The 144,179-nt window shown below is 43.0% G+C and overlaps 1 protein-coding gene across 4 annotated transcripts; it reads right to left on the reverse strand.

Annotated features, from left to right (window-relative positions):
- Positions 1–29,230: 29,230 nt before the first annotated feature.
- SLC35F2 (solute carrier family 35 member F2) lies at positions 29,231–112,017 on the reverse strand. Of its 4 annotated transcripts, XM_055355464.2 has the most exons (10): positions 111,409–111,915; positions 68,036–68,211; positions 63,889–64,016; positions 58,993–59,152; positions 57,620–57,776; positions 56,981–57,033; positions 54,952–55,106; positions 30,004–30,132; positions 29,716–29,749; positions 29,231–29,612 (listed from the first exon to the last, which is right to left on the reverse strand). In XM_055355464.2, exons 1-9 carry the CDS (start codon positions 111,516–111,518, stop codon positions 29,735–29,737), a joined length of 1,083 nt encoding a protein of 360 aa, XP_055211439.2. In that variant the 5' UTR covers positions 111,519–111,915; the 3' UTR covers positions 29,231–29,612; positions 29,716–29,734. The 4 variants fall into 4 exon arrangements, with proteins under 4 accessions (XP_055211439.2, XP_063549567.1, XP_063549568.1 ...); XM_063693497.1 differs by lacking the exon at positions 29,231–29,612 and having other exon boundaries at positions 29,716–30,132; XM_063693498.1 differs by lacking the exons at positions 29,231–29,612; positions 111,409–111,915 and adding an exon at positions 105,062–105,179 and having other exon boundaries at positions 29,716–30,132.
- Between the last annotated feature and the right edge of the window lie 32,162 nt (positions 112,018–144,179).

Raw genomic sequence — 144,179 nt, forward strand, 5'->3', positions numbered from 1 at the left:
ACTCTGGTACTGTTTTCCTCCCCCTACCCCAAGTGAAAAGCCTTTACATAAGACCTGGTGGTCATTAATTATTGTGTAAAACTTTAGGTTTAGAAGTTTGGTGGCCATATATTGAACCCAGTAGTAGACCTTGTAATCTGTCACAGGTCTGATGATGTGGTAGATTATTTTGCATTCAGGATGGTCCGAGCAAAATCCTTGTCTTGTGAGAAGCTGAAGGAGCCAGTTAACAGGTTAAATGGGAGACTTGTGGCAGACTCAAGGATTTTTGTTTGTTTGTTTCTTTAGAGATAGGGGTCTCACTATGTTGCCCAGTATGGCCTCAAACTCTGGGGCTCAAGCAATCCTCCCACCTCAGCCTCCACAGTAGCTGGGGCTACAGGTGCGTGCTAATACATCTGGCTAGAACCAAGGATTTTATACACAGTCAGGCAGTCTTTCTAGTGCACACAGCCCCTTCCTAAGGAACCTACCTGGACTCTCATTTAACCAAAGGAGAACTGAAGAAGCTTCAGCAAAAGGACTGATAATGAGAATTTAATATATTTAGTTGTAAAAAGAAGAATAAAATAGAAGGGCTGGGAAATAGGTGGAAGAATAGTATGTGAACAAAATAGAAATGATGCAGCAAAAATTATGGGAGGAGAAGAGGTAAAGGAGAAAATAGAAAAAGATTCTGAAAAAGGATCCCATCTTAAACTGAAAGTATATGTTTACTTTTTAAATGGTGAACCAGAGATACTAGAAAAGCTTTTAAACAAAGATACCCATTAAAACTAATAAAACAAACTTTCCTAAATAACAAAAGAAACGTTTTTAATTTTTAAAATGGTACAGAAACATAGTAAATACACACAATAATTAGAGTATTAAATAAATAGCAACATTGAAGGGTGATTCCATGATATATTGTTAAGTGAAAAAAATAAAATGCTAAAGAGTACAGAAGCATGCTGCTTTTTGTGTAAGAAAAGCAGGAAGACAAGAAATATACATATATCTATTTCATTTTTTGCAAAAAGAAACACAGTAAGGGTAATCAGAAAACAATGAGATTACCCAGATATAAGGAGGGAAATTAGGAGGATGAAGGCAAGAGAGAGTGATGCTTCTCTGAGGGTAGTTTTTACTTTTGGAAGTGTGTGAATATATTCCACACATTCAAATAATAAAATGGAATTAACAAGAAGAAACGGCCATGCACAGTGGCTCATGCCTGTAATCCCAGCACTTTGGGAGGCTGAGGTGGGAGGATCACTTGAAGCCAGGAGTTCGACACCAGCCTGGCCAACGTGGCGATACTCCGTCTCTGTTAAAAAATACAAAAATTAGCCTGGGGTGGTGGTGTGCACCTGTAGCCCCAGCTACTCAGGAGGCTAGGCAGGAGAACTGCTTGAACCTGGGAGGCAGAGGCTACAGTGTGAGCCAAAATCGTGCCATTGCACTCCAGCCTGGGCAACAGAGCAAGACTCTGTCCAAAAAAAAAAATTTAAAAGGAGGAGTAAGGACTTAAAACTGAGAACAGACAGAAAACCTGAGTGTATTTCACATTAATAACATAACCTCAGTAAAGGGCAGGGAGGCTGACGAGGAACTTTTGGACACAACACTTTGACCATAACCCTCATAGTAAAGGTGGGGAGTGAAGGGATAACAGACAAATCCTGAGCTCTTTTCTGTTTGTGTGTTTTTTATTTGCTACTGCCTCTCCAGAGTTTTGTATACCTTTGTTTAAACTTTTATTTTAGGTTTGGGATACATGTGCAGGTTTGTTATATAGGTAAATTGCACGTCACGGGGTTTGTCGTACAGATAATTTCATCACCCAGGTAATAAGCATAACACCCAATGGGTAGTTTTTCCATCCTCACCCTCCTCCCACCCTCCACTCTTAAGTAGGCCCCAGTTTCTATTATTCCTTTTTGTGTGTGTCCATGTGTACAAAACGTTTTGCTCCCACTTATGAGAACATGTGGCATTTGGTTTTGTTTCTGCACTAGCTCGCTTAGGATAATGGCCTCTAGCTTCACCTATGTTGCTGCAAAGAACATGATCTCACTGCTTTTATGGCTTCATAGTGAAATGGGAAAAGTTCCCTTGTCCCCCTCGCAGGGTGTGCGATGGGGATGTGACTCGCTTCTTCAGTGTCCCGCTGCTCAAACCTCTATGGGGGGCATGCAGACGGGCAGGCTGTGGGGCTCCGACCCCAAGGCAGTGTCTAGGGGTGAAGCCCCAGTGGGCGTGTGTTACAGGGTGCTCTTTCAGTTTAGCAGTCCATAGGCGGCTTGTGTACTCAGCTCAATTAGACCCCTGCCTTATCGCAAGGACAGAGGGCTTTCTGTATCCCTGGGTTCTTGCCTTGGTGTACTGGAAGAATCGGGTCACACGTGGGCTTGGAGACTGAGTACAAGGTTTTGTTGAGTGGAAGTAGCTCTCAGCAGTTGGGGGAGCCAGAAGGGAGATGGTTTTCCCCTGGAATCTGGCCATTCAGCAGCGCAGGCTCTCCCTCCTCCGACCCTGTCCAAACTCCATGTTCTGCCGGTCGATGGCCTGCTGACCTGCCGGCGTCTGTCGGTGTGCTCTTCCACTGGCGTGTTCCCCTTGAGTCCTCTGGACGTCCAGCCGCTTGTGTCTCTGCCCGCTAGGGTCTCGGGTTTTTATGGGCACAGGATGGGGGCATGGCAGGCCAGGGTGGTCTTGGGAAATGCAGACTTTGGGCAGGAAAACAGAAATGCCTCTTCTCACCTAAGTCTGTGGGCACAGGCCTGGGGGTGAAGCGCTAGCCAGGGACCACGACCTCCTGTACCCAGCACTTCTCTGCCCCCCTTCCCTATCAATAGTATTCCATAGTTTATATGTACCCCATTTTCTTTATATAGTCTACCGTTGATGGGCATTTAGGTGATTCCATGTCTTTGCCATTGTGAACAGTGTTGCAATGAACATACGCGTGCATGTGTCTTTATGATAAGACAATTTAGATCTCTTTAGGTAAATACCCAGTAATGGCATTGCGGCTTGAATGGTAGTTCTGTTTTAAGTTATTTGCTGAGTTCTTTTTTAATGGGTTTGTTTTTCATAGTGGTATGGATGTACCAATTCTGAATCTATTTTATATTTATTGAAGAATTAAGTGTGTAAATATGATTATGTTTGAAGAAGCCAGCATTCTCACTGTGGAAGAAAGGAGGCAGAATTATGGAATGGAGAAAAGAAAGGAAGATCTCTGTGGTGTTGTTGAATTGGCACAGGAGGTCTCAGTATGAACTCATGATTTCTAAAACAAACAAACACGTCAATAGCGATGAGTGTCCCTAATGCCCAGATCTTAGTTGGTTTATAATAGAAATGGCATCATCTAACTAGAGGGAAAGATGATGTTGCAAAGCGTGGCACTTTTTTTTCTTCTTCTTTTTTTGAGACGGAGTCTCACTCTGTCATCCAGGCTGGAGTGCAGTGGCACAATCTCGACTCACTGCAACCTCCGCCTCCCGGGTTCAAACAATTCTCCTGCCTCAGCCTTCCAAGTAGCTGAGATTACAGATAACTGCCACCACGCCCGGCTAATTTTTGTATTTTTAGTAGAGAAAAGCTTTTACCATGTTGGCCAAGCTGGTCTCAAACTCCTGACCTCAAATGATCCGCCCTCCTCAGACTCCCAAAATGCTGGGATTACAGGCATGAGCCACCATGCCCGGTGGAACGTGGCTCCTGACATGAAAAAAAAATTAACATGAGTCCATACTTCACACCATACATGAAGGTGAATTCTAGATGGATTAAGTAACTATATGTAAAGGGTAAATCTGTAAAGCAAACAAGCAAAACATTTAAATAAATAAAAAAAATCAAAAATATAAACTCAGTGAAGGATTTTTTAAACAACACCCAGAAGGCAAATACATAAGGAGATAAGTTGATGAGATTTGACTACATCAAAATCAAGAATGTCTGTTCAACAAATCATGCCATACCAGCAAGTGGTCTAGTGACAAATTAGAATGTGTTTGTGACATATAAAACCAATAAGGAATTAATTTTAGGGTGTACAAGAGTCACTTGAAAACATACAAGAAAAAGCAAGGACATTCCATTTTTTCAAAGGTAAATAATATGAATAGGTGGTTCACAAAACAGAAAAACTAAATGATAAACAGGTATATGTCCCTCAAGCCAAGATCTTTCTCTTCCTCCAGTACACATCAAATTTCTTTTTTCTTTTCTTTACACTTAATCTTTTTATTTTTAAATTTTTATACCGAAATTTTTAAGTTCAGTGGTACATGTGCAGGATGTGCAGGTTTGTTACATAGGTAAATGTGTGTCATGGGTGTTTGTTGTACAGATTATTTAATCAGCCAGATATTAAGCCTAGTGCCCATTAGTTATTTTTCCTGATCCTCTCCCTCCTCCCCCCGCACCCCCCGCCCGCCCTCTGGTAAGCACCAAGTTTCCCTCTATGTGTCCATGTGTTCTCATCATTTAGCTCTTGCTTATAAGTGAGAACATGTGGTGTTTGATTTTCTGTTCCTGTGTTAGCTTGCTAAGGATGATGGCCTCCAGTTCCATCCATGTCCCTGCAAAGGACATGATCTCATTCCTCCTTATGGCTGCGTAGTATGCCGTGGAACACCCACCAAATTTCTTATCCTGGCCATTGAGTTTTTACCAGCCGTTGCTTCAGTCTTGAATGCTTCCTAGGGCTGCTTCCTCCTTGCTATTCAGGTCTCAGTTGAAAGGGTGCTTTCCATCCATCCCCACCTAAAGCAGCCATCCCACTTCCTGCCCCAACATTCCCTATGACATCACCCTCTTTTATTTTCATTAAATATTATTCAGTAGCATATTCTTCTATATGTGTCAATGTACTTGTCTCTCACCAGAAAGTTAGACTCACAAAATAAGAAATGTATCTGTCTTGTTCAACCTTGCATGCCCAGTGCTTGACACATAGTTGGAGTTCAACAAATATTTGTGAAATTAATGAACACATTAATGTATAAAAAGGGTCATGCAATCCCTGTTGCTGGAATGAGGAGCTTTCCAGACAAGGATGTTCAGTCATCATCAAATGACTAATTAATGGAATCTTGCTAAGTGGTGCCAAACATCAGATGGAGAACTGGACAGGATGACCATTTAATATACTCCTTCTAAAAATAATATCTAATGAGTCAAAAGAACACAGTTCCCTTGGATACCTTTGTTTTGACTACAGTGCCTGGGGCTCAGTGTTTGAGTGAAATAGATTAAGCCACTTGAAACTCAACCCTCTTTAGGACTGTGCACATCACCCAGAGGGGCTCTGATATGAATTCCATCAACAGGAGATGGTGGCTTATACTGAATATTCCAGCAGGCAAAAATATTCTAACCATGAATGTGACTCAAGGTCATTGACAGTTGCTTCCCATTTTAAAGCCTGTGAAGTGACAGTCACCACACAATAATGGAAAACTGCATTTTGCTAACCAAATCCCATGTGAGAAAATCCAGGGAGTGTCTTATGATCAGGTCCCAGGAGGGAACAAAATGTCATAGGTACCACATCTGCCATTTCACTTAAGGCATAGAGGCTTTGATTTAACAGAGTGCTGAATTTATTTCAACAGAGTGCTTACATGCTTAGAAAATCTATCATTCACCTTCTTAGCATGCCATGAGATTTCTAATGACTCACTTATGTAGCTTTCGCTTGCCCAGTGTAAGATGAGCCTAGTCCCTGTGGATTTGTAGGGATTTCTGTTTATGAGGTTTTGTTGTGTGTTGTTCTACCTTAGGTGAAGGATTAAATTAAGCATGATCCTAATTCTTAACACATTATCATCATCAGTCCATGCAAAACATCCCTCCTGCTTTATCTCTTTAATTTTTGCCTTTATCCTTTACTCCTACCTCACTAACTCTGATGCATATAATATAATGTCCTGAAATAAGCATATTTCATGAACTCATGAAAATTGTGATGAGTTTGTATATACTTCTAATATAATTTCAATATGCGTCTTACTTTTGTCACTTCATTACCATGTTTAAGACATATGAATTCCTGCATGAATATCTACTTCAAAGCTTCTAACGATTTCAGTCTTTATCCACTATGTTTTTTGTTTTTTAAGATGCAGTCTCACTCTGTTGCCCAGGCTGGAGTGCAATGGCACGATCTCGGCTCACTGCAAACTCCACGTCCTGGGTTCAAGTGATCCTCCTGCCTCAGCCTCATGAGTAGCTGGGATTACAGGCACCCGCCATTACAGGCACCCGCCATTATGCCCATCTAATTTTTGTATTTTTGTAGAGACGGGGTTTCACCATGTCGGCCAGGCTGGTCTTGAACTCCTAACCTCAGGTGATATGCCCATCTTAGCCTCCCAAAGTGATGGGATTACAGGCATGAGCCACCACACCCAGCCTGCCATGTTTTAATGATCCTTTCTCTTACGGACTTGTTACTGCTATTGTCAACAAAATCTTATTTTCTATATTATTTTCAAGTTTGCTATTACTAGCCTAGAGAGAAACAATGTTGATTTTATAAGTTGATCCTGTCTCCAGCAATTTTGCCAAATATTTTTATTTGTTATATATTTAGGCCAGGCATGGTGGCTCATGTCTGAAATCCCAACACATTGGGAGACCAAGGTAGGAGGATTGTTTGAATCTAGGAGTATGAGACTGGCCTGGGCAACAAAGCGAGATCTCATCTCTATAAAAATTTTAGAAATTTAAAAATAAAAAGTAATATATTTAGATGTTGAACAGATGTGGTTTTATCTTTTTCATTTCAGTCCTAGTATCTCTTAGACCCTTTTCTTGTTGAACACTGGCTAGGACCTTCTTCACTATGTTAAAAAGTAGTAGTGGGCTTGGCACAATGGCTCATGCCTGGAATACCAGCACTCTGGGAGGCCGAGGTGGGCAAATAGTTTGAGCTCAGGAATTTGAGACCAGCTTGGCCAACATGGCAAAACCCCATCTCTATAAAAAATACAAAAATTAGCCAAGTGTGATGGTGTGCCCCTGTAGTTCCAGCTGCTGGGGAGGCTGAGGTGGGAGGATGGCTTGAGCCCTGGAGGTGGATGGAGGTTGCACTGAGCCAATATCGCACCACTGCCCTTCAGCCTGGATGACAGAGCCAGACCCCGTCTCAAAAACAAAAAAAAACAAGGATATCCATTGCAGTAAGACTGAAAAGAATTCAAATATCAGTCAGGCACAGTGGCTTACTGGCTCACGCCTATAATCCTGGCACTTTGGGAGGCGAGGCAGGCAGATCACGAGGTTAGGAGTTCGAGACCAGCCTGGCCAACATGGTGAAACCCCGCCTTTACTAAAAATAAAAAAAATTAGCTGGTCATGGTGGCACGCACCTGTAGTCCCAGCTACTCAGGAGGCTGAGGCAGGAGAATTGCTTGAAACCGGGAGGCAGAGGTTGCAGTGAGCTGAGGTCGCACCACTGCACTCCAGCCTGGTCAACAGAGGAGACACCATCTCAAAAAAAAAAAAAAATGCAAATATCATTGCTGAGGGATATTTGGGTAAACTATAATACATCCACACAATGAAGTAATGTACAACTATAAAAGAAAATGAGGAAGAAGAAAACAAAAACACACACATACAAAATATAAAATGAGGAAGATCTTTTATTTTACTATGGAATAATCTCTGGGCATTTTTGTTTAATGAAAAAGCAAGGTGCAGAACTGTGCATATATGGTACTTTATATCTAAGAGAGAAAAGAAATACAAATGAGGACGAGTGCAGTGGCTCATGCTTGTAATCCCAGCACTTTGGGAGACCAAGGGGGGTGGATCATTTGAGGTCAGGAGTTCAAGACCAGCCTGGTCAACATGGTGAAACCCCGTTTCTACTAAAAATACCAAAACAAAATTAGCCTGGCGTGGTGGTGCACACCTGTAATCCTAGCTACTTGGGAGGCTGAAGTGGGAGGATTGCTTGAACCTGGGAGACTGAGGTTGCAGTGAGCTGAGATTGTGCCACTGCACTCCAGCCTGGGCAACAGAGTGAGACTCCATCTGGAAAAAAAACAAAAACAAAAACAAAAAACAAACACAAGAGAGGAGAGACAGAATTTGTTCCTCCAAACTCCAGTACTTGTTGCAAGTTCAAGCTAGGGCCTTAATTCTTTAGGCACCTAAGGCAGTTTCTTGACCTGATATTCTAGCTCAGTAATTATTGTCTATACTCACTCTTCTCAGTACCATATCGGTTGAATCCATATTTCAAGTATTATACTTTTTATACCTGAGATATCTACTTGGATCGTCTTAGTTGTTTTTTTGTCCTTGCTTCATATTAACCAATATAATCTCCTGTTTCTTTGAGGATATTTATTAAGCTTATTTTTAAATCATGGTTCATGTCGTACACCAATTCTGGTTCCTCCAGCGTAGGTCATTTGGGTGGTGGTTTTTCCGTCAAACAGATTGGACTCCTCCACTATTTCAATATTTTGTTGCCTCTGAGTTCATTTTCCCCTGGTAATGTGTACCCAGAATGAGGAGCTAAGGCCCAGACTCTTGCTTGTGCCATTTCTGGGGAGTTGGGGAGGATGAGTGTCATTTCATATTTTACAACTTCACCAGGTAATTCTGACCCTCATACCAGATTATTGCAGAAGCTACATAAACCTTTACCCTCAAAGACACCCACTGAAAGATCCTTTCTCCCCCCATTTCAACTCTCCAATCCTAGAAGTGTGGGGAGATGGGAGAGAGCAGGGAACACACAAAGACTCAATTATCTGACTGCCCCATTGTTAACTGTTCCTCACTCCAGCCAACCACGCTGCTTTTGTCCCATTGACTTGAGGCTTTGGACTGGAACTACTACATTTCTTTTCTACTTACAATAGAGATATCAATGATCTACCCAGGACAATATACAAAAAAAAAACACATATCTCAAAGTCCCCTTGCCCCTCCATCCCACTGGAGCCTGGCCTTCTGCCCAAACTGAGTTTTCCTTTTCATACCAGGTCATAATCACTTTGCATCTCCTCAAAGGTTTCTCACGAATTTTGCGTTAGTACTTCAAATGCCAGAGCTTTTCTCTCATTTCCGTGGCATCTCTACAGTTCAGTTAGAAGAGACAGCCAGCAGCTCTGCTCATTCACCATCATATCTGGAATCGGAATCGGAAGTAGCCGCTGTTCCTTAGCAGCACTGATTGAAGTCTCATTTGACCTACGATTTTTAGGAAATTTTATAAATTTTAGCCCTTTTTTTTTTTTGTTTCTGAGACGGAGTCTCGCTCTGTTGTCCAGGCTGGAGTGCAGTGGCACGATCTCAACTCACTGAAACCTCCACCTCCTGGGTTCAAGCAATTCTTGTGCTTCAACCTCCCAAGTAGCTGGGACTACAGGCATGTGCCGCCATGCCTGGCTAATTTTTCTATATTCAGTAGAGATGGGGTTTCACCATGTTGGCCAGGCTGGTCTCAAACAAACTCCTGACCTCAAGTGATCACCTGCCTCAGCCTTCCAGAGTGCTGGGATTACAAGCATGAGCTACCATGCCCAGCCTATTTTATACATTTTAACTCTGCTTCTTCCACTCATTAGCAATTGATGTTGGACAAGTTAATTAAATTCCCACAATCTCTATTTTTTTAGATCCCATCTCGTGTAGTAATTGTGAAAATTAAATGAGACAACATGCAAAATCATCTATGAAATTTGTTGTACAAAGTAAGTATAATCTAGAGACAGCATAGTATGTAGTCAAGTATCAATTAGCTTCTGCTGCTTAACAAACTATCCCAAAGCTTAGTAGCTTAAAACAGCACAATTTATTTATGTTTTTGTGGGTTGGCAATTTGGGCTGCACTCAGCTGAAGAGTTCTGGGAATTGTCTACTGCCATCTAGAGCTGAGGAGGTAACAGGGCCAGTGTCTCTCATTAGCCAGGAGGGTAGCCCAGGCTTTGTTCACATGGCAGCAGGCGAGTTCCCAAGGGTGAGATAAGAAGCATGTATGGAATGGTTTGGATCTGTGTCCCTACCCATATCACATGTTGAATTGTAATTCCTTGTGTTGGAGGTGAGGCCTGATAGGAGATGGTTGGACCATGGGGGAATATTTCTCACAAATGGTTTAGTACCATGCTCTTGGGACTGTCCTCCCCATAGTGACTAAGTTCCTGTGAGATGTGGTCATTTAAAAATGTGTAGCACCTTCTGACTATGATCATCATGGCAGATGGGAGGCAGGAGTAGATTGCAGCTCTGACTCAGATGGACAGAGCAGAGTGTGGAGGCTCACATTGTGAACTTAAGCTCTAGAACAACTTCAATAACAAACCAGGAGTCCCAAGAGGACCCACAGACCCTCTGAAGGAAGTGGACTGCTCCTGCAAGACCCAGGAGACACCCCAAACACTGTGCCCAAACTGCAGAAGTGGGAAAGGGAGATCCTCCACTCCTGAACACACACCCCCACTGGGGAAACTGAAGGTCTAGTTTGCGGGAGAATTTTCTGACCATACCTGGAGCTGAGTCAATTTAGAGAGCCAAGTGAAATACAGGGGTAGAGGAAGCAGCGAGAAAGGTCCTGGGAGCTCGCTGGGTCCCCAGGCAGGCCATTCCTGCCTAGCACCACAAGGATTCTTTGGGAGGGTGGACAGAGGTGCAGGGGTAAACACCACAGGGAGAAGGAAGTCTCCAGGTGAACTTTGTAACAATTTGAACCCAGTGAGAAGCCTCCTGGCCAGAACTCGGGGGAGGGTGTGAATCTGGTGTGCAGACTCTGTAGATGGGGGAAGAACCAAAGCCCTTTATTTTCGCAGCTGGGAGACAGGTATCCTGAGGCAAGTTCTCAAGCCCTGCTCTCCCTCTGCCTGGAAACAGACTCAGGGCTGTTGGAGGGGCACAGTGGGAGTGAGATCGACCCTTTGGATTGCGTGGGAGCTGGGTGAGGCCTGTGACTGCCGGCTTTCCCCCACTTCCCTGATAACATGCGTGACTCAGCAGAGGCAGCCATAATCCTCCTAGGTACATAACTCCATTGACCTAGGAACCTCACCCCCATTCCCCACAGCAGCCGCAGCAAGACCCACCCAAGGAGAGTCTGAGCTCAGACACACCTAGCCCTGCCCCTACCCGATGGACCTTCCCGACCAACCCTGCTAGCTGAAGACAAAGGGCATATACTCTTGGGAGTTCTAGGGCCCCACCCACCACCAGTTCCTCTCTATACCACCACAGCTGATACTCTCTGGAAAGTGCCAACCTCCTCCAAGTGGTTGGCAGGAGGCCAACTGGCACAAACATAGACCATTAAGCCACCAAAGCTAAGAACCCTCACAGAGTCCATTTCAACCCCCTGCCACCTCCACTGGAACAGGTGCTAGTATCCATGGCTGAGAGAGCCATAGACAGTTCATATCACAGGACTCTGTGCAGACAACCCTCAATACCAGCCCAGAGCCTGGCAGATTTGGTGGCTAGACCCAGAAGAGAGATAACAATCACTGCAGCTCAGCTCATAGGAAGCCACATCCATATGAAAAGAGGACTACATCAAGGGAACACCCCGTGGGACAAAAGAATCTGAACAACAGCCTTCAGCCCAAGACCTTCCCTCTGACAGAGTCTATCCAAATGAGAAGGAACCAGAAAACCAACTCTGGTAATATGACAAAACAAGGCTCTTTAACACCCGCCAGAAAATCACACTAGCTCACCAGCAATGGATCCAAACCAAGAAGAAATCCCTGATTTATCTGAAAAAGAATCCAGAAAGTTAGTTATTAAGCTAATCAGGGAGGCAGTAGAGAAAGGTGAATCTCAATGCAAGGAAATCCAAGAAACGATACAAGAAGCAAAGGGAGAAATATTTGAGGAAATAGCCTAAAGAAAACACAATCAAAACTTCAAGGAACATTGGACACACTTACAGAAATGCAAAATGCTCTGGAAAGTCTCAGCAATAGAATTGAACAAGTAGAAGAAAGAAATTCAGAGCTCAAAGACAAGGTCTTTGAATTAACCCAATCCAACAAAGACAAAAAAAAATAAGAAAATATGAACAAAGATTCCAAGAAGTCTGAAATTATGTTAAACAACCAAACCTAAGAATAATCAGTGTTTCTGAGGAAGAAGAGAAATCTAAAAGTTTGGAAAACATATTTGGGGGAATAATAGAGGAAAACTTCCCCAGCCTTCCTAGAGACCTAGACATCCAAATGTGTCTGGAATGGTTCCGGTGGGTTCTTGGTCTCGCTGACTTCAAGAATGAAGCCGCGGATCCTCGTGGTGTTACAGTTCTTAAAGATGGTGTGTCCGGAGTTTGTTCCTTCAGATGTTCAGATGTGCCCAGAGTTTATTCCTTCTGGTGGGTTCATGGTCTTGCTGTCTTCAGGAGTGAAGCCACAAACCTTCGCAGTGAGTGTTACAGCTCTTAAAGGTGGCGTGTCCAGAGTTGTTCGTTCCTCCTGGTGGGTTCGTGGTCTTGCTGACTTCAGGAGAAAAGCCGCAGACCTTCACAGTGAGCGTTACAGCTCTTAAAGGTGGTGCATCTGGAGTTGTTCATCCCTCTCGGTGGGTTCATGGTCTCACTGACTTCAGGAGTGAAGCCGCAGACCTTCGCATTGAGTGTTACAGCTCATGAAGGTAGTGCGAACCCAAAGAGTGAGCAGCAGCAAGATTTATTGTGAAGAGCAAAAGAACAAAGCTTCCACAGCGTGGAAGGGGATCCTAGCGGGTTGCCGGTGCTGTCTTAGATGGCCTGCTTTTATTCCCTTATTTGGCCCAACCCACATCCTGCTGATTGGTCCATTTTACAGAGAGCTGATTGGTCCGTTTTACAGAGTGCTGATTGGCCCATTTTATAGAGTGCTGATTGGTGCGTTTACAAACCTTTAGCTAGACACAGTGCTGATTGGTGCATTTTTAACAGAGTTCTGATTGGTGTGTTTACAAACCTTTGGCTAGACACAGAGCACTGATTGGTGCATTTACAATCCTTTAGCTAGACAGAAAAGTTCTCCAAGTCCCCACCCGATTAGCTAGACACAGAGCGCTGATTGGTGCGTTTACAATCCTTTAGACAGAAAAGTTCTCCAAGTCCCCTACCTGATTAGCTAGACACAGAGCACTGATTGGTGCATTTACAAACCTTTAGCTAGACACAGAGCACTGATTGCTGCATTTACAATCCTTTAGCTAGACATAAAAGTTCTCCAAGTCCCCACCTGACCCAGAAGCCCAGCTGGCTTCACCTCTCACAAATACAAGAAGAACGATGAACACCTGGGAAAATCATCATAAAAAGGTCATCACCTAGGCACATTGTCATCAGGTTATCTAAAGTTAAGATGAAGGAATGAATCTTAAGAGCTGTGAGACAAAGCACCAGGTAACCTATAAAGGAAAACCTATCAGATTAACAGCAGATTTCTCAGCAGAAATCCTACAAGCTAGAAGGATTTGGGCCCTATCTTTAGCCTCCTCAAACAAAACAATTATCAGCCAAGAATTTTGTATACAGCAAAACTAAGCATCATATATGAAGGAAAGATACAGTCTTTTTCAGACAAATGCTGAGAGAATTCATCACTAACAAGCCACCAGCTACTATAAGAACTGTTAAAGGAGCTCTAAATCTTGAAACAAATCCTGGAAACACATCAAAACAGAACCTCTTTAAAGCACAAATCATTTAGGACCTATAAAACAAAAATACAAGTTAAAAAGCAAAACAAAACAAAACAAAAACAAACAAACAAAAAAACCAAGGTACACAGGGAACAAATAGCATGTTGAATGCAATGGTACCTCACATCTCAATACTAACATTGAACACAAATGACCTAAATGCTCCACTTAAAAGATACAGAACTACAGAACAGATAAAACTCACCAACCATCTGCTGTCTTCAGGAGACTCACCTACTACATAAGGACTCACATAAGCTTAAAGTAAAGTGACAGAGAAAAGCATTTCATACAAATAGATACCAAAAGTGAGCAGGGGTAGCTATTCTTATATCAGACAAAACAAACTTTAAAGCAACAGCAGTTAAAAGACAAAGAGGAGCCGGGCACAGTGGCTTACGCCTGTAATCCTAACATTTTGGGAGGCCAAGGCGGGCAGATTACCTGAGGTCAGGGTTCAAGACTAGCCTGGCCAACATGGCGAAACACCGTCTCTACTGAAAATACAAAAAATAGCCGGACATGGTGGTGCATGCCCGTAATCCCAGCTACTCAGGAGGCTGAGGCAGAAGAATCTCTTAAACCCGGAGGGTGGGGGTTGCAGTGAGCCAAGATTGTGCCACTGCACTCCAGCCTGGGCAACAGAGCGAGACTCCATCTCAAAACGTAAAAATAAAAGAGACAAAGAGGAACATTATATAATGGTGAAAGACCTTGTCCAACAGGAGAATATCACAATCCTAAACATATATCCACCTAACACTGGAGCTCCCAAATTTATAAAACAATTCCTAATAGACCTAAGAAATGAGATGGAGAGCAACAAAATAATAGTGGGGGGCTCAATACTCCACTGACAACACTAGACAGGTCATCAAGACAAAGTCAACAAAGAAACAATGGATTTAAACTATACCTTGGAACAAATGGATTTAACAGATACATACAGAACATTTCATCCAACAACCACAGAATACACATTCTGTTCAACAGTGCATGAAACTTTCTCCAAGATAGACCATATGATAGTCCACAAAACAAGCCTCAATAAATTTAAGAAAATTGAAATTATATCAAGCACTCTCTCAGACCACAGTGAAATAAAGCTGGAATCCAACTCCAAAAGGAACGTTCCAAACCATGCAAATACATGGAAATTAAATAACCTGCCCTGAATGATCATTGAGTTAAAAACAAAATCAAGATTGAAATTAAAAAATTCTTTGAAATGAACAACAGTAATGACACAACCTATCAAAACCTCTGGGATATACAGCAAAGGTGGTGCTAAGAGGAAAGTTCATAGCCATAAACGCCTACATCAAAAAGACTAAAGAAGCACAAACTGAAATTCTAATGTCACACTTAAGGAACTAGAGGAACAAGAAGTAACCAAACCCAAACCCAGCAGAAAAAAAGAAATAAAGATCAGAGAAGAACTAAATGAAATTGAAACAAACAAAAAAAATACAAAAGACAAATGAAACAAAAAGCTGGTTCTTTGAAAAGATAAATAAAATTGATAGACCATTAGCAAGATTAACCAAGAAAAGAGAGAAAATCCAAATAATCTCATTAAGAAACAAAGCAGGAGATGTTACAACTGACACCACTGAAATACAAAAGATCATTCAAGGCTACTATGAACACCTTTATGCACATAAACTAGAAAACCAAGAAGAGTTGGATAAATTCCTGGAAAAATACCACCTTCCTAGCTTAAATCAGGAAGAATTAGATACCCTGAACGGACCAATAACAAGCAGCGAGATTGAAATGGTAATTTAAAAATTACTAACAAAAAAAAAAAGCCCAGGACCAGAGGGATTCACAGCAGAATTCTACCAGACATTCAAAGAAGAATTGGTACCAATCTTTTTGACACCATTCCACAAGAAAGAGAAAGAAGGAACCCTCCCTAATTCATCCTATGAAGCCAGCATCACCCTAATACCAAAACCAGGAAAGGACATATGCAAAAGAGAAAAGTACAGACCAATATCCTTGATGAACATAGACACTAAAATCTTTAACAAAATACTGGCTAACCGAATCCAACAACATACCAAAAAGATAATCCACTATGATCAAGTGGGTTTCACACCAGGTATATGGGGGATGGTTTAACATATACAAGTCAATAAATGTAATATGCCACATAAACAGAACTAAAAACAAAAATCACATGATCATCTCAATAGATGCAGAAAAAGCATTCTATGAAATCCAGCATTCCTTTATGATTAAAACTCTCAGCAAAATCAGCATGCAAGGGACACACCTCAATGTAATAAAAAGCCATCTATGACAAACCCACAGCCAACATAATGCTGAATGGGGAAAAGTTGAAAACATTCCCTTTGACAACCGGAACGAGACAAGGATGCACACTCTCACCACTCCTTTTCAACTTAGTACTGGAAATTCTAGCCAGAGCAATCAGACAAGAGAAAGAAAGAAAGGGCATCCAAATCAGTGAAGAGGAAGTCAAACTGTCACTGTTTGCTGACTATATGATCATTTACCTTGAAAACCCTAAAGACTCCTGCAGAAAGCTCCTAGAACTGACGAAAGAATTCTGCGAAGTTTCTGGATACAAGATTAATGTACGCAAATCAGTAGCTCTTCTATATACCAACAGTGACCAAGCAGAGAATCAAAGCAAGAGCTCAACCCCTTTTACAATAGCTGAAAAAAGAAGAAATAGTTAGGAATATACCTAACCAAGGAGGCAAAAGAACTCTACAAGGAAAACTACAAAACACTGCTGTAAGAAATCACAGAGGACACAAACAAATGGAAACAACTCACATGTTCATGAATTGGTTGAATCAATATTGCGAAAATGACCATACTGCCAAAAGCAATCTACAAATGCAATACAATCCCCATCAGAATACCACCATCATTCTTCACAGAATTAGACAAAACAATTCTAAAATTCATGTGGAACCAAAAAAGAGCCCACATGGTCAAAGCAAGACTAAGCAAAAGGAATAAAACTGGAGGTCTCACACTACCTGATTTCAAACTATACTATAATGCCTTAGTCACCAAAACAGTGTGGTACTGGTATAAAAAATAGGCACATAGACCAATGGAACAGAATAGAGAACCCAGAAATAAACCCAAATACTTATAGCCAACTGATCTTCAACAAAGCAAATAAAAATGTAAAGTGGGGAAAGGACAATCTTGTCAACAAATGGTGCTGGGATAATTGGCTAGCCACATGTAGGAGAATGAAACTGGATCCTCATCTCTCACCTGATACAAAAAGCAACCCAAGATGGATTAAGGACTTAGATCTAAGGCCTGAAACTATAAAAATTCCAGAAGATAACATTGGAAAAACCTTCCTAAACATTGGCTTAGGCAAGAATTTCATGACCAAGAACCCAAAAGCAAATGCAATAAAAACAAAGATAAATAGCTGGGACTTAATTAAACTAAAGAGCTTTTGCACGGCAAAAGGAACAGTCAGCAGAGTAAACAGACAACCCACAGAGTGGGAAAAAATCTTCACAGTCTATACATCTGACAAAGGACTAATATCCAGAACCTACAATGAACTCAAATCAGCAAGAAAAAAGCAAGCAATCTCATCAAAAAGTAGACTAAGGACATGAATAGACAATTCTCAAAAGAAGATATACAAATGACCAACAAACATAAGAAAAAATGCTCAGCATCACTAATGATCAAGGAAATGCAAGTCAAAACCACAATGTGATACCATATTACTCCTGCAAGAATGGCCATTATCAAAAACCAGTAGATGTTGGCATGGATGTGGTGATCAGGGAACACTTATACATACTGCTGGTGGAAATGTAAACTAGTATAGCCAATATGGAAAACAGTGTGGAGATTCCTTAAAGAACTAAAAGTAGAACTACCATTTGATCCAGCAATCCCACCACTGAGTGTCTACCCAGAGGAAAAGAAGTTATTATACGAAAAAGATACTTCCACACGCATGCTTATGGCAGCACAATTTGCAATTGCAAAATCGTGGAACCCACCCAAATGCCCGTCAATCAACGAGTGGATAAAGAAACTGTGGAATACTACTCAGCCATAAAAAGAAATGAATTAATAGCATTCACAGAGACCTGGATAAGATTGGAGACTATTATTCTAAGTGAAGTAACTCAGGAATGGAAAACCAAAGATTGTATGATCTCGCTGATATGTCAAGGCTAAGTTATGAAGAAGCAAAGGCATAAGAATGATACAATGGATTCTGGGGACTTGGGAGGAAGGGTGTGAGGGAGGTGAGGGATAAAAGACTACAAATAGGATGCAGTGTATACTGCTCAGGTGATGGATGCACCAAAATCTCACAAATCACCACTAAAGAACTTATGTAACCAAATACCACCCGTACCCCATTAACCTATGGAAAAAGAAAGTATGTATCTCCTTTTGAGGCATAAGTTTAGAACTTGAACAGAGTTGCTTCTGCTGCAAGTGATTGTCCAAGGCAAGTCAAAAAACAACTCCAGATTCCATCTCTTGATGGGAAGAGATACAAAGTCATATTCCAAGACCTACACCTGGAAGCAAAAGACCAATATCTATTATCGTGAAAACACATGAAAGTAAAAAACCCACTGGTACAGCAAACACACAAATGAGGGAGAGAAAAGACTCAAATGTTACTACTGCAGAAAACCACCAAACCACAATGATAAGCAATAAGAGAGAAAGAAAGGAACAAAGGATATACAAAACAACCAGAAACCAATAAATAGAACGACTGGAATAAGCTGTCACATATCAGCAATCACCTTGAATGTAAATGAATTTAATGTTTTACTTAAAAGATTATAGACTGAGGCCAGGTGCAGTGGCTCATGTCTGTAATCCCAGCACTTTGGGAGACTGAGGCAGGAGGATTGCTTGAACCCAGGAGTTCATGACCAACTGGACAATATAGTGAGACCTTGTCTCTAAAAAAAAATAAAAATAAAAAATGAAAAAATAAAAATGTAAAAATTAACCAAGCATGGTGGCATGAAATTGTAATCCCAGCTACTCAGGAGGCTGAGGTGAGAGGATTGCTTGAGCCAGGAGGCATAGGCTGCAGTGAGCCAAGACCATGCCACTGCACTCTAGCCTGGGCAATAGAATGAGACCTTGCCTCAAAATATATATATTTTGAAGGATGACTCTGACTAAATATATACAGTCAGAGAGAGAATGAGAGAGACTAGCTGAATGGATTTTAAAAATTACTGAACTATATGCTGCCTATAAAAAACTCATCTCACTTGTAAAGACACAAAATAGACCGACAAGAAAGGGATGGAAAGAGATAGTCCATGCAAATGGAAACCAAAAGTGAGCAGGATATACTTATATCAGAAAAAGCAGACTTTAAGTAAAAGACAGTAAAAAGAGACATTATACAAAAAAGGGCATTATATAATAATAAAGGGATCAATTCAGCAGGAGAATATAACAGTTCTAGGCCGGGCATGGTGGCTCACACCTGTAGTCCAAGCACTTTGGGAGGCCAAGGTGGACGGATCACCTAAGGTCAGAAATTTGAGACCAGACTGACCAACATGGTGAAACCCCGTCTCTTCTAAAAATTCAAGAATTAGCCAGGTATGGTGGCACACACCTGTAATCCCAGCTACTCAGAAAGCTGAGGCAGGAGAATCGCTTGAACCCAGGAGGCGGAGGTTGCAGTGAGCAGAGGTCACACCACTGCACTCCAGCATGGGTGACAGAGTGAGACTCCATCTCAAAAAAAGAGAGACAATATAACAATTCTAAACATATACAACACCAAAACACTCATCTGAGTGCATGGAATGAAACTAAATATTATTAGATCTAAAGGGTGAGATAGACTTCAATGCAATAGTAGTAGGGGACTTCAACACCCTACTCTCAGCATTAGACAGATCATCTAGACAGAAATCAACAAAGAAATTTTGGATTTTAACTGTGTACTTTAGAACAAATGGACCTAACTAACATTTACAGAGCATTGTACCCAACAGCCACAGAATATACATTCTTCTCATGAGCACATGGAACATTCTCCAGGATAGACCATATGTTAGGACACAAAACAAATCTCAAAAATTGTTTTTAAATTGAAGTCATATAAATTATATTCTCAGATCACAATGGAATAAAACTAGAAATTGATAATAAAAGAAACTTTGGAAACTGTACAAATACATGGATATTAAGCAACATGCTCTGGAATGACCACAGGGACAAGGAAGAAATTAACAAGGAAATAAATGAGTTAGTGTTTGTAAAGTGCTTTAAGCAGCAACTGCCACAGAAAGCCTATGTGTGTTTGCTTATTTGTGTTTTTTGTTAAGTTTATCTTTCTCTTGTCTCCTGACTTCCCTGTCATGTTTCCTCCTGAAGCAAGGGATCAATCTCAATCAACTTTCCTTTTCCCATGAAAATTCCACCCATCCCTAAAGGTTCTGTTCAAACACTTCGTTTACTCGTGACTCTTCCTTAAAACAGGGTCTCGCTTTGTTGCTCAGGCTGCAGTGCAGGGTGCAATCATGGCTCACTGCAGCCTCAACTTCCCAGGCTCAGGTGATCCTCCTACCTCAGCCCCCTGAGCAGCTGGGACTACAGGCATGTGTCACCACACCCAGCTAGTTTTTTGTATTTTTTGTAGAGACGAGGTTTCACCATGTTGCCCTGGCTGGTCTAGAACTCCTAGGCTGAAACAATCCACCCACCTAGGTCTCCCAAAGTACTGGGATTATAGGCATGAGCCACTGCACCTGGCCTTCCTTCTTCCTTTTAATCGATATTACTTTTTACCCCTTCTGTACTCCATCATCACTTTTTATTTCTCTGACAGCAGTTGTTATATTTTGCTTTGCATAGATTATATATTTCTTCATCCAAAAAATAATGAGCTCCTATTACATTCCAGACACTGGATATAAGGCGATGAACAAGATAGACAAACTAACTGGGTTTATCACCCTACAGTAGAGGTGTGTGTGTGTATGTGTATGTATATACATATCTTCTAGATTACACCTCCTGAAATCGGATTCACTTATCTTTCACATACCCTAGCCAGAGTAAGTACTCAAAAGCCATTCTTTGGGCTGGGCACAGTGGCTCATGCCTGTAATCCCAGCACTTTGAGAGGGCAAGGCGAGAAGATCACCTGAGGTCAGGAGTTTAAGACCAGCCTGGCCAACATGGTGAAACCCCATCTCTGCTCAAAATACAAAATTAGCCAGGTGTGGTCGTGCACGCCTGCAATCCCAGCTACTCAGGAGGCTGAGGCAGGAGAATCTCTTGAAACTGGGAGGCGGAGGTTGCAGTGAGCCAAGATCATGCCATTGCACTCTGGCCTGGGTGACAAGAGCAAAACTCTGTCTCAAAACAAACAAACAAAACCCATTCTTTGAATTGAAATATATTGAACTGAACTTAGTCATGTTGAAGGTTATCAAATTGACAAGTTTCATTTGGGTCGCTAGTTAACTCTCTTGTTGGTTGCCTGTGACCAGGAAGGGAGCTAGATTGTCTTTAAACCTTCATCAGTGGCATCTCCTAAACCATCACTTCAAGATCTCCCTATTTAGGCTCTCAGTTTAAGCCAGACCTCATTTTCTCCAGCTAAATAAAGCCGGAACAGTCAGCTCCCAGAGCAAGTGTCACTTGTGGCTTTTCATAGAGTCCGTGGGAACAAAGCTGCTTCTCGTCCCTTTGTGCTGCTTCCCGTAAGATGAAATGCGTGTCCATGACTCAGTGCTATAATAGACCCACGGAGTTACTATCAGTGAGTGTGACATGACTGTGCTCTGACTCTGAAAATACCTTCAAGTCCTCAATCATATTTTCATGGTACTATGCTTCTAGGACCTCTGCTATGGAGTTTGAGAAGTCAGTGTAGCACAAGATAAAAACAAACTAAATCATAAAATAAATGTAAAAAAAAACTCATGTTCTGATTCTCCCCATGATGACTGTTTTTAATAACAGAAATGATCAAATTCTGGCAGGGCATGGTGGCTCACACCTGTAATCCTAGCACTTTGAGAAACCGAGGTGGGTGGATCACCTGAGGTCAGGAGTTCGAGACCAGCCTAGCCAACATTGTGAAACCCCATCTCTACTAAAAATACAAAAATTAGCTGGGCATGGTGGCACGAGCCTGTAATTCCAGCTACTTGGGAGGCTGAGGCAGGAGAGTGGCTTGAACCCCGGAGGCAGAGGTTGCAGTCAGCTGAGATCATACCACTGTACTCCATCCTGGGTGACAGATTGAGACTCTGTCGAGAGAGAGAAAGAAATCAAATTCTTTCAAAATGTTTTTCTCATATTTTATGAGTGGGATTGGGAGGACCCTAAGTACCTGTATAATCTATGTATTTGATACCCTAGAATGGGGCCAAGTATCATTGTTACTCATATTTAACAAAACAAAGGTAGAGAAATAGGCAAGCTAAGGGGTTTAACCAAGATCCCAATGTTAGTTAGTGGCTAAACTGCAATTCCAGATTTGCATTTTGCACTCTCTCCCAATAGATTGTACTGTACAAATACCAAAGGGTGTGTGTGATGTGTATTTGTTGGGATCAGGGATGGAAACTATCTATAAATAACATGGTAGCCGGGTGCGGTGGCTCATGCCTGTAATCCCAGCACTTTGGGAGGCTGAGGTGGGAAGGTCATGAGGTCAGGAGTTTGAGACCGGCCTGGCCAACATAGTGAAACCCCATCTCTCTAAAAATACAAAAATTAGTCGAGCATAGTGACACGTACCTGTAGTCCCAGCTACTCAGGAGGCTGAGGCAGGAGAATCACTTGAACCTGGAAGGCGGAGGTTGTGGTGAACCAAGATCACGCCACTGCACTCCAGCCTGGGCAAAAGAGCAACACTCTGTCTAAAAAAAAACACTGACTAAATCTGACCATCTGACCCAAGGAAGGCTGGGACTCAGAAGGCCCAGGGTGACACACTCTCTGTGGACAGTTGCTATGGAGAATATACATTCCAGGGAGAGTCACATAAAGGTCCCTGAGACTTGGAATCTCAGAGTGAAGCACCACCCACAGAGTGCCTTAAACCAGACATGGAGACGTTTCTCCCATAATTACCATGGGGCAAGGCTTCCTCTGTTGCAACGGAAGTGGTGCAGGATTCAGAGTTGCTTTTCAGGCTGGGGAGGCAGAAAAAGTATCAGTCCATCTGCTGTGTCTCGTACAGGCAACCAGAAGAGAGTGTGAAAGAGATGGCAAGCAGTTTATTCATAGAGGGCAAGTTTTCAGTTTCACAGATGGATGATAAAACAAATCTGAATGCAGTCTTACAAATCTTAAAGAGTCTGAAGAGCTGATGTTTGCAGCCCAAGCTGGGGGAATATGGAGCCTCCAAAGTAATATAATCTTGATCAGATATATGTTCTTTCACCAGTTATTAATTACCAGGATGTCAATAACAAGGACAGTCCCAAGAGCTTCTTGTTCTTGCATTAGTTAATGCAGGTATTTATTTTCCAAAATTTTTATTTCAACACCGCCATCTAGTGTACAGTTTCCTGATTTTTACCAAGCCTCAGGATATCTGTTCAAGTAGGTGTTATTCAGTTCTTAGGAGCAATATTCTCTAGCTTGGAAAGATGTCTATGACATTTCACTAAGTGCAAAAAAGCAAATTACAAAATGATATGTACTATGTGGTTCAATACATGCAGACTACACGTATGTATTTGTGCAAACGTTTTCATATTTGTATATGCATAAAGATCTGGAAAGGAGGCTGGGCGCCGTGGCTCAGGCCTATAATCCCAGCACTTTGGGAGGCTGAGGTGCGTGAATTACTTGAGGCCAGGAGTTCAAGACCAGCCTGGCCAACATGGCAAAACCCCAGCTCTACTAAAAATACAAAAATTAGCAGGATATGGTAGTGCCTGCCTGTAGTCCCAGCTACTTGGTGAGGCTGAGATGGGAGGATCACGTGAGCCTGGGAGGCAGAGGTTGCAGTGAGCTGAGATAGTGCCACTGTACTCCAGCATGGGTGACAGAGAAAGACTCTGTCAAAAAAATAAAATAAAGATCTGGAAAGATATTCTCTAAATTGTTGATAGTGATTGTCTCTGGTTGGGAGAATTGGGGGAATTTTTTTGTTACTTATTCTTATCTGTTCAGTTTTTCATAATTGATCATTGACATATATAGGGTGAAAACTTAATTTTTAAAAAGATCAAAGGAGCCCCCAAGGTGAGAATCCACCCAAAAAAGATTATTTTCTGAAGGCAATTATATTCAACAGTTATTTATTGAACAGCTACTATGTACAATGTATTCTCCTTTTTTTTTGTTTTTGTTTTTGTTTCTTTGGTCTTTTTCCTTCTGTTACAATGTTTTCTTTTGATCTTCAAATATACCAACAAAGTAAGATAAACTCCTCTACCATAATACCAGCTACCATTTAATGAGTGTTCACTGTGTGTTAAGCATTGTGCTGAGCTCTTTGCATTCTGAATCTTAATTCTGGAGGTGAAACTACTGAGGTGAGAATACTAAGGCTCAGAGAGGTCAAGTAGCTTACCCAAAGTCCCAAAGGATATATGGGATTTAAATACAGAATACAAGTATTTTTCCAAAGCCTGAACACTGGACCACTACACAATTACACAATTCCCAATTCCCCTCCAATTTTTTTTTTTTTTTTTTTTTAGACAGAGTGTCCCTCTGTTGCCCAGGCTGGAGTGCAGTGGCAGAATCTTGGCTCACTGCAACCTCTACCTTCTGGGTTCAAGTGATTCTCCCACCTCGGCCTCCCAAGTAGTTGAGATTATAGGCATTTACCACCATGTCAGCCTAAATTTTGTATTTTTAGTAGAGATGGGGTTTAACCATGTTGGCCAGGCTGGTCTCGAACTCCTGACCTCAGGCGATCCGCCCTCCTCGGCCTCCCAAAGTGCTGGGATTACAGGTGTGAGTCACCACGCCTGGCCCTTCCCCTTCAACTTTCTAAGAAATTCCCTTGGCCCAGCATGGTGGCTCACACCTGTAATCCCAGCACTTTGGGAGGCCAAGGCGGGCAGATCACCTGAGGTCAGGAGTTCGAGACCAGCCTGGCCAACATGGTGAAACCGCATCTCTACTAAAAATAAAAAAGTTAGCTGGGTGTGGTGGCGGGCGCCTGTAATCTCAGCTACTCGGGAAGCTGAGAATCGCTTGAACCCAGGAGGCGGAGGTTGGAGTGAGCCAAGATGATGCCACTGCACTCCAGCCTGGGCGATACAGCAAGACTCTGAAAAGAAAAAAGATAAGAAGGAAAGAAAAAAGATAAGAAAAAAAGAAAAGGTGAGAAATGAACTATCAGAAATGCCTAAAGAAACCAAAGAACAATGGAATATAGATGGGATATAGTTGATTCACTAAAGGAGGCTTTCACTACTAAACTGCTGATGACTTACCCACTATCACAGATGCCCCTTGGCTAGGAAGGAGCTGGCCTAAAAACTCCACCCTGAGGGTTCTCCAACACACATTTCCTAGGTTAGACCAGATATTATGTCAAGCAGGTAATGGAGGACTGATTCAGTAGTGATTTAGCATTGGAGTTTTGCTGGGCAAGATGTGGGTACAAGCAAATGGTGTAGGTGGAATGGAAGAAGTCCAAGCAATCAACCAGACTCCAAGCAGGGTAGAGAGAAGAAAAAGTACTCAAGAAGGGGGAAAAAGTCAACGTTCTTAAAGAATAAGAGTTCAGGGGAGTATACAAAATGGCTGTGCTGGGTTTGAAGAGGCGAATTGTGCTCAGCATCTGGAATACGCGAATTTCAGATAGGGAAAGCACTTCTGAGTGGTAACAAACTTTAGAGGTAGTATGGGAGTAGCTGCTAGAGAGAAATTAAGGTAACCGTCATTGGCATTAAGGAGATAAAGAAGTTATGAAGTTCAAGGGGAATTGGCCATGAATCATTCAAGTGATGGAGGAAGCTGGGTGGGAAACCTATAAGCCAAGTTTCAAAGTCTTTACTGAAGACTGGAGAGTGAATAAGAGGCAGAAGTGGACAACATCAAGAGACAAAAGGTATAAAACTAGACGTGATTGGAGACACGGGGGGAAGAGCAGGAGAGACGTGAGGGATAAAAGACTACACATTGGACCAGGCGCGGTGGCTCACGCCTGTAATCCCAGCACTTTGGGAGGCCGACGCGGGTGGATCACGAGGTCAAGAGATGGAGACCATCCTGGCCAACATAGTGAAACCCCATCTCTACTAAAAATACAGAAATTAGCCGGGCGTGGTGGCGGGCACCTGTAGTCCCAGCTAGTCGGGAGGCTGAGGCAGCAGAATCGCTTGAACCCGGCAGGCGGAGGTTGCAGTGAGATGAGATCGCACCACTGCACTCCAGCCTGGGCGACGGAGTGAGACTCTGTCTCAAGAAAAAAAAAAATTACACACTGGGTACAGTACACTGCTAGGGTGCACCCAAATCTCCAAATCCCCAGTAAAGAATTTATTCATGTAACCAAACACTACCTGTTCTCCCAAAAACCTATTAAAATAAAATTTTTTTAAAGATTACAGAACTATTAAGTGATAGATTCTGCCACTAAAGCATACACAATTAGCTAATGTATTAGAATCCCTTAGAACACAAGCCTCCTTTAAAAAAAAACTAAATATGAAACAGGGAGATAATAAACTAAAATTCACAGCTGTATTATTGGAAATACATTTTATGGTTGTGAGAAAATCACAAACTAATTTTTCCATTGGGCAAAATTGAAATAATACCATTGGAAACAAATTTTATCACCATGGCAATAAAGCACAAATAGCTATTAATCCCCATCAGAGAAAAGATTTCTGGTAGGTGTTAGGCTTTTAAAGAACAATCGTCAGATTTTTATTTCTAATTTATTTCCCACACAATGTGGATGTATTTTTCTTATATTTTAAAATTTATTAGATTTTTCAAACCTGATAGTTTATTCTTAAGTGTGAATCATCCTAATAATGTAGTGAAATGACCCAGATAAATTTATGGGTTGTTTTTTCTCTTTTTCAGCAAGGAAGGTACTAGAAAACTGCCATAGATGCATTGAGCACATCATCTTTTCAAAAGGGAATAGGATAGCTTAGATTCATTAAAAACAGTCATTGCTCCAGAATTTTATATGAATATATTAGAATCTCTTGGGGGCATCTCCTCTAAAAAGATCAGTATTAAGAGTTGCATCCTGGCTGGGCACAGTAGCTCGTGCCTGTAATCCCAGCACTTGGGAGGGCAATGCGGGCGGATCACCTGAGGTCAGGAGTTTGAGACCAGCCTGGCCAACATAGTAAAACCCCATCTCTACTGAAAATACAAAAAATTAGCTGGACATGGTGGCACGCACCTGTAATCCAAGCTACTTGGGAGTCTGAGGCAGGAGAATCGCTTGAACCCAGGAGGTGGAGGTTGCAGTGAGCCGAGATTGCCCACTTCACTCCAGCCTGAGTGAAAGAGCGAAACTCGGTCTCAAAAAAAAAAAAAAAAAAAAAAAAAGTTGCATCCCTTAGGAGGGTTGATGGTCTTGCTTTGGTAGAGGAAGAGAGGATATTCTGTGTTTTGAGGATTGAACATTTTAAAATTATTTGACCCCTAAAGATGCAAACACCTGGCCAGGCGCGGTGGCTCACGCCTGTCATCACAGCACTTTGGGAGGCTGAGGCGGGCAGATCACTTGAGATCAAGAGTTCAAGACCAGCCTGGCCAACGTGGTGAAACCCCATCTCCATTAAAAATAAAAAAAATTATCCGGGTGCTGTGGCAGGCGCCTATAATCACAGCTACTCGGGAGGCTGAGGCAGGAGAATTGCTTGAACCTGGGAGGCGGAGGTTGCAGTGAATCGAGATCATGCCACTGCACTCCAGCCAGGCAGACAGAGCAAGAGTCTGTCTCAGAAAAAAAAAAAGATGCAAACTCCTGGGCAGGAAAAAAAGTCAATCGTTCTGGGCAGTAGACACTTAAATCAGTCCTTTTAAGTGCCTAAGTCCAGCTGATGCTTTAAGGGATGATTGCATATAAATTAAAATGCTAAGTATAACCAGGCATGATGGTTCATGCCTTTTGTCCCAGCAATGTGGGAGGCTGAGGCAGGAGGATCACTTGAGCCCAGGAGTCCAAGACCTGCCTGGGCAACACAGTGATACTGCTATCTCTATAAAAAAATAAATTTGGCCGGGTGTGGTGGCTCACACCTGTAATCTCAGCACTTTGGGAGGCTGAGGCAGGTGGATCACCTGAGGTCAGAAGTTCAAGACCAGCCTGGCCAACATGAAGAAACCCCATCTCTACTAAAAATATAAAATTAGCCAGGCGTAGTGGTGCATGCCTGTAATCCCAGCTACTTGGGAGGCTGAGGCAAGAGAATCACTTGAACCCGGGAGGTGGAGGTTGTGGTGGGCTGAGATCACGCCATTGCACTCCAGCCTGGGCAACGGGAGCGAAACTTCGTCTCAAAAAAAAAAATGTAGTCAGGTGTGATGATGCACATCTGTGACCCTAGCTATTCAGGAGGCTGAGGTGGGAGGATCACTTGAGTCCAGGAGGTCAAGGCTGCAGTGAACTGTAATCACATCACTACACACCAGCCTGGGCAACAGAGAAAAAATGCTAAGTATTAGGTACTGGAACATGTGTAGCTAAGCTTCAGCAGGTTTTTATTCATTCTCTCTTTTTGTGTGGCGCAGGGGTGGGAGGCAAGTTCTTGCTCTGTCACTAGGCTGGAGTGCAGCGGCATGATCACAGCTCAGTGCAGCCTCGACCTCCCAGGCTTAAGGGATTCTTCCCACCTCAGCCCCCTGAGTAGTTGGAACTACAGGTAAGCACCACCACACCTAGCTAATTTTGTATTTTTTTGTAGAGACAGGATCTCACCATGTTGCCCAGGCTGGTCTCAAACTCCTGGGCTCAAGAGATCACTTATCTGGCCAGCATTTCTAATAGTTTCCTGGGTAGCAGGCCTGTGTCAGGGAAGTGACCAAAATCTGGAGCCCACAGTGGAACTGTAGTATGGCCAAAAAATAATTTTTTTTGACAGGGTCTTGGTCTGTCACTCAGGCTGGAGTGCAGTGGTGTAATTAGGGCTCACTGTAGCCACAACCTTCTAGGCTCAAACAATCCTCCCACCTAAACTTCTCAAGTAGCTGGAACTACAGATGTGTGCCACCATGCCCAGCTAATTTTTTAGTTTTTGTAGAGATGGGATCTCACTATGTTGCCCAGGCTGGTCTTGTACTCCTGGGCACAAGCAATCCTCCCACCTTGGCCTCCCAAAGTGCTGGGATTACAGGTATGAGCCACCATGCCCAGCCAGCCAAAAATTAAATCTTGTTTTAAGCCAATAAGATATTTGGTGTTGTTTGTTATAGTAGCATAACCTAATTCTATCCTGCCTGGTACAAGCCTTCATTTCCTCATTGGTTAAATGGAGATATAAATAGTATATGCCTCCTTAAGATGTGAAGTTTAAATAAGACAATGTATGTTTTTAAAAAACAGTCCATTGCCAGGCACATACTATTGTTAGATCAATGAGAGTTATGAAAGGGAAGTGACAAAGAATCACCCTAGATCATCCAGCTTTTTAATGATAGAACCTGTTTCTTCAATCCTAAGCAGTCGTCTGCAGAGTCTGTAAGAGTGTGAATCATCTACTCAGATATGCAGATTCTGGCTCCCAAATATAGTCATTTTCACAAACATTCATGTTAACACCGGAATAATCATATGTTCCTCTCATTCCCCTTCTATTTACTTTGTCATTTGTCAATAGCATGTGTTCCAACCATAGAACATATAACCTATTGAATTAAGCTTTCCTTTTCCTAAATAGGAGTAGCACTTCCTCATCAAGCATCTTCTAAAATTCTTTGTTCTGTCCCATTTATGTTATGCCAAGAAAGACTTCCTGGAAAAGATTAATATGCAATTTAGAGATATCATATTTGGGCAATGTCTTGAATATTAAATCACTTTTTGCTTTGTTACATGGTAGGATTATTACTACTTACCCAAACAAAAAGTAGTGATTCACAAGTTTAGGATCTGATAGAACATAGGAAAAAGCATAGTTAATCAACAAATACAAATGCAATATTACTGAGTTCCTGTTATTTTTAAGGCTTTATGTTTGGTTCTATGTTGAATATTTAAAAAGTGTTTGTTTTTGACCTTTCCCATTCCATTAAGATTTTGATACACTGCCAAGTAGAATAAGGCATGTCTTGGTCCATTCACACTGCTATAACAAAAATACTATAGATTAGCTGGCTCATGAACAACAGAAATTTATTTCTCACAGTTCTGGAGGCTGGGAAGTCCAAGATCAAGCTGCCAACAGAATCCATGTCCGGTGAAGTCACTCTTCCTGGCTTGTAGATACACTGTGTCCTCGCATGGTGTAAGAAGGAATGAACTCTCTGGGTGTTCTGTTATAACAGCATAAATGGAAAAAGACAGCATGGAAACCCCAGCTACTAGCACTACAAGTTCTCTACATCACACATTGTGTACAGACTGTGGCCTCCCCAACGGGCAGGCAGTGAATGTAATAGCTGATTGAGTGAGGCATATATGGAACCATCTGAATGCTTGTTTATGGTCAGCTGGAGCTAATAATTGTTCAAATGGCCTCTTAAAATTGGTACGAATTCTTTCATTTCCTTCTCCAAAAGTGTTCGCATTTTAAATTAAGATTGCTGGAAAAGGCTGGGTGCAGTGGCTCACACCGGTAATCCCAGCACTTTGGGAGGTCAAGGAGGCAGATCACCTGAGGTCGGGAGTTCAAGATCCAGCCTGACCAACATGGAGAAACCCCATCTCTACTAAAAACACAAAATTAGCTGGGCATGGTGATGCATGCCTGTAATCCCAGCTACTCAGGAGGCTGAGGCAGGAGAATTGCTTGAACCCGGGAGGCGGAGGTTGCGATGAGACGAGACTGCACCATTGCACTCCAGCCTGGGCAACAAGAGCAAAACTCCGTCTCAAAAGAAAAGAAAAGAAAAGATTGCTAGAAGAGGAAAGTATTTAAACCGAGGATTAAGGTACATTGTAGAAGTTTGAGCATTGGGAGAAGAAAGCTTGGAACATTAAATCCTACAGGTTTGTGCATGAAGGATGGGTAAAATTTTGTTCTGAAGAGGCTTTGCTTCCCCTAATGCACCATTTATATATTGCCAGACTTCTCAAAACACCCTTTAAAGGACTACTAGAGAACTGCATGGTCAGCATTATCTAATTTCCTCATAAATCTCTTGCCTTTTAATCAGCTAAGTGGCTATCTGCTAAATTTCCCTGATTTATTGATGTATTTTGAAGGCTGAGGATATGTCCAGATACTAAGTGATTAAATGTAGATGAAATGGTACATCACCATAATTATGACAGAAAAGAGAATCGTGACTAGGCATACATAAGACCTCACAGAGACAAACTGTAGACAGCTTCTTAAAAGGGCAGCCCCCAGCGTTGCAGATAAAACTGTATTACCAAGCTAGTTTTTCCAAGAAAATCATCCCAACAGCTCTCATTAGAGATGCATTTGTATTTGCTGTCTCAGCAGTTCCACAGCAACCATGACCCCTTCAGAATTTACAGAGTGGAGACTTTGGCTGCTGACTAAACTGAAAGGTTAAAATCCTGGTTTCTGTTTTTACCTTAGCCACCAAACTCTGTGTGACCTGAGACAGATATTTCAACTTTTCTGAGACCCCAATTCTTTGTTTGTTTTTGTTTTTTGGTTTTTTTTTGAGACAGAGTCTCAGTCTGTCGCCGAGGCTGGAGTGCAGTGGCACTGTGTTGGCTCACTGCAACCTCTGTCTCCTGGGTTCAAGCAATTCTCCTGCCTCAGCCTCCCAAGCAGCTGGGATTACAGGCACAAGCCACCACACCCAGCTAATTTTTGTATTTTTGGTAGAGACCTGGTTTCACCATGTTGGCCAGGCTGGTCTCGAACTCCTGACTTCAGGTGATCCACCTGCCTCAGTCTCTGAAAATGCTGGGATTACAGGTATGAGCCACCGCGCCTGGCTGGGAACCCAGTTCTTCAACAGTTTTTTTCTAACCAACATAGTCAATGTTTATTTTTTTTCCCAGTAGATGTCCAATTGCTCCAGCACCACTTGTTGAAAAGACTATCTTTCCTCCATTGAACTGCTTTTGCACTTTTGTCAAAAATTAATTTCAGCATATTTGTGTGAGTTTCTTCCTAGGTCCAATTGATCTATGTATCTGTTCCTCTGCCAGTGTACCCAGACAGAACGAGGGGTCCAGCTGCTTGTTCTCATAGTTCAATAATGAGATGCAGACAGACTGAGAAAGAAGGGAGTTTATTTCTGCAACCAGTTTCAGGGAGAAGGTCAGAGTAACTCACCCGACCAACTCAAATTTACAAGTTTTTTTTTTTCAGTGCTTATGCATATTCTAAGTTATTTGCCTATGTGTGGGAGTGCACCTAAAAGTGGCAGTGTTTCATTCGATCTGTATCTAATCTTTAACTAGGGTCTAGGGTCTGGAAAGCTTTCTCTAGAGTCTTGGAAAGTTTCTTCATCTTGAATGAGATCTGGCATGAGGTGTATGTGTAAGAATGCTTTTATTATTTGATCAGACTTTAGGGCCGGAGAAAACCCAGGCCAGGTCTTAATGGGTTTGTTTTTGCATTCCAGCGCTCACCCTCAGGCACCAATTTCTTCAGTTTTCTAATGTTTAACTTACACATTCATCAGAAAAGGGTTAGTGAACCTGACTGTTCTGGTTGATAATGGAAACCTGGCCTGACATACCAGTGCCACAGAGGCTTAAAAAAAAAAAAGGGAAAAAACAAGAAAAAATAATATATATAATATATATTTTATATATATTATATATATTTATTACATATATATGTGTGTATAAGTGCAGGTTTCTTACACGTGTTTATTGGGTAGTGGTGAAGTCTGGGCTTTTAGTGTACCCATCACCCAAATAATGAACACTGTACACAACAGGTAATTTTTCAACCCTCACCTCCCTCCCACCCTGCCACTTTTTGGAGTCTCCAGTATCTATTATTCTACTCTGTATGTCCACGTGTACCCATTGTTTAGCTTCCAACAATTATTCATCTGTTAACCAAAGGTAGCCCCTGATGAGGACAATCTTTATAATACCCTTTTTAAAACAAAACACTTTGATTTACAGGACGTTATGGAAGCACTATAAAATGACAACACTATTGTTTATGCAAACGGTCTTTAGGTTGTTACAATTGTTAAAGCGCCACCTGCTGGAAAGTCCACCCATAAATATATACCAATTCCTTAAGAGGCTGAAGACAACTTTGTTTCAAAACACAAATAGTGAAAGTGACACCAGCAAAATCCTCTCTTCTTACAGTGTTGCCCCAGTCCAGTTGCACAGTATACTTCATCTACACAACACTATGGAGAGTGTAGCAACTCTGTTATACTATTCATCAGTAGAGTTTGGGCTTTTTTTAAATACTTGTTTTTTCTAATTTAATGGGGGGTGGGGTACGGCTATGTTGCAACTATGTTGCCCAGGCTGGTCTCCAACTGTTGGGCTCAAACAGTCCTCCCATCTCAGCCTCCCAAAGTGCTGGGATTACAGGTGCCAGCCACCAGCAGTGCTGTTTGTTTGTTGTTTCTTTTTCTTTTTTGAGACGGAATTTTGCTCTTCTTGCCCAGGCTGGAGTGCAATGGTACAATCTCGGCTCACTGCAACCTCCGCTTCCCAGGTTCAAGCGATTCTCCTGCCTCAGCCTCCCAGGTAGGTGGGATTACAGGCATGCGCCACCATGCCCGGCTAATTTTGTATTTTTAGTAGAGCAGGGTTTCTCCATGTTGGTCAGGCTGGTCTCGAACTCCTGACCACAGGTGATCCGCCCGCCTCGGCCTCCCAAAGTGCTGGGATTACAGACGTGAGGCACTGTGCCCGGCTAGGGTTTTTTTTTTTTAATGGCATTAATGTCTACAAAAAATATTTTAAAATCAATAAATATTGTTCTAATAGGCTTTTAAAAAGCATTTAGAGGAGGTTTTCTTTTTTCTTTCTTTTTTTTTTTGAGACGGAGTCTCACTCTGTTGCCCAGGCTGGAGTGCAGTGGCGTGATCTCGGCTCACTGCAAGCTCCGCCTCCCAGGTTCACGCCGTTCTCCTGCCTCAGCCTCCCAAGTAGCTGAGACTACAGGCGCCCGCCACCACACCCGGCTAATTTTTTTTTTTTTTTTTTGTATTTTTAGTAGAAACGGGGTTTCACCATATTAGCCAGGCTGGTCACGAACTCCTGACCTTGTGATCTACCTGCCTCTGCCTCCCAAAGTGCTGGGATTACAGTCGTGAGCCACCGCGCCCGGCCTTAGAAGAGGTTTTCAACTAAAGAAGGTGTGTTTCAAAAGCTTGTGCTTGCTCCTGATTTTTAGCCTCAGGGATCAGCACGCATTTAGATAAATTATTTCTTATCTTCATGAATGGAATTTTATAGTAAAATACTCACTGAAAGATTCTTTATGAAAATGGTTGTTATCAAATGTATTTCTGATTTTAAATGTTGTGATAACTTAGATTCAATCTCTGTAATAAGACAATTTATATCAACAATTCCTAGGAGAGTCTTGTGAGCAGCCGTGATTCTGTATAGGTCTGCAGCAACTCGATTCTTGCCTCCTCAGAGGAAATAATTAGTCTAAGAGTCAAGGCAGAGTGAGAGACCAAGGCACGTTTTAGAGCAGGAATGAAAGTTTATTAAAAAGCTTTAGAGCAGGGGCCAGGCGTGGTGGCTTACACCTGTAATCCCAGCACTTTGGGAGGCCGAGGCAGGCGGATCATTTGAGGCCAGACTAGCCAGACTAGCCTGGCCAACATGGTGAGACCCCCCCAACTCTACTAAAAAACACAAAAATTAGCTGGGCGTTGTGGTATGTGCCTTTAATCCCAGCTACTCCGAAGGCTGAGGCAGGAGAATTGCTTAAACCCAGAGGGCAGAGGCTGCAATGAGCCAACATCATGCCATTTCACTCCAGCCTGGATGACAGAGTGAGGTTCTGTCTCAAATTTAAAAAAAAAAAAAAAAAAGAGAGAGAAAAGCTTTAGAGCAGTAAAAAAAAGTAAAGTACACTTGGAAGAGGACCAAGCAGGTGACTTCAGAGATCCAAATGGAGTTTTGGGTCTCTCCTCCCTTGATTATTCCTTGGGGTGGACTGTCCGCGTGCACAGTGCCTGCCAGCACTTGGGAGGGGTCGAATGCGCAGTGTGTTTATTGAAGTTGTGCACATGCTCATTTGAGGCATTTTTGCCCTTACCAGTCCAGGCTTCCTGGAGGGATGTCATATACCAGTTAAACGCATCTTAGTGTGCATGGGTGAGCACACTCACTCACCTCCTAAGATCTTATTGGGAAGCTGCTGATAACCAGCTTCAGGTGTTTTCTATCTGTTGGGAGACCGCCTTTCCCTGGTGCTGGCTGTGACCAGTTATTATTTTAGATGGAGAGTTTAAAAAGTGCCTGACCATCACCAGATGGTTGCCTAAGGTTCCTTAGGGAGAGCCCTCTCCTTTGGTGTTCATGTTTGCCTGCCCACCTACTCTAACAGTCTAATTTGAAGAAGTTAAGAGTTCATTGTTCAACAGGGTAGTCACCAGCCACATGCGGCTATTGGATACATGAAATGTGGCTAGTGACACACTGAAATAATATTTTAAATATATTGATTAAAATATATTATTTTAAAAAAATTTTTAAGATCTCATGTAAGCCAGATGTTTGAAAAAAAATTTTTCAAGGAAGCAGTGTTATACAGGCTGGTTAACTCCCAGTTCTCACAAATTTCTTTAAACCAGGATGCATAGCCTTGCACAGTATTATGATATAATAGCTGTCATTCATACCATTGCTTCTCTGGGACATTGTTTTTTAACTTGGGATGCCCTGATTGGAACTCCTCTGCCCCTCTCCAGATGAGGAGCAGGCAAAGGGAAAGACTAGGACTAAGAGGCCCAGGAAGAAAGACAACAGAGCAGGGTAGGACAACTTGCTAACCACATGTGTCTGCATAGAAGGCTTTACTTTAGGTCAGCGTCCCCTTCAGTGTTCCGTACTGAGACAAAAGGTAAAGTTTATTTAACCCAAGAGGTGAGCTGACCAATGGGCTAGAAAGATGAAGAAAGGGGCCGGGCACGGTGGCTCACGCCTATAATCCCAGCACTTAAGGAGGCTGAGGGGGGCGGATCAACTGAGGTCAGGAGTTCAAGACCACCCTGGCCAACATGATGAAACCCCGTCTCTACTAAAAAATATAAAAATTAGCCAGGTGTGGTGGTGGGTGCCTGTAATCCCAGCTACCCAGGAGGCTGAGGCAGGAGAATTGCTTGAACCTGGGAGGCGGAGGTTGCAGCAAGCCGAGATCATGCCACTGCACTCCAGCCTGGTGCAGAGCGAGACTCCTGTCTCAAAAAAAAAGGAAAAAAGGCCACTGTTGACCTACAAGAGCTCCAACTGGGGTGAGGAAGGGCAGGTGGATAAACCGCAAGCACTGTGGTAAGCGCTAAAAGGAAGATATGAGCAAAGACTATGGAAGCTTAAAGGCGGGTTGGACCCAGGCTGAGAAAGGGTTCCTAAGAGACTACATTTGAGATCAACCTTGATGGACAGATGAGATTTTTGTCACCTGAGATTCTCTACTTCACCATTACACCATTATCCCTATAGAGATAGAGGTTTATTTTTAAATTTTATTTTATTTATTTTTTTGACACAGGGTCTTGCTGTCACCTAGGCTGGAGTGCAGTGGTGGCAATCATAGCTCACTGCAACCTCAAATGTCTGGGCTCAAGTGAGCCTCCTATCTCAACCTCCTGAGTAGAGCTGGGACTACAGATGCATGCCACCATGCCTGACTAATTTTTTTTTCTTCCTTTTTGTACAGACAAGGTATCACTGTGTTACCCAGGCTGACCTTGAACTTCTGGCCTCCTGGCCTCAAGTGATCCTCCTGCCTTGGCCTCCCAAAGGGCTGGGTTTAAAGGTGTGAGCCACCACACCAAGCCCAGGTTTATTATGAAGCAAAATATTTTAGGAAATGTGTGCTCAGAGATCCCTGGCCTCCACCCCTGGAGACTGACTCAGTAGTTCTGGGATAGGGCTTGATAATCTCTATTTTTAAAAGCATCTCCAGTGTTTCTGACATTCTGCTAAGTGAGAATTAGTAATGAACTAGGAATCCAGTAATGAACTAGGAATCCATTTTTGTTTGGCATAAAACTCAGACAAATCACATCGCTTTCCTGTGCCTTCCCTTATTTATCTTTAAAAAGGGAATTGGGCTAGATGATAATTAAAGTGAGAGTCAAGGTTTTCAAATTCCTTGATTATTTACATTATTGGGAAAGTTGAAACTACTTGTACACAATTCATAACGTCCAACAGTAGACGGAGAGATATCCTTAGAGTAATAGAGAAGTAGAATGTACAATTGAAACATTGGTTGCCTAAAGTGGGGGAGATAAAATTATGAACGGCTGGCTTACACACATTCACAAGTGTGTGCTCACACTCAAAATGAGTGGAACTAGAATCTCCCGCACTAGATTTTTTTTTCTCCTTCTGGTTGATCTGGGGAAGGGGGGCTGGGGAGGATGTTGGTAATGACTATACAATTCTTGCCAAGGGAGGGATACACTGGTATAATGACTATAATTTTTTATTTCTTCCCCAAATTGTAACCGCCCAGTGGGTTCACCTTGCCTGTTGCCTAGACAGAGCTGATTTATCAAAACAGGAGAATTGCAATAGAGAAAGAGCAATTCACGCAGACCCAGCTGTGTGGGAGAGTAGAGTTTTATTATTACTCAAATCTCCCCAAGCATTCGGGAGGACAACTTGGTGGGTGGGGAGAAGCCAGTGAGCCGTGAGTGCTAGTTGATTAGGTAAGAGATGAAATCATAGGGAATTGAAGCTGTCCTCTTGCACTGAGTCTGTTCCGGGGTGAGGGCCACAGATCAGATGAGCCAGTTAGTCAATCTGGGTGGTGCCAGCTGATCCATCAAGTGCAGGGTCTGCAAAATATCTCAAGCACTGATCATAGGAGCAGTTTAGAAAGGGTCAGAATCTTGTAGCCTCCAGCTGCATGACTTCTAAACCATAATTTCTTATCTTGTGGCCGATGTTAGTAGTCCAGTCCCCAGGCAAGGAGGCTTGTTCTGGGGAAAGGGCTGTTAGCAATTTTGTTTTATTTTTATTTTTTGAGACAAAGTCGCATTCTGTCACCCAGGCTGGAGTGCAATGGTGAGATCTTGGCTCACTGCAACCTCTGCCTCTTGGGTTCAAGCGATTCTCCTGCCTCAGCCTCCCAAGTAGCTGGGATTATAGGCACCCACCACCATGCCCTGCTAATTTTAGTATTTTAGTAGAGACAGGATTTCACCATGTTGGCCAGGCTGGTCTTGAAATCCCAACCTCAGTTGATCTGCCCGCCTTTGCCTGCCGAAGTGCTGGGATTACAGGTGTGAGCCACCATGCCCAGCCTCATCTTTGTTTTAAACTATAGCCTATAAACTAAGTTCCTCCCAAAGTTAGTTCAGCCTATGCCCAGGAATAAACAAAGACAGCTTGGAGGTTAGAAGCAAGATAGAGTTGGTTAGGTTAGAGTTCTTTCATTGTCTCAGTTATAATTTTGCAAAGGTGGTTTCAAAATCACCTCAAAAAAAATTTTTTCTTTTTTTGAAATGGAGTCTTGCTCTGTGGCCCAGGCTGGAGTACAGTGGTGCCATCTCAGCTCACTGCAAGCTCCGCCTCCCAGGTTCACGCCATTCTCCTGCCTCAGCCTCCCGAGTAGCTGGGGCTACAGGCGCCTGCCACCACGCCCGGCTAATTTTTTTGTATTATTAGTAGAGACGAGGTTTCACCGTGTTAGCCAGGATGGTCTCGATCTCCTGACCTCGTGATCCACCTGCCTCGGCCTCCCAAAGTGCTGGGATTACAGGCATGAGCCACCACGCCTCGCCAAAAAAAATTTTTTTTCTCTCCACTACCTAATGCAGTGGTCCTAGGACCAGGGCTGTAACTACAAGTGCTGCAAGCAGGAATTATTTCTAAGCAGGAAACTGTCACTATGTTTTTAAACTTTGTCAGAATTCCTAAGGGCCTGATGAGGGGTTGGTTGTGCCTTCACCCCATCTGGAAAAATTGGGATTAAGAATAAATACAGGCTGGGCACGGTGGTTCAGGCCTGTAATCCCAGTACTTTGGGAGGCTGAGGTGGGTGGATCACCTGAGGTCAGGAGTTCGAGACCAGCCTGGCCAACATGATAAAACCCCGTCTCTACTAAAAAAAAATACAAAAATTAACCGGGCACGGTGGTGTGTGCCTGTAGTCCCAGCTACTCAGGAGGCTGAGGCAGGAGAATTGCTTGAACCTGGGAAGCAGAGGTTGCAGTGAGCTGAGATCACACCATTGCACTCCAGCCTGGGTGACAGAGCGAGCGAGACTCTGTCTTTAAAAAAAAAAAAAAAGGCTCACTTAGTTCAGAACCTATGTGACCCTTCCTTCTATGAATGGGCGTGGACTGAGGGGGAGGCACTCGCTAGACAGGTACTGCTACCAGCGACATGAATCAGCACAGTGGCCAAACCTAATGTCCCTTCCAAAAGTGGAAAAATTGGGGTAAAATTAAATGACAAATGGAAAAAAGGAGGAATAGCCAAGAATAAATAAATGAAAAAGTGCGTTATAAATTGAGGAAAATCCAATATCATATTAATGACTCTAAAGAGACTCAGAGCAAGAGATGACACTGTCTTAGCTCGATGATCCCAGATGCCTGAAAGGGCGAAGCAGTGTGCCTGCCGAGACCACTCCTGCTTTTGGAGTCTGACAAGATTAAAAGGAAGCTTGCAAACTTGAGTGGCCTCTGCCTGGGAGACAGTCACACAATATGATGGACTAAAGTAATTATTAAAGATTCTGTATATTTGTTTTGCTGTAAGGGATCCATGGTTGAAAACCAGAGGTGGCCTATGGTGTCATGATATATATTAGTTTGCATACAGTTCCTGGTTCCTAACTCCCATAGCCCCATTACAGTCTTTTGTTATGTTGGGTTAGGCCTCAGGAAACAGAATTTTCTCCTGCCCTCCTTTCACCTGCCCCGAGGCAGGACTTGCCCGCTTTTCTGATTGTGGGTCTTCAGACCCTCCCCAGAGTGAGTCCCGCCCTATACCCTGGGGGAAGGAATGCTGAGTCAGGAAACTTCCATAAAAACACAAGAGGCCCAGGCGCAGTGGCTCACACCTATAATCCCAGCACTTTGGGAGGCCAAGGCGGACAGTTCACTGGAGTGCAGGAGTTTGAGACCAGCCTGGCTAACATGGTGAAAACCAAAAATACCAAAAAAAAAAAAAAAAAAAAAAAAAAAAAAAAAGCTGGGCATGGTGGCTCACGCCTGAGGCTGAGGCACAAGAATTCCTTGAACCCAGGAGGCGGAGGTTGCAGTGAGCTGAGATGGTGCCACTGCACTCCAGCCTGGGTGACAGAGCCAGACTTCCCTCAACAAAACAAATCCAAGAGAAGTGAGTTCAGGGAGCTTCTGGATAGCTGAAGCCATGAAGGTTCCTGGAAAGTGGTGTGCCCAGGGAGAGCATGGAAGCCCCTCGCCCCTTCCCCCATGCTCTGCCCTACACATCTCTTCATCTGTATCCTTTAAAATACTTAGACACGATAAACATTCAATATCTGTTTAGTGAGGAGGGACACAAATCATATTAGTTATAAGGGGTGACTTCAGGTTTCTCTAAGAACACTCAGACTCAAGTGAGTAACTCAATTATGTTAAAACATTAACCTTCACTTGTGGTGTATTTTCTAGTATAATACATACATCAAAAATTATTCTCTAAAAATGTTTAATTTTATGTTTTGAATATATAAACAAAGTATATCTCTAAAAGTTAACAGAGATGGCCGGGCATGGTGACTCATGCCTGTAATCCCAGCACTTTGGGAGGCCGAGGTGGGCAGATCACGAGGTCGGGAGTTTGAGACCAGCCTGACCAATATGGTGAAACCCCATCTCTACTAAAAATACAAAACTTAGCCAGACGTGGTGGCGCATCCCTGTAGTCTCAGCTTCTTGGGAGCCTGAGACAGGAGAATCATTTGAACCCGGGAGGCAGAGGTTGCAGTGAGCCAAGATCAGGACACTGCATCCCAGGCTGGGCAACACAGCAAGACTATGTCTCTCAAAAAACAACAAAAAAAGTCAACACAGATAAGTTGAGATTTGGATGGTTTCCTAGGGTTCAAAAAATGCTATCTCTTTTTTCTTTTCTTCTTCTTTTTTTTTTTTTTTTTTTTTTTTTTTTTTGAGACAGGATCTGTTGCCCAGGCTGGAGTGCAGTGGCATGATCTCGGCTCACTGGGGCCTGGACCTCCCAGGCTCAAGTGATCCTCCAGCTTCGGCCTCCAGAGCAGATGGGATTACAGGTGCATGCCACCACACCCAGCTAATTTTTGTGTTTTTTAGAGACAGGGTTTCAGCATGTTAACCCAGCTGGTCTCCAACTTGTAGCCTCAAGTAATCTGCCTGCCTCAGTTTCCCAAAGTGCTGAGAAACAGGACTAGCTGGATTTCCTAGGCTAAGAATTCCTAAGCCTAGCTGGGGAAGGTGACCTCACCCACCTTTAAACACAGGGCTAGTAACTCAGCTCACACCCAGTCAGGTAGTAAAAAGGGCTCACTAAAATACAAATTAGGCTAAAAGTAGGCAGTACAGAAATAGTCAAATCATATATCGCCTGAGAGCATGGGGAGGGGACAATGATCGGCATATAAACCCAGCCATTCGAACCGGATCGGGCAACCCCCTTTGGGTCCCCTCCCATTGTATGGGAGCTCTGTTTTCACTCTATTAAATCTTGCAGCTACACACACTTCTTGTCCGTGTGTGTTACGGCTCCAGCCGAGCCGTCCACCACTGCTGTTTGCTGCCGTTGCAGACCCACCATTGACTTCCACCCCTCCGGATCTGGCAGATTGTCCACTGTGCTGCTGATCCAGCGAGGCGCCCATTGCTGCTCCTGATCAGGCTAAAGTCTCGCCATTGTTCCTGCATGACTAAGTGCCCAGGTTCGTCCTAATCGAACTGAACACTAGTTGCTGGGTTCCACGGTTCTCTTCCGTGACCCATGGCTTCTAATAGAGCTTAACACTCACCACATGGCCCAAGGTTCCATTCCTTGGAATCCATTGAGGCCAAGAACCCCAGGTCAGAGAACAAAAGGCTTGCTGCCATCTTGGGTGTGGCCTGCCCCATCTTGGGAGCGGCCCACCACCATCTTGGGAGCTCTAAGAACAGACCGGCACGTAACAGTGCTGGGATTACAGGCTTGAGCTAGTGCACCCGGCCTACTTCCTTTTTCTAAAGTCCATCCTGGTGTATATGTATCCTAAACACCCAAATATGTAACCAAAGACTTTGTGAATGATCCTGCTCACCAAACAGCAACCTTGGAGGATCAGCAACTGCAGTTCTGACTGCGGCTGTCGCTGGTGTAAATAAAATGAAACAATGAGCAAAATAGCACAAATTTCAAACTAAACCATCAGTGTGCTAATCAAACAACTGAAAGTCTTCCTAAAAGAGCCAAACATTTTAACATAACCTTTCCCACTCTCATAGTTGTTAATGTTAGGGAGCAAAAACCAAACATCAATTGAAAAGGCAGTTTTAATTGGTTGCAGAAAATGAAAGGTTACTTCACTCAAAAAAGTAAAAAAAACTCATTGTGGTAATTCAGAATTGGAAAATGTTTATTCCTGCAAATGATCGGTAAGCTTGCTCTGAATTCCCTTGAATCCCAGCATAGTCCCCAAATAGACAGGCTTGTCTCACCCCACAGAGGATATGACTCTGAAAAATTGAATATGAAGAAATATTGAATATGTCAAGTCATTCAAAATCCACAAGGAGGCCAGGCGTGGTGGCTCATGCCTGTAATCCCAGCACTTTGGGAGGCTGAGGTGGGTGGATCACTTGAGGTCAGTTCGAGACCAGCCTGGCCAACATGGTGATACCCTGTCTACTAAAAATACAAAAATTAGCTGGGCATGGTAGTGCATACCTGTAGTCCAGGTAGGAGAATTGCTGAACCCAGGAGGCAGAGGTTGCAGTGAGCTGAGATGGCACCATTGCACTCCAGCCTGGGCGACAGGACAAGACTCAAACAAAAAAAAAAGAAGAAAAAAAAATCCACAAGGGTTTTGAAGGATGGCTTTACTGGAAAAGAAAATCCACAAGGGGAAATGGTTAAAGAAACCACACAGTTGATGTATTTCCATGAATTCAAAGCCTTTTAATGATGTGAACACTTACTCCCCATTTCTTTTTTACATTGTTACAAAAAATTTACATACAGAGTTTTCTGAAAGTGGCATTTTGTTGGTTGTTATTATACTGATGATACATATTAACACTTTGTATTGAAGAAGTATCATAAAAATCACAGGGCATTACAAATTTTTGATAAGAAGTAGTAATAGTATTGTCTTTTAACAGCTGGAGGCTCTCAGGCATACTCTTTGGTGAGAAATGATTAATTTTATATTTTCATTTTGATGAGAATCTTTTCTTGTTTTTACCAGTTATAAAAACAAAGCTTTTTCTTTGTTGTGATAATGTGCACTAAGACTTAGTTTCTTGAGCTGATGCTAAATAAAATGAGATCAATAGGAATATTCCAGGAGGTCGTGAGAAGTTTTTAGAAAGGATGGCATCTACATATATATGGAGCTTTGAAAACTGTTGGAGAGTATGACCTGGGACTGAAACTGTGGAGCACATAGCCAGTGTCACAGGCTCCGAGAGCAGAGAGAGTTTGCTCTAGGACCTGGAATGAGTGATGGAGAAATGTTTTAAACAAACAAACAAACAGGCCAGGCACAGTGGTTCACATCTGTAATCCTAGCACTTTCAGAGGCCGAGGTGGGCAGATGGCTTTAGCTCAGGAATTTGAGATTAGCCTGGGCAACATGGCGAAACCACATCTCTCTACAAAAACAAACAAAACAGGCCTGGCACGGTGGCTCAAGCCTGTAATCCCAGCACTTTGGGAGGTCGGGGCAGGCAGATCACTTGAGGTCAGGAGGTCAAGACCAGCCTGGGCAACATGGTGAAACCCCATGTCTACTAAAATTACAAAACTTAGCTGGGCGTGGGGCCACATGCTTTTGTAATCCCAGCTACTAACACTTGAACCCAGGAGGCAGAGGTTACAGTGAGCTGAGCTTGCACCACTGCACTCTAGACTCTGCATCTCAAACAAACAAAAAAACAATTGTGGGAAGGTTCCTAGGTTTACTGCACTCCAGTTTAATGCTTGTATAGTACTCACACTTATATCTCAGGACTTTTCAAGAGCTGACCCACCCGTTTTCTGCCACATGCAGTCAGCCCCAAGGCCTCATCTGTACCCAAAGGCCTGTGGACAATAACTGCCTCAGCAAAAAAAAAAAAAAAACCTTGAAGCATCTGACAGAGGAAATGTACTCCAGAGCCACCGTGAGCTGCCCCTGTTCCTGACCACCAAGCCCAGCCTGGACAGCCTGCTTTCCCACCCTGGCCTGAGGCTGGCTCAGTCCTGGATCTCTCCCCAGTCCTGCTTTCCCACTGGTGCCTCTAAGACCCCAGTGTGGATTCTGCACCTCATCTCCTCAACACGAACAGATATTGGTCCTCAAACACAGAAACACACTCTTAGCTTGGTTTCTGCTCTATTTTGGTATTTCTACTTTTGAACTTTGTTCAGTGTTCCTTTCTAAAACCTAACCACTGGATCCAACCCAGGGTTGTAGAGTGTCCATTCTGAGTCTGCTATTTCCCCAAGTGTCCCCTCAGCAGGCAGCAGGCTCTGCTTTATCCTGGTGGGGGATGGGTGCGCCATCTTCTCCAGCTACAAGACAGCAGAGTGGGTCTCCTGGAGGTTCTCCTCCAGCTTCAGCCCCAGGTTGTCAATCCCAATGCTGGTGACTGGAGGCACACTGCTTTCAGTTGGCTCGGCCGTGCGAGTAGGGGTGGAGCAGTACAGGATAAACCCCACCATGATGACAGTGAAGGACAGGATGTAGAGTCCTGAAAACTAGAAGGGAAGAACAGGCAGTGAATTGTGCCCCTCACATACACATCTTTGCTGCCGGCTTTTGCCAACTGTGCTTTGAGGATTACCCTCTCATAATCTTTTTATTTCCTTTCTTTTTTTTTTTTTTTTTTTTAAGACAGGGTCTCGCTCTGCGGCCCAGGCTGGAGTGCAGTGGCACAATCTCGGCTCACTGCAACCTCCACCTCCCAGGCTCCAGTGATCCTCCCGCCTCAACTTCCAGAGTAGCTGACACCACAGGCATTCACCACCACACCCGGCCAATTTTTGTGTTTTCTGTAGAGACGGGGTTTTTCCATGTTGCCCAGGCTGGTCTCGAACACCTGAGCTCAAGCAATCCGCCTGCCTCAGGCTCCCAAAGTGTGGGGGATTACAGGCGTGAGCCGCCATGCCTGGCCTCATGATCTTTTTTCTGAAAGTTACCTAAGGAGATGCTAATGCACAAAACCTTCCCATGTATGCTGGTGAATGATGGGACTCTGCCAACAGCACCCGGCACATAAGCCACCCGGATCCTTGGATCTTTAGGAGAAATGGACCTTTGCTTTTCTCTGTCATAATCCAGCTACACCCCACTCTGCATATAGTCCCACTTAGTGGAGAAAATAAAAGGTCATCATGGATACCACAGAGAGCCCCATTCAGACCCTAGACACTGCTTACAATATTGGTATGAAGCAGAGGAACGTAAGACTATGATGAAATGTGAAAGTACAGAAGTGGCATCTGCTCAACAGCCTCTCAATGTGTGCTATTCAATGAAATTCATTTTGCTAAAATTTAATACATGATCTTGTCTCTGTGGGCAAGTATTACATAGTAAAATTTATGGTGGACTGAGCAGATTCAGAATTGTAGAGCTAGAAAGAGCCTAAGATACTAGAAGAGTCCAAAGCCCAAAGAGGTGACTGGGTGTAAGGTCCGGTGAGGACAATCATAGGGAACAGAGCCCTGTGAGAGGCATCTCATACATTCTCTGTTCCCAGAAGGACCAAAAAGAGCAGGAGCCCATTCTGACAGAAATTTTAAAAGTATGGATGGAGTTTTTGGTGACCTTCCCCAACTTTCCCCTTCCTAAGACTGAAAACCACCACCCAGAGCAAAATGCAATGAGGAAAGAACACTAATTCATTGGGTATATACATGGAAAAATGATATACCCCAAAAGTCTAAATAAATTCTCTTAAGAATTTTGTATATTTCCTCTTGAGTTGAAAATCCATACAAAAATTGAAGTATTAAAGAAATCAGTCTGTATTTTTTTCTTTTCTTTTTTTTTTAGACAGAGTTTCGCTCTGTCTCCCAGGCTGGAGTGCAATGGCGCAATCTTGGCTCACTGCAACTTCTGCCTCCCGGGTTCAAGCGATTCTTCTGCCTCAGCCTCCCGAGTAGCTGGGACTACAAGCATGCACCACCATGGCTGGCTAATTTTTGTATATTTGGTAGAGATGGGGTTTCACCATGTTGGTCACGCTGGTCTCGAACACCAGACCTTGTGATCCGCTCGCCTTGGCCTCCCGAAGTGCTGGGATTACAGGCGTGAGCTACCGCGCCTGGCCATCAGTATGTATGTTTAGCAGCATGATAAAGCACAGAAAGAGAGTGGCTAAAGACTGACCAAGAATGGTGTACTAAAAATTAGAGAAACTATGTACTGTAATTAATGTGTAATCAAATACCCAGGGCCTTATTTTTCCTTTCAACTGGAAAAGCAAACTCAACTTATGATTAATCCTGCTAACCTGATTTTAAAATTAGGAATGGAGTAGCTAACATCATACTGAATGGGGAAAATATAAAAGCCTTACTTTTAAGAACTGGAAAAAAACAAGGATGCCCACTTTCACCACTCCTATTCAACATAGTACTGGAAGTCCTAGCCAGAGCAATTAGGCAAGAAAAAGAAATAAGAGGCATCCAAATTAGAAAAGAAGAAGTTAAATTATCCCTCTCTGTAGATGACATGATCTTATATCCAGAAAAACCTAAAGATGCCACAAAATAGCTCTTAGATCTGATCAATAAATTAGGTAAAGTTGTAGGATACAAAATCAACATATAAAAATCAGTAGCCTTTCTATACACTAATAATGAACTAGCTGAGATAGAAACCAAGAAGGCAATCCCATTTACAACAGCTACACAAAATAAAATAGGACTAAATTTAACCAAGGAGGTGAAAGACCTCTATAAGGAAAGCTAGAAAACCCTGATGAAAGAAATTGAAGATGACACAAATGGAAACACCCATGCTTATGGACTGGAAGAATTAATCTCATTAAAATGAGCATACTGCCCAAAGCAATCTATAAATTCAATGCAATCCCTATCAAAATATCAATGTTATTTCTCACATAAACAGAAAACACAATCCTAAAATTCATATGGAACCACAAAAGGGCCCAAATAGTCAAAGCAATGCTGGGCAACCAAAACAGCATGGTATTAGTATAAAATGAAAATGAACTCCTATCTCTCACCATATAAAAAAATCAACTCAAGGTGGGATTAAAGACTTAAATATAAGACCCAAAACTATAAAGCTACTAGAAGAAAACACAGGGGAAACACTTTAGGACATTGGTCTAGACAAAGATTTTATGGCTAATATCTCAAAAGCACAGGTAACAAAAACAAAAATAGACAAATGGGACTATATTAAACTAAAAAGTTTCTGCACAGCAAAGAAGACAATCAACAGAGTGAAAAGATAACCTCCTGAATGGCAGAAAATATCTGCAAACTATTAATCCAACAAGGGACTAATAACCAGAGTATACAAGTAACTCAAATGACTAAAGAGTGAAAAACAAATAATCCTATTAAAAAGTGGGCGAAGGACATGAATAAACATTCACCAAAAGAAGACATAAATGGCCAACAGGTATATGAAAAAATGTTCAACATCACTAATCATCAGGAAAGTGCAAATCAAAGCCACAATAAGATATCATCTTACCTCAGTTAGAATGGCTATTATTAAAAAGTCAAAAAATAACATGCTGGCAAGGATGTATAGAAAAGGAACTCTTAGGCCAGGGGCGGTGGCCCATGCCTGTAATCTTAGCACTTTGGGAGGCTGAGGCGGGTGGATCACCTGAGGTCAAGAGTTCGAGACCAGCCTGGCCAAGATGGTGAAACCTCGTCTCTACTAAAAATACAAAAACTAGCTGGGTGTGGTGGTGGCACCTATCCAGCTACTCGTGAGGCTGAGGCAGGAGAATCACTTGAACCCAGGAGGCGGAGGTTGCAGTGACCACTGCACTCCAGCCTGGGCAACAGAGCAAAAACTCCATCTCAAGAAAAGAAAAAACAAAAAGAAAAAGAAAAGGGAACTCTTATTAAACACTGCTGGTGGGAATGTAAATTAGTATAGTAGAGCCACTATGGAAAACAGTACGGAGATTCTCAAAAAACTAAAAATAGAACTACTATACAATCCAGCAATCCCACTACTGGGTATTTATCCAAAGGAAAAGAAATCAGTATATCAAAGGGAGATACCTGCACTCATCTGTTTATTGCAGCACTATTCACAATAGCAAAGATATGGAATCAACCTAACTGTCCGTCAGTGGACAAATGAATAACGAAAATATGATATATAAACACAATGGGATACTATTCAGCCACAAAAAAAATGAAATCCTATTTGCAGCAACATGGATGGAACTAGAGGTCATTATGTTAAATGAAATAAGCTAGGACACAGAAAGACAAATAGTGCATGTTTCACTCATATGTGGGAGCTTAAAAAGTCAATCTTGTGGAGGTAGAGCATAGAATGACAGATATCAGAGACTGTGGAGGATGTGTGGTTTGGGGGTGGGAGATAAAGAGAGGTTAGGTTTTTGTAGTGGTGGTTGTTTTGAGACAGGGTCTGGCTCTGTCACCCAGGCTGGAGTGCAGTAGCTCAATTTCAGCTCACTACAACCTGTGCCTCCCAGGCTCAAGCAATCCTCCCATCTCAGCCTCCCAATTAGCTGGGACTACAGGTGTGCACCAACATACCCATATAATTTTTGTATTTTTTTTTTGTAGAGACAGGGTTGTGCCATGTTGCCCAGGCTGGTCTCGAACTCTTGAGCTCAAGCAATCTGTGTGTCTTGGCCTCCCAAAGTGGTGGGATTACAGGCGTGAGCCACCATGCCCAGCCTAAGGGACGTTGTTTAATGGGTACAAACATTTAGTTAGATAGAAGGAATAAGTTCTAATGTTTGACAGCAGAGTAGGTTGACTACAGTTGAAATGATAAATACTCGAGGTGATGGACGTCTCAAATACTCTGACTTGTAAAATAGAATGGGGCATTCTATTTTATTCACACCAATAAATAGTTTTAAATTAGCTTAAGTTTCATATTATGCCCAATAAAAAGTTCAAATAAGGAGATGACAGCGAAAAACAGTAAGAAAACAGAATGGGCTAGGGAAGGAGGGAAAAGGAAGAGAAAGAAGATGAGAAGGAAGGAGGGGGTGGAAGGAGTGAGACAGAGAGAGAAGAAAAAGAAAGCAAGCTAGCTTGGCACAGTGGTAGGCACCTGCAGTCCCAGCTACTCAGGAGGCTAAGCTGGGAGGATCACTTGAGCCCAGGAGTTTGAGGCCAACCTGGGCAACATAGTGAGACCCTATCGCTAAAAAGAAAATTAAAAATTAAAAAACAAGATACACTCCCAAAGGTAAAAGAAAAAACTAAGTAATTTTTTGAAATGAGTATTAAGTAGATTGCTGGTCACATCCAGCTGTGGGCTCCTTGGGTCACCAACAGCTTTAATGTGCTAACTTGTTATAGATGCTCAATTATTTCTTAACGTTAAACCTTAAGAATTCCTTAAGGAATGTAATAGCCACAGCCCTCCCCAAGACAGGAAAATGCTTCCTGGATTAAATAATAATGCAAAACCAATAATAATGTCAAGCTAAGCAGACAACTATAATTTCCTACCACTGACTTTCATTCTTGGATCTAATACATAGCACAGGGCCCAACACATAGCTGGTGTTTAATAAATGTTGAAAAAAATTGATTCAGAGAATATTAGGGGAAGTTAGAGCTGTTTGGAGTACTCTAAACTTTTAAAGTTGGTATTTTTTATTTATTTTTTTGTTATTTTTATTTACTTATTTTTTGAGACAGAGTCTTGCTCTATCACCCAGGCTGGAGTGCAGTGGTGCAGTCTCAGCTCAGTGCAACCTCTACCTCCTGGGCTCAAGTAATTCTTGTGCCTCGGCCTCCCAAGTAACTGGGATTACAGGTGCCCGCCGTCATGCCCAGCTAGTTTTTGTATTTTTTTAATAGAGATGGGGTTTCACCATGTTGGCCGGGCTTGTCTCAAACTCCTGAACTAAAGTGACCCACCCACCTCGGTCTCCCAAAGTGCTGGGATTACAGGTGTGAGTCACTTGCGCCCAGCCTTAAGTTGGTATTTTGAAAGGTAATCTTGCTGTCCCATAAAATGTTTACTGTTACCTGTGAAAACACCTATATAACTTGTTCAAAACCTGTTATATTTGGTTTGGTGGCTTTTAAATGTTCAGAAGAAAAACTATCATGTCTCTCTTAAGAAGGCAGGTGATTAAACGGAGTCACTTTCATTAGGATGGAGAGACTAATAAAGAGATTAAGTCTCCTGAATTAGAGGCGCTTACTTCTTTGTCTTGTAAAATTCTTTGTTTCTGGATCTATACAGGAAGTTTCTTGCGATTACTTTATTCAGCAAATATTCACTCAAGATCAATGAGAGGCAGAGTGCTTAAGGGACACAGATGAGCATAAAAAATTCTGAGCCTCTTTTTCAACTGTCTGCTTCAAAAAATTAGAGCCGAAGTTATTTTAGACACAGTTTTTAAAACTGGTAGTGTATCAAGCTTACAATTTGCCTTTAAAAACTACTTCTTGGCCAGGCTCAGTGGCTCATGCCCTGTGGTCCCAGCACTTTGGGAGGCAGAGGCAAGCGGATCACCTGAGGTCAGGAGTGCGAGACCAGCCTGGCCAACATGGTGAAAGCCCCGTCTCTACTAAAAATACACAAATTAGCCGGGTTTGGTGGCAGGTGCCTGTAATCCCAGCTACTCAGGAGGCTGAAGCACAAGAATCGCTTGAACCCAGAATGCAGGGGTTGCAGAGAGCTGAGATCACACCACTGCACTCCAGCCTGGGTGACAGAGCGAGACTCTGTCGCAAACAAAACAAACTACTTCTAAAGTGCTAGGTGTCTTCATTATGCTCTGAGTTTTTTCTACCTCTGTAATTTATTCTGAAGATTTCAGAAGACCTGCTCTTTGCTCTGTAAGTCTTGAAACAACATTTGACCAAAAATAGTAAAAACCTAAGAATGTACTATTAGACATTCAGGGACAAAGGAACACAAAATAACTGGAAAGGAATTTATCAACTGCTTGCTCCGATTCTGAGAATAGTAGTTTAAAGTTATGTGGCCAAAAAATGACATAAGAAAGGGATTTTTCATTTTAAAGTTGAAAGCAGTTGAAGCTACAGCCAGCCACCAACTAGCCTGCAACTGCTATATAGAAACACCAGCACCCCTAGTGGTGGCCAGATGAAATGCAGCCACGGCATCACAGAAAAACTTAAGGCTGACATTGTAGTCTATGACAATTTGGCTCTCAGAAAAAAATCTGCACCCATCAGGATGACTTCTCTGATTCACTTTGACTTTATTTATTTATTTTACTTTTGTTTGTTTAGACGGAGTCTCGCCCTGTCGCCCAGGGACAGGAGTGCAATGGCATGATCTCGGCTCACTGCAACCTCCACCTCCTGGGTTCAAGTAATTCTCCTGCTGGGACTACAGATGCGTGCCACCACTCCGAGCTAATTTTTGTATTTGTAGAGACGGGGTTTCACCATGTTGGCCAGGATGGTCTCGATCTCTTGACCTCGTGATCTGCCTGCCTTGGCCTCCCAAAGTGCAGGCGTGAGCCCCTGTGCCCAGCACACTTTGGCTTTTTGTTTGTTTGTTTTTGTTTTTTTGTTTTGTTTTGTTTTTTTTTTTTTTTGAGACAGAGTCTTGCTCTGTTGCCCAGGCTGGAGTGCAGTGGCGTGATCTCGGCTTATTGCAAGCTCTGCCTCCCAGGTTCACGCCATTCTCCTGCCTCAGCCTCCTGAGCAGCTGGGATTACAGGCGTATGCCACCACGCCCGGCTAATTTTTTGTATTTTTAGTAGAGACAGGGTTTCACCGTGTTAGCCAGGATGGTCTCGAACTCCTGACCTCGTGATCCGCCCGCCTCGGCCTCCCAAGGTCCTGGGATTACAGGTATGAGCCACTGCGCCCGGCCTGGCTTTTTTTTAATGATGTTACCAGTAAGCTATAAATACTCCTTCAGTCTTAGTTCAGGAATACCTTAACCAGCAAGTCTGCAAAGATAACAGCTGGTTCCTTCACATGTAACCTTGCAAACCAAAAGGTTTACACTCCTTAAGCAGAAATTTCTGAGAATCCACTGAGCTTAATGTATCAATAATTCAGCTAAGTGTTGTGAGTTCATGGCCGACTTCTGGGAATAGCATAAATAAGGATTTGTCTGGATACAAAATTTTACAAGGATGAAGAAATATAGTTGATAACCTCTACTGAAACTAAAATTATCAGGTAACAGCCAGCATCCTAACTATCTGCTCAAATGACTGTCAGGAAAATAGGAAGCAGGTCAACAATCCTTTACTGAAGGCACACTGAGAAAAGACAGGTCTCGCTCTGTCAGCCAGGCTGGAGTGCAGTGGTGTGATCAGATCATGGCTCACTGCAGCCTCGACCTCCCTGGGCCCAAGTGATCCTCCCACTTCAGCCTCTCTCTGGAGTGGCTGGGACTACAGGTGCACATTACCATATCTGGCTCATTATATTTGTATTTTTTTGTAGAGATGGGGTTTTACCATGTTGTCCAGGCTGAAAAGAGGTATTTCTAAAGCAGGGCTTCTCAAAGTATAATCCAAAATCCTTGAGGGGACCTAAAACCCTGGGGAGGAATCTATACAGTGAAAGCTATTATTACCTTTTTTTTTTTTTTTTTTTTTTGAGACGGAATTGCTCGTTACCCAGGCTGAAATGCAATGGCGCAATCTTGGCTCACTACAACCTCTGCCTCTCAGGTTCAAGCGATTCTCCTGCCTCAGCTTCCCGAGTAGCTGGGATTACAGGCATGTGCCACCACACCCTGCTAATTTTTGTATTTTTAGTGGAGAGGGGGTTTCCCCATGTTGGCCATGGCTGGTCTCGAACCCTTGACTTCAGGTGATCCACCCTCCTCAGCTTCCCAAAGTGCTGGGATTACAAGCATAAGCCACTGCACCTGGCCCTCAAAACTGTCATTACTATAATACTAAAATGCTATTTGCCCATTTCGCTTTCATCGTCTTGCAAGTGCACAACGAAATGTTCTAGAAGCTACATGATATGTGATATCACAAGGCAGAAGGAAGAAGCAGATGTGAGAATCCAGGTGTTTTTTCTAGTAAGCCACAGAGTAAAGAGATTTTTTAAATATAAATCAATGAAATTCTTCTATTTTTTTATTTTGAAAAATACATTTTTTCATAAAAATGATAACATGATGAATTTATTATTTTCTTAATGAGTTAATAAGTATTTTTTAATTTCTCAGTTTTCAGTTATAATATGGTAAATAATAGGTATAAATGACTGGGGTTCCCAATTTTTAAGCATTTAAAAGGGGCTTAAAATTTTAAAAAGAGTGATCAGCAAGCCCTGGATCTAAGAAAAAAAAAAAAATAGATGAGAACTGCTAAACTGCTGCCCTAGGAATTTTCAAATTAGCTGTGAAGTTGGAAAAAAAAATCCATATACTTGGTTCTGTCTGATTATGAGACTTTAACATGATGCAATCATAAGCTTGAGACTCTTATCTTAATAATGAAATTAAGGTGGAAGGTGCAGTGGCAAGAAGCCTGGACTGATAGAAGACTGACAACTAAGACTTAATATTGGCTTTACCATTAACCAGCTGCTGACTAAGGGTAAGTCACTGAGCTACACATCACCTCCCTGGGCCTTTGTTTCTCCATGTCTAAAATAAATGGCTCCGCCAGGCATGGTGGCTCACACCTATAATCCCAGCACTTTGGGAGGCTGAGGCAGGCAGATCATCTGAGGTCAGGAGTTCAAGACCAGCCTGGCCAACATAGTGAAACCCCGTCTCTACAAAAATACAAAAATTAGCCAGGAATGATGGAGGGTGCCTGTAATCCCAGCTACTCAGGAGGCTGAGGCAGGAGAATCACTTGAACCTGGGAAGCAGAGGTTGCAGTGAGCCGAGATCACACCATTGCACTCCAGCCTGGGCAACAGAGTGAGACTCCATCTCAAAAAAATAAATAAATAATTAATTAAATAAAATGAATGGCTCAATCAATTCTCAAGGGAAGGTGTATCAGACTCTCTGAGGATGTTATTTTTTCAAACTCCATATTTGCTCTCTTGCTTCCCCTGAAGACACTGATATATTCCCTTCCACCCCACCTGCCTTGAGAATTAGTACAGGTAATAGGACCCATTGCTGATGGCAGCAGGTTATGCTTGTAAATGCTGTGATGATGTGGATAGAAAAAGTCTGAAAAACCACTGGACTGAATTACCTTTAAGATATAAAATTACTATCAAAGACAGAACCATTCCAATCATGCATGCATGATAAGCTGGCCATCTCTCTTTCCTTTCCATCAGGTACTCCAGACTTTTTGTCTGTATACCAAGGCAAAAAGAATGAATGGAAAAGTTCCTAGTGCTCAGGTTAAGTTACACTGTCCCTCAAGGTCAACAGCAGCTCTGGGTCAGCTTGTTTATCACCTGAAAACATGCATTAACAATTCCATAAGCTAGTGCCCTGGGCCATACCATCGAAGATGAAATCCATGTATTTCACTCTTTAGAAAAACCCTAGAAGGACAATTTTTATGTGAACCCATTTTGTAATTCAGAAGCAGCAAAGGGAGGCCTGACCAATGAAATTCTTGCCAAGAAGATGAGAAGGTTTTATTTTTTGGTCTAGAGTCTTGAAGAAACCTGCTACGTTTTTTGGATCCAAGCAAGTATTCTTATTTGAACATGATCTATTTGTTTACCTTATAGCCAAACAGAAAGAGTCCAACGAAAAGGCTGTAGAGGTCCGCTGTCAGGATGCCCAGGTTGACGGAAGTGGCACTAGTGACTTTAATCACCAATGGCATGAAGCTGTACAGGCAAAACATACACAGGGCAAATGCCACGAACAGCAGGGCTGTGGAAAAAAACATGGAATATCTAATATTAGGGCAAGAAAACATAAGACAAAGGAGTTTGAGGCTTAGCTGTCATATAAAACTCCCTAACCCTTTAACATATTATGTACAAAGCCCCTTGTTAACAGTCAGCATTGCAAATGAGACCATAAAGCTCTCTCGAAAAAAGAATATTAATAGCAAGTTGTGATGTAGATAAAGGACCTCAAAAAATCCAAAAAGGTATTGGATGATCAAGGTCAGAAAATCCTGCTTATGGTGTGACTGAGTCCATTGCTCTTAATCACCCCTTGCTACGCACCCTGCCAGGACAGAGTGATGCCTGTGATAAAAGGCCAATAAAGGCAGAATCAACACCTCATGTCAAGAAAAATCACTCATTATATTTTCTTTGCTTTTGTTTGGTTGGACATGATTCGTATAATTGGATTCAGAATAAAGTATCTTTAAAGACATCAAAGACAGTTATTAGGTCCATTGTATTTTGTTCATCTCATTAAATTAAGTGCTCCGAGGCAGCACAATATAATTATCCTTTTTAGGACAGTGCTTGCCACGTGGATGTTGACTACATTAGCAGTATCTCTGCTTTGCAACTACTTCTTTAATCTCATCCCATACTCAACACACACACACACACACACACACTTTCTAGCAATCTAAGTTATTTTTATTTTTTTTGAGACGGAGTCTCGCACTGTTGCCTGGGCTGGAGTGCAGTGGCGCAATCTCAGCTCACTGCAACCTCCGCCTCCCAGGTTCAAGTGATTCTCCTGCCTCAGCCTCCCGAGTAGCTGAGATTATAGGCTCCCGTCACCATGCCCGGATAATTTTTTTTTTTTTTTTTTTTGTATTTTTAGTAGAGACAGGGTTTCTCCATGTTGGCCAGGCTGGTCTCAAACTCCTGACCTCATGATCCACCCACCTCAGCCTCCCAAAGTGCTGGGATTACGGGCGTAAACCACCGCACCAGGCCTGCAATCTAAGTTATTTAATTGAATTAAATTACCAACCATGGTAGACAATCTTCCATGACACCTATGTACTGTTTAACTTCTCCCCACCCCGTCATTAAACCAGGTTCCAATCTTTTCTGACTGTCCCATCACCATTTTCTTTTCCTTTATTTATTTATGCAGATGCCTAGGAATATCAGATGACAGGAGCAATGGGAGGTGAGGGAGATTTCACACCACTGACGATTCAGGTTAATGCTTCACAAATTATATCAAGCAGACAACCTTTGCAAGAAGTTTGAGGACCCAAGATACAGATCTAATTGAAAGCTGGTGGCCGGGCGCGGTGGCTCACGCCTGTAATCCCAGCACTTTGGGAGGCCGAGGCGGGCGGATCACGAGGTCAGGAAATCGAGACCATCCTGGCTAACACAGTGAAACCCCGTCTCTGCTAAAAAATACAAAAAATTAGCCGGGCGTGGTGGCGGGCGCCTGTAGTCCCAGCTACGCGGGAGGCTGAGGCAGAAGAATGGCGTGAACCCGGGAGGCGGAGCTTGCAGTGAGCCGAGATCGCGCCACTGCACTCCAGCCTGGGCGACAGAGCAAGACTCCGTCTCAAAAAAAAAAAAAAAAAAAAAAAGAAAGCTGGTTTGACCAAAGGTCAATCTCCAGTCTTGTTCAGGATTCCTAGTAACCAAAGGCTATTCCTGCAGGTAAAGATTAAGAATTAACTTTTATGGAAGCTTATCTACCAATTTTCAGAGAAAACTCAATGTAAACCACTATAGTTGATATGTATTAAATCACTCCTGGATTTTACAAAGACGTCTAAATATTATTAAAATAAAGCACATATTTCTAGATGTTCATTTGTTTGTTAAAGAATGCTGACTAAAAGGAATTATTTCTTTACATACCAATTTTCCAGTCCCAATGAATGCTGGCAATATCCTTATATTCCACAATCAATCTAAGATTAAAACAAGAGGTCACAGAGGGGTCCACATACTAATTTTCACTATTTTATAAGCATTTTAGTCACTATACTTCAGCTAAAGTGAGGAATTACATGGACGTTTGAATTTGTCTTAGAATATAACAATAACGATCTTTAATAAAAATGACAAAGAATAAAACCAAAGGAGTTCATAAAGATATATTTGACTCCCTTACAAGTGCTCTGCAATAATAGTCAAGTATAGGAGGAAAATATGATATTATGCTTTGTTTTTGAATAAGCTTAGGAAGTTAATGTGTTAATATTTTCTGGAAATAACTAAAAAAACTCCTTACTGGCAAATGCCTCTACCACATGGTAATCAGGAATCCTAAGCAACACACGTTTAAGAAAATAGGAAGTAATTCTTGATGTTTTAACAATCCTCTAGTAGACACTCAGCAAGTTATTAGGTAATGGCAAAACCACAATTACTCTTGCATCCACCTAATACTAATTCCAAATGTGAATTTGGGCCAAATAAACAATGAATATTAGTAGTTATCATCTATAATATATTTGCTTATTTTGTCTTTAGAAAAAAATTGTAGAATCTTACAGCTGTATACCACTGATAATTGTTCCAAACAGGCCCACCATTCCTAAAAACTCCTGTCTGCTCAGCTTCTTCACGATGTATTCCTCACAAACATTCGAAATGGCATAGAGGGAAGCCCCAAGAAGGACCAAGATGTCACCAATCAATACATCACTCCCTGCAGGAAGACAAGCCACAGAAAGCAAAACACTGTCAACAGATGAACCTCCACAGCGTGCCTCCAGGCGGTCATCTGACTCGTGTTCATTTAAATGACACTAAAGAAGAAGAAACTGGTTACTAGAAGTTTATGTGTGAGAGTGTGTGTGTGTATGTGTGTGTGTGTGTGTGTATGTGTGTGTTTGAGACAGTCTTGCTCTGTCGCTCAGGTTGGAGTGCAGGGGCGCAATCTCAGCTCACTGCAACCTACACCTCCGGGTTCAAGTGATTCTCCTGCCTCAGCCTCCCAAGTAGCTGGGATTACAGGCACCCTCCATCATGCCTGGCTAATTTTTGTATTTGTACTGGTCTTGAACTCCTGACCTCAAGTGATCCGCTCACCTTGGCCTCCCAAAGTACTGGGATTACAGATGTGAGCGACTGGGCCTGGCCTAATTTTTGTATTTTTGGTAGAGACCGAGATTTCACCATGTTGGCCAGGCTGGTCTCGAACTCCTGACCTCAGGTGATCCACCCACCTTGGCCTTCCAAAATGTTGGGATTACAGGTGTGAGCCACTGCACCCAACCTGGTTACTAGAAGTTTAAAATCTCTTACTCTTCTCACTTTCTGGTGCAATTCTGCTGTAATTTTTCATAATTTAACTCCTCAGAAGTCTAACAGGCTAGAAATTGATGATATATATCATAATGTAAGGCCTCAGAAAATGATTCCATGACATGACAAATTAATGGAGTTCATTGAAGGGGTAGGTCAATTTGAAAAATGGGAACCTGCTTTCAAAGTAATTTTCCCTCTTAATCCAAAGAGACACTTAACTCACTTGTAGACTGGGTGAATTCATAGAATTCATAGACCTGAATTAGATTGTATACTATCAACTATAATTTTCTCTCTCAATCCAAAGAGACACTTAACTCACTTGTAGACTGGGTGAATTCATGGACCTTAATTAGATTGTATAGTATCAACTGTAATTTTCTCTCTCAATCCAAGGAGACATTTAACTCACTTGAAGATTGGATGAATTCATAGACCTCAATTAGATTTTATACTATCAACTGAATTCAACACAAAGTGTGGCAAAGTGTTCTCACCTACACAGTGACTTAAAAAGAAATACTCCAGTAAACAAGTTTCTTTGTTGATATAAAAGTGAAAACATAAACAAAATTCTGCTGTGATTGAAGCACAAACATGTGACACCGTCTCACCTGAATTGTCTTCTCTCCCTGCTAGTATGTCTGCACCAACCATGGTTCCTACACCCAACAGACAGACAGCCACGGCGATGAAGTGGATCACTCTGTATCTTGCATGAAGAATAAACCATGACAGAGCCATCAACACAGGAATCCCAAAGCAATCCAAAAGCTGCATGGAAAGAGAATCAACAGTTTAAAACATATCTCTCATTAGCTAAAAGATGGGTAATTAAGAAATAATAGGAGTCAGTATTTATTGAGCATTTATTATTGCCAGCCCTGTACTAAGAGCTTTACCTGGATTCACTCATTTAATCCTCACAACAACTCCATGAGACTGAAATTACAATCCAATTTTATACATGACAAAATGAAGATACAGAGGTGAAATGAGTTGCCAAAATCACATAGTTAAAAATGGGATGACAGCTGGGCACAGTGGCTCATGCCTGTAATCTTAGCACTTTGGGAGGCTGTGGCAGGCAGATTGCTTGAGTCCAGGAGTTCGAGATCAGCCTGGGCAACACGGTGAAACCCTGTCTGTACAAAAAAAAAAAAAAACTTGGGTGTGGTGGTGCACTCCTGTAGTCCCAGCTACTTGGGAGGCTAAGGTGAGAGGATCACTTGAGCCCAGAGTTCAAGGATGCAGTGAGCTGTGATGGTGCCACTGCACTCCAGGCTGTACAACCCAGAGAGACCCTGTCTCAAAATAAACGAATAAATAATAAAATACAATGGAAGAGTCAGTTGCTGTATACAAGAATTCTGCTGAGGGCCTGTGCGCTTTACCTCTATGCTCCCACCTGTGTATATCTTTTATTTTATTATTATTTTTTTTTTTTTTGAGATGGAGTCTCGCTCTGTTGCCCAAGCTGGAGCGCAGTGGTGCCATCTCGGCTCACTGCAACCTCTGCCTCTCGGGTTTAAGCAATTCTTCCTGCCTCAGCCTCCCAAGGAGCTGGGATTACAGCCGCCTGCCACCATGCCCAGCTAATTTTTGTATTTTTTAGTAGAGATGGGGTTTTGTCATGTTGGCAAGGCTGGTCTCGAACTCCTGACGTCAGGTGATCTGTCTGCCTCGGCCTCCCAAAGTGCTGGGATTACAGGCGTGAGCCACCACGCCTGGCCCTGTGTGTATCTTTAAGTTCAATAGACAAACATTCCTTCCTGCATGCAACCATTTACTCAGTCAACAAATATTTGTTAAACACCTTGCATGTGTGAGACACTGTGAAAGGAGCTAGGAATAGAGGTGAACAGGACAGAGCAAGCTGTGTCCTTAGGAGCACACAAAGCTAGAAAGGACATGGAATAAATAATCAACACCACCAGATATTTCACTGGAATCGGGCTAAGCGCTACAAAGAAGCACGGGTTACTGTGAGAGAACAGACACCATCTCCCTGACAAAGCGTCCAACCCCACCATGTGAGACACACTCGTGCTCACGGCAAATACTCTTGCTCATCCTCCTCACATGCTCCCCCTCACCTGTTGATACTGGGTCCAGAAAACACTAGCTATACACCTGATATTGCTCATCTGGAAGGCAGAAGGATTAAGTGTGCCAAAATTACAGCAGGTCCAAAATTGTTTGCAAGATAAAAGATAAGAGAGTGCACTCGCTCAATTCTTAAATTCACAAATTTAATGTGCATTCAAGGATAAAATATATTCAAGAGATTCTTGATGCATTCCAATGTATTTCTTTCAAGGAAGAAATATATTCCTTATACCAGTAATATTCCCGAAACTGCTGTTTTATTGCTCACCCTTTTGTTGTTTCAAACCTTGTCCCTGATTCTCTCTGTATCTGTTTGGTCTTGAACAAGACAGGCCCCTAAATCTCCAACAGCCCATTCGATCCTGTCCACAGTTGTTTACTGATTGCCTTTCACTGCAGTAGCATCAGTGGAGTCCAATGCATCATGTGTAGGAATGGGCATCTTGCCTTGTTATTTATTCCAGCTGCAGAACTCTAATCTCCTAAGTGCTTTATTGAGCCTGCCTGAATAACAAAACATTAAACGATGCAAATGATAATACCCTGTCCCTGAAGACACCAGCAGAATCCAGCCATAATGGCTTAACAAAATCTCAACTACATTCCTTAAACAAAAAAAGTAGAAAAAGACATTCTAAGAACTACCACAGAGGAGTCCCTTGTGTCTTAAAATCAAACTTAAATTTGCTCTATCTTTAACAGCTTTTGTTGGGCAATGAAGGAGATGCCTATGTCATGATCAGAGCTCCAGAAACCTCAGGCCCCGGCCCCACGCTGACCAGCTAGCTGTGTGGCCCCAGCCAGTCACTCTCCAAGTCAAAATATAAAATAAAAAGATCAGACGAAATGATCACACAGTTTCCCTCCGACTCTAACATTCCATGACTTCTCATCTGATATCTATCACCTTTAGTCATGTGATCCTTCTTTTCAAAATGTATTCTTGGTGGCCGGGAGCGGTGGCTCATGCCTGTAATCCCAGCACTATGAGAGGCCAAGGCCAGAGGATCACTTGAGGTCAGGAGTTCGAGACCAGCCTGGCCAACATGGCAAAACCTCGTATCTACTCAAAATACAAAAAAAAAAAATCAGCTGGGCGCATGCCTGTAATCCCAGCTACTCAGGAGGCCAAGGCTGCAGTGAACCAAGATTATCCCACTTCACTCCAGCTGGGTGACAGAATGAGACTCCACCTCAAAAAAAAAAAAAAAATTAGCCAAGTGTGGTGGTGCATGCCTGTAATCCCAGCTGCTCAGGAGGCTAAGGCAGGAGAATCACTTGAACCTGGGAGGCGGAGGCTGCAGTGAGCCGAGATCATGCCATTGTACTCCAGCCTGAGTGACAGAGCAAGACTCCTTCTCAGAAAAAAAAAAAAAGTATTCTTGGTGATGGATGTCTTCTCTGTTTCAGTTCGAAGAGTATCAATTTTATTTTTAAAAATTATTGTATAGTCACAGTAAGCAGAGTACTAAGACAGACCCTGCGACATGGGTATAAAAACAAGTTAGATCATATTAGAGGTACAATAGAGTATAGAAGAGAAAATGAAAATTGAATTAACCTTTGACAATGAGGGGAGCAGGCTTCAAAAAGGACTGCATTCTAGGAAGAACAGAGCAGCACAGGGGAGAAGGAGCAGGCCATGAGTGGGAAATGGGCTGATGCGGCAGTAAAGTGGGAAGAGACATGAGCAGCAACCTAGGCCACATCATCATCTTCACGTGAACTATCCCATGACTGTTGGTAATTACAGAACCTTCTAAGGAATCCTTAAGAAGAAGGTTCAAAGACCACGTAATCCAAATTTCCATCCTTTTGGACTACCCAGGCCAGAGATTTACTCAGTTGGAGAACCAGCTTGAATCATTCCTGTCACAGCTGTCGCTGCTGCTGGAGAAAACATTACCTTGTTAGATGCCTTTTTTATAATATATTCTTTGCTAGGACTGTAAGTGCGTGACTTTTGGCAACCAAATGCTTAGGTTTTTCTAAGAGGCTAGCGTGAAAGAAATTGTTTTCAACTTCTTTGAAATTGAAAGAAGGCATGAACTTCAGTCTCAACTATCCAACTGTAAGTGTTCTGTTTAACTGTGTTTAGGCCTTGCACCAATTCAAAACTTTTTATCATTATTAGTTAGAGATCAAAGTTCCTGGGAATTGTAATCAAGTAATTAAAATGTAGGTGAGATTATGAGAGTAGATGTGACAAGAAAATACCATTTTCTACATACTTATGTATACTTCATTAACCAATGCTAAAAGTACACTTACTCCTATTAGTGATAAACTTCATTCTCTAGGTAACTGCTGGGTTTAATTTTTACGAAACTTTAGGTTCTTTGTGTGCCTCCTATGGTGTCTGTCTTAATAAATCATTTCCTATCTCAGCTTTTTAACCCATACTGGTCAAAATACAAGAGGTTTGCTGAGAACAATGCTTAGCACAATGTTACAGAAAAGAAAGTAGTTAATATAATGGTAATAACATTTAATGTAGGTTCACATTGGAAAAATACTGAGTTCTCATCAATCCTTATATTTTCTATGCGAAATAAGTCTAATTTCAATTTTTCCAGTCCCTAAAATTTGGAGTCAAGTAAGAACATCTCTGTATTTTGTATAGTGAGAAAGGGACATATCAAAAAGTTATAAACTTCAAATCCCACATCTGATACACACTTTTTTTTTATTGTTTAAAAAAATGAAAAAAAAGTTATAAACAAACTGTGACATCTAAACCTGGCATTTGAGTCTATCTCACTTTCACCTCCACTTACAAAACATTTTGTAGTCAGTAATGGTGAGTCAGTGTGATGACACATCCCATAGTTTGCTAACATTAAGACAACTGAAATCAGTTGTCTTCAACTTTACAAAGTTGAAAACCTCTGCAATGTAGGAATATTTTTCTTTCAATGCAGCAAGAATAAACCTAACAAAGAAATAGGGATGGGAGTTTTAACTCTGGCACCACCTCTCCCAAAAATGTCTAATGGGTTTCTTCCAGTGGTTTCTTTGTCATGAATATCTACTATGCTTGCAAAGCTTCAACTTTCCTATAGAACAAAGGTATACTTTCATATGCCATGTTTGAGCAGCATATAAAACAGAACACGTGCCAACACCACAGCATCAACTGCCAACTAAATGTTTATGCTTATTTGGTAGGAACTGTTCTAATCTGCCATAGCAGTTTGGGGGCAGCTTAAGTTGTACACATTTTCACTAATTCTAGGAAACATTACCCATTAGAGCATATGCTCTACTAGAAAACAGCATCCACCTGTGTTTAGGTTTTCTTCAAGTGAATAGATTTTCAATAAAATTAGGTCAACACATATGACTTTGTGTTCTTCTTTTGAAGCTATAAAATCCAAAATGGTCAGAGGGCTCCCTCTTACCTGGACACTGGTTAGAGTTGTGTACTGGTAGGCTCTGACGATCACATAATTAGCTTCCACATCTGCTACTCCCAGCAGGATGTACTTCCACCATTTTCTTTTCAAGATTACTAAAAGGTTATCACTGCCTGGTTGAAAGAAATATGGGTTAATACATGTTACTTGCAAATGATACCATACATGTTGATTTGAAGATAAAAGAGTAGAAGCAAGAGTTTCTTGTTTTTTTTCTTTTTTCTTCTTCTTCTTTTTGAGATAGGGTCTCATTCTGTTGCCCAGGTTGGAGTGCAGTGGCACAATCTCGGCTCACTGCAACCTCTGCCTCCTGGGTTTAAGCCATCCTCCCACCTCAGCCTCCTGAGTAGCTGGGACCACAGGCATACGCCACCATACCCACCTAATTATTTTTGTATTTTTAGCAGAGATGGGGGTCTCACCATGTTGCCCAGGCTGGTCTCTTGAACTCCTGAGCTCAAGTGATCTGCCTGCCTCAGCTTCCCAAAGTGCTGGGATTTCAGGCGTGAGCTACCACGCCTGTCTATTGTGTATTTCTAATGTGGCCCCCTCCTAGTTTCCATTCTTCATAACCCAAACTCCTGCAACAGCTCACCAGAGTTAGATTTTTTTCTAGTATGAAACCCTAGTTAAAGTATCTTCAGAGACCAAGTGTTCAATAAAAGCACCAGAATGAAAGTAAGAGAAAAGTGGTTAAATTCCCTTTCCCCAATGGGCACAGTGGTGTGCACCTGTAATCCCAGCTACTCAGGAGGTTGAGGTGAGGGCGGAGGACAGCTGGAGCCCAGGAGTTCAAGACCAGCTGGGCTTACATAATGAGACTCCACCTCTTTAAGAAAAAAAAGAGGGAGGGCGGGGCGGGAGAAGAGCATTAAGGAAAAGAGCTAATACATGCTGGACTTAATACTTAGGTGATGGGTTGATAGCTGCAGCAAACCACCATGGCACGTTTATCTATGTAACAAACCTGCATATTCTGCACATGTAAGCTGGAACTTAAAAAAATAAAATAGCTTTTTTAAAAAATCCCTTTCCTATCATAACAGAAATAAAATTTCTGGATATGAGCTTGTATGTCGCCATTTCTGACAAGCCACGGACTATCCTAGGAAATGAAATGTTTTCCTAGAAATTAATTGGTTATTTAACTTCTATTCATGGGCTTCTTCAAAGAAAAGTCTGCATGTGATCATTCTTTTGGAAGAGGTGTGCTTTCAAGTGAAAATTAAGTCCACGATAAGCTTGAGGAAAGGCTTAGTGGCACACTGAAGAAACACCTTTTATTCCTCCAAATTATATGTATTCAAATTAATTGGATTCACTACTTCGGAGAATCTGGCATCACAGGAGATGCAGAGTTGGCACATATATGAGCAGGTTTTATGGCAAGATAACTCACAAATAAATAAAAGTAGTGAGAATCATAACCAAATAATTATCAGTAAAATCCAATTAGCAGGAACATCTTGAAAACACAGAATTAGGCTGGGTGCGGTGGCTCACACCTGTAATCCCAGCACTTTGGGAGGCCGAGGTGGGCAGATCACCTGAGGTCAGGAGTTCGAGACCAGCCTGGCCAACATGGTGAAACCCCCATCTCTATTAAAAATACAAAAATTAGCTGGGCGTGGTGGCAGATGCCTGTAATTCCAGCTACTAGGGAGGCTGAGGCAAGAAAATTGCTTGAACCCAGGAGGAAGAGGTTGCACTGAGCTGAGATTGTGCCATTGACCCGAAATCGTGCCATTGCATTCCAGCCTGGGCAACAAGAGCGAAACTCCGTCTCAGAAGAAAAACAAAAAACAAAACAAAAACACAGAATTAGTCTTCCTCAGCATCAAATGGCATAGGAAGCACCTAACAACCATCCCTTAGGGAGACTAACTGCACTGATACATTTGGGAGTCTCACCAAATTCCTGAAGGCCAATGCTTCCACAAAGAGCAAAGTCCAGGGTTATTAACCATGTACAGTTCCACTCCCAACTCTTCTTTTTTTTCCTTTGGAGACAGGGTCTTGGTCTGTCATTTGGGCTTGACAGCAGTGGTGCGATCTTGGCTCACCGCAACCTCAGCCTCTTGGGATCAAGCCATCCTCCACCTCAGCCTCCCAAGTAGCTGGGACTGCAGGGACATGCCATCATGCCCGGCTAATTTTTGTATTTTTTGTAGAAAAGGAGTTTCATTGTGTTGCCCAGGCTTGTCTTGAACTCCTGGCCTCAGGTGATCCTCCCACGTTGACCTCCCTAAGTGCTGGGGTTACAGGTGTGAGCCATCACACCCAGCCCTAAATTTCAATAAAGACCTTTAGATAGCTGGTGCATGGGATGAAATAAATTACTCTAATTTCCTAAGTGTGCACAGTGCTGTCCTTGTTCACTGGATTCACTAACCTTTGCAAGGCTTTTTCTTCTGCTATGTCGGCCACACGATTTAAAAGCAAGTAGCAAACTTAGAATCAGACCTTCAAACCCCTTTACAACAAAGGGTTAAACTAAAGTTTTAAAAAATAATGAAGCTGGACAGGCACCTGTAATCCCCACACTTTGGGAGGCCGAGGCAGACAGATCACGTAAGGTCAGGAGTTCAAGACCAGTCTGGCCAACATCTCCACTAAAAATATAAAAATTAGCCGGGTGTGGTGGCACGTGCCTGTAATCCCAGCTACTAGGGAGGCTGAGGCAGGAGAATCGCTTGAACCCAGGAGGCAGAGGTTGCAGTGAGCCAAGATCACGCCACTGCACTGTACTCCAACCTGGGTGACAGAGCAAGACTCTGCCTCAAAAAAAAAAAAAAGAAGAAGAAGCTGTAGCTACCAGGAGTTTGTAGGGAGGGAGGGAGGAATGAATAGGTGGAGCAGAGGGATTTTTAAGGCAGTGGAGCTGTTCTGTTTGATACTGTAATGGTAAATGTATGCATTGTACATTTGTCAAAACCCATAGAATGCACAATACCAAGAGCGACCCCTAAGGTAAATTATTGACTTTGGTTAATAACAATGTATCTGGCTGGGCCCAGTGGCTCACACCTGTAATCTCAGCACTTTGGGAAGCCAAGGTGGGAGGACTACTTGAGCTCAGGAATTCGAGACCAGCCTGGGCAACGTGGTGAAACCCTGTCTCTACAAAAAATACAAAAATTAGCTGGGCACAGTGGCTCACGCCTATAATCCCAGCACTCTGGGAGGGCAAGGCAGGTGAATCACTTGAGGTTAGGAGCAAGGTAAGACCCGGACTCCACTAAAAATACAAAAATTAGCCAGGTGTGGTGGTGTGCACCTGTAGTCCCAGCTACACAGGAGGCTGAGGCACAAGAATCACTTGAACCCAGGAGGGGGAGGTTGCAGTGAGCCAAGATTGTGCCACTGCACTCCAGCCTGGGTGACAGAGCGAGACTCTGTATAAAAAAAGAGAGAGAGAGACCTGAGCTACACGTGCAACTGATGTTCCATTTACCATCTTTATTTAGTTGGAAGTAAATATTTTGGAGAGTAAGGTTCTTGAATTTAAGTGTTTTTAATATCATCTTAATATTTTAAAATATTTTTTAAATTGGGGGGGAAAACCTAACTTGTAATGACATTTACACTTTTTAGGTTGGGTCCAGTGGCTCACACCTGAAATCCTAGCACTTTGGGAGGCTGAGGTGGGCAGATCACTTGAGCCCAGGAGTTAGAGACCAGCCAGGGCAACATGGCAAAAACCCATCTCTAAAAAAAAAAAGAAAAAAAAAATTAGCCAGGCATGGTGGCACACTCCTGTAGTCACAGCTTACTAGGGAGGCTGAGGTGAGTGGATCACTTGAGCCTGGGAGGTCAAGGCTGCAGTGAGTCGAGATTGCACCACTGCACTCCAGCCTGGGTGACAGAGTGAGACCCTGTCTCAAAAACAAACAACAACAACAACAACAACAACAACACACACACACACACACACACACACACACACAACACTTTTTTTTGGACAACTTCTGTGTTACAAACAGTAAGGTGCTACTTACTTTAATCAACAATTTCAGAGAATTGTGCATAAGTCTCTAGTCACTACTTTCACAGAATTTAGAGGTGTCATACTTTTCTAGTAATTTTTATGAACATAATTTTGTTGAAAAGATAATTTCCACATTTGACATACCTGATCGAAATGCCAGCATCACTGTATAAATTAGGAACAGCAAGCAGTAATTGATAAAGCTCTGAAGCATGGGGGTGTTCACTTTGTATCTTTCTGCCAAATACTGGCTGGTGATGGCTGTCCCACATATACACAAGGACAACATCTGACCCAGGGCAATTGTTTTCAAAATATTCCTAGAAAATAAGGGAAGAAATCAGAATAGCATGCAAATAAGTTATACCTTACACACACACACACACACACACACACACACACACAGGCACTGCTAAACACAAAGGGAAATGCTAATTATTCCAGGTGGTTCTTCATTTCATGAAATAAAAATTAAAATGTTAGTTATTGAAGGACTACATTTTTATTCTCTATTTTTCTGATCCCCTCCATTCCCACAAAAGCATATTCCCCCATTTCACTGAACATCCATTTAGAGATAATTTTGATTACTCAGCTATAACATATACTTTGTAAAGTGCGCATGTGTGTGTGTGTGTGTGTGTGTGTGTGACTTTTTTTTTTTGAGACAGGGTCTTGTTCTATTGCTCAGGCTAGAGTGCAGTGGTGCAGTCACAGCTCACTGCAGCCTTGACCTCCCAGACTCAAGCAATCCTCCCACTTCAGCCTCCAAATAACTGGGACTATAGGTACATGCCACCATGCCCAGCTAATTTTTTTTTTTTTTTTTTTTTTTTTTTTTTTGTGGAGATGGGGTTTCACTATGTTGCTCAGGCTGGTCTCAAACTCCTAGGCTCAAGGGACCCTCCCACCTCAGCCTCCCAAAGTGCTAGGATTTCAAGGGTGAGCCACTGTGACTGGCCCTTACCCTGCATTTTTAACATGGAAACTAATTAAAGAAACAAGTTGACTGAGACAGAAGAGGCTACAATAATACCTATTTTCTGGATCAGATAATTGGATAGATAGCAATATGGTTAACCAAGATCCTAAAGGCAGAAGGAAAAGGCATATTTGGAAAGGATAATAGCTCCATTTCGGACATGCTGGATTTTGTTTAATTATGAGACGGCCAAGAAGAAATGTCCAGTAGGCAGCTTGGAGCTAGAAGAAAGGATTGGATTGGAGAAATAAACTTGAGAATCATGAGCGTAAAGGGGTGGCTGAATGTGGGGACATAATGAGATCACTAAGGTGTATAACAAAATTGGAAAGAAAAGAGCAAAAAAGAAATACTGTGGGAAACAGCAATATTTAAAGGGCTGGAGAGGCTGGGTGCGGTGGCTCACACCTGTAACCCCAGTACTTTGGGAGGCCGAGGCAGGCAGATCACTTGAGGTTGAGTTCGAGACCAGCCTGGCCAGCATGGTGAAACCGCGTCTCTACTAAAAATACAAACATTAGCGGGGTGTGGTGGCAGGCGCCTGTAATCCCAGCTACTCGGGAGGCTGAGACATGAGAATCACTTGAACCCAGGAAGCGGAGGTTGCAGTGAGCCGAGATTGCACCACTGCATTCCAGCCTGGGTGACAGAATGAGACGACAAAAGGAAGAAAGGAAAGAAAGAAAAGAAAAGAGCTGAAGGGGAAAGACTCATTAGAGATGGAGATAAGAGGGCATGGCCAGAGTGGTAAACGGAGAACTAGGAAGGAAGAAACAATCTGGAGGCCTAGAGAAGATGGTGTTTCAAAGAGGAAACTTTTTCTAAGCATTCTTCCTATCCTACTCTCATTCTACCCAAATCCAGTCTCCACACTGCAGCAGGAGTGATGTTCTGAGTGTTAATATGATGAGATCATTTCTCATGTCTAAAACCTTTCGGTGGCTGGTTCCTCTCTGGCCTTAGGTGAAAGCCACATTTTAAAATGGCCTACAGGCAACCCACCCTCTGAATCTCCAGCCTCACCTTGAACTACTCTCACAGCTTATTTCATTTTTAATTTTTAATATTTCTTCTAACACACAACAAAGTATGTATAATGTATAATCAACATGTATCCGTGTATCTATCACCTCAAAAAATAAACAATTTGCCAGGCACGGTGGCTCATGCCTGTAATCCCAGCAACTTTCGGAGGCTGAGGCGGGCAGATCACGAAGTCAGGAGTTCGAGACCAGCCTAACCAACATGGTGAAACCCCATCTCTACTAAAAATACAAAATTAGCCGGGTGTGGTGGCATGCACCTGTAGTCCCAGCTACTCAGGAGGCTGAAGCAGGAGAATCGCTTGAACCCGGGAGGCGGAGTTTGCAGTGAGCCGAGGTCGTGCCACTGCACTCCAGCCTGGGTAACAGCAAGACTCTGTCTCAAAAAAAAAAAAAAAAAAAGAAAAAAGAAAGAAACAAAGAAAAAGAAACAATTGTCAGCTGGGCATAGTGGCTCATGCCTATAATCCCAGCTAGTGGGGAGGCTGAGGCACAAGAATAGCTTGAACCCAAGAGGCATAGGTTAGAGTGAGCTGAGATCATACCACTACAAAAAAGAAAAAAAGAAAAGAAAGAAACATTTGGCAACATCGAGGTATCCCACCTGTGTTCTCTCTAATCTCTTAGCCCACTTGAGGCAACTAATTAGAACTTAGTATTTATTATTTTCATGCTTTTCTACATATTTTAATATTTATGTAAGTATCCCTAAGCAACAAATAGTATTGTTTCAAAATTTTATACAGACGGCATCATACTGTATATACTTCTGCAACTGTGGTTTTGATCAACATGGTTTGAGAGGGCCATCCATATTGATACATGAGTTCTTGTTCTTCCTTTTCAGTACTGTATAGTACTCTACCACATGACTACATCATGCTTTATTGATCCATTCCACTGTTGATGAATATTTTGGTTGTATTCCTTTTTCTTTTTTGTTTTCACATGTCTCTTGATGTAATTTTCTAAGAGTTTTTTCTAGTTTTTAGCCAGGTGGTAGAAATGGATTACAGATGGTGAGGCGTGGTGGCTCACGCCTGTAATTCCAGCACTTTGGGAAGCTGAGGAAGGAGGATTGCTTGAGCCCAAGAGTTCAAAACCACCCTGGGCAACAAAGTGAGACCCTGTCTCTATTTAAAAAAAGTAGGGGGGGGGGCGGTTATAGATATGCTGAGATTTAATCTCCTCAGTACTCAGGATGACCTGATGGGAGCCATCTAAGGCATCTGGAGAGATTCCAGCCAGTTGCATTCTGCTGGGAGCAGGAAACTCAGAGTGTCCTACAAATATAATGACTTTCTATTTCTATAATAAAGTTTAAAGGAATCACTTGCTCTGGAGATATATCCAAGAACGGAATTGGACGAGATGGTGTTTGTTCTTAGGGCATGAGCATCTTCAGTTTCGTTTTCCTAGATTGCTCTCCAAAGGGTTATATTACTTCATGTAGCTGAGTCTGGTACTCTCAAAAGTAAGGAATCTCCACTCTCCAAAGGGAAGGTGATGATGTCAAGAACTGGCCAAATCCAAGGACACTGTGTTAGGTTACTGGAGGAAATTTTCACCAAGATGAGCAAAACGTTAAGGATTTCCTCCCCTACAGGTAGCATTCTTTCTAAGCATGCTCTACCAGGCACCAGCTGATGAGCTAAACCAGATCCAGAGTTGCTATCTCCTTCTCTTGTGCACACTTCCTCTTGAAGGAGTCATGGTTTGCATTGATTCGGGTCTGAGGCTGCCCTATCCTAGACAAAGGAAATTCACCACTTTGTCCGGTATAGTGCACCAGGAGTCTCCAGGAATGTGGGGCCAAAGCCAAAGGCTGAAAAAGTTCATTCATTTTGTGTCATTATTCCCAGCCATATGCTTCTCTCAGGAACCATGTGGGGAGAGGTACCTGGCCGAGGAAATGGTTCCAATTTCCCTATATTTCATTGTTCAATTAATACCTATCACAGCTCACAATCTCAATAACATGATCCTGACAACAGCCCTGAGGAAAGTACTATTGCACTCATGTTACAGATGGAGAAGATGACTCAGAGCGGGTCCAGAATTCACCCATTGTCATACTGTCCATAAAAGGCAGAATAGATCAGTGCTCCTATTGAAAGACCAGATCACAGGATTCAAATTTGCTTAAAGGTGGCTCACACCTGTAATCCCAGCATTTTAAGAGGCCAAGGCGGATGGATTACCCGAGGTCAGGAGTTTGAGACCAGCTTGGTCAACATGGTGAAACCCCGTCTCTACTAAAAATACAAAATTTAGCTGGGTGTGGTAGTACACGCCTGTAATCCCAGCTTCTCGGGAGGCTGAGGGAGGAAAATCGCTTGAACCTGAGAGGCAGAGGTTCCAGTGAGCCGAGATCATACCACTGCACTCCAGCCTGGGCAAAAGAGTGAGAGTTTGCCCAAAAAATTTAAAAAAAAAAAATTGGGAGAGAGAGAAAAGAAAGGGAGGGAGGGGAAGGAAGGAAGGAGGGAGGGAGAGAGGGCTCTAAGGAAACTTCCTCTCTTCCCTGGAAGGAAGTCTCAGAATTGCAGAACCTTGGCACTAACCCACTTTAATCAAGGAGACTGGGGCCCAGAAGAGAGTAGTGTTTTGCCTAAGATCACACAGGTGCAGTGTTAATGCCCAAACTTCCTGGCCATTAAACATCTGCTATCCCCCCTACAGCACACAGTCTTGGGATAACAGGTGGGTCATCCCTCACAGTTGGTATCTTCCTACGTTCTATATCTTTCTCCTTCCTGTCCTTCCCCTCATCCCTCTCTTCCCCTCCTGTATCTCTCCATTACGATTTTGTAACACAGTTTATATTAGAAAACCCCTTCAGGCTGGGCGCAGTGGCTCACGCCTGTAATCCCACCACTTTGCAAGGCTGAGGCGGGCGGATCACTTGAGGTCAGGAGTTCAAGACCAACCTGGCTGACATAGTGAAATCCCGTCTCTATTAAAAATACAAAAATTAGCTGGGCATAGTCGCAGGCGCCTGTAATCACAGCTACTCGGGAGGCTGAGACAGGAGAATTGCTTGAACCTGGGAGGCAGAGGTTGCAGTGAGCTGAGATGGCACCACTGCACTCCAGCCTGGGCAACAGAGCAAGACTCTGTCTCAAAACAAAACAAAACATCCTTCTTCAAAGCATCCCTGTACCTCACCTGGCTATCAGGAAAGAAGGAACCTGGCCTGATCTCTCTCCTCCCAGTAGTCACACTGCTTCCCTGTACATCATGGGGGAGTTGGATGTCCAAAGTACCAGGCACAGAAACCCTAACCAAGTGGCTGATAACCTAATCAAATTGAGAGCATTTTTCACATCTCATAATGGACTTGAAAGCAATTATAAATCTGAAATAAGTGAGAATAAAAAGTGTGGAAGCATTAAGCCCTCTTCACAAATTGACAGAATTCCTACAGTAAGCTCATATCTGCATTCTAAAATAGCACAATTAAGCAAGCTGTCCTCCAACTATAAAGTATAACTATCTTCCAAAAAAAGGAGAGTCACAAATTGAGTATGGAGATTTAAAGTTATAGGAATGCACTTCTCTTGGCTCCAAATCATAATGACCTCATCTATAATAGAGGAGTAGTAGAGCAAGAGTGAGAGAGAAAAGCTGGCGGGGAGGGGGTAGGAAATTGAACAAAGGAAGAAAGAAGACAAAAACACTCAAACTTATAGACACTGAAGGCCTCAAAACAATTTTTGTTACTTATAGCTCCACTTTCATGTTTGTATAAATTTGTACAAGGTCCTGGTTCATGTGAATTCTGAACAGAGGAACCCTCTATACCATAACAAAACCTGTTCCTGTTTAAGCAAAGTTGCCAGAAGAAACATGCATCCGACCTTGGGATATATCCTGTCCCGGTTTTTCTAACGGAACCTCCACTAAAATGAACTTCAATGGCAGGATATGATCCAACTCCAAGACAAATTTCCCCAAGGCAGCTTCACACTGGGGGCCAGGCTACCAGAATACACAGCAAACAAGAGTTATGGATCACTGAGGGCAGGAGTGGACAAACAGGTAGAAGATGGGCTGAGTAAGGTCACTTCCAACCACATTACTGTTAGAATCTATTTTATAACTTTAAGAATTTAAGGCATGAGGCCAGGCACAGTGGCTCATGCCTGTAATCCCAGCACTTTGGGAGGCCAAGGCGGGCGGATCACTTGAGGTCAGGAGTTCAAGACCAGCCTGGCCAACATGGTGAAACCCCATATTTTTTGTAAAAATACAAAAAAAAATTAACTGGGTGTGGTGGCACATGCCTGTAATTCCAGCTACTTGAGAGGCTGAAGCGGGAGAATCACTTGAACCCAGGAGGCAGAGGCTGCAGATCACACCACTGCACTCCAGCCTGGGCAACAAAGCGAGACTCCGTCTCAAAAAAAAAATTTAAGGAATGAAAGAAGAAAAGATCATGAGGCACTTTACTTCCCTCCTTCTTTCTTCTAGGAAACTTAAAATGTATATCGTAACCTCCCTTCCATTCCAAAATAGATACTTATGTACCTGATTTCCAATGAAAATATATTTTTATTTACGTCTTCAGTCAGTAAGCTCCTCAGTCATATATTCACCAAAGTTCAATGGTTGTTAATATGGGCCAAGCACAAGGAATTTAGAATTAAGACTCACCTATTTTCTAGTCCCAGACCCTCTTTCTTCTCCCCAGAACACATCGGGGAGCTCCACTGTGTGCCCCCACAAAATACCACAACCCTCCATCATAGTACCCACCACACCGCTTATGACTGTTCTTTCCCCAAAACTCTAAGCTCCAGGAGGAAAGGGACATTATATTCTCCATGATTAATAGTGCCTGGCAAATAGGGTATTTGCTATTGTTGAACAACCTCAGAAGTTTTCTGTGTGAGGAGTCAGACAGACCTCACAACACAAAACCACAATAAAATGAGAAAGGGTTAAAATAAGAGTTGTGCATGCAGCCAGGGAGAAGGAAAGCTCAAGACGTCCTGGAGAAGGTTCACAGAGGAGTCAAAACAATCACACACCTGAAAGGTATTTCAGGAAGATTGAGGAATGCAGGAAAGGCCATAATACAAGTTTGTGCCTAATTTAAACACTAGTTTTACATTATATATATATATATATGAGACACAATGATGGGATGCATTCATATACACATATATATAATATATATATGAGACACAATGATGGGATGCGTTCATTTCTTTAGCTCTTCATTTACTATTTCAAATTAGATAGGCAGTCCTCTACTGATTATATATTAAAAAATCACTGGGCTTTAAAAATAACACTGACACCAAGACCCCAGCCCAAACCAATTGGATCAGATTCTCAGGGGGTAGATTCCAAGTATCAGCCTATTTTAAGTCTCCTAGATGAGTCTAAGACATGATCAGGACAGCAAACCACTAAATCATTCTTTCCTTCTTATTTGAAAAAAAGGAGTTCCAAATGACCGATAAGATGCCTTATTTGAATGCAAATTATGCATTCCCTTCACTTTATGTCTCAATAAATCTGTGTTGCTAGGTTGCATGTTGTCAGCTAAAGGTAGGATTTCATATTAGTGCTAAGACTCCTATGGAACATAGTTACTTGGGGGAGATTTTAAAATCCATTACATCTGCCACCTGTAAATACCTGGTAAAGAATAATAACTTCCAGTACGTCTATAAAAATCCTATTATGAACCCAAAAAGAAATATACATTTAGGCCAAGTTCTCGCACTCTGCACATAAGCTACCCAGTTTCTATTTCTAAAGCATTTTAAATTATATCGGAAGCATGTTTAGAAACAAATTATAAGTAGTTTTTGGTCAGGCACTGTGACTCACACCTGTAATTCCAGCACTTTGGGAAGCAGAGGTGGGCAGATCACTTGAGGCCAGGAGTTTGACACCAGCCTGGCCAACATGGCAAAACCCCATATCTACTAAAAGTACAAAACTTAGCAAGGTGTGGTGGCGTGCACCTATAGTCCCAGCTACTCAGGAGGCTGAGGCAAGAGAATCGCTTGAACCCAGGAAGCAGAGTTTGCAGTGAGCCAAAATCATGCCACTTCATTCTAGCCTGGGCGACATAACAAGACAGTCTCAAAAAAAAAAAAAAAAAAGAAAAAAGAAAAAGAAAAAAGAAAAGAAATAAATTATAAGTAGCTTTTCTTTACATAGTGAGTAGCAGCCAAGATGAACTGTTTTCTTTCCATCTCCATATTTCTATGATTCAAAAGTTTAGCCATCAATGTATCATCTAATTCTAGTAAGCATAAGTAGCTTGCAATTGTGAAGAACCTACATTCTGTTAGTCATATTCACAACTCAAAGTAGCTAAAAAAGGCAAATTTTAAAAAATAGATAGTGTAGTGGTGTATATGATCACCTCACAAAGAAGGCAAGTAAAAGAAAGGAAATCAGTGTTTTCTTTTTGCTCACTGGATGATGTCTTACTCGGAATAGGTGCTCAGTAAATGTTTATCAACAAAAAATGCACTATTATGAAGATGGCATCATGTTAAAATGCAAGGCAGACAATACTGTAGACAAGAGGCCCTCAAAAGTGAACTCAATGAATGTTACAGTGGAAAAAATACAAACTCCAGAGTTAGATAAAACTGGGGTCTGGATTTAAATTTGAAACATGAAAGAGAAGAGAAACAGGTACAGGCAAGTGAAAACAGTGGTTCACACCATGTGTTGTTCTGGAAAAGGCTAGTAGAGAGTGCAATTTGGATGTGACCTTCAGGAAAAGATTATTCCTTCTGAACATAGCAGAAAGAATCCTAGTCTTTGAATCCAAAGATCTAACTCTACTCTTTATTAGTGTTAGGTAGTTCTCTTATGTCTTTTTTAAGTGAGTGTAATACCACCTTTATGCGCCTAAGGGTTAATTGATGTAACCTATAAAAGTACCTAGCACATCCACCCACCTGAGGTACTGAATGCATTTTATTTCCTTCCTTCCTCTGGCTCGCCCTGTCTTTTGGTAACCTCTTGACCATACCTGTCTATTCTATATATGCACCATCCAATAGAGTAGCCTCTACCTATATGCAGCCATTGAGTGTTTGAAACATGGCTAATGTGAATGAGGAACTGAATGTTTAATGTAATTTCGTTTCAACTTAAATAAAATGGCCATATATGGAGAATGGCTACCAAATTAGACAGTGAAGCCAGGGATCAGCATTGTGCAATACTGTAGATGTTACCACAACAATGGAAATGTTTGAAAAGTAGCTCTTGAGCACTTGAAATGTGGCTAGTATAAATGAGGAACTGAATTTTTTGTTTTATTCTATTTTAATTCATTTTCATTTAAATAACCACATGTGGCTGGGGGTTATAGTATTGAATAACACAGCCCTAGCCTGGTGCTTCTCAAACTTTCATGTGATATGAATCATCTAAGGCTCTTGTTAAAGTGCAGCTTCTGATTCAGTAGGTTTGGAGAGAGGCCTGAGATTCCGCATTTCTTTCTTTTTTTTTTTTTTCTTTTTTTTTGAGATGGAGTCTCGATCTGTTGCCCAGGCTATAGTCCAGTGGCACGATCGCGGCTCACCGCAATCTCCACCTCCTGGGTTCAAGTGATTCTCCTGCCTCAGCCTCTCGAGTAGCTGGGATTACAGGCGCCTGCCATCACACCCAGCTAATTTTTGTAGTTTTAGTAGAGACGGGTTTCACCATGTTGGTCAGGCTGGTCTCAAACTCCTGACCTCGTGATCCGCCCACCTCGGCCCCCCAAAGTTGTTGGGATTACAGGCGTGCGCCACCGCGCCCGACCTGAGATTCCGCATTCCTAACAAGCTCTCAGGAGATACTTATGCTGCTGGTCCACGGACCAGACTTTGAGTGAGCAAGGGTCTACAGCAATGCTTCTGATTCCGAGGTCTCTCAACTTTTAGGAATCCGTGGAAGAAGTGAATGCAATCCATGGGCTGCTCAGGATCTGTTTTTGACACTTCAAAAACTTAACAGTACTTCTGACTGTTGCTGGTAAAAGCGCAAAATAATAAATCTCTATTTCAGCGGGGAGTTTGGGGGTGCTGATTTGACAATTTCTAGCAATTTTGTCTCAAGGAATCTACCCCAAGGCAACTCTGGCAAAAATACAAAAAGGTGTATTTACAAAGCTATTCATTGCAGCACTATTTATACTAGCAAAAGACTAAAGGAAAAAAACAAAATGTCTAACAATGGGAGACTAGCTGAATAAACACACAGGAGTACTACTGTACAGCTATAAAAAGCAAGGCACATATTTATATGTACTGTTATAAAGTGACTGCCAGGTATACCTTTTTAAAAAAGGAAGCAAATGTGGAGAAAAATGGGTATGGAATGCAAATATTTATCTATAATTTGTTAATTTTTTAAAAGGAAAGATAAAACTTTTTTTTTTTTTTTTTGAGATGCAGTTTTGCTCTTGTTGTCCATGCTGGAGTGCAATAGCTCGATCTGGGCTCACCGCAACCTCCGCTTCCCAAGTAGCTGGGATTACAGGCATGCGCCACCACGCCCAACCAATTTTGTATTTTTAGTAGAGACAGGGTTTCTCCATGTTGGTCAGGCTGGTCTCGAACTCCTGATCTCAGGTGATCCATTCTCCTTGGCCTCCCAAAGTGCTGGGATTACAGACATGAGCCACCGCATCCAGCCAAAACAAAACTTTTTAAAAGTTGTGTACAGGGAGGACAGCAGAGGGAGCAAAGTAAAAGGTGTATGTCTGACTATACCTTGTTTTATAGATTTGCCTTTGAGGCCATGTAAGTATGTTACATAACTTATAATTATGTAAAACAAAAATTAAATTTAAAAAAGTCATATCTAAAATAAAATTTAAAATAAACCTGATGTTTTAAAAATTGGTAGCAAAACCAAACAGACAGGAATTATTTAAGGGACTTTAAAATATACTAATTTGATAGTACACTCCTAATAAAATATACCATAGGATCAAAAAGAACTGTACAATAGCTTAAACTGTTTTGATATGGTGTTGATATTATTCTGGGAGTATTTACAAATACTGTGGAATACAGAAAATAAGAAAATTATATTGATGGAAGCCCCTTTAACCTCTTCTGGTTTTCAGTGCTATGTCCCCCTACAATATGAATATTGTATATACATATTGATATATGAATATCGTATATACATACATATACAATATGAATATTGATGTATTCATTGGGATATATAGAAAAAAGATGAAGATGTAAGATTGAAGAGGTTGAGTTAAAAACCTTATAGTTTTGAACTTTACTGAAAGGTACAATTGACTCATGAGTACTTCGTAGTATGTCATGAGTATTTCATAACATATATATATATATATATCCTATCTCCTTCCCCTAAAAAGCTCTGAAACAATGACTAATCCATTAATTATGAACACCCCTAGTGCCTAGATAATGGCAACTAAATACTACCTCCCACTAAAAAGAACTAGGAGCTGGGCATGGTGGCTCACACCTGTAATACCAGCACTTTGCGAGGCCAAGGTGGGTGGATCACTTGAGGTCAGGTATTCAAGACTAGCCTGGCCAAAAGGGTGAAACCCCATCTCTACTAAAAATACAAAAATGGCTGGATGTGGTGGCTCACGCCTGTAATCCCAGCACTTCAGGAGGCCGGGGCGGGAGGATCACCTGAGCTCAGGAGTTCGAGACCAGCCTGGCTACCATGGCGAAACCCCATCTCTACTAAAAATACAAAAATCAGCCGGGCATGGTGGCATGCACCTGTAATCCCAGCTACTCGGAAGGCTGAGGCAAGAGAATCACTAGAACCCAGGAGGCAGTGGTTGCAGTGAGCCGAGATCGCACCACTGCACTCCAGCCTGGGCGACAGAGCAAGACTGTCTCAAAAAAAAAAAAAAAAAAAAATTAGCTGGGTGTGGTGGAGCACCCATAATCCCAACTATCCAGGAAGCTGAGGGAGGAGAATCACTTGAACCCAGGAAGCACAGGTTGCAGTGAGCCGAGATTGCATCATTGCACTCCAGCCTGGGCGACAGAGTAATACTCCATCTCAAAATAAATAAATTAATTAAGTAAGTAAACAAAAATAAGAAGAACTAGAGCTTTTTGGAGAATGGCTGATTTCAGACCTGGGGCAGGAAATTTACAAAATAAGCCTAAAACATCTTGTCACACCAAATAGCAAGAAAACTAAGGATCAAATCTATGACAAAAATAAATTCTTAGCACTGGGAAGAATAACTGCAATGGACTGAAACACCTCAAATGTTTAAACCCATGAGTTAATAGCAATACTGGCTGGGCACAGTGGCTCGGGCCTGTAATCCCAGCACTCTGGGAGGCTGAGGCAGGTGGATCACGAGGTCAGGAGTTCAAGACCAGCCTGGCCAACATGGTGAAACCACATCTCTATTAAAAATACAAAAATTAGCTGTGCCAGTGGCAGGAGCCTGTAATCCCAGCTACTCAGGAGGCTGAGGCAGGAGAATCGCTTGAAACCGGAAGGCGGAGGTTGCAGTGAGCTGAGATCGCACCACTGCACTCCAGCCTACCTTAAAGACCGAACCTCCATCTCAAAAAAAAAAAAAAAAAAAAAAAAAAAAATAGCAATACTAAAAATTTGTTTTAACTTGCTGGTCTTCTTTGGAGGGTGCTAGGGAACAAACTTACTATTTTGAAGACTGGTGAATAAAAGAAATGAATTAATGTTTATCCTGCCCTTCTTATACAAATTATACCTCAGGGTAATCAAAGAGTTGATGAAAAGGAGTTTGTCCTTGTGGAAATAGTCTGTATAATAAATTAAGATGGGATGACAAATAAAATATCACTTTAGGAGCCCTAATAAAATAATGGATCTAGACAAAACATCAATAGCTCCTAACATAACAAAAAAGAAAGAGACAAGAAAAAATTATATGTCTCCTGCTATGATTTGAATATCTGCCCTCTCTAAAACTCATGCTGAAACTTAATCCTGGCCGGGCGCGGTGACTCATGCCTGTAATCCCAGCACTTTGGGAGGCCGAGGTAGGCAGATCACTTGAGGCCAGAAGTTCGAGACCAGCCTGGCCAACTTGGTGAAACCCTGTCTCTACTAAAAATACAAAAAATTAGCCAGGAGTGGTGGCGCACGCCTGTAGTCCCAGCCACTCAGGAGGCTGAGGCAGGAGAATTGCTTGAACCTGGCAGGCGGAGGCTGCAGTGAGCCAAGATCACGCCACTGCACTCCAGCCTGGGCGACAGAGTGAGACTCTGTCTTGGAGCGGGAGGTCGGTAGGAAAAAGAAAAAAGAAAAAAAAAAGCTCACACCTGTAATCTCAGCACTTTGGGAGGCTGAGGTGGGCCAATCACCTGAGGTCAGGAGTTCGAGACCAGCCTGGTCAACATGGTGAAACCGCGTCTCTACTAAAAATACAAAAATTAGCCAGGCATGGTGGCAGGTGCCTGTGATCCCAGTTACTTGGGAGGCTGAAGCAGGAGAATCATTTGAACACAGGAGGCAGAGGCTGCAGTGAACAGAGATCGTGCCACCGCACTACAGTCTGGGTGACAGAGTGAGACTACATCTCAAAAAAAAAAAAAACCTCTTTGACTCCCAGTGCACCCTTCTCGCCCTGTGATGCCTTCCACCATGCTATGACACAGTACGAGGCCCTCACCAGAAGCCAAACAGATGCAGCTGCCCAATCTTTGGACTTCCCAGCCTTTAGAGCTGTATGAAATAAACTTCTTTTCTGTATAAATTACCAGTCTTGCATATTTTTATAGCAACAAAAAACAAATTAAGACACCTCTTGATGGTAGTACATAATACCTATGAAATCTCACCAAAAAAAAAAAAAAAAAGACTACAGAGTTTTTAACCTGGGGCACATGGACCAGGTCCATGAAAATATTCTAGGGTCTATGAACTTCAGTAGAAAAAAATATATATATCCTCATTTTCAGTAACATTGAACTAAAATTTAACAATCCCTTCAATTATAAACATAGGCAACAAACTATAGTGGTGCTAGCAAGACCTAAGACTTTGCTGCCAAAAGAATTCACAGATATTTTCACTTCGTATGGCAACTATAGCTAAAATTTCAAATAAAATTTATATTCATCACTACTCCAAAATCATGGTAAACCAGGCATGCTGGCTCACACTTGTAATCCTAGCACACTGGGAAGGCCAAGGCGGGAGGATCACCTAAGGCCACAAGTCGGAGACCAGCCTGGGCAAAATAGCAAGACCTCATCTCTATAAAAGTTAAAAAAAAAAAAAAAAAAAAAAAAAAAAGATGCCATCTCTTAAAAAAAAAATTGTAATTAAAAACTCATTGTGATATTTTGTTACTTAGGAAATTTTAAAGAAGCCTCTATATTAACATATATCCCAATTTGCTTTTCAATAATTTGACAACTAAATCTTTGCAATTGGTTTCCATTATAATCTTTAATATTTATGCATTTAAAAACATTATCCTAAGAAGAAAATACTGTTGGCTGGGCGCAGTGGCTCACACCTGTAATCTCAGCACTGTGGGAGGCCGAGGCGGGCAGATCACGAGGTCAAGAGATCGAGACCATCCTGGCCAACATGGTGAAACCCCGTCTCTACTAAAAACACAAAAATTAGCTGGGCATGGTGGTGGGTGCCTGTAGTCCCAGCTACTCAGGAGGCTGAGGCAGGAGAATCACTTGAACCAGGGAGGCGGAGGTTGCAGTGAGCTGAGATCACGCCACTGCACTCCAGCCTGGCAAGAGAGTGAGACTCCATCTCAAAAAAAATAAAGAAAGAAAGAAAGAAAGAAAATACCGTTAACTTATCAGAAAGACACAATCAACAAAAACCAAAATATGGAAAACCACATGATAAATGAACTGTTTCTTTAAAAATAAATTGCAAGCAAAAAGAGAGGAAGGTAAGCCTAAGAGAGAAAATGATATAAACATAACAACCCATTAAAATATATGGGCCTTATTTGCATTGTGATTTGAACAAACTTTTTTTAAATTACTAGATAATTGAGAAAATTTTAATGTGAACTGGGTATTTTATATTAAGGAATTATTGTTACTGTTTAGATGGAATGATGGTATTATAATTGCTTTTAAATTCTTATCTGTTAGAGATTAATATTGATCTGTGCATTAAATTACATGATGCCTGAGATTTACTTTAAGATCATCCAGGAGGAAGAAAGTGGAAGTGTATAAATGCAACAAGAATGAACTGCTTATATTCATTGAAATTGGGTGATAGGGGGCAGGTTGCAGTGGCTCACGCCTATAATTCTAGCACTTTGGGAGGCCGAGGTGGGCAGATCACTTGAAGCCAGTTCAAGACCAGCCTGGCCAACATGGCAAAACCTCATCTCTACTAAAAACACAAAAATTAGCTGGACATGGTGATGCATTCCTGTAACCCACTTGGGAGGCTGAGGTAGGAGGGTCACTAGAACCCAGGAGGCAGAGGTTGCAGTGATCCGAGAACACACCACTGCACTCCAGCCTGGGCGACAGAGCGAGACTCCGTCTCAAAAAAAAAAAAAAAAAAAAATAAGAAGGAAACTGGGTTGTCATCACAGTAGACAATAGCCTCTACTTGGCCGGGCATGGTGGCTCATGCCTGTAATCCCAGCACTCTGGGAGGCCGAGGTGGGCGGATCACGAAGTCAGGAGATCGAGACCATCCTGGCTAACACGGTGAAACCCCATCTCACTAAAAATACAAAAAAAAATTAGCCGGGCATGGTGGCAGGTGCCTGTAGTCCCAGCTACTCAGGAGGCTGAGGCAGAAGAATGGCGTGAACCCAGGAGGCGGAGCTTGCAGTGAGCCGAGATCACGCCACTGCACTCCAGCCTGGGAGACAGAGCAAGACTCAGTCTCAAAAAAAAAAAAAAAGAAAAAAAGAAAAAAAAAGAGAATAGCCTCTACTTTTATTTGAATGTTCCCATAAAACTTTTTTTTTTAAGCCAACAGAAACCCTACATGTACCCATGCCAAGGCTGTTCAGACAAGCCAAAACATCACATGTATTTGCCTTCAGCTCTAATTATATCAACCAAGTGTGGTAACAGTCATTTTCTCTTGCTAATCAGAAGTTCTGGTGTCTGATTAGTTAAAAGAGAGAGAGAAAAAAATAAACTCATTATTACTTAACAAATGAGTATTGGGGAAAGGGTGTCAAAATCTTTCAAAACATAAGATTCCTGGCAAAAAATAATAACAAAAGGGGTTCATAATGGAAGAAAAACCTGAAGATTGCTGATCTAATATAAAATGTCTCACACTGTATTCTACTTACTATGTATATGGCTACCCAGGTAGGTCACAAGCTCCTAAAAGACAGAAACAGTGTCATATTCATCTTTGTTTATCCAGGATATGAATCAATATGGGCTGGCACAATTGCTGCAAAGGTAAAAAATGCCACCGGAGGAAGCCGACCTTTCTGAAACATCTGTTAGTTCAACTGGAACAAGTAGGAACAAATGGATTACAAGAAGAAATCAATCTACAGTTTAACTTGGAAATGTGTCAGCCCAAATGTGACTATCAGGAAGCATTCAACTTAAAAATAAAAATGTAAAATAAGTTGCAAAACTCATTGGAATGGGACAGGGTGATAGTATCTGCTCCCATCTCAGCCTACCACATAGCTGGGACTACAGGCACATGCCACTACACCCAGCTAATTTTTAAAATTTTGGTACAGACAAGGCCTCACTCACTATGTTGCCCAGGCTGGTCTCAAACTCCTGGCCTCAGGCGATCCTCATGCCTAGACCTCCCAAAGCACTGGGATTACAGACGTGCACCACCACACCCAACCAACAAGACAATCTTATCTGGTTGCAAGGCAGATACAAAATTATCTTCGTGAAGTGGGGGGACATGTAATTTCTTTGCCCTTGTTCTAGATACACCAAGCAACATTAATCCTATATTTCCCAGACAGGTTTTTCTTTTGAGATGGTTGTCTTGTGACCATCTGTCAAAGTTAGCAGTGACAATTCTCATTAAAAACTACCACCTTTCTTTTCAAGTATAAGTGTAAGTTTGAACAGCAAGAGCTACTTTCTCCAGAGACTGGTCACTACCAAATGAACTGATCATGATGTTCCAGACAAAGAGAACTGGAAAATTCTGGCAAAGAACAGGAATCAAGAGGTTCAGGTGTCAGCCTTCTTATCTACAACTCTAGAAATATGTTCATAAGGTTTTGCCAAAACCACAGTCTCACTATTTAATGAAGCAATAAAGCAAGCTTTTCCAAAAATTACCCTATAAATTATAACATCAGTTATAGTTTCTTATGGAGCAGGACATTTCTGAAATTGGCAAAATATTTTTTTTTCTGCTGATCTTCACCAAATGTTATACTGCATTTCTTAGACTAAAGGATGGGGTGGGTGAGCTAATTTTGCAGTATTCTATAACAATACAACAGAAGTTTGGAGCAGAGCAAGTTTAGTATGGGTCTAGATCCAGCAAGTAACCCACTAGGTTATATCCAGTCACTTTAGTTGTAACTCAGGATATTTCCAATCAAGACAGCTTCTACCTCTGAGCATTCCCAGTGTTGTTAGTTCCCGGAACTGGTTCATTTTATTCTGAATCTACGAGAACTAGAAAAGGCCTGGAGCCAAAAGACAGTAGTGGGAGGGTTTAGAAGTCAATGACTTGATGAATTGATTGATGGATCAGATTGCCTGATTGACTAAACCTTAAAAGAACCAGATAATTTGGGTGGGATTGTGGAAATTTTTTGTTATTTTCTTTTTATTCTGTACATACTAGTTTTCAAACAATGAGAAATCTATTTACAGCCAAGTGTGGTGGCTCACGCCTGTAATCCCAGCGCTTTGAGAGGCCAAGGTGGGCAGACCGCTGAAGCCCAAGAGTGCGAGACAAGCCTGGGCAACATGATCAAATGCCTTCTCTACAGAAAAAAATGCAAAAATTAGCCGGGCATGATGGCATGCACCTATAGTCCCAGCTATTTAGGAGGCTGAGGTGAAAGGATCACCTGACCCCAGGGAGTTCAAGGCTGCAGTGAGCCATGATCATGCCACTGCACTCCAGCCTGGGTGACAGAGTGAGACCCTGTCTCAAAAACAAACAAAATCTACATTCTGTCAGGAAAGTACAGGGACTAGAAGAAAATATAACATTGGAAGGCTTCCCGTCAACTCCTCATGTTTAATCCTTGTGGCTAATTTGGATTTGCAGCTCACATTCCATCTTTTGTTTCTCTCCCAACCTCTTCTGGTCTGTGATCCTCTGTTGACAATTTGAGATTTCCAAGCCGCTGACTTAAAGCTCCCTGGACTTGCCAGTGGGGCATCCATCATCATCAAGTATTATTTATTTATTTATTACATTCATGCTAATGGACCCCATCAGAATACCTTGTCTATGTTTTTTATAGTGCCTCACAGTTTACAAAAACTCTTCTATACCCTATCTTATTTTATTTTTGATCCATTTGCCAATGCTGTGTGGTTGCAGATGAAGAAACTGAAGCTAAGAGAGGTGAAATGGCTGGATGCGGTGTCTCACGACTGTAATACCAGCACTTTGGGAGGCTGAGGTGGGCAGATCACGAGGTCAAGAGATCAAGACTATCCTGGCCAACATGGTGAAACCCTGTCTCTACTAAAAATACAAAATTAGCCAGGCGTGGTCGCACATGCCTGTAATCCCAGCTACTTGGGAGGCTGAGGCAGGAGAATAGCTTGAACCTGGGAGGCAGAGGTTGCCGTGAACCAAGATCACACCACTGCATTCCAGCCTGGGGCATCAGGGTGAGACTCTGTCTCAAAAAAAAAAAAAAGAGAGAGAGAGGTGAAATGGGTTGCCTAACTGATGCTGTTCAAAAGTATCAGAATCAGGAGCAAAATACAAACCTACTGGCACTAAGTAGAGTGCTTTTGCTAACCATGTTCCCTCCTACATGATTCTTGTTAAAATTGTTATACCCAGGCGAGTTAGAGAAAACGCCACACTCTGAGACGAATTAAGAGTCTTTTATTTAAGCCAGCAGCCAAAGAGATGGCTAACGCTCAAAACTCTCTCGGCCCCAAGGAAGGGGCTTGATTAACTTTTATACCTTGGTTTAGGAAGGGGAGGGGAAGTTAAATGCAACAATTCTACAGAAGTAAAAACATGCAAGAATCAAAGAAACAAATGGTTACAGAGAGATAAACAATTTAAAAGACAAATGGTTACAAAAAAGCAACGGAACCAGGTGTGGGGCTCTAAATCTTTCATTAGAGTTAGATACAGCTGCTATGCCGGACACGGACTCAAGGCTTAATGTTGTTATCTCTTTGAGTAAAATCCTGGGAACTTCATACATTGTTTGTTTCAGTACCTTATCAGTTAATTGGGCTCCTTTGAAATGCTGAGGATCTACTTACACAGGTTAACTCCTTGCGGAAGGGGATTGGGTAAGGAGCCCTCAGTGTCTTGTAAATTAAGGGGTCAATTGGAGTTTGTCCGGCTTTCCCAGCTAGAGAGAGTCTTATTTACAGGAGAAGCAAGGCTAGGTGATTAAAGAGACAAACAGGGAAAATTTAAAGTAGCGAGTTAGAGTAAAAACAAGGTTAGGCATTACAAAATAAATTCCAAATAGAGGATGCATCCAAATGTTGACGAAAATGAATGAAGCGGCTGGGCGCGGTAGCTCACCCCTGTAATCCCAGCACTTTGGGAGGCTAAGGTGGGTGGATCACTTGAGGTCAGGAGTTCGAGAACAGCCTGGCCAACATGGTGAAACCCCATCTCTACTAAAAATACAAAATTAGCCGGGTGTGGTGGCGCATGTCTGTAAACCCAGCTACTTGGGAGGCTGAGGCAGGAGAATCACTTGAACCCAGGAGGCGGAGGTTGCAGTGAGCCGAGATCGCGCTACTGCACTCCACCCTGGGCGACAAGAGTGAAACTCCATCTCAAAGAAAAATAAAATGAATGAAGCTACAAAAACACAGGCTAGATTTCCACAGCTGTAAAAATACAGGCTAATGCGATTTCTCTCTATAAATGCCCAAACTTTATCTGATCATATATACTCATATATACTTATATCATATATACTCATATCTAAGTATATTTTTCCATACATTTTATAATAACATATTGCATGACTACAGATTCAGTTATTATGGAATTATAATTATTATACATTTAATTTGGAATTCTGTATGCAAAAATATCCTAACACATTTCAATCATATTGTCCACACTACTGAAATATACAAAATATACAACTCCTGTAATACCTGACAACTGTAAACCATCATAATATCATCCCATAGCCAATAAGATAAAAGCTACCAATATCAAGTCCTGTAGAAAATGAGAGTTACGCAGAAAATCAAACGGGTGCTAGTTAAAGAGGCCAACAATCAATGTCTTAAATCATTAACACGCACACTCACATGCAAAAACAGAAAAGCGTGGAGCAAGAGCAAACAGCCACTTAAGGTATTTGAAGGTAACTACACCTACGGGCTGAACACAGCACACCTGGTAAACTGCAGCCTTGTCTGCGGGAGGTCATCTATCTCAAAACAATCAAATCAGAGGTTATACCTGTGTCTTTTTTCAAGAGAGGACTTTGCAGTAGCACACCACTTCAAGATTTTTACCTAGAGACTGGAATGTGTGTGAATTTTCCTTCCCTGCTTAGTGGAAATAGTCCGAACCTGGAAGGCAGCTTCAATAGCCCACAGTGACTTTTTTTTTTTTTTTTCCTTTTTTTGAGACAGGGTCAGGTCTCTGTCGCCCAAACTGGAGTGCAGTGGCATAATCAGGGTTCACTGCAGCCTCCTGGGCTCAAGTGATTTTCCCACCTCAGCCCCCAAGTAACTGGGACTACAGGTGTACACCACCATGCCCAGTTAATTTTTTTATTTTTAGTAGAGACAGGGTTTCACCATGTTCCCCACACTGGTCTGGAACTCCTGGACTCAAGCGATCTGCCTGCCTCGGCCTCCCAAACACAATGACTCTTATTCCCATCTCCTTAATGGTACCCAATTCAATTCAGCACGTTTTTTTAGATCCTAACACTGTGTCAAGCTATGGGAGCACAGAGAAATGGAGCCCCTGTCCTCATGGAATTCACAATACAGCAGTGAAGAAGAATAGTAAAGCAACAATTCCAAATGTGGTGAGGGTGAACAAAGAGATGTACAAGGTAGGATGAGATCTAACCAAATCTGGGATTCATGGAAAGCCTTACTCATAAGGTCTTGACTTGAAGAATAAAGACAAGTTGTTTGGGTCAAGAGAAGGGCTATAGGAATTGTCATTCCAGCAAAGGGGACAGCATTGTAAATTCTCCAGCACGAATGGAGCCTGAACATGCAGCTCATCCAAAGGAATCAGTATTTTTCTAATCTGTGGTATAACTTAAACAGTCAGTAGCAATTATTGGTTTATTATTTCAAACACTGAATATGTGTAAAAGGTTGTGGGTGAAAGAGTTGAGTAAAGGTTTCCTTGACATTTTATGAATTATCACTTACATTTTTTCTTTTTCTTTTTTGTTTCCCTGCTGTTCATGAGCTCTAGAAAGCTGTAGAACTATTGCTTACATTTTCACCAACATCTAGGTGTTCTTATTTCTTTGTGCTTTAAAGCTTTTTTTTTCTGGTGGGGGGCATCATTTCTAGGTTCTACCACTAAATGTAGGTGGAAGAATACTGGTCCTCCAAAAGTGTCCACACTCTCTCCCTCAACCCTGAACCTGTGAATAGGTTACCTTACAAGGCAAAAGGGACTTTTGTAGATATGGATTAACCAGGTAGCCCCAATCTAATCACATGAGACTTTAAAAGCAAAAACGTTTCCCAGCTGTAGTCAGAAGGAGCTATAACTACAGAAGGCTCAGAGAGATGCAACGTTGCTAGCTTTGAAGTCACAAGCCAAGGAAGGCAGGCGGCTTCCAGAAGGTGGAAAAGGCAAGGAATTGATTCTCCCCTAAAACCTCCAGAAAAGAATGCAACACCTGCAACACTTTGATTTTTAGCCCGGGAAGATCAGTGTTGGCCTTCTGACCTACAGAACAGTAAGATATTAAATTGGTGTTGTTTTAAACCACTAAATTGGTGGTAATTTGTTATGACAGCAATAGAAAACGAATATACAAAGTCAACAATGCATGTGATACTTTAAAACAACACTTGAATCATAATGTTATAACTATTTACATTCATCTCAGCGAATTTCCTTAGTAACAAAATAATCACATCAAATAAAGAGTCTATTAAAAAACTGCAGGCAAAGCTGATCGGGAGCTACCTTGGATTAAAACACTTTCATCGTTTGCCAGGGAGAAAATAAAACCATGCCATCAAGCCAGAAACTGCTGAACTAGTTCCATGGAAACCAACAAAAATTGAAAGTGTAAATCCAGTGATTTATTCTTATGCATTATGTCCCATGTGACTTAGTGAAGAACACAGGGGACACATTAGTACTGTCCCATCCCCTACATAATAAAAGACAGGGAAGTGCTAGCCACTGATGAGCTCTTACATATATTAACATACTGCATGTTCATACAACACTATATATGTATCATTTTGGCAGCATTTAAGTCTTTTAACCAAGTTTATGTGCCAAATAAATAGCAGCACTAGATTAAAATCCAAATATGATTCCAAAGCCTGTGTTCTTTACATTCTGCCCTGCTAAAAAATTGAAATAAGGCCAGGAGCAGCAGCTCATGCCTGTAATCCCAGCACTTTGGGAGGCCGAGGCAGGTGGATCACTTGAGGTCAGGAGTTCGAAACCAGCCTGGCCAACATGGAGAAGCCCTGTCTCTACTAAAAAAAAAATACAAAAAATTAGCTGGGCGTGGTTGCACAGACCTGTAATCCCAGCTACTCGGGAGGCTGACGCAGGAAAATCAGTTGAACCTGGGAGGCAGAGGTAGCAGTGAGCTGGGATGGCACCACTGCACTCCAGCCTGGGCGACAAAGTGAGAGTTTGTCTCAAAATAAAAATAAAAATAAAAAAGTAAATTAATTGTGGGAATAAAGATAGTAAGAAAGGCACCCACTACCAGAATGATGACCTCTAAATTCATATGACATTTTGGTTGCAATCCTCTTTTTCCATTTTCTATATTCTGCCTGTAGTGTTTTATATGTTCCACTTGCTTTACTAGATTCTAAATGCAGACATCGTGTTATGGATTTTTTGCCACCCACCCACCCCCACCTTATACACACATAGTCTCACAATATCTAGTAATAGTAATGGTAATAATAATTATGACATCTAACACTTATTGAGTGTATACTATATACGAAGCGCTAACTGATTTAATCCTCCCAACAATCCTGAGATGGGTACCATTATTACTGCTATTTACAGATAACAGAAATGGAGGCACAGAGATGTTAAGTAACTTGCCCAATATCACACAGCTAGCAAATGGCAGAACCTGGAGACCAACCCAAGCAGTGTGGCTCCAGAAGCTGAGCTCATAACCACTGTTACACTGCAAGTACACTACTTGCATTTATTAAGGATTCATAAAACCTTTCTTACCTCAACAAAAGTGAAGTGGCTTAATAAAAATAAATGTGTGTGGGTGCCATACTAAGTACTTATATATGATGTTTCTTTTCTTTTCTTTTCTTTTGAGATGGAGTTTTGCTTTTGTCACCCAGGCTGGAGTACAATGGCGTACTCTCGGCTCACTGCAACCTCCACCTCCTGGGTTCAAGCGATTCTCCTGACTCAGCCTCCCGAGTAGCTGGGATTACAGGCGCCCGCCACCACGCCCAGCTAATTTTTGTATTTTTCGTAGGGATGGGGTTTCACCATGTTGGCCAGGCTGGTCTTGAACTCCTGACCTCAGGTGATCTGCCCATCTCGGCCTCCCAAAGTGCTGGGATTACAGGCGTGAGCCACTGTGCCCGGCCCTCTTTTTTTTTTTTTTTCGAGACAGTCTTGCTCTGTTCCCCAGGCTGGAGTGCAGTGGCGCTATCTCATCTCACTGCAACCTCCGCCTCCTGGGTTCAAGCGATTCTCCTGCCTCAGCCTCCCAAGTAGCTGGGACTACAGGCGTGCACCTCCGTGCCTGGCTTATTTTCCTATTTTTAGTAGAGATGAGGTTTCGCCATATTGCCCAAGCTGGTCTCGAACTCCTGACCTCAGGTGATCTGCCCATCTCGGCCTCCCAAAGTGCTGGGATTACAGGCGTGAGCCACCACACCCGGCCGATAAGTTTCTCTTAAATATCACAAAAACTCTTGTGAGATAGAGATTATTAGTACCATTATACTGTTGAAAAACAGTTGTAACAGTTTCAGCTGTTCAGAAGTAACTTTTCCAAGATCAGAAAATTAGTAAGTCTCCATTTTTCCCGTTCCATACACTACTTCCCTGGTAACAATAAAATATACCATATGTAATATTGACAATTATGATACCATACAGGGAGATCAATTGGTACAAATTACCCCGGCTCTGGCTGGACGCAGTGGCTCACTCCTGTATTCCCAGCACTTTGGGAGGCCAAGATGTGGGGATCACTTGAGGTCAGGAGTTCAAGACCAGCCTGGCCAACATGGTGAAACCCCGTCTCTACTAAAAACATGAAAATTAGCTGGGCGTCATGGCACATGCTTGTAATCCCAGCTACTCAAGAGGCTGAGGTGGGAGGATCACTTGAACCCGGGAGGCAGAGGTTACAGTGAGCAGAGATCACACCACTGCACTCCAGCCTGAACAATGGGGCAAGACACCGTTTCAAAAAAAAAAAAACAAGAAAACATATTACCCTGCCTCTCTAACAAAGGGTACTGATTAGCCAAACCCATATGGTTATATGTTCTACAATTATTTTAATAAGGGGTGTTCTGATAAAAATAAGGGAAAATATAAAATCCATGTATGATATCCTTCTCTTTGTCATCTGGCTTTCATTGGCTGAAAGGAGAAAGTGTGAAACACATTTTCTTTTTGAGACGGAGTTTCGCTCTTGTAGCCCAGGATGGATTGCAATGGTGCGATCTCGGCTCATTGCAACCTCTGCCTCCTGGGTTCAAGCGATTCTCCCACCTCAGCCTCCTAAGTAGCTGGGATTACAGGCATGCACCACCATGCCTGGCTAATTTTGTATTTTTAGTAGATATGGGGTTTCTGCATGTTAGTCAGGCTGGTCTCAAACTCCCCACCTCAGGTGATCCCCCCTGCCTTGGCCTCCTAAAGTGCTGGGATTACAGGTGTAAGCCACCGTGCCCAACCTGAAACACATTTTCAAATCAGCTATTCTCTTTGGATATGGGTCAGAGGAACTTAAGTCTATTGCCTAGATTAGGGGGAAGGGGGCAAAATAAAAAGGGCAGCATTCAACTGTGGGCAATATGTGGAGTATGTGGCCTCTGCCTCCAGGATCCTCCCTCCCCACAACTCTTCTGTGAGAAAAATTCTAAGAGGTGCACAAACATGGACACACCCCAAAAGACACAGAGGAGCTCCAGGGGGGCTGAAAAGGTGGGTGCTGGGGTCGGAGGCAGGTAGGATCAGGAAGCATAGGATTAGCGTTGGTAATAAACGTGCTGCCATTTCACAAGTCTGGATTGCAAGAGAGTACATCCCTGAGACAGGCATACAACCCTCCCTCTGCCCATCCCAGTCTGGCACAGGGACTGAGCACAAACAAACCCTGTTCTCAACAGGCAGCCAAGAAGCCACATAAAATGTTCAATTCTTAACACTGCCTGCCCACTGAGGCAGAACAGAAGGTTCTGAAGGATGATTCTCTTTAACTATTGTAAAAGCTAGATTTTCCTCATTGCGGATTATCAAAACAAAAATCGCTTTCAACACTTGAGGGGTTTGTTCATTTTGTGTTTTGTGTGATCTAAATTGTCCAATGCAATCCTCAGATGAAGATAATCAACTGGCATGCAGCTGGAAGAATGAAGCCAACAGCAAACGCAATGCACAAAGGCTTACACAGAATCCTGCTGTGATTTGGACTCCTGGCTCCTGCTGCTTCTCTGGTCTCTCTGTGGTTTGGCAGCGTAACCCTCCATGATTCTGTAAAGTAATAAATCCTCTTTTTTTTCTTTCCTATGCCAGTGGTGAGCTGGACACCACCAGTACCTCTAACAACTGACCTACTACACTCGTCACACACCAATCAGGCACCTGAAGAAAACAGGAGTCTGTGACTAAACTAGAAAGCTCGTGGAGACCTGGCCCAGTGAGGGAAGCGGAGGCAGCGGGGAGATTTCCTATGAGTCATGTCATCCTTTCTAGTCTTTCAACACCCTACAGGCCCCAAACCAGAAAAACTGTCATACGCCTCCCTTAAACTAGCTTCAACTTCTCCTAATTTAATCCAGACAACTCTGAATAGGCTCAAAAACTTTTCAACTTCCACTACCACACAAGAACGAGGATTATCGGGGAACCTGATGCAAGCCCAAAATTTTGTCAGTCTCAGGTGGGATCTTTAAATCCATTAAGTTGCAATGTGTATAGAGCAATCTGTTTAACAGGAAAATAATATGGAAAAGGTGGGTATTTCACAGAACAGCAGCACTTCACAAAGTACACTAAGGCCGGCCGGGTGTGGTGGCTCATGCCTGTAATCCCAGCACTTTGGGAGGCCAAGGCGGGTGGATCACCTGAGGTCAGGGGTTCAAGACCAGCCTGACCAACATGGTGAAACCCTGTCTCTACTAAAAATACAAAAATTAGCCAAGTGTGGTGGTGCAGACCTGTAATCCCAACTCCTCAGGAGGCTGAGGCAGGAGAATTGCTTGAATCCAGGAGGCGGAGGCCACAGTGAGCTGAGACTGTGCCACTGCACTCCAGCCTAGACGAAAGAGACTCCAACTCAAAAAAAAAAAAAAAAAAGTACACTAAAGCCAATAAACATAGACAGAGACCCAACTTCATTAGGGATCAGGCATATGTAAATTAAGATGTTATTTTACATTCATTTGACAACATCAAAAATTTTAAAGCCTGGCCGGGCACAGTGGCTCACACTTGTAATCCCAGCATTTTGGGAGGATGAGGCAGGTGGATCAGTTGAGGCCAGAAGTTCAAAACCAGCCTAGCCAACATGGCAAAACCCTGTCTCTACTAAAAATACAAAAATTAACGCCGAGGCGAGTGGATCACGAGGTCAGGAGTTCGAAACCAGTCTGGCCAACATAGTGAAACCCCGTTTCTACTAAAAATACACAAAAGATTAGCCGGGCGTGGTGGTGTGCACCTGTAATCCCAGCTACTCGGGAGGCTGAGGCAGGAGAATTGCGTGAACCCAGGAGGCGGAGGTTGCAGTGAGCTGAGATCGTGCCACTGCACTCCAGCCTGGGTGAAAGAACAAGACTTCGTCTCAAAAAAAAAGAAAAATAAAGAAAAATAAAAAATAAAAATAAAAATACAAAAATTAGCTGGGCGTGGTGGTGTGTCTGTAACCCCAGCTACTCAGGAGGCTGAGGCACGAGAATCACTTGAAACTGGGAGGCAGTGAGGCAAGATTGCACCACTACACTCCAGCCTGGGCGACAGAGTGAGACTCCGTCTCAAAAAAAAAAAAAAAAAAAAAAAAAAATTAAAGCTTGACTGGAAGTTGTTTTACAGGATTTCTCATATACAGCTGGTGGAAGTGGAAAAAAAATTTTTAATTTTTTTATTTTTTGAGCCAGAGTCTCACTCTGTTGCCAGGCTGAAGTGCAGTAGCATGATGTCAACTCACTGCAACCTCCGCCTCCTGGGTTCAAGCAGTTCTCATGCCTCAGCCTCCCAAGTAGCTGGGATTACAGGAAATGTGCCACCACACCCCTCTAATTAAAAATAAAATTTTTTAATACCGCCTCACTCTGTCACCCAGGCTGGAATGCAGCGGCGCAATCTCAGCTCACTGCAACCTCCACCTCCTGGGCTCAAGCGATCCTCCCACCTCAGCCTGCCCAGTAGCTGGGACTACAGGTGTGTACCGCCATACCTGGCTAATTTAGGAGTGGAAATTGGGACGACTGCTTTGGAAAACAGTTCGGCATTATTTTATGAAGTCTAACAATCACCTGCCCTATAAACCAGCAATTCCACTCCTAGATATATGTATATGTGCATGTCTGTGAAAGAAAGAAGCCCTTTACACATGATCAATAGGAGATCTGCATAAGACTGTTTCTAGAAGTCTGTATACAATAGCAAAAAACCCGGAAAAAACCCAAATGCCCATCAACAGCATGAATGAATAAAGTGTGGTATATTCACAGGAAAGAATATTACAAAGAGTCAAAGTGAGTGTTTGTATACAGCATCAGCATCTGCAACAATATGAATTAATTTTATCAACGTGATATAAGGGAATATAAGTCTCACCAGATTATAGAGCATGATATCCTTTTTATAAAGTCAAACATGATAATAAAAGCATACTTTTTAGAAATACAGAGGTACAAAGCAATATTAAAATGAGAGCAAAGGAAGAGTGAAAGGAAAATTCCAGATTGTGACTATCTTTGGTCTAGGTACACGTAAATTCTAGCTTTAGGACTGGTGATGCGTTTACGGGAACTTACTATATTAAAAAAGCAATTGAGGCTGGCCAGGCACAGTGGCTGATGCCTGTAATCCCAGCACTTTGGGAGGCCGAAGTGGGCAGATCACCTGAGGTCGGGAGTTCAAGACCAGACTGACCAACATGGAGAAACCCCATCTCTACTAAAACTACAAAATTAGCTGGGCTAATCCCAGCTACTCGGGAGGTGGAGGCAGGAGAATCGCTTGAACCCAAGAGGTGGAGATTACAGTGAGCCAAGATGGCACCATTGCACTCCAGCCTGGGCAACAAGAGCGAAACTCTGTCTCAAAAAAAAAAAAAAAAATTAATTGAGGCTGAGCAGAGTGGCTCACGCCTATAATTCCAGCACTTTGGGAGGCCAAGGTGGGAGGATCATTTGAGCCAGGTGTTCCAGATCAGCCTGGGCAAAATAGCAAGACCCCATTTCTACAAAAATTTTTTTAAAATTAGGTCTAGTGATGCACCCCTATAGTCCTAGCTACTCTGGAGGCCAAGGCAGGAGGATCACTTGAGTTCAAGGCTGCAGTGAACTATGATCACACCATGGCACTCTAGCCTGGGTGACAAAGTGAGACTCTGTATCTTAAATATATATATAAATTAAGCCATTCATGAGCCCACAATGAGAGTGTGTCATAGGCCAGTGATTATGATTAATCCATTTCCATGCAACTAGGGTCTAAAAAATAAATAATGCTCCCAGAAGATGCATTCTATTTATCTGACTTTATATACTCTTTGCCATCCCTAGAGATACAAATAATCCAGAACAGGCCTAGGGATAGACTGCCCAAGGTCTGTTTTTTGTTTGTTGCCCTATCGCAAAAGACAGAAAGGTACAGTGAGTAAGAGCACAGGCTCTGGGGGCCAGACTGCCTGAGGGGGAAGCCTGGTTGCATTCCTTACTACTGTGTGACTAATACTGTTAGGCAAAATTACCTCACCTCTCCGTGCTCCAACTTTCACATCTGTGAAATGGCACTAGCCATTACAGTATTATAATACCTGCCGCAGAAAGTTATTATAAGGGCCAGGCACGGTGGCTCCTGCCTATAATCCCAGCACTTTGGGAGGCCAAGGCAGACGGATCACCTAAGGTCAGGAGTTTGAGATCAGCCTGGCCAACATGGTGAAATCTCCTCTCTACTAAAAATACAAAAATTAGCCGGGCCTGGTGGCATGCACCTGTAATCCCAGCTACTCAGGAGGTGGAAGCAGAAGAATCGCTTGAACCGCGGAGGCGGAAGTTGCAGTGAACTGAGATCGCGCCACTGCACTCCAGCCTGGGTGACAGAGCCAGACTCCTTCTCCGATAAATAAATAAATAAAGTTATTGTAAGAATTACATAGGCCGGGCGCGGTGGCTCATGCCTGTAATCCCAGCACTTTGGGAGGCCAAAGCGGGCGGATCACAAGGTCAGGAGATCGAGACCATCCTGGCTAACATGGTGAAACCCCATCTCTACTAAAAATACAAAAAAAATTAGCCAGGCGTGGCGGCGGGCACCTGTAGTCCCAGCTACTCGGGAGGCTGAGGCAGGAGAATGGCGTGAACCCGGGAGGCAGAGCTTGCAGTGAGCCGAGATCGCATCACGGCACTCCAGCCTGGGCAACAGAGCGAGACTCCATCTCAAGAAAAAAAAAAAAAAAAAAGAATTACATGAGTTAATTCACCCTGAGATCCCAGAATAGTGTGGTTGCTCAGTACACAAAGTAAGCCTTACTCAACAAATGTTATTATTATTTTTATTTCTTGCTTCATATCACAGTGAAAAGCTTAGGAAATGCTCTTCCCCCAAGTATATCCTAAACACTTCTGGAGTAGGAATATCCCCACAATTCTCTGGGAAGATCTACTGCACCCACCCAGCACAACACCATCCTCCTTAGCAAGGCTGTGTTAGACGGAAGAAACAGAATCTGTTTTTTCCTTAAGTACCCTTACATTTTTAAGAAATGACTAGAAGGTTCACACTTGTAATCCCAGCACTTTGGGAGGCTAAGGCGGGCAGATCATCTGAGCCCAGGAGTTCAAGACCAGCCTGGGCAACATGGCAAAACCCAGCTACTCGGGAGGCTGAGGCTGGAGGATTGCTTGAGCCTAGGAAGTCGAGGCTGCAGGGAGCCATGTTTGTGCCACTGCACTCCAGCCTGGGTGACAAAGTGAGACCCCATCTCCAAAAAACAAGAAAGGAAAAAGAAACGACTAGAAAGAAGTTTTGGATTTACCTGTGGTTTTTCATGGAATCTCTCTGTGTATCATTAACATAAATTACCAAGTTTTTGTGACACATCACTTGTTGGATGGCTTTCAATAACATAGGCTCTGGCTGGGCACGGTGGCTCATGCCTGTAATCCCAGCACTTTGGGAGGCTGAGACAGGCGGATCACTTGAGGTCAGGAGTTCAAGACCAGCCTGGCCAACATGGTAAAACCCCATCTCTACTAAAAATACAAAAATTAGCTGGGCGTGGTGGTGTGCACCTGTAATCCACGCTACTCAGGAGGCTGAGCCAGGAGAATTGCTTGAACCCAGGAGGCGGAGGTTGCAGTGCGCCAAGATCGCGCTGTTGCACTCCAGCCTGGGCGACAGACTGAGATTCTGTCTTAAATAAATAAATAAATAAATAAATAAATAAATAAATAACATAGGCTCCTGTCATTATCCAAAATAAACAGCTCAAAATCTCTGGATTCAAAGCTTTTATAATTTATAAAAATGAAAACCATTCAAATCTTTATTTGGGGTCTATTTATACTTTGACTACAAGCAATTCTAAGAAATTGAGTTATCTGGTTTCCACAGTGTTAATACAGTAGAAATCATAAGTTAGAAAGAACACAGGGTTCCAGAGATATGATTGGTAACAGAAAAAAAAAAATCACATGTGACAACCTGGGAGAAAAAAGGCTGAAAAAAATCAGACAAATAATTCATATCAATGCCCATGAATGTATTGTTGCCTCGCAGCAGAAAAAAGTTAATGATGATGATCCTGAATCATGAAGAAAACATGATACCACGATAAATGTACTGTTTATCAAAAGAGTAGTATCATATATTTGTCTTAAATATGCCATGAAAATTTTTAAGTAATTTTTTTTTCTTGGCAAAATCTCCAGGATTAGTTGCAAATGGACCCAATAAGTAACTAAATGGCTTGGCCTACCCTAAGACAGTTGTTCAGTACAAACCAATTAATCCTCAAAGAATTGCTGCCAAAATTATAAATAAATGAATTAGCAGAAGTTAACAATCCATTACATAAATAGTGTCATTCAACTGGATTTAAAAGTGAATTTTAGGCTGGGAGCAGTGGCTCAAGCATGTAATCCCAGCACTTTGGGAGGCCAAGGTGGGTGGATCACTTGAGGTCAGGAGTTCAAGGCCAGCCTGGCCAACACGGTCAAACCCTCTCTCTACAAAAATACAAAACTTAGCTGGCGTGGTGGCGGGTGCCTGTAATCCCAGCTACTCAGGAGGCTGAGGCAGGAGAATCGCTTGAACCTGGGAGGCGGAGGCTGCAGTGAGCCAAGATCACGCCACTGCACTCCAGCCTGAGTGTCAGAGCGAGACTCTGTCTCAAAAAAAAAAAAAAAAAAAAAGTGAATTTTAATGCTTAAAAGAATGAGTTTCAAATTATCTGGAAAATTAACCTGTGTGAAATGATTTGTTCTCTCTGATGATCTTCAGTAAATAATGACATAGGTTTTCATAGCTTTTCTTTTACAGATAGGGACTTACCCTGTCGCCCAGGCTAGAGTGCAGTGGAGTGCCTTTGAAATACTGGACTCACAATCTCGAGTGATCCTCCTGCTTCAGCCTTCCAAGTAGCTAGGATTATAGGCCTACACCACTGCACATGGCTAATATTCTATTTTTTATTTTTTTGTAGAGACAGGAGTCTCGCTTTGTTGCCCAGGCTGGTCTTGAACTCCTGAGCTCCAGAAAGTTTCCTGTCTTGGTGTTCCAAAGTGCTGGGATCACACCCATGAGCAACCTCACGCAGTCTACTACAGCTTTTTCATAAAGGTACCAAAACTTGCCTACACAAGCAATTTCCTGGGGAGGCAATTCACTTCTTCCACAAATGTGGCTACCTTCAGAAATAATCTCTGAAAGCTATTCAGAAATAGCCTAATTTTTATTTCAGTCTTAACTCACACATCTCATGGGAGGAATTGCTACCATTTCAGATCTGTGCCAGGCATAAAGTACTGCAGGAACTTCAAAGATGAATTATCATCTCTGTCCTTAAAAAGGCACTCTCCCAGGCAAGTGACAATTATACTTAACATTACAATATGAGAAGTGCAATGATGAGGTAGGAACAGGTACACAGAGGGGCACCCAACTGAAGATGTGTGTCAGGAGGGACAGAGGAAACAGGGAAGATTTCCTAAGTTGGTGCTAACAGCGAAAGCAATCCCAGGAGGGAACTACAGGTGCAAAGGCGCAGGTATGGTGTGCACACGGGAATCACCAGCAGGTCAGTGTCTCTGGACCAAGTGCCAAGTGAGAGAGGGACATTCTGGGAGGAGAGCCTGGAGAGGGAAGTGGGCCAGTAATGGAAAGCCTCCTACCTCATGTCGAGAAGACTGAACTCTCACAAAATGACAAGTGCCAAATGATTCCATTTATATGAAGTATCTAGAGAAGTCAAATTCATAGAGACAGAAAGTAGAACTGTAGTGGCCAGGGGCTGGGGAGGGGGAGTGCAGAGTTATTATTTGAAATGTACAGAGTTTGGGATAATAAACAAGTTCTGGAAACAGATATGGTGATGATTGCACAGTATTACAAATGTACTTACTCCCCCTGAATGATACACATAAAAATGGCTAAAATGGTACATTTTATGTTATGCATATTTTACCACAATAAAAAAGAAAACTTAAAAAAAGAATTATTATGTTCAGGTAAAGAGGAAGAAGAAAGAGGGGAGAAGGGTGAGGAGAGGAGGAGGGGCAGCAGTTTGAGCTCTAACCAATAAACAGTGGCTTTCAGATTTGTTTTAGCTGCAGTGCCCTTTCTTCAAACAGCATTGGTATAGACTTAATAGTTGTGTCTCCTCAAAATTCATATGTTGAAATTTCATCCCTAATGTGATACTATTTGGAGGTGGGGCCTCTGGGAAATGATAAGGTCATGAAGGCGGAGTCTACATAAATGGGATTAGTGTCCTTACAAAAGGGACTCCAGGGAGCTCCCAAACCCTTTTTACCATGTGAGGACACAGAAAGAAAACAGCTGACTATGAACCAAGGGACAACAAACCTGCAGGCACCTTGGTCTCAGACCTCCCAGCCTCCAGACTGTGAGAAATAAGTGTCTTTGGCTTGGAAGTTATCCAGTGTACAGTATTATTGTTATTAATCTGGCATAAAAGCCCAACTATAAAACAATCAATAGCAGCACACCCTGGTGGGTGCCAGAGGCCAGCCCAGAAGCCCACCAGCTCCTATTCCCTACTTGTTTCCCATGGTGAACCCTAAGGAACCTCCAGGGAACCCCAAGAGCTCCTCCGGTTTGCAAACCACTGGGGTAGGTGATGGGAAGAATCCCAAAAGGTTTTCACCTGAGCATAATGCAGTGAGATTTCTTTCTTTTTTTCTTTTAATTTTTTTGAGTAAACTAGTCATATCACATGAGATTTTTGAAAGAGTAAAGCAGCTCTGGATTTTAGAATCAAATGAAACTATCTCAGCTCTGCCTCTCACCAGCCAAGTGTCCTGGGTAAGTTACTTACCTGCTCTGTCTGTCAAAACAGAATAAAAAACCTATTTTTGTAGGATTGTCATGAGGATTGATGAAATATAAGTAGGGTGCCTGATACACAGCGAATTCTCATTTGATGACAGCCATTAATACTCTTTCGTTTTATTAGGCATCACTCTGACTTCTGTGTAGCGAGATGATTGGGGTCGGGGATAGATGGAGGCATGGATGAAAGCTATTACAAGAGTCTAAGTGAGAGATGATAAAGGCTTGAACTGAATTAGTCACAATAGGGATTGAGGCCAGGTGCGGTGGCTCACGTCTGTAATCCCAGCACTTTGGGAGGCCGAGGTGGGCAGATCACCTGAGGTCAGGAGTTTGAGACCAGCCTGGCCAACATGGTGAAACCCCGTCTCTACTAAAAATGCAAAAACTAGCCAGGCATGGTGGCAGGCACCTGTAATTCCAGCTACTCAGGAGGCTGAGGCAGGAGAATCGCTTGAACCTGGGAGGCGAAAGTTGCAGTGAGCCGAGATTGCGCCACTGCACTCCAGCCTGGGCGACAGAGCAAGACTCCGTTTTGGAAAAAAAAAAAAAAGACAATAGGGATTGAAGGGGGAGGTGGACTCTAGGACTATTCTGGAAGCGCTGTCAAGACAGGGAATAAGCACTGACTTCCTTCAAGTCAACCAGAAGAAAGAAGCAAACAAAAGAAGGAATAACCCAAAGGTTGTCTAGAACTGGTCTAGGGGAAGAAGGAGACTACAGCCTGGGGCAGAAAGAGGAACCAGAGGCCCAGTGGAGGGCATGCTGGAGAAAAGCTTTTCAATTCCAGTCTTACCTCTCCCTACAGTACATGTCTGCCCCTTTAACAACTCCCTCCAGTGTTGAGAAATTAATAAAACAGGTTCAGGCTGTCCAGCCAGCAATCATTCCTCACCTACCCTCTCCAAGCTCCTTGGGCTAATGGGCTGTAACCTAGAGAGACTGCCTCCTCCTTCTTTCAGAGAAGCTGATAGGAATAGCTTAATGGACAGTCACTGAACAACAGAAATCAACAGTGATTCTGTAGTGCCCAAGATTGCTCCATCCTGGGGTGCATCCCCTCCCCTCTACCTAGAGGGACTCAGACCCAAGCCTGGCTATCATCTCTTTCTTCAGCACATAGGGGACATGTATGAGAGTGGTCATCACAGTGATGTTTGTGGAGGCTGGGAGTTGGAAGCTGTCTGGTTGTCTAACACTGGTGGATGGACCACGGAACCACAGAATACTCTGCAGCAGGTAAAAACAATAGACTAGATCAGTGGTTCTCAATTAGGGATGATTTTTGTCCCCGAGAAGACATTTGGCAATGTCTGGAGACACTTTTGAATATCACAACTGGGAGTGGGGGTGAGGGTGCTATACTGGCATTTATTGGGTGAGGCCAGGGATCTACATCATACAGAACAGCCCCAACAAATAGTCAACTCAAGGCCGGGCACGGTGGCTCACTTCTATAAGCCCAGCACATTGGGAGGCCGAGGCAGGTGGATCACTTGAGGTCAGGAGTTCGAGACCAGCCTGGCCAACATGGTGAAATCCCATCTCTACTAAAGATACAAAAATTAGCCGAACGTGGTGGCAGGTGCCTGTAATCCCAGCTACTCGGGAGGCTGAGGCAAGAGATTCATTTGAACCAAGAGGGGGAGGCTGCAGTGACCCGAGATCATGCCACTGCACTCCAGCCTGGAATGAGACTCCGTCTCCAAAAAAAAAAAAAAATTAGTCAACTCAAAATGTCAAGAAGGCTGAGGTTGATTGGGCACAGTGTCTCACGCCTGTAATCCCAGCACTTTGGGAGGTTGAGATGGGTGGATCACCTGAGGTTGGGAATTCGCGACTAGCCTGGCCAACGTGGTGAAACCCTGTCTTTAGCTGGGCGCGGTGGCTCACGCTTGTAATCCCAGCACTTTGGGAGGCTAAGGTGGGCGGATCACAAGGTCAGGAGTTCGAGACCAGCCTGGCCAATATGGTGAAACCCCATCTCTACTATAAATACAAAAATTAGCCGGGAGTGGTGGCACGTGCCTGTAGTCCCAGCTACTCAGGAGGCTGAAGCAGGAGAATCTCTTGAACCCGGGAGGCAGAGGTTGCAGTGAGCTGAGATCGCACCACTGTACTCTAGCCGGGGCAACAGAGTGAGATGCTGTCTCAAAAAAAAAAAAGAAAGAAAGAAACCCTGTCTTTACTAAAAATACAAAAATTAGCCAGGCATGGTGGCAGGCGCCTATAATCCCAGCTACTTGGGAGGCTGAGGCTAGAGAATGGCTTGAACCCAGGAGACAGAGGTTGCAGTGACTGGAGATCGCGCCATTCCACTCCAGCCTGGGTGACAAGAGAGAAACTCTGTCTCAAAAAAAATAAAAATAAAAATAAATTTAAAAAAAAAAGGCTGAGGTTGAGAAACACACTAGATGAAAAAAACAACATGACTGGGTCACAAACATATAATGCAGAGCGGAAATTTTTTCTTAAAAAAGGGATGTAATCCTTTTATACAATGCCTATTGGTATTAAGGATTCATTCTCAGCCATGCATCCCATATTTTTTGTGAATCTATTGCAAGGTCAGTAATGTAACAATCAGAATATACAATGGCCATAACTAGATATGATTCCTGACTCCTGGAGTCTAGTAGAATGGGCAGATAGTAAATAATTTCATAGCAAAAAGGGGGAAGGGAGAAGAATTTATGGAGACTAGTAGAATCCAGAGTTCCCCAATTCCCCAGGGAACTGCACAAGCTACAAAAGATCCCTAACTTTACATCTTTGTTTAAATAACACTATAAAACAATACCCTTCAGCAGGGATACATACCAGCTTGGGATTTATGCTGCATACACAGTGAGCGCTCAATAGATGTCTGTTGATTGGATAAAGTCTGCACAGTTAAACACACCTAAATGACTCCTTCAAAAATGTCTAGGACTTTACCCTGTGGAAGGCGGAAACCAAAATGAAAGGAGAAAGCACAGGTGTATCCCAGACCTGTTGCTAGACAATAACAAGGAGTGTGGGTGTTGGCCAGGCGTGGTGGCTCACGCCTGTAATCCCAGCACTTTGGGAGACCAAGGGAGGCGGATCACTTGAGGCCAGGAGTTCAAGACCAGCTCAGCCAACATGGTGAAACCTCATCTCTGCTAAAAACACAATATCGGCTGGGCACAGTGGCTCATGCCTGTAATCCCAACACTTTGGGAGGCCGAGGCAGGCAAATCACGAGGTCAGGAGTTTGAGATCAGCCTGGCCAACATGGTGAAACCCCGTCTCTACTAAAAATACAAAAAATTAGCTGGGTGTGATGACAGGTGCCTGTAATCCCAGCTACTCGGGAGACTGAGGCAGAAGAATCACTTGAACCTGGGAGGCAGAGGTTGCAGTGAGCTGAGATCGCGCTACTGCATTCCAGCTGGAGCAACAGTGTGAGACTCCACCTCAAAAAAAAAAAAAATACAAAATTAAACTGGCTGGGCGCAGTGGCTCATGCCTGTAATCCCAGCACTTTGGAGGGGGCCGAGATGAGCAGGTCACCTGAGGTCAGGAGTTCAAGACCAGCCTAGCCAACATGGCAAAACCCTGTCTCTACAAAAAATACAAAAATTAGCCAGGCATGGTGGTATGCGCCTGTAATCCCAGCTACTACTAGGGAGGCTGAGGCAGGAGAATCACTTGAACCCAGGAGGCGGAGGCTACAGTGAGCTGAGATTGCACCACTGCACTCCAGCCTGGGCAACAGAGCAAGACTCCATGTCAAAAAAAAAAAAAAATTAGCCAGGCGTGGTGGCCCATGCTTATAATCCCAGCTACTCAGGAGGCTGAGACAGGAGACTCGCTTGAACTCAGGAGATCATGACACTGCACTCCAGCCTAGGGCTCCATCTCAAAAAAACAAAGTAATGTGGGTGTAGACTGACCACCTATTATCCTTCCCTCCTCCAGCCCATGCCCACTTCACACCAAGCTACTTGAAGTTCCTTAAGCAAAACACTTTCTGGCATTTTCAAGCCTAGACCACCCTTCCTCACCTAGGCCACCTGGAAAACTCATTCAGGCTTCATAATCACGATCACCTTCCCTCTCAAGCTCCTTAACCCTATCTCACCCTGGTAGACTTGGTCTCTGCCCTTTTTTATGCCATTGCTGAACCTTGCACTTATCTTTATAGCACTTATCATAACTTTTTATCATAATTTGATGATGAGCTTTCTCTAGAGCAGGAACTTAGTCCTATTCGTTATGGCCAAAGAGACAAGTCTGAAGCCTAGAACATTACAGATGTCCAAGGCTTGGTGAATGAAAGAATCAATGAATAAACCATGTCCAGCACTCTGCTACAAAAGGAACATGATAAAATTCATGCCCTTGAAAAGCTTATTTATCTATTTGATGGGAAAAAGATAAATATATAAAATAATAACTAAAGGTTTTTCCTAGAGATATAAAGTTGATGGTTGTTATAAGGAATACGCGTTTTTAAAATATATGAATAGGCCTGGTGCAGTGACTCATGCCTGTGATCCCAACATTTTAGGAGGCCAAGACGGGAGGATTGCTTGAGCCCAGGAGTTCAAGATCAGCCTGAGTGACATAGTAAGATTTTGTCCCTACAAAAACTAAAATTAAAAATTAAAAACATATATATGAATAAATTAGGATCTATGTGTCAGAATGTAAACTGTCTGACAGTATACAATTAAATAATAATACCAGGTGCAGTGGGCCACTCTTGTAATCCCAACATTTTGGAAAGCCAAGGCAGGTGGATCACTTGAGCCAAAGAGTTTGAGACCAGCCTGGGCAACATGGTGAAACCCTGTCTCTAAGGAAAAAAAAAAAAAAAACTAGTAGTGCATGGCAGTGCATGCCATAGTCCCAGCTACTCAGGAGGCTGAGGTGGGAGGATCACTTGAGCCACGGAGGTCGAGGCTGCAGTAAGCCATGATCAGCCACTGCACTCCAGCCTGGCCAACAGAGTGAGAACCCTGTCTCAAAAAATGATGATAATAATAATAATAAACAATTAAATAAGAAGTATTCTCAGATACTCCTGGAAGTCTATGGTCTTCTATCACAATATTTTTCACTTCAGTTGACAGCAATAAATCACAAAAGCCAAAATTACAGACTCCACTAAGGAATATATGGTTCTCATTATCATGAATGTCTGGCACATGGTAAGTGTTCAATAAACTTTTATTGAATGAGTGATCTGATATTCCTAATCATAGAGAAAAGTTGTCTGTACCCTATGGGGGCAGGTATATTAAGAGCTGGGGTCACTTAGAACATATCCTCCTCATAATGAAAACATAACAAGCTCTATGCCCCAATCTTCTCCCTGTATTTAGTACCCAGTTGCCCAAAAAGGCTCTTCTTGCCCCTTTTTGGTAAAAGGAGTAGAAATGAGCTATATGGTTATAAATCTCTCTCTGTATCTTGCCCATATGGTGATAACACATCATATCCATTCACCAACCTCTTTCTACACTCTCCCACCCTTGGTTCCCTGGCCACAGGTGGGGATTCACAAAGCTACTCAAACTTGGGACATGAGTTTTGACAACAAAGCTTAAAATATTGAGTATTAGGAGTACTGGATATCTGGTAAACCACTCTTTTCTGATTGCTGGGTCAGATAAAGAGAAACTGCAATCCAAAATCCAAGTGCTTGGATGGCTGCCAGAGGTAGGAATGGAAACTTTAATTAACAAAAGAGCCCAGCCAACCAAACAAGAAGCTCAGCCCAAGACCCTTGGAATAAAGACCAATAAAGGGAGGAGTTCAGGGAGGGAGGCAGAATGGAAAGGAAGACTTGAGAACATTTGTCATCCCTCAGTCATTCACTCATTCATTCATTCATGTGCTAAGGGTTGTAGTAGATATAAAAAAGAAAAAGACACCATTTCTGCTGTTAAAGAACTTCGTCCATGGCCAGGCGTGTGGCTCACACCTGTAATCCCAGCACTTTGGGAGGCCGAGGCGGGCGGATCACCTGAGGTTGGGAGTTCGAGAACAGCCTGACCAACATGGAGAAACCCCATCTCTACAAAAAATACAAAATTAGCCAGGTGTGGTGGTGCATGCCTGTAATCCCAGCTACTTGGCAGGCTGAGGTAGAAGAATAGCTTGAACCCGGGAGGCGGAGGTTGTGGTGAGCCGAGATCGCGCCATTGAACTCCAGCCTGGGCAACAAGAGTGAAACTCTGTCTAAAAAAAAAAATTCCCATAACTGCTATTCCACAAGAAAGGAAAAAGCCCTCAAAGAGATACATAAAAAGGACATTCATAGACAAAAGAAATCTCATATTTAGGAGCCTACTAGACTGATTATAAAACACACCTGGATTCCAAAAGTATCAGAACATTAGGAGAGAAAAAAAAAAAAAATCAGGCCAGGCACGGTGGCTCACACCTATAATCCCAACACTTTGGGAGGCTGAGGTGGATGGATCACCTGAGGTCAGGAGCTCAAGACCAGCCTGGCCAACATGGTGAAACCCTGTCTGTATTAAAAATTAGCCGGGCATGGTGGCAGGCACCTGTAATCCTAGCTACTCAGGAGGCTGAGGCAGGAGAATCACTTGAACCCGGGAGGCAGAGGTTGCAGTGAGCCATGATCGTGCCACTGCACTCCAGCCTGGGCAACAAGAGCAAAACTCTGTCTCAAAAAAAAAAGAAGAAGAAAAGAAAAGAAAAGAATTGTTAATTCTTATCACATCTTGTTAAACATACATCTTGCCATATCATCTGCCCCAGCCTTAAGGCCACTGGCATCTCCTGAAGCAATCACCAAATGTTCCCATCACCCAAGAATAGAGAGAGCTAATGGTGACAACTAACCCATATAGAGCACTGAAAGGAGCCAGGCTCTGTCTGCCCTTTCCTGCATAGTAACCCAATTAATCCTTGTAACAGCCCTACAAGGTAGGTACTGTTATTATCTCCATTTTACAGATAAGAAAACTGGAGCACAGGCTGGGCGCGATGGCTCACGCCTGTAATCCCACTACTTTGGGAGGCGGAGGTGGGTGGATCACTTGAGGTCAGGAGTTCAAGACCAGCCTGGTCAACATGGGGAAACCCCACCTCTAGTAAAAGTATGAAAAACTTAGCCTGGCGTGGTGGTATACGTCTGTAATCCCAGCTACTTCGGAGGCTGAGGCAGGATAATCGCTTGAACCCAAAAGGTTGAAGTTGCAGTTAGCTGAGATAGAGCCTCTGCACTCAGGCCTGGGTGACAGAATGAGACTCTGTCAGGAAGGAAGGTGACAGAATGAGACCCCGTCAGGAGGGAGGGAGGGAGGGAGGGAGGGAGGGAAAAGAGGGAGGGAGACTGGAGCACAGAGAAGTTAAGTGACTTGTCCAAGAAGGGAGGGAGGGAGGGAGAGAGGGAGACCGGAGCACAGAGAAGTGACTTGTCCAGGAAGGAAGGGAGGGAGGGAGGGAGGGAGGGAAAAGAGGGAGGGAGACTGGAGCACATTGAAGTTAAGTGACTTGTCCAAGAAGGAAGGGAGGGAGGGAGACTGGAGCACAGAGAAGTGACTTGTCCAGGAAGGAAGGAAGGAAGGGAGGGACGGAGGGAGGGAACTGGAGCACAGAGAACTGATTTGTCCAAGGTCACCCAGCGGAAGGAAGGGAGGAAGGAAGGGAGGAAGGAAGGGAGGAAGGAAGGGAGGGAGGGAGACTGGAGCACAGAGAAGTTAAGTGACTTGTCCAAGACGGACAGACGGAAGGAAGGAAGGAACAAAGAAGGAAGGAGGGAGGAAGGGAGGGAACTGGAGTACAGAGAACTGATTTGTGGAAGGAAGGATGGAAGGAAGGAGAGAGGGAAGGAAGGAAGGAGAGAGGGAAGTAAGGAAGGAGAGAGGGAGAGAGGGAGGGAAGGGAGGGAACTGGAGCACAGAGAACTGACTTGTCCAAGGTCACCCAGCCAGGATTTGAGTCCAGAATGTGAGTGCCCTTAGCCATTACACTGAATAGCCTCCCAGCTGAGAACTTTTAACAAATGTATCAGGACATACACAACTGGATGCTACAAGGTGGTTTTTGGCCAACTTTCCCCTTTAAACACATGCATCAATTTCAAACTATATTTATATGATAAAAAATGCTTACACCTTTATCGATCTCGTTTTTAAAATGGTATGGCTTTTCAGGACTATCTTTCACAATCGTTAAAGGGAAATTCGCTTTGTTAATATGAAAAAAAAATCAAATGTCTGTTTCATGAGTTGTCAGTGGCCAACGCTGTTTAGACTGGGGCTTGAACGCATCACCCCTTAAAGATCATCTTGTGGCCTTGGGCAAATTGCTTAGCCTTCTTTGTTTCTCCAGCGGCAAAGTGGATATAACAATAGTACCATCTCCTAAAGTGGTGAGGATTAGCTGATATTATCCGTATAAATTGTTATGCACAGTACCTGACACAGAGCGAATGCCCAATAAATGTCTTTCACTATTTAGGTCCTGGGTTCTCTCATTTCCAGAGTGCAAGTCCTCCAGCAACCACAGAAACGCTTTCTAGAGTCGCTGCCCACTCCTTAAAAACATTTGTCCCTACTTCGCACAGAGCATAGTGATACTACAAACAGGCTTCCCTGGACCCCAGCCCTGGGGGTGACTATATCACCTCGCTCAAGCCCAGGAAGAGAGAGCCGGCTCTGGTCTCCCACCCGGCAGCAGCACAAAACTTAACCAGGATTTCTCACTTCGGTCAACTCTTGAATCACCGCGCCCAGTCTGGCTGGCTCGGCAGCAGATGGAATGAGGGCGCCGGCGCCAGGAAGTGGCGCTCACCCACCTGCCCAGCCCGAGGTGGGCACTCCTCCTTCACAGCATCCCCGGGGACCTCGTCCCTCCACCGCGGAACGCCCCAGAGGACCGACCTAATAGCGCCAACAGGGTGGATTTCCCCCCAAATCCTCTAAAATACATTGCCACGATTTCGAAACGGGAGCCGAGGGAGACGCACCAAGTGCTTCCTGAGGCCAGGTGAGGCGCAACATACCTGGTGCGCGTGTTGAGCCCCGAACCGAAGTCCGTGAGGCCGCCACCTCTGCCTCCCTGCTGGGGGCCTCAGAGAATGTGCTCCTTGTCCACGTGCGCGCAGGGCCCGCAGCCGCCCCCACGCCCCAGCGGAGCTGCAGCGCGCGCCTTCCACTCACCAGGTGAAGAGTTTGCCTTTTATCCTGCGCAGCAGGCTGGAGAACTCGCCCGCCGCTCCCTCCGCGATGGGCTCTGGGGCGCCGGGGCCCGCTGGCGAGTCTGCCTCCATCGGCGCCCTTGCGCGTCTCCGGCGCCCAAAACCCCCGAAGTGCCGGGTCCCGGAAGACGGGAGGCGGCGCCTGTGCGGCCGGCTGGGGCTCCGCTCTGGCCCTGCGCTCCCTCCCTCGCTCGCTTGCTCGCGTCCCTCTCGCTCCTCCGCTCGGCTCCTTCAGCGACCAATCATTAACTGTCAAGCCCTAAGGGCCAGACAATACATTTGCAGATTACAACCTGGCACCTCCAGGGTGGCAGGAGGAGAAAGGGCAATTTTTTTTTTCGTCTTGGCAGCCGAGCCTTATTGTTGAGCGGCACCCAGTGTGCCTTTCAGGTTTTTAGGGTTCCTTGTTTGAAATCCCAAGATACAGTGACACGAGGTTATTGTAGGTGATTCCTAAGCTAAGAAGCGATGAGTGAGCAGTGAGTTAGAAGCAGTGAGTGAGCCGGGACTCTCCTAACTGGAAGGACTGGCTGACCCCTCCTCTTCCCTCCCACTCTCCCTCCCTCTGGCTGATTTGTACAAGATCGCTTCATTAAAATAACTGAAGGCTGGCAGGGCGCTTTGGCTCACGCCTGTAATCCCAACGCTTTGGGAGGCCGAGGCGGGTGGATCACCGGAGGTCAGGAGTTCGAGACCAGACTGGGAAATATGGTGAAACCCCGTCTCTACTAAAAATACAAAAATTAGCCGGGCGTGGTGACGGGTGCCTGTAGTCCCAGCTACTCGAGAGGCTGAGGCAGGAGAATCGCTTGAACCCAGGAGGCGGCGGTTGTGAGCTGAGATCGCGCCTTTGCACTCCAGCCTGGGCAACAGAGGGAGACGTCGTCTTAAAAAAAAAAAAAAAAACCTGAAGGCGCTTCAGGTCTGTGTCGCTTTTCCCTGCAAAACATGGGTAAGATCCTAAAAAGATCTTGGAAACGTGCCTTTGTGTCGTGGATGGAGGCGGGGCTCATTCCTCGCGGTGTGTTGGTTTTGTCTTTCAGTATTCAGTTGTCTCCGCCGTGCCAGGGAGAGAGACGGTGCCAACCCCCGGCGCTCGGCTTGGATGCCCTGCCCTGGCCACGCCTTCCGAGGCTTCCACGGGCCAAAGAGGGATTAAGAGACACTAAGCTGGGGTCGAAAAGTTCCTGTCACTGACCCCCTGCTTCCGGAAAGGAGGAGATCCAGAAAACAAAAGAAAAGGTGTTGGGACCTTTTTTTTTTTCCTGGCCACCTGCTTTGGGGGTTGGGGTGGGGCAAAATAAACGTATGTTCAAATAGACAGGCTGTGCAGACGAGCTGGCAATTCTGTAAGAGGAGTCTAAGAAAAAAAACAGCTTTCGAAAATGAAATATGACTTCAGGAACCCCAAGTTTAGCAGCTGCAGGAACCTCAAAAAAACCTAAGAACGTGGTCATCCGTAGAGACTAATTAAGTATTATAATACAAGCATATTATGAAACAAGAGGACATTAGAAGCACATTTAAGATGTCACTTTTGTAAAGTAAACAACTCATTTAACCCTGCATATTGACAACGTTGAATTCTACCTGAGCCCTGTGCTCCTGGAAAGTAATGACAATTAAGAAACCTTCCTAGGCCGGGCGCGGTGGCTCACGCCTGTAATCCCAGTGCTTTGGGAGACCGAAGCAGGCGGATTACTCCTGAGGTCAGGAGTTCGAGACCAGCCTGACCAACATGGCGAAATCCCGTCTCTACTAAAACTACAAAAATTAGCCCGGCGTTTTGGTGTGTGCCTGTAATCCCAGCTACTTGGGAGGCTGAGGCAGGAGAACCGCTTGAACCCGGGAGGCAGAGGTTGCAGTGAGCCGAAATCCTGCCACTGCACTTCAGCCTGGGCAACAGAGTAAGACTGTCTCAAAAAAAAAAAAAAGAAAGAAAGAAAGAGAAAAGAAGCCTCCCACCTTTTTTTTTTTTAATCAAAAATTTTGGTTGAATTTCTCTTCCTCCCTCATACCTCTGAGCTTTCACCCACCCTGACCGTGAGCTGCAGGTAACCGCTCCTTAATAGCCCCTCCTGAGAAGTTGGCCTCAGGGTGAAACATTCTCTAATCTATTATCCAATGGAGAGCCACCTTTTCATTCCACTTCCCACCAGTAGGGAATAGACCCCCTCCTCCTACTGCAGGAACCCTTCCCCACAGTCCCCACCCATCCCCATTTGCAATAATCCCTTCAAATAAAGTCTCTCCTTAACCAAATTTGATTTTTTATTTGCAATATATACAGTAGTCACCTCCTTACCTGAGGTTTTGATTTCCACGGTTTTAGTTTCAGCCAATCACCCTCTGAAAATAGGTGACTAGAGTATAGTAAGATATTTTGAGAGAGAGACCACATTCACACAACGTTTATTACAGTATATTGTTATAATTGTTCTATTTTATTATGAGTTGTTAATTTCTTACTGTGCCAATTTTATAAATTAAATTTTATTATAGGTATGTGTAGGAAAAAATATATACTGTATAGGGCTAAATACTCTCTGCAATTTCAGACACCCACCGGGGGTCTTGAAACATAAGGGAGGACTACTATGTTTGATTATGTGAGTATGAAGAAAAATAGAAGATACACGTCAACACCAGTAACTTTAAAAGAGGGTGGGGGGCCAGGCACAGTAGCTCACACCTGTAATCCCAACACTTCAGGAGGCTGAGGCAGGAGGATTGTTTGAGCTCAGGAGTTTCAGACCAGCCTGGGGCAACATAGTGAGACAGTCTCTTAAAACACACACACACACACACACACACACACAAACACACACACACAGACACACACAAAAAAAACTCCGGCACGTATAATAGAGTCCCCACCTTTTTTTTTTTCAGACGGAGTCTCTCTTTGTCAGGCTGGAATACAGTGGTGCGATCTCAGCTCACTGCAACCTCCAACTCCCTGGTTCAAGCAATTCTCCTGCCTCAGCCCCCCAAGTAGCTGGGACTACAGGCACGCGCCCATGCCCGGCTAATTCTTGTATTTTTAGTAGAGACAGGATTTCACCATGTTGGCCAGGTTGGTCTCGATCTCCTGACCTCGTGATTCACCTGCCTCGGCCTCCCAAAGTGCCAGGATTACAGGTGTGAGCCACCACGCCCACCAATAGAGTCCCTGTTATGTCAAATGTATGCCTTTGTATAAATACATGAAATTAAAAGATGAATTTAGACATTGTAGCAAGCTGAATAATGTCCCCCAAAATATCAGGTCCTAATCCCTAGAACCTGTGAATGTTGCCTTGAGTGGCAAAATGGACTTTGCAGATGTGATTAAGTTACACACCGTGAGATGGAGAGATTATCCTGTGGGCCATAATGTAATCACAGTGTCATAGGAGGGAAACAGAGGCCAGGCATGGAGGCTCACACCTGTAATCCCAGCACTTCGGAAGGCTGAAGCGGGTGGATCACGAGGTCAGGAGTTCGAGACCAGTTTTGCCACCATGGCGAAACCCCATCTCTACTAAAAATACAAAAATTATCCAGGCATGGTGGTGCACACCTGTAATCCCAGCTACTCAGGAGGCTGAGGCAGGAGAATCACTTGAACGCGGGAGGCAGAGGTTGCAGTGAGTCGAGATCATGCCATTGCACTCCAGCCTGGGTGACATAGCAAGACTGTGTCCCCACCACCACCACCACCAAAAAAAGGAGGGAAACAGAAAGAAAAGAAAGTGATATAATGTAAGCAGAGGTTGAAGTGATGCGCTTTGAAGACAGAGAAAGGCTAACACAAGCCAAGGAATACATGCAGCCACCAGAAGCTCAGAGGCTCCAGAAGAAAGTAGCCCTGACACCTTTAGGCTTGACAACCGGCCAGTAAAACTGATTTCAGACTTCTGACCTCCAGAACCGTAAGAGAATAAATCTACGTTGTTTTAAGCCACTAAATTGGTGATTTATTACAGCGGCCATAGGAAACAAATGCAGATGTGTATACACTAATTTATAGAAATCAGGGTACACTGTCAAGTGAAAAAAGCAAATTTTAGGGTAACTGTATAATACAGTTACATTTTAATAAAAGCTACCAACTAAATATCTTTATATATACATATATTAATACATTGATAGACATATATTTATATTTGCTGTGTTTATTATATAAGCAAGAAAAAGGATTTGGAAGAATACGTAACAGGTTATTGATAATGGTTAAATCATGTGAGTGGTTGGGGATGGGGGCGGGGAATGAATAAGGGGGTGAGAGATTGCCATATATATCTTCATTTTATGCTCTTGCTATGAGCATGTACTGCCTTTGCAATTTAAAAAATGTACAATTAAGACATTTTTCAATAGGTCACATTAATCTTAATTTAAAACATATTAAGCTCAGCTGGGCGCAGTGGCTCATGCCTGTAATCCCAGCACTTTGAGAGGCCAAGGCAGGTGGATCACCTGAGGTCAGGAGCTCAAGACTAGCCCCACCAACATGGTGAAACCCCATCTCTACTAAATACAAAAAAAGTAGCCTGGCATGGTGGCACATGACTCTAATTCCAGCTACTTGGGCAGTAGCTGAGGCAGGAGAATTCCTTGAACCCAGGAGACAGAGGTTGCAGTGAGCCGAGATTGTGCCATTGCACTCCAGCCTGGGCAACAAGAGCAAAACTCCGTCTCAAACAAACAAACAAACAAAACATATTAGGCTCAACATGTCACCCCCAGGAGACAATGGGGCCAGGAAATATAATTAACCACTGACATGGATTCTAAAGTTATGGACAAAATTATATGTATTTCTTAATCACAAATCCTCCTCAAAAAGTGGCCATAGTAGTACTGCTGTAGCATTGCTCCAAAATGAGCTCATCCCTGCTGAGGAGTATTGATCAGTCTACCTTATTTTGGTATCAGAATTAAAATACATTGAGTGGATCTGTGGGCACCGATCCACAAGTTTATGTCAATGGAAATTTACTGGAAAAATAAGTTAGGTGTTGGGGATTTTTTTTGCACATAGTAACTTTGCTTCTTACAATTACAAAATAACAGCTACCACTTATTGAGTGCCTACTGTGTGCCAGATAATTTAGATTTTCTATTATATGTATCAAATCACCCCAAATCATAGAGGCTTCAAACAGCAATCATTTTATTATCCCTTGCGGTTTCTGTGGGTCGGGAATTTAGGAAGGTGTGGGCCAGGCGGTTCTGGCTCGAGATCTCTCTTGTGGTTGCAGTCAGAAGGTAGCTGAACTGAGAAGGCAAGGGGTAGAGTGGGAGGTTTGGGCTGGAGCATCAAGCGCCTGACCAGCATCTCTCTCTCTCTCTCTCTCTGTCTCTCTCTCTCTCTCTCTCTCTCTCTCTCCATTTAGTTTCAGGGGCTTTCCATGTGGTCTCTCTTTGTGGCCTAATTTGCTAATTTAGTCACCTGGCTTCCTCATAGCCAGGTGACTTCAGGATAATTGGTCCGCTTACGTGGCAGCTGGCAGCTGGTTCTTACCCCAAGCAAGTGCCCTAAGAGAAAAAAGCAAGAGCTTATTGTCAATATCCTCCAACCAAGGCCACTGTGAATGTATGTGTAGTTCAACAAGTTGAACTTACTACTCCTTGCTGTGAGAGAGAATTCATGTGATGGGGGAACCATAGATTCTCAGTAACAGGGAATTAGAAAGAACTAAATAACTAAATATATAGGATATTAGCTTGTTTGAGTGATTCGAAGAAGGGTCTAAGGAAGCAGGAGTTCACTCTAGATTGGAGGCTGTTTGGATGCAATTCTTATTGGTATCTCAAGACATCTATATGGAGGGCAGACTTGGGTGAAGGAAAAACTGTAATTGGTAAAGAACTAGCAGTCACTTATTTTGGCGAAAAGCCCAGAGTTGGTATTATACCGGTGGCACAATGACATTGTTTTTGTGCTTAGAGAAGATTATGAGCTAGCCTTGCTTTGTTTTATCATGGTCTCAGGATAATCTGGTCTGAGAATGATATTCTGTTAGATTATGTCCTATGAAAGAATAATATGAAGGCTGGTCATGATGGCTCATGCCTGTAATCCCAGCACTTTCAAAGGGCGAGGCGGGCGGATCACCTGAGGTCAGGAGTTCGAGACCAGCCTGGCCAACATAGCAAAAACCCATCTCTACTAAAAATACAAAAAGCCGGGCATGGTAGCTGCTGGGGAGGCTGAGGCAGGAGAATTGCTTGAACCCAGGGGGCAGAGGTTGCAGTGAGCCAAGATCGCGCCACTGCACTCCAGCCTGGGTGACAGAATGAGACTCCGTCTCAAAAATAATAATAATAATAATAACATGGCTCAGCTATAAGTGCCAGGCCAGTTTCAAAAAAAAAAAAATACTGTTCATTTTTCTATTCTTTCTCAGTATCTCCTTTCATGACCTAGCCAAAAAAGTCCTGTAGTCTCATTACCACCATAGTCCCAAACCCACCCAGGTTCAAAGGAAGGGAATGTAGACCCCACCTTTCAAAGGAACAGGGTGTCACCATCACATGGGAAAAGAGCATATGGGATGGAGGATATTGTTGCAGCCATCTATTGTCTGCCACAAATGCTTTGCAAATTGCTCTCAGGCATAATTAATACTGTTTTTCAGGTGAGTAAGCTAAAATTCAGAAAAGAATAAGTAAATTGTCCAAGATCTTCAGAATAGTAACTGATTGATACTGACATTAAAAGCACCAAGCTGTCTTTCCAATTTAATTGACAAGCATGTATGAGCCTCTTTCCCAGTATCTTTTTCTCATTGCTTGTAAAAATAATTATAAATAGATATACTTTTTAGATCTCACCAAATACAACATACTGAATAAGAAAAGCTGTGATAGTCACATCCACATTAAGATTACCATCCATTTAAAAAAATAATAAGACTGTAGTTCTAAGTGATGGTTTTGGTTGTTTGTCCCCTCCAAATCTCATATTGAAATGTGATTCCCAAAGTTAGAGGTGGGGCCTGGTGGGAGGTAATTGGATCAATGGGATAGATCCCTCATGAAAGCTTTAGCACCATCTCCTTAATGATAAATGAGTTCTCACTCAGTTTACACAAGATCTGGTTGTTTAAAAGAGTCTGGAACCGGCCAGGTGTGGTGGCTCACACCTGTAACCCCAGAAATTTGGGAGGCCAAGGCAGGTGTATCACCTGTAGTCAGGAGTTCAAGACCAGCCTGGCCAACATGGTGAAACCCTGTCTCTACTAAAAATACAAAATACATGGTGGTGCATGCCTGTAATCCCAGTTACTCGGGAGGCTCAAGCAGGAGAATTGCTGGAACCCAAAAGGTGAAGATTGCAAGATGAGCCGAGATCACGCCACTGCACTCCAGCCTGGGCAACAAGAGCAAAACTCCATCTCAAAAAAAAAAACTTCCCCCACTCTTGCCATGTGACATGCTGGCTCTCCGTCACCTTCCACTGTATTGTAAGCTTATTGAGGTCTCACCAGAAGCAAATGCCAGCGCCATGCTTCCTGTAAAGCCTATAGAACTCTGAGCCACCAATTAAATCTCATTATTATTATTTGAGACAGGATCTTGCTCTGTCACCCAGGCTGCAGTGCAGTGGCACAATCATGGCTTACTACAGTCTCGACCTTCTGGGCTCAGGCAATCCTCCCACCTCAGCCTCCTGAGTAGCTGGGACTATAAGCATGCACTACCATCCTGGCTAATTTTTATATTTTTAAAATTTTTGTAGAGATGGAGTCTCACTATGCTCTCCAGGCTGGTCTCGAACTCCCAGGCTCAAGTAATCCTCTGGCCTCAGCCCCAGAAAGTGCTGGGATTATAGGTATGTGCCACCGTGCCTGACCTAAATCTCTTTTTTTAATAACTTACTCAGCCTCAGATATTTCTTTATAGCAACATAAGAGCAGCCTAATGCACTAAGTGTTTATGATTTTTTTTTCTTTTTTTGAGATGGAGTATCACTGTGTCGCCCAGGCTGGAGTGCAGTGGCATGATGTCGGCTCATTGCAACCTCTGCCTCCTGGCTTCGAGCAATTCTCCTGCCTCAGCCTCCCAAGTAGCTGGGACTACAGGCATAGGCCACCACACCCAGCTAATTTGTATATTTTTAGTAGGGATGGGGTTTCGCCACATTGACCAGGCTGGTCTCGAACTCCTGACTTCAGGTGATCCACCCACCTCAGCCTCCCAAAGTACTGCAATTACAGGCATGAGCCACCATGCCCAGCCACGATTTTATATTATATTATTTGTGAGGAATATTTGAATACTAAAAATATCACAGTAGTAAAGAAGTGGCTTTGGAAGGCCAAGGCAGAGGATCACTTGAGGCCAGGAGTTTGAGACCAGCCTGGGCAGTACAGCAAGACCCCATCTCTACAAAAAATATAAATAAATAATAAACATAAAAATTAGCTGGGCATGGTAACTTGCACCTGTGGCCCCAGCTATACAGGAGGCTGAGGTAGGAGGATTCCTTGAGCCTGGGAGGTGCAGGCTGCAGTGAACCATGAACATGCCACTCCGCTCCAACATGGGTGACAGAATGAGACCCTGTCTCAAAAAAAAAAAAAAAAAGAATTAAGACTCCTTTAATCTAGAACCAATGTCTAAGGTAGTTAAACTAAAGTCATTTCTATAAACATTCAATGGGAACTTTCCAAATATAATCTATAATTAAAGTTCATTTTAAAACACTTACTTAAAAAGCTTTATTTTAAAAAATTCTGTTTGCAGCATCCTATTAAATACATTTCTTTCTACTATACTTGAGGCTCACAAGGACAATAGCTGCCTTATTCCAGCTAAGCCTCTTTATTTTCTCTTTCACAAGTATTCGAAGAATACTGATCAGTGTCAATCTGTCTTCGATTTGAATAGCCTAGATTAGTACACAAGGTACCAAACAAATGAAAATGTCAGAATTGGCCGGGCGTGGTGGCTCACGCCTGTTATCCCAGCACTTTGGGAGGCCAAGGCAGGCGGATCACGAGGTCAGGAGATCGAGACCACAGTGAAACCCTGTCTCTACTAAACATACAAAAAATTAGCTGGGCACAGTGGTGGGCGCCTGTAGTCCCAGCTACTCGGGAGGCTGAGGCAGGAGAATGGAGTGAACCTGGGAGGCGGAGCTTGCAGTGAGCTGAGATCGCACCACTGCACTCCAGCCTGGGCGACAGAGTAAGACTCTGTCTCAAAAAAAAAAAAAAAAACAGAAGTCAGAATTACCTGTCATTAAGCAGAGGGAATCAATAATACTATCTGCTTAGATGGCAACTTTGTTTAGAGAATTAGCCTTATTACCATTATCTTATTATAGGACACATTACAAATCAATCAACTATATATTGGTTGAATGCAAATTATGTGCAGACCACATTTCTAGATGTGCTCTCTGATATTCAATATGTGAAAGATACTTTTACTCTTCCATCCACCTTTCCTTCCTTCTTTCCCTCCAAAAACATTTTAGAACACCTGCTATGTTCAGGGCCCCATGCTAGATGGCACGAAGAATGTAGGAGTAATTAAGACTTGGTTCTTGTCTTCATATTGTTTACAATTTAATAGAGAGGAAAGTACTTTGCACAACCCTAACTGCCCTTATTTTTATTTTATTTATTTATTTATTTATTTATTTTTGAGACAGAGTCTCGTTCTGTCGCCCAGGCTGGAGTGCAGTGGCACGATCTGGGTTCACTGCAGCCTCGGCCTCCCGGGTTCAAGCTTTTCTCCTGCCTCAGCCTCCGGAGTAGCTGGGATTACAGGCACCTGCCACTACGCCCAGCTAATTTTTGTATTTTTTGTAGAGACGGGGTTTCACTGTGTTGGCCAGGCTGGTCTTGAACTCCTGACCTAGTGATCCACCCACCTTGGCCTCCCAAAGTTCTGGGATTACAGGCGTGAGCCACCACGCCCAGCTTTTTTTTTTTTTTTTTCTGAGACAAGTTCTCACTCTCTCACCCAGACTGGATTGCAGTGGTGTGATCACGGCTCACTGCAGCTTCAACTTCCTCAGGCTCAAGTGATCCTCCCACCTCAGCCTTCCAAGTAGCTTGGACCACAGGTGCACACCACCATGCTCAGCTAATTTCTTGTATTTTTTGTAGAGATGGGGTTTCTCCATGTTGCCCAGAATGGACTTGAACTCCTGGGCTCGAGTGGTCCTCCTGCCTTGGCCTCTGAAAGTGTTGGGATTAAAAGAGCTTGAGCTAGGCCAGGTGCAGTGGCTCACACCTGTAATCCCAGCACTTTGGGAGGCCAAGACGGGTGGATCACCTAAGGTCAGGAGTTCAAGACCAACCTGGCCAACATGGTGAAACCCTGTTGCTACTAAAAATACAAAAATTAGCGGGGTGTGGTGGCGGGTGCCTGTAATCCCAGCTACTTGGGAGGCTGAGGCAGGAGAATTGCTTGAACCCAGGAGGCAGAGGTTGCAGTGAGCTGAGATCACACCACTGCACTCCAACCCAGGTGACAGAGCGAGACTGACTCTGCCTCAAAAAAAAAAAAAAAAAGCTTGAGCCTGGGAGGCAGAGGTTGCAGTGGGCCGAGATTACACCACTGTACTCCAGCCTGGGTGACACAGTGAGACTCCGTTCCCCAAAACCCCCAAAAAGGCATGAGCCACCGTGCCCAGCCTAACCTTATTATTTAATTGAGGAGTAAAGGCTCCAAGAAATGAGCTTTTTCCTGATTATCCCTTGGTCCCAGCCAGCTCCCACTTCACCCCTTCTTTTCTGCTTACAGTCCCGAAAGATTTCTCTTCACTTCACCTCTTTTCCAGGTACCATTGCCTGAATCCCTTTTCCTGAGGTCATCTAACTTCTAAAATAAGTACTGAAAGGAAAATGAAAAGGAAACAAATATAGGTTGTACAAAAAATAAAAAGAGAAAAACAAAAAATCATCTTGAGAAGTTTTAAACTGTGTCATTAACCATAGCAGTCCCTTTTTGTCTAATGCAGTGGTTTAAAATACCAACCATAGGCTAATGACTCCCTGACTTTTTTAGCTCCAGCATAGGCTTCCCCTGAGCTTCAGATTTGTATATATAATTGCTGACTTGCCATATCCACTAGGAAGTCTTAAAGGCATCTCAAACACGGCCCAAACAAAACTCTCTCTGTTCCTCCATTTCTTACTCTCCTCACTTACACCCATTGCAACATAAAGCCCTTCAATCTATCAGTTCTCAAACTAAGAAACTAGGGATCTGCCAGGCATGGTGGCTCATGCCTGTAATCCCAGCACTTTGGGAGGCTGAGCTGGGAGGATCACTTGAGGCCAGGAGTTTGAAACAAGCAATAAAGTAAGACCTCATTTCTATGGAAAAAAAATTAATTTTAAAAATAAAAGAATCTGGGGATCGTACATGGTTTCTTCTTTTCTCTTATTTCTCTCATTCAATTCAATAGCCAGTCTTTCCTTTTTTTTATTCTTTTTTTTTTTTTTTTTTTTTTTTTTTGAGACAGAGTCTCGCTCTGTCACCCAGGCTGGAGTACAGCGGCACGATCTCGGGTCACTGCAACCTCTGCCTCCCGGGTTCAAGAAATTCTCTTGTCTCAGCCTCCCTAGTGGCTGGGACTACAGTCACAGGCCGCTACGCCTGGCTAATTTTTGTATTTTTAGTAGAGACGGGGTTTCACCATATTGGTCAGGCTGATCTTGAACTCCTGACCTCAGGTGATCCACCCACCTCGGCCTCCCAAAGTGCTGGGATTATAGGCATGAGCCACCACGCCCAGCCCAGTTTTTATATTCATTTTCAAAATATATCTGAAATCCATTCCCTTTTCTCTGTCTTCACCACCATAGGCCAAACCACCAAAATCTGTGGCCTATATGCTGCAACAGACTGGTATATCTTCTTACTTATTCTATTCTTGCTTCCCTACAGTCCATTACCCAAAATCCCTATGAAATAAGGTCACTCTCCCCTGCTTATAAGTCTACAATGCCTGCCTGTTGTATTTAGCATGAAATTTAGGCTCCTTGCTCTAGCTTAAATGCCCGTCTAACTCTTCAACCTGCATACTGTGCTCTTTCTCTTTCCCTTTATTTCTATTGCCTCATTTCCTCTGCCCGGAATAATCTGCCTTCAGATCTAAGCATAGTCTTAGGTCCAGTGTTGCCTCCTTAGAGAAGATGTCCTTGACTTAATCCACTGGTTCCCAGTCTCTCCCTATCAAATTGATAGGTTACATTTTCATCATAGGAATTGTTGGGGGCTGAACTGTGCACCGCCCCCTGCCCAGAAATTTATATATTGAAGTCACCCAGGGCTGAGGGGGTGGACCACCACCCTGGTGGGCCGAGGACAGAGCATCAAGCCAAAGATTATTCTGGAGCCTTAGTCTTTTTTTGTTCATTTGTTTGTTTTTTGGAGACAGAGTCTCGCTCTGTCACACAGGCTGGAGTGCAGTGGCATGATCTTGGCTTACTGCAACCTCCGCCTCCTGGGTTCAAGCAATTCTCCCTCCTCAGCCTCCTGAGTAGCTGGGACTACAGGCATAATAAGCTACCAGGTCTGGTTAATGTTTGCATTTTTAATAGAGACAGGGTTTCGCCATATTGGCCAGGCTGGTCTCGAACTCCTGAGCTCAGGTGATCCACCCGCCTCGGCCACCAAAGTGATGGGATTATAGGCGTGAGCCACCGCATCCGGCTGGGATTTATTTTTTATTTCTGACTTTTGGAATGGGAAAGACTATGCTATGCCTATGCCATCACTGTATTTTGGAAGCAGATAACTTGTCTGGTTTTATAGATTCACAGCTGGACAGGAATTTTGCCTCAGGACAAATCATAACTCCTATGAGTCTCACTCATACCTGATTTAGATGATATTTTGTGCTTAGAGTTGATGCTGAAATGAGTTAAGATTTCTGGCACTGTTAGAACAGGGTGAGCGTATGAATTTGGAGGAGAGGTGGACGGAGGGCTATAATGAGGTCTACCAAAATTCATATGTTGAAGTCCTAACCTCCAGTGCCTCAGAATGTGATTGCAGTGACGAAATCTTTAGTGGTATTAAGTTATAATGAAGACATTAGGGTAGGCCCTAATCCAATATAACTAGTATCCTTATAACAAGAGGAAATTAAGACACAGACAGTTACAGAGGAAAGACCGTGTGAAAACACAGAGATGGCCCTCTACAAGCGACGAGAGATGCTTCAAAAGAAACCAGTTCTGGCTTGGCGCGGTGGCTCACGCCTGTAATCCCAGCACTTTGGAAGGCCAAGGCGGGCGGATCACCTGAGGTCAGGAATTCAAGACCACCCTGACCAACATGGAGAAACTCCATCTCTACTAAAAATACAAAATTAGCCGGGCATGGTGGCACATGCCTGTAGTTCCAGCTACACAGGAGGCCAAGACAGGAGAATCGCTTGAATCTGGGAGGCGGAGGTTGCAGTGAGCAGAGACCGCCCCATTGCACTCCAGCCTGGGCCACGAGAGCGAAACTCTGTCTCAACAAAAAAGCCAATTCTGCCACCATGTTGATTTCAGACCTCTAACCTCCAAGACTGTGAGAAAATAAATGTGTTTAAGCCACTCAGTCGGTTATATCTTGTTATGGCAACCCTAACAAACTCATACAGAAATTATCTGAAATTATCTTGTTCTTAGATTACTTATATTGTGTTCTCCCGCCTACAAAGAATTTCCTGCCCATCTATGGAGAACAGCCCCATAAATATCTTGAGAATCATGTTAGCACTCAAAAGAAGCTAAATCATAAAGTGACCTCCCAAAAACATATATTTCTTTTTATCTTTTCATACACATCTTCCATGAATTTTAATGTATTAATCTCAGTGCCTCTCTCACTGCCTTTTCCTTTCTTCACTCTTCTGCACCCACTTAACAACCACTATCCCTCTAGCCAGACCAAGTTACTTACAGCTCGTGAACTACAACATGCCATTTTGCACAGCTATACCTTTCCGTTAGATTAAGGGGAAGTCTTATCCTTCAACAGTAAGCAAAGGGATTCCTTCCTCTGGGAACTCTTTTTTAATCCTCTCTATATTTTATTTATTTACTTATTTATTTATTTATTTTTGAGATAGAGTCTCACCTAGGCTGGAGTGCAGTGGCATGAACATGGCTCACTGCAGCCTCAAACTCCCAGGCTCAGGTGATCCTCCCACCTCAGCCTCCCAAGTAGCTGGGACCACAGGTGCCAGCTGCCATGCCTGGCTGTTTTTGTATCTTTTGTACGGTTGCCCAGGCTGGTCTCCAACTCGTGGGGTCAAGCTATCTGCCATCTCGGCCTCCCAAAGTGCTAAGATTACAGGTTTGAGCCACCGACCCTTGCCCTACTTCAGTAATTTTTGTTCCAATTTATATTATTTCCTTCCGTCTACATTATTTGGGCTTATGTTGCTTTTTCCCTAACTCCTTAAACTGTATTCTAAACTCATTAATTTTGAGCTGCCTCTCACGAGTTTTGATAATGGCTTTACTATCATTCACTTCTACGTATTTTCCAGTTTCCATTATAATTTTTTCTTTGACTCGTGAGTTGGAAAGACACATCCCTTAATTTCCAAGCATAATAAGAGTTTTTAACTTTTTTTTTTTTTTTTTTTTTGAGACGGAGTCTTGTTCTGTCGCCAGGCTGGAGTGCAGTGGCGTGATCTCGGCTCACTGCAACCTCTGCCGCCCGGGTTCAAGTGATTCTCCCTCCTCAGCCTCCTGAGTAGCTGGGACTATAGGCATAAGCCACCACGCTTGGTTAATTTTTGTATTTTTAGTAGAGATGGGGTTTCATCATATTGGCCAGGCTGGTCTTGAACTCCTGACCTCAGGTGATCCGCATGCCATGGCCTCCCAAAGTGTTAGAATTACAGGCGTGGGCCACTGCACCTGGCCAAGTTTTTAATTATTTTCTATAGTTGATTTCTAACTTAATTGTTTGATAATGTAGGCTATATGATACTTTTTTTTTTTTAGAGATAGGGTCTCACTCTGTCACCCAGGCTGGAGTGCAGTGGTATAGTCATAACTCACTGCAGCCTCAAACTCGTGGGCTCACAGGATGTTTCTGCCTCAGATTCTGGAGTAGCTGGGACTACAAGCGAGCACCACCACACCTGGCTAATTTTTAAATTTTTTGTAGAGACTGGTTTTATCCATGTCGCCCAGGCTGGTCTAGAACTCCTGGTCTCCCTAATCATTGGGATTACAAGTGTGAGCCACCATACCTGACCTGACCTGATACTTTCAATATTTTGAAAATAGCGAGATAAGTTTTATCTTATCTAGTACATGGTCAATTTTGATAAATGTTTTTCATGTGTGTGTAAAATGATTTTTTTTGTTTGTTTTTTGTTTTCTTTTCTTTTTTTTTTTTTTTTTCTTTTGAGACAGAGTTTTGCTCTTGTTGCCCAGGTTGGAGTGCAATGGCGCCATCTCGGCTCACTGCAACCTCTGCCTCCCACGTTCAAGCGATTCTCCTGCCTCAGCCTGCCGAGTAGCTGGGATTACATGCACCACCACACCCGGCTAATTTTGTATTTTTAGTAGAGATGGGGTTTCACCATGTTGGCCAGGCTGGTCTCGAACTCCTTACCTCAGGTGATCCACCCACCTCGACCTCCCAAAGTGCTGGGATTACAGGCGTGAGCTACCACGCCCAGCTTTGTTTTGTTTTTAGGCTCTTTGCCTTTTCTTTTTTTTTTCTTTTTGTTACTTGAACTGCTAAATCTACTTTAATCTTTGCCTTTTCATTGGACAGTTTAGTCTATTTACACATAGGATGATTACTGACATATTTTGATTTATTTATACCAAATTACTATGTGGTTTGCAACTTGTCTTAATGTTTCTGTCTCTCTCTGTCTTGCCTTCTTTTGAACTGGCTGAGTTTTTCTCCTGTTTGGAAGTTTTGTTACCTATGCCTATTCTTTCATAGTAGTCATAGCTATTCTAACATGCAAACTTAGCAAAGTCTAAAAATAATCAAAAGTTTTATCCTCTTCCCAAACAATGCAAGAACCTTAGAATACTTTATAACTCTCCCAGCTTATATGCTGTTGTTATCTAGTAATTTAGTTCTAGCTTGCTTCTTCTCAACCGCAAAGTACAGATTTGTGGAAGCTAAATCAACTACATATGCTAATCCATGTTGATTTATGATTAACTCCAGTTCCGAGAATGCCTCTTAAGATTTATAGTTTCACATACTTACTGTATGTCCTGCCCTTCGGCAAATTCCCTATTATTGAATATAAGCCCTGGGTCTTGGGGGTAACTGCAAGGATCCACCAATTTGCACTTGCATGAGACAAAGCTTCTGTTAGTAAGTCCTATTAAATATTGCTTTATGAGAAACTGGATTTGTCAGCCTCTTTCTATGGTCTCTCAGCTCCCTCGGCCTTTGGGGTAGGTTTTCATATGCCTGCCCACCACAGAACAGTATTATTGTTGTTTCATACAATTAATGATTATATAACAGTCATTCAACAGTACAGTACCTAGGGCCAGATTTGTGGATGTATGACCTATGTAGTCACAAAGGGCCCCATGCTTGGTGTCTTAGTCTGTTTGTGCTGCTAGAACAAAATACTGGATAGTTCATAAAGAAGATACGCGGTGGCTCAGGCATGTAATCCCTGCACTTTGGGAGGCTGAGAATCACTTGAAGTCAGGAGTTTAAGACCAGCCAGGCCAACATGGTGAAACCCTGTCTCTACTAAAAATACAAAAAATTAGCTGGGTGTGATGGTGTGCACCTGTAATCCCAGCTACTTGGGAGGCTGAGGCATGAGAATCGCTTGAACCTGGGAGGCGGAAGTTGCAGTGAGCCGAGATCAAGTCATTGCACTCCAGCCTGGGCAAGAGGGCAAGACTGTCTCAAAAAAGAAAGAAAGAAAGAAAATAAATTAATTTTCTCATAGTTCTGGAACCTGAGAAGCCCAAGATCAAGGCACCAGCAGGTTCAGTTGTCTAGAAAGGGCTGCTCTCTGCTTCCTGGATGGGACCTTATTGCTCTATCTTGTGGAGAGGGGGATCCCTGTGTCCTCACAGGGTGGAAGGCAGAAAGGCAAGCCAACCTGAACCTATGTGAATCTCTCTTAAAAGACTTAATCCCATTTCAAAGGGTAGGAGCCCTCATGACCTAATCACCTCTTAGAGGCACCACCTCTTACTATCATTACACTGGCCATTAAGTTTCAACACTTGAATTTTGATGGGGACACATTTAAACCACAGCACTGGCTCTCACGCTCTGCTGTTGTCATCAGGTTTTTTTGTTTTTTGTTTTTTGTTTTTGAGACTGGGTCTTGCTCTGTCACCCAGGCTGGAGTGCAATGGTGCACTTTTTCGGCTCACTGCAACCTCTGCCTCCCTGGCTCAGATGATTCTCTTGCCTCAGCCTCCTGAGTAGCTGGGATTACAGGTGCACGCCACCACACCTAGCTAATTTTTGTATTTTTAGTAGAGACAAGTTTCACCATGTTGGCCAGGCTGGTCTTGGACTCCTGACCTCAGGTGATCCACCTGCTCTGGTCTCCCAAAGTGCAGCAATTACAGGCAGAGTCACCATGCCTGCTACTGCCATCTTGAAATTTTTAATAATTTTTTTAACAAGCAGCCTCATATTTTCTTTTTTCTTTTTTTTTTTTTTTTTTGAGACAGAGTCTCATTCTGTTGCCCAGGCTGGAGTGCAGTGGCATGATCTTGGCTTACTGCAACCTCCACCTCCTGGGTTCAACGGATTCTCCTGCCTCAATCTCCCCAGTACCTACAATTACAGGCACCTGCCACCAGGACTGGCTCATTTTTGTATTTTTCTAGAGATGGGGATTTCACCATTTTGGCCAGGCTGGTCTCAAACTCCTGACCTCAGGTGAGCCGCCTGCTCTGGCCTCCCAGAGTGCTGGGATTACAGGTGTGAGCCACGGTGCCTGGCCTCGGAGCCTCATATTTTCTTTTATCTTCTTTTTTTTTTTTTTTTTTTTTTGAGACAGAGTCTCACCCTGTCTCCCAGCTTGGAGTACAGTGGTGCAATCTCAGCTCACTGCCAGCTCTGCCTCCCAGGTTCACGCCATTCTCCTGCCTCAGCCTCCTGAGTAGCTGGGACTACAGGCACCCGCCACAACACCCAGCTAATTTTTTGTATTTTTAGTAGAGACGGGGTTTCACTGTGTTAGCCAGGATGGTCTGGATCTCCTGACCTCGTGATCCGCCCGTCTCGGCCTCCCAAGGTGCTGTGATTACAGGTGTGAGCCACTGCGCCCAGCCGAGCCTCACATTTTCAATGGCTCTGCGCTAGGACCCAAAAATTATGTAGCCTAGGTCTTCCATCAGGATTTCATTTTGTTTCTACTGCAGTTACATCTTTAGAATTCCCTTTACAGGGGGTCTTTTGATGTAAAGTCTATTTTTGTCTGAAAATACCTTTATGGCACCCTCTTTGTTTTTTAAGATACTGTTGATGGATATAAAACTTAAGATTGACTAATATTTTCTGTAACCACTTTGAATATATTTTCCTATCTTCATTTTTGCAATTGAGAAGGCAGCCAACCATCTAATTACCTTTTTCCTGTAGGTGATCTGACTCTTTTCCTGTGACTTTTCACCATCCTTTTTTTTTCTTTATTTTTTTTTTAGGGTTGTGCATTTCACTATGATGTATCTAGATGTGGATTTTTTTGCTTGGGATTTACCTGGCTTTATTGGGCTTCCTAGATCTGAATATTGATATATTATCCATGAATATTTTGATATCTGGATTACAGCTGAATTCTCCCAAAGATAAGTTACTTCTGACTGAGAGAGCTGTCAGGCCTCTGAGCCCAAGCTAAGCCATCATATCCCCTGTGACCTGCACGAATACATCCAGATGGCCTAAAGCAACTGAAGATCCACACAAGAAGTGAAAATAGCCTTAACTGATGACGTTCCATCACTGTGATTTGTTCCTGCCCCACCCTAACTGATAGGATATATTCTCCCCTGCCCTTAAGAAGGTACTTTGTAATATTCTGTCCCTCTCCTCCCGCCCACCACCCCCCAACCCCCCCGCCCTTAAGAACTAATAATAATCCCACCACCCTTTGCTGACTCTCTTTTCAGACTCAGCCCGCCTGCACCCAGGTGATTAAAAAGCTTTATTGCTCACACAAAGCCTGTTTGGTGGTCTCTTCACACGGACTCACATGGCAAGAGCTACCAAATAGCACCATTTAAAATTCCCTATTCGAAGGTTTTCTGAGTTTCACAGGTAGCATGAATTAAAACTGCAAAACTCATAAAAGCTAGCTTGTGTTATGAATCTGCAAGAAATAGCTTTCTCTTCTGCCAAGTTCCAAGTTCAAGATATGAAACTGTCTTTGTGAAATTATGACTGAGACAGTGAAAGAGATCTAACTTAACAGACTCCATCTTGCTTCTAACCTCCAAGTTGTCCTTGTACATTCCTGGACGTAGGGCGAACTAACTTTGAAAGAAACTTAGTTTGTAGTTTATAGTTTTTAGTTTATAGTTATAATTTATAGTTTATAGTTATAGTTTATAGTTATAGTTTGTAGTTATAGGGTTTTTTGGTAATGGAATTTCACTCTTGTTGCCCAGGCTGGAGCGCGATGGCGCAACCTCAGCTCACTGCAAACTCCGCCTCCCAGGCTCAAGCAATTATCCAGCCTCAGCCTCGTAAGTAGCTGGGATTACAGGCACCCACCCCGACACCTGGGTAATTTTGTTTTGTTTTGTTTTGTTTTAAGGAGTTGAGAGTTTAATAGGCAAGAAGGAAGGGAGAAGACAGAAGGAAGAAGCTCCCCTGTACAGAGACAGGGACGGGGGCTCCAAAGCCGAGAGAGGGAACCCCCACCTGGTTGTTTGTTTTTTAGACAGGGTCTCGCACTGTCACCCAGGCTGGAGTGCAATGTGTGATCTCCGCTCACTGCAACCTCTGCTCCCGGGATCACGTGCTTCTCCTGCCTCAGCCTCCCAAGTAGCTGGGATTACAGGCGCACACCACCACACCCGGCTAATTTTTTGTATTTTTAGTAGAGACAGGGTTTCACTATGTTGGCCAGATTGGTCTTGAACTCCTGACTTCTTGATCCGCCCACGTCAGCCTCCCAAAGTGCTGAGATTACAGGCATGAGCCACTGCGCTAGGCCAATTTTTTTGTATTTTTAGTAGAGTCAGAGTTTCACCATGTTGGCCAGGCAGTCTTGAACTCCTGACCTCAGGTGATCCACCCACTTTGGCCTCCCAAAGTGCTGGGATTACAGGTGTGAGCAACCACACCTGGGCCTATAGTTTATAGTTTAAAACAAAGATGATAACAGCCCTTTCTCATAGCAGACCTCCTTCTTGCCTGGGGACCAGATTGCCTTTGTAGGACTAACATTAGCCACAAGATTAGAAATTATAGTTTAGGAGTCATGCAGCTGGAGGCTACAAAACTCTGACCCTCCCTCAACTACTCCTAAAATCAGTGCTTGCAGATATTTTGCAGACCCTGCACTTGAGGAATCAGTTGGCACCACTCAGACTGATAAATGGGCTTTTCTGATCTTGTGGTCCCCACCCAGGAATGGACTCAGTGCAAGAAGACAGCTTTGACTCCCTATGATTTCATCCCTGACCAATCAGCACTCCGGGCTCACTGCCTTCCCCTACCCACAAAGTTGTCCTTAAAAACTCTGCTCCATGAGTGCTTGGGGAGACCGGTTTGAGTAATAATAAAACTCCAGTCTCCCTCACAACCATCTCTGCATGAATTACTCTTTCTCTATTGCAATTCGCCTGTCTCGATGAATGAGCTCTGTCTAGGCAGCTGGCAAGGTGAACCCCATTGGGCGGTTACAGATAGGCAACTTTCTTTTCTGATGTCTTTTGCACAGTGGAATTTATCTTTTCATTTTTCTTTATACTTCAGGTGTAGATCTGGGGAGCTTCAGCTTTATTCAGAATGTTACAGGAAAGGGGTCCCCATCCAGACCCCAAGAGTGGGTTCTTGGATCTCACACAATAAAGAATTCAGGGCAAGTCTGTAAAGTGAAAGCAAGTTAATTAAGAAAGTAAAGGAGTGAAAGAATGATTACTCCACAGACAGAGCAGTCTTGAGGGCTGCTGGTTGCCCTTTTTTATGGCTATTTCTTTGTTTGTTTGTTTGTTTTTTTTTTTTGAGACAGAGTCTCACTCTGTCACCAGGGCTGGAGTGCAGTGGCACGATCTTGGCTCACTGCAACCTCCGCCTCCCTAGTTCAAGCGATTCTCCTGCCTCAGCTTCCCAAATAGCTGGGACTAGAGGCGCCTGCCACCACGCCCAGCTAATTTTTGTATTTTTAGTAGAGATAGGGTTTCACCATGTTGGCCAGGATGGTCTCGATCTCTTGACCTCGTGATCTGCCCACCTCGGCCTCCCAAAGTGCTGGGATTACAGGTGTGAGCCACCAAGCCCGGCCGGCTATTTCTTGATTATATGCTAAACAAGGGGTGGATTATTCATGCCTCCCCTTTTTAGACCATATAGGGTAACTTCCTGCCATGACGTTACCATGGCATTTGTAAACTGTCATGGCGCTGGTGGGAGTATAGCACTGAGGACCACCAGAGGTCACTCTTGTGGCCATCTTGGTTTTGGTGGGTTTTAGCTGGCTTCTTTACTGCAAGCTGTTTTATCAGCAAGGTCTTTATGACCTGTATCTGGTGCCAACCCCCAATCTCATCCTGTGTTTTAGAATGACTTAACCATCTAGGAATGCAGCCAGTAGGTTTCAGCCTCATTTTACCTAGCTCCTATTCAAGATGGAGTTGCTCTGGTCCAAATGCCTCTGACAAGAAGGCTGATTTCTAGATTTCTCACCTAAGCATGTCCCAGACTTTAACTTCTACAATTAAAGAAGTAGCTCCAAGAGGTCTTCAAAGCAGAAGACTCACATTCTTCAAGATTTAGCAGAAAACTCCAGGGCAAATACTGTCTTTATCATATTACCTCTCAAGGTCTCTGAGTTTTCTTTTGTTTGGAGGCCTCTGCAGAGTTATTGTTACAGTAAGTAATTAGTCAGGTATGAGCAGGGCAGGAGAGGGCCTCTTGCTCTACCAGAAATGTTAGGCAACCATCAGGTGATGGTCAGGCAGTTGTTAACTTTCTCTCTTCGTTGCAGCCAGCACCAGGGAAAGGCAGTCTCCCAATATGTAGAAAAACCTGAAGCTGGTGATCAGCAGCTTCCTGATAAGATCTTAGGAGTTGGGCAAGTAGGCTCACACATGCGCACTAAGAGGCAAAATGGTGGAGTTTAACTGGTATATGACCTTATAGGAACACTTGACTGGTAAGGGAAGAATGCCTCAAATGAGCATGCATACAGCTCCAGTAAACACACTGCACATGCTCACCTCCCAAGCGCTAGCAGGCCACTGCACATGTGGACAGCCCACTCCAAGGGAAGAATCAGGAGAGAAGTAATGCAAGACCCTGGAAGCATGCCAACATATAAAACCCCAAGTCAAAAGGTCAGACTGTGCACTTGACTCTCTCAAGTCCCTCACTTGGCCCTCTTCCAAGTGTGCTTTACTTCCTTTCATTGCTGCCCTAAAACTTTTTAATAAACTTTAATTCCTGCTCTAAAATTTGCCTGGATCTCTCACTCCGCTTTATGCCCATGAGGTGAATTCTTTCTTCTTAAGAGGCAAGAATTGAGGTTGCTGCAGACCCTTACGTATTCGCTGTCGGTAACATGCTTTGGTGCTCTGTGACTTGGATATGTTCCGCTGCTAACGTTATTACTTTCATATCAGCTCAGTAATGCATTTTAAATTATTTTATGTGCCTTATATTTTATTTAGTTTGAAGGGTCATTCAGGTGTCTAATTGACATTACTGCCTGAAATGGAATTTTGCATTTACTTAATCTATAATATAAAAGTGTTGAGCCATTAAAACAATTTTTTAAATCCAGCAACAGATTTATTTATTTAAAAATATTAGGTCAGGCACAGTGGCTCACGCCTGTAATCCCAGCACTTTGGGAGTCTGAAGTGGGCAGATCACAAGGTCAGAGCTCAAGACCAGCCTGCCCAACATGGCGAAACCCCGTCTCTATTAAAAATACAAAAATTAGCCAGGTGTGGTGATGGGCACCTGTAATCCCAACTACTCAGGAGGCTGAAGCAGGAGAATTGCTTGAACCCAGGAGGTGGAGGTTGCAGTGAGCTGAGATTGCGCCACTGCACTCCAGCCTGAGTGACAGAGCAAAACTCCATCTTGGGAGGAAAAAGAAAAATTACAATACATATATCTGCCAGAAGACTCACATCTTTTTTTTTTTTTTTTTTGAGACAGAGTCTCAGTCTGTTGCCCAGGCTGGAGTGCAGTGGCATGATCTTGGTTCGCTGCAACCTCTGCCTCCCGGATTCCATCGATTCTTCTGCCTCAGCCTCCCAAGTAGCTGGGATTACAGGTATGCACCACCATGCCCGGCTAATTTTTTTTATTAGTATAGTAGAGACAGGGTTTCACCATGTTGGCCAAGCTGGTCTCGAACTCCTGACCTCAAGTGATCTGCCCGCTTCGGCCTCCCAAAGTGCTGAGATTATAGGTGTGAGCCACTGTCCCCAGTCAAAAGACTCATATCTGTATACATAAAGAACTCTTATAAATCCAAAAGAAAAAGCCCAAACAAAAAGTAGACAAAAAATTTCGTTCATTTTTCTTTATTTTAATTTTTTTCTTTGTAACATTTAATTAATTTATTATTATTATTTTTGGTAGAGACAGGGTCTCTCCAATGTTGCCCAGGCTGGTATCAAACTCCTGGGTCAAGTGATCTTCTAGCTTCAGCCTCCCAAAGTGCTGGCATTATAGGCATGAGCCACCACAACTGGCCAGCAAAATTTTTTTTTTTTTTTGATACGAAGTTTTGCTCTTGTTGCCCAGGCTGGAGTGCAATGGCTTGATCTCAGCTCACTGCAAGCTCCGCCTCCCGGGTTCACGCCATTCTCCTGCCTCAGCCTCCCAAGAAGCTGGGATTACAGGCATGCGCCACCATGCCTAGCTAATTTTGTATTTTTAGTAGAGACAGGGTTTCTCCATGTTGGTCAGGCTGGTCTCGAACTCCTGACCTCAGGTTATCTGCCCACCTCGGCCTCCCAAAGTCCTAGATTACTGGCATGAGCCACCACACCCAGCCAGCAAAATATTTTTATAGGCCGGGTGCGGTGGCTCACGCCTGTAATCCCAGCACTTTGGGAGGCCAAGGCGGGGGGATCACGAGGTCAGGAGATCAAGACCATCCTGGCTAACACGGCGAAACCCCGTCTCTACTAAAAATACAAAAAATTAGCTGGGCGTGGTGGCAGGCGCCTATAGTCCCAGCTACTCGGGAGGCTAAGGCAGGAGAATGGCGTGAACCCGGGAGGCGGAGCTTGCAGTGAGCCGAGATCGCACCACTGCACTCCAGCCTGGGGGACAGACGGAGACTCTGTCTCAAAAAAAAAAAAAAAAAGAAAAGGGAAAAAAATATGTATTTTTATAGACCCTTCACAAAATAAGACATCTGTGATATTGTGATATAATGAGAGATACATATTTGGTCTTCATCCCAGTTCCTGGCACAGAACTCCTAAAACCCTTGGAATCTCTGAAGTAAGAAGAGCGTCTTTTGTTATTCATAGCAAGCTCCTTTCAACTAAACCTAAAATAACGCTAATAAGGTGATTCTTGGTGGTTCCCTAGATAGCTATAGGATGGAGGATGGTAGCCAGAGGAATCAACCATGTGATTAGAGAGTTGGAACTTTGGCCCCCACCTCACCTCTGGGAAGGAGGGAAGAGGTGGAGATTGAGTTCAATCACCAATGGCCAATGATGTAATCAATTATGCTACCATAATGAAATTTCCATAAAAACCGGAAAAAATGGGGTTTGGAGAGTTTCTGGGTTGATGAACACATTGAGGTGCTGGGAAGATGGGGCACCCGGAGACGGCATGAAAGCTCTATGCCTCTTCCCCATATCTTGCCCTATGCATTTCTTTTATTTGGCTGCTCCTGAGTTGTGTTCTTTATACTAGATCAGTAAATGTAAGGAAACAGTTTTCCTGAGTTCTGTGGGCTGTTCTAGCAAATTATAGAACCTGAGGAGGGGATCATGGGAAGTCCCGATTTATAGCTGGTCATTCAAAAGAAGGGAGGCCCTCAGCTTGCAATTGACATCTGAAGTGATGGCAGCCTTGTGGGACTGAACCCTTAATTTGTTGCATCTGATGCCAACTCAAAGTACATAACATCAGATAGAACCGTAGGAAGTCCAGTTGGTATCTGAAGAGCTGGAGAACTGGTTGATGTCAGGGGAAAAAAAAAAACCCCACACATTTGGTGCCAGGAGTGTTCTATGGGTAGAAACAGATCACAGTAGTTGGTATCAGAAGTATTATGGATAAAACACAGTTCCAAATTAATAATATCCAAAAGATCAATAAACATAAGATATTCACTATCATTAGTCATCAAAGAAATGCGATGACATTCCACTACATGCCCAAAGGAACTGCTAACTTTTTAAATGATAATACCAAAATTGATAAGGATGTGTAACTACTGGAATTCTAATATACTGCTGGCAGGAATAGAAAGAAGTATAACCAGTTTAGAAAACTTTTTGGCAGTATAGCTGCTAGAGCTGAACATATGCATATGCCATGACCCTGCAAACCCACTCCTAGGTGTATGTGCAAGAGAAAATGAATACATATTCGCATTAATGTTACAAGAACAGAAGAATGTTCATAACCATTTTTTTTTTTTTTTGAGACAGTCTGTCACTCTGTCACCCAGGCTGGAGTGCAGCGGCACAATCTTGGCTCACTGCAACCTCCACCTCCCAGGTTCAAGTGATCCTCCACCTCAGCCTCCCAAGTAGCTGGGACCACAGGCGTGTGCCACTACGCCCAGCTAATTTTTGTATTTTTTGTAGGCACAGGGTTTTGCCAGGCTGCCCAGGCTAGTCTCAAACTCCTGGGCTTAAGCAATCCACCTGCCTCAGCCTCCCAAAGTGCTGGGTTACAGGTGTGAGCCACTGCACCCGGCTCCATTTTTATTAGTTATAGCCTCAAACTGGAAAACACCCAAGGACCCATCAACAGAATAAACTGTTGTATATTCCTACAATACTATAGTACATGAAAAGAACAAAGTACTGCTATGGGAAACAAATTGAGATGAATCTCACACGCATAATATTGAGTGACAAAAGCCATTACATACTGCATGCTTCCATTTATGTGAATTTCAAGAAAACCAAGAAGGTAAAACTAATCCATTATGATAAGAGTCAGAATAGTGGTTACCTTTGGTGTTATGAATTGAATTGTGTCCCCACAAAAAATATGTCAAAGTCCTAATCCAGGTACCTGTGAATGTGACCTTATTTGGAAATAGGGTCTATGAGAATGTAATCAAGTAGGATAAGATCAGAGTGGATTCAGGTGGGACCTAATTCAATGACTGATGTCCTTGTAAGAAGAGGACAATTTGGACCAGGCACGGTGGCTCACACCTGTAATCCCAGCACTTTGGGAGGCCAAGGTGGGCAGATCACCTGAGGTCGGGAGTTCAAGACCAGCCTGACCAACATGGAGAAACCCCATCTCTACTAAAAATACAAAAAATTAGCCGGGCATAGTGGCGCATGCCTGTAATCCCAGCTACTCAGGAGGCTGAGGCAGGAGAATCACTTGAACCTGGGAGGCGGAGGTTGTGGTGAACCGAGATCATGCCATTGTACTCCAGCCTGGGCAACAAGAGTGAAATTCCGTCTCAAAAAAAAAAAAAAAAAAAAAAGGAAGAGGGTAATTTGGACATAGAGATATAGAAGGAGAATGCCATGTGACGATGGAGGCAGAGACTGGAGAGAGGTCACTGCAAGCTAAGGAACACCAGGGATTGCTGGCAACCACCTGAGTCTAGGAGAAAGGGCATGGAACAGATTCTCCCACAGAGCATCCAGAAGGAATCAACCTCACCCATACCTTGATTTTGACCTTCTAGCCTCCAGATCTGTGAAAGAATAAATTTCTGTTGGTTTAAGCCACCCAGTCTGTGATAATCTAGGAAACTAATACACTGTGGAGAAATATCAACTGGGAGAGAGTAGGAAGGAGACTTCTGGGACATAAATATAATTTATATCTTCATGTAAGGAGTGGTTACATGGTATATACATATGTAAAAATTCACCAACCCACACTTTTATGTGCACTTTAAGGTATACCCAATTTTTAAAATGTACACAAAAAGAAAAACAAATGGGAAAAAAATAGTACATAAAATAAAGCTTAGTTAGGTTTAGAGTGACATAAAAGATAATCTCATGGTTGGCTGTGATGGCTCATGACTGAAATCCCGGCAACTTTGAGAAGCCAAGGCAGGAAAACGCTTGAGCCCAGGAGTTTGAGGCCAGCCTGGGTGACAGAGCAAGACTTCGACTCTTAAAAAATAAAAATAAAAATAAAAGATAACCCCTATGAGCACACTCATCTTAATATTTTAGAGCTTTTGCTTATGCGGAGTACATTATACTATTCTATCTACTTTTGTAAATGTTTGTTTGAAAATGTCCATACTAAAAAGTTTTTTTTTAAAAAAAACACATAGCCACTAGGAGTTTGGGAAATCTAAAATTTTTGCTTTCCTGTGTGCAAATGAGGAAGGCACACTAGAAGGAAACTGAACACGGATCAAGCACTAAGCCATTGTGTTACCACGTAAATGAAACACAAAAGGGGTGATGTAAACTGGAAAGCCCCTTTCCCGCAGTAGCTTCCATCTCTCCAGTAACCTAAGTATTTATTTATTTATTTATTTATTTATTTATGATTATCTTTTTGAGATGGAGTCTTGCTCTGTCAGCCTGGCTGGAGTGCAATGGCGTGATCTTGGCTCACTGCAACCTCCACCTCCCGGGTTCATGTGATTCTCCCGCCTCAGCCTCCCAAGTATCTGGGATTACAGGCATGCACCACCACAGCCAGCTAATTTTGTAGTGTTTTATTTATTTATTTATTTATTTATTTATTTATTTATTTATTTATTTTGAGATGGAGTTTTGCTCTTGTTGCCCAGGCTAGAGTGCAGTGGCTTGATCTCAGCTCACTGCAACCTCTGCCTCCGGGGTTCAAGAAATTCTCCTGTCTCAGCCTCCCAAGTAGCTGGGATTACAGGTGCCCACCACCATGCCTGGCTAATTTTTTGTATTTTTAGTAGAGATGGGGTTTCATCATGTTGGCCAGGCTGGTCTCAAACTCCTGACTTCAGGTGATCCACCCACGTCGGCCTCCCAAAGTGCAGGGATTACAGGCCTAAGCAATCCGGCCAATTTTGTAGTGGTTTTTGTTGTCGTTGTTGTTGTTGTTGCTGTTTTGAGACAGAGTATCGCTCTGTCCCCAAGCTGGAGAGCAGTGGCACGACCTCAGCTGACTGCAACCTCCGCCTCCCGGATTCAAGCGATTCTCCTGCCCCAGCCTCCTGAGTAGCTGGGAGTACAGGCGTGTGCCACCACGCCCAGCTATTTTTTGTATTTTTAGTAGAGATGGGGTTTCACCATGTTGGCCAGGATTGTCTCAATCTCTTGACCTCGTGATCCACCCGCCTCGGCCTCCTAAAGTGCTGGGATTACAGGCATAAGCCACTGCTCCCAGCCCAATTTTGTAGTTCTAATAGAGACAGGGTTTTGCCATGTTGGCCAGGCTGGTCTTGAACTCCTCATCTCAGGTGATACACCCGTCGTGGCCTCCCAAAGTGCTAGGATTACAGGCATGAGCCACTGCACCTGGCCTAAACAGAGTATTTATAGTTGTAAAATATAGTGTTTTCCTCATGTGGATAGTGCTGAAGGTTATAACTTTCTGAGTTATTTACCAGCCCTAGGATTACAGCATAGTCCCAGTGTTTGTTAGCAAAACCCATCTTAGAGTGGATATTTCCTGAGGCTGCTATCCACTATAAGAGTTAGTTACGGAATACGTTGATTCTTTTTGGTATTGCTCTCAAAGCCAACAAATTCTGGGAATGCCTTACTGTAGCCCTCTTTATATTAATCTCCTTCTCATTGAGGAATAACTAAGTAGCCTCTGTTAAGAATGTCAAAGGGAAAAAAATAGAGAGAAAATGCCTAAGGAAACTATTCCCATTATCTAGAGTCATTCCATGTAAAATCTACATTGTAGATTACTGCATTCTTGTTAAAAAACTGAAGTTCTGGCTGGGCACAGTGGCTCACGCCTGTAATCCCAGCACTTTGGGAGGTTGAGGTGGGCGGCCCACCTGAGGTCAGGAGGTTAAGACCAGCCTGGCCAACATGGTGAAACCCCGTTTCTACAAAAATACAAAAATTAGGCAGGCATTATGGTGGGTGCCTGTAATCCCAGCTACTTAGGAGGCTGAGGCGGGAGAATCGCTTGAACCTGGATGGCGGAGGTTGCAGTGAGCTGGGATCATGCCATTGCACTCCAGCCTGGGTAACAAGAGCAAAACTCCGTCTAAAAAAACAAAACAAAACAAAAAACCTGAAGTGCTTTTTTGTTTTGTTTTGTTTTGTTTGAGAATGAGTCTCACCCTGTCACCCATTCTGTGGTGTAGTGGCAAGATCTTGGCTCACTGCAACCTCTGCCTCTCAGGTTCAACCTATTCCCCTGCCTCAGCCTCCCAAGTAGCTAGGATTACAGGCACCTGCCACCATGCCCGGCTAATTTTTGTATTTTTAGTAGAGATGGGGTTTCAGCATGTTAGCCAGGCTGGTCTCGAACTCCTGACCTCAAGTGATCCACCCCTCCCCAGCCTCCCAAAATGCTTGGATTATAGGCGTAAGCCACTGTGCCCAGTCCCTAAAAATTGAAGTGCTTTTGAAAATTTTCCAGGCAGAAGTAAAAAGAGAAGGGGTTTGGACATTTAGGATGTAATGGAACACCCTTTAAAAGTGCTGCTGGCAAAAAGTAAGTAAGTAAGCACTTGAGAAATTTGGACATATAGTATTGAGTGCATATGAAGATGATATTTTAAGCTCACGAATGAACTAAAAGTCTTATTGAACTGCTGGCAGTTTTGAAAAGTATTGAAAAACTATAGTGGCACAAAGAATTGAAAAGGCAAATACAGCGCCATCCTGTATCAACTGCATATGCCTTGTTCCTTAATGTTTCTTACAATTATCCTTACAGGCTCTGCCACTTGTCAGCAAAAATTAAATGGCAGAGTTATAGTGATATCATTACTGAGATGCTGCCTACTTTTACAAAACACTCCTTAAGACATTTACTAATGCACTACAGTGTGTTGCTATAAATAATTAAAATCAAATAAATTCAGAATAGCTAAATAATTTAAACATTTGTCAAAATAAATCAGCTAAGAATATTCTGAGGTTTAATGTATTTGATTTTCATGCTTTGATTTACTTGTTTTGTGTTAAATTAGATAAGATAAAAAAAGTTAAACTTTTCATTCATCTATGCCAAATAACATCGGCTTTACTGTGCTGCAACACACATTAGTTAGAAAACAAATACACAAACACAAAGGACTTATAAACTGATCACGAAATTTGGGTGGGTTCCCCGTGAGTCATGAGTACTTGAAGTTCAAATGGCAGTCCTGTGTACAGACAAATTTTCACACACCATATGTCCCAATTTTTAATTTAATGTATATGACTCTTGGGCTCAAGATACTATTGTATGTATTAATGGATATATAGGTATATGTGTTCTTGGCATCAAGAAATTAGCAATATCAGCCAGGCGCGGTAGCCCACACTGGATGGATCACCTGAGGTCAGGAGTTTGAGACCACCCTGGCCAACATGGTTATACCCCATCTCTACTAAAAATACAAAATTAGCCAGGCGTGGTGGTGCATGTCTGTAATCCCACCTACTTGGGAGGCTGAGGCAGGAGAATCACTTGAACCTGGGAGGCAGAGGTTGCAGTGAGCCGAGATAATGCCACTGCACTCCAGCCTGGGCAGTAGAGCGAGACTCTGTCTCAAAAAGAAAAGAAAAGAAAAGAAAAGAAATTGGCAATGTATTAAAGAAATAAGGCATATGCATTAAAAGTTAATTGACAAAGTAAGGCACTAAATGTTAGTATGATAAATTATATAGGAATTCAAAACTAGATGAGATGGCTCTGAATTAAATCAAAGAAACCTTACTGGGAAGAAGAAGAAGGAGGAGGAGAAGGAGAAGGAGAAGAGAAGGAGAAGGAGAAGGAGAAGCAGAAGCCTCTTTCCCTGAGCTTTAAATTATGATTAGGTCCTGGATAGGCTATGAGTAAGGGAGAATTTGGAAGCCAGGTAAAAAGTGGAGTATAACATGAAAGAATAGGCAAAACGGCCTGACTGAAAGAGGGGGTTTCATGATAGGAAACAGGAAAAGAGAAGGAAAGAAAGGCAAATTGAAACTCGATTGTTGAGTCTTGAGTTTTATAAGTCAAGAAGTTTCCATTTCCTTCTATGAAACAGTGGACAGTCATTAAGAGGCTTTTTGAGTAGTAGAGTTCTAAGAAGGTTGCTCATGTAGAATAAATTAGAAAGGATTCTGAATGTACAGAGGGCCATTAGAAGGTAATTATTATAGCACCACGAGTGGTAACAGGGTCCACTTAATAGTGATGATAGCAGTACCAAAGACGGGACCAAAACAAAGGAAATAGCTATATAATTTGGTGATTGCTTGCTAAGGAAATGAAAGAGATGAAAGGTAACCTGAAGATGTTATTTTGTTTTGTTGTATTGTGATAAGAACACTTGATACAAGATCTACCCTGCTCATTTTTTTTTCCCCCTTGGAAACGGAGTTTCACTCCTGTTGCCCAGGCTGGAGTGCAATGGCGCGATCTTGGCTCACTGCAACCTCCGCCTCCCAGGTTCAAGCCAGTCTCCTGCCTCAGCCTCTGGAGTGGCTGGGATTACAGGTGTGTGCCACCACGTCTGACTAATTTTTGTATTATTAGTAGACACAGGGTTTCACCATGTTGGCAGGCTGGTCTCTAACTCCTGACCTCAGGTGACCCACTCTCCTCAGCCTCCCAAAGTGCTGGGATCACAGGTGTGAACCACCGTGCCCAGCCCCTGTTAATATTTTTTTAAGTGTATAAGACATTATTGTTGATTATAGGTACAATGTTGTGCAGCAGAACTCTAGAATTTATTCATCTTGCTTATCTGAAACTTTATGCCCATGAATTAGTAAATCCCCATTTCTCTTCCCACACCCCCCACCCCCACCCCTGGCAACCACCATTCCACTCTTTGGTTCTATGAAATGGACTATTTTAGATACCTCATGTAAGTAGAATTATGAAGTATTTGTCTTTCTGTGACTAGCTTATTTCACTTAGCATAACATCTTCAAGTTTCATCCGTTATTGCATATTGCTGAATTTTCTTCTTTTTTTAAAAAAATTAAGGACTTGAATAGACATTTCTCCTAAAAAGACATACAAATGGCCAGTATCTGAAATATGCATATCAAAACCACAGTGAGATACTACCTCACAACTGTCAGGAAGGCTATTATCAAATAAAAGATGGCAAGTACTGGCAAGATGTAGAGAGACTGGAACGTTTGGACACTGTTGGTAGAAATGCAAAATGGTGCAGCCATCATAAAAAACAGTATGAAGGTTTCTCAAAAAATTAAAAATAAAACTAACATATGATCAAGCAATCCCTCTTCTGGGATATAAAAGAATTGAATTCTGGGCCGG

This window comes from Gorilla gorilla, chromosome 9, assembly GCF_029281585.2.
Source record: "Gorilla gorilla gorilla isolate KB3781 chromosome 9, NHGRI_mGorGor1-v2.1_pri, whole genome shotgun sequence".
In the NCBI taxonomy this organism is placed as follows: Eukaryota; Metazoa; Chordata; class Mammalia; order Primates; family Hominidae; genus Gorilla; species Gorilla gorilla.

Excerpts from the sequence above, each read along its gene's own strand:
- SLC35F2 (XM_063693497.1), bottom strand. The coding sequence starts at position 111,518 with ATGGAGGCAGACTCGCCAGCGGGCCCCGGCGCCCCAGAGCCCATCGCG. Across the intron at positions 59,153-63,888 it reads CAACTCTAACCAGTGTCCAG|CTTTTGGATTGCTTTGGGAT; the intron begins GTAAGAGGGAGC and ends CTTTCCATGCAG. Across the intron at positions 30,133-54,951 it reads TCTTTCTGTTTGGCTATAAG|AACACCCAGAGAGTTCATTC; the intron begins GTAAACAAATAG and ends CTGTTATAACAG.